The sequence below is a fragment of the Pyrgilauda ruficollis genome, unplaced genomic scaffold (genome assembly GCF_017590135.1).
Source record: "Pyrgilauda ruficollis isolate IOZ18807 unplaced genomic scaffold, ASM1759013v1 scaffold60, whole genome shotgun sequence".
In the NCBI taxonomy this organism is placed as follows: Eukaryota; Metazoa; Chordata; class Aves; order Passeriformes; family Passeridae; genus Pyrgilauda; species Pyrgilauda ruficollis.
The window spans coordinates 2,804,527-2,936,118 of record NW_024527711.1 but is presented as its reverse complement, the minus strand read 5'-3'; the positions used below and the strand labels follow the sequence as shown (position 1 = coordinate 2,936,118).

Below are 131,592 nucleotides of genomic sequence, written 5' to 3'. Positions count from 1 at the left end.
TGCAGCTGTCAGCTGAGGTGCTCCAGACGGCCAGCCGAGCTGCACGTTCAACTCCACCACGTTTCACCAGCTCACGAGGAAAGTGGAAGCCTCAGCTGGCCTGTGCTTCATGGCCAGCATGCAGAAAGGTTCCTCACCGCTCCCAGAGTCAGTCAGTTCATCTGCCTTGCAAAGGGCTGCGTCCCAGCAGGGCTGTGCCTTCTCCTATCTTCTAGATGCTGGGGAAAAGGTGATAGCTTCCTCCCAAGGTGGTAGCTCTGCTTCCCTCTGGAGACACTTTTTAGTCTAAACCACTTGTTTTTCTTTCGCTTTCTTGAAAGACATGAAAGGCTGGTGTACCAAGGGAGCCCAGTTTCCAAATGTTATAGTACATGTCATGTAGCTTCTATTTAAAGAATTAGTTGTGTGGCTAAACACAAGCTTGAAAGTTCAGGGAATTTGCTCCAATTTGTGCTCTGCTGAGATTCTCTTTGGAAAGCCTCCATGCTTTTCTCTGCCTCAGTTTCTCAACAGTGCTATGTGAGAAGCTTTTCTTATATCCCAGAGGGGTACTATGAAAAAATATATTATATTTCATTATTTGTTTAATTAGTATAACACTGCTATATATATACCATACACATATTAACTAAGAAGCAATAGGGTTCCTGATATAGTATATAGAGGAAAACAGGAGAACAAGAAATTTTTTTCTTTTAAATCTGCAGTCAGTTTTAAGTAGTGATTTAATGGTACTTTAAAAACACATGGTGGGTACTTGGGAGGCTGGATTTAATATATATGGAAAGACTCTGCCAAATATGAATTCTTATAGGATTGCAATAATAAATGTCAAAAAAAACCTCTGGAATGTATCGAAGACATGGGGTCTTAATAGACAGTCTGGTGTTGGATTGTTGTTTTCTTTTTTAATACATACCACAATATTTCTGGATGATTCAGAGACATTGAATACTTTTTATATATATGGGTTGAAAGTAAATCAGTCTCACACTTTTCATTCATTCTCTATCAGGTAAGCTTCTTCACAGAATCATGGGATCCTGGAGGTTGGAAGGAACCTCCAAAGCTCATAATGTCTGACTCCTGCTCAAAGTAGGGCCAGCTAAAGTCAGTTCCTCAAGGCTTCCTTGAGTCCAGTTACAAATTCCTTCAACATAAGATATTTTGCAGCCACTGTGGTCTTCCGTGTTCAGTGTTTAATTATCCTCATGGTAATAATTTTTTAAAGTTGTAATTAGTCAGAAATTCACATGTTTCAATTTGTGTCCTTTGCGTCGTCCATGTCCTTTGTGACTGTGTCTGCCCCCTGCTCCATGGAGCAGCAGATCCATATGTTCCTCAGCCTTCCTTTTGCAGCCGCTGTACCTACAGAAGCCTTTCCTGGTAACCTTCCCTCCTCTGTCTGTTTCATCTCCAGATGAGCTTTGGCTTTCCTAACACCAGCCCTACCCACCAAAGCAATGTCTCTGTATTCTCCTTGGGCAGTCCATCTGTGCTTCCACTTTCCATACACTTCTTTTTTGTGCTGGGAATCCCTAATATATCCATGCTGGTCTCCTGCCTTGCTTGCTTGGTTTTCTGCACATTGGAATGTACTGCTCTTTAATGTCTTAGAGGAGCTTCTCCTTGAAGATCAACCAGCTGTCCCGAGTCCCATACCAATTGGATTCTGCCAAAAAGATTCCCAAGTAGGCTAAAATCTACTTTCCTGAAGTCCAGGGTTGTGATTCTACTACTTGCCTTGCTCATTTCTCTAAAGATTTTCAGCTCTATAGTCTTTTCTTTGCTGTAGCCACATCTTTGACCAGTTCACTTTTGTTTATGGCCGGTCCAGCAAGACATCTGCCCTGGCATCTTTCTTCCTTGATATGCTTCAGGTACTCCACATACCTTCTGCCTTCTAGTGGTGATTTTGGCAACCAGCTGCTCCAGGTGGCAGAGAAACTTTGGTCTCCAAGAGTAGGCAGGAGACGATATGTGAGAAAAAATGCAAGAGATAGTGGTGTTCTAAAGAGTCTTAGAATTAACTCCGGGTTTCTAACTGTGTGGGTAGCCCTTAATTTTGCCATCTTAAAGATGAAGATGCTGTGCTGTGCTGGGAATGGGGGATATATGGAATAGTGAGCTAGTGGGCAGACATCAAGGAGTAGAGGCTTGGATAACAAGTGTCTTGATCCCACTGACACAGGGAGCATGGAGAGGTATTTTGCCTAGGCAGTATCTCTTTTTTTCCATCCTCTCCTGTTCCTCAGTGAAGCATCTGAGTCTAGCTTTTTAGAGCTCCTACATCAGAGGGGCCCTGGTCTTTGTGCTGCCTCGATACTATGCTGCCTTAGGTAGCATAGTATTTTACCTCTGTGCGGAGATAGCCCCACAGCTAAATTACCTGATACCAGGATCTGCTCTATAAAAAGTGTTTCTTATTATTGTTACTAACTGTTTCTATGTGTCTGTAGATCAGAACTACTGAACTAACTGGATAAAAGTAATTTTTAAAATTGTATTAGCTCAACGGGAAAACATAGCCATGGCAACTAGGTGGAGTCTGTTCTGCTCCGTGTATTGTCAATAGCCCTGTCAGTCCATCCCCAATTACAGAGGTTGTTTTACTGGTATTTTTATTAAGAGTCTGAAAACATGGCTGAATTTTCAGAACACCACCAGTTGAGTTTTTTAAGTCTGACTGCTAACACAGTTTTTGCCTTATGAAAACAGCAGCATTAGAAACCAATTGCAAAAGCATCCACATGAAAATGAAGTAGCATCCCTTTTGTGTAATGGGAGTGCGACAGCCAGAAAAGGCTGCAGTCTTTTCCCCCCTCTCACTTTTGAAAGATTAATGGGTCAAACCTTTGGCTGACTCATACTCTGAAAGCAAGGAACAGCTCATACATTTAAATCTTGCTGCAGAAGTTCAAGATGACATGGATAAAACTTATATACGTTATCCATCTGCTAGAGCTAACAACCTGCATAAAAATGGAAGATGTATCTGAATCAGAAGACAAGACAGCTGAATTGATCTGACAGCTCAGTGATACTGAAGGAAGGATATCTCACCCACCCCCCTTTCTCAAGCTTTTTCATGTTCCTAATTCTGGTTTTCCACCACTGCTCTTCCATGGGCTTTGCTTTTCAAAACACTCTCAATGAGCAAGTTCAGCTCACTAACCCAGAAGAAAATTGATCAAGCACGAAGTAACTTGATCCTTTGTCTTTAGCTAATGGGCAAAACCAGACAAACACAAATTCTCTGATAACCACCAGAAAGGAAGCTGCAGCCAGGAGTGAAAGATGGCAGAGAAACAAGATCTCATCCCGATGGTAATGGTGAGCTGCAGCTCAGCAATGTCCTGAAATCTGCCTGTGTGCCACTTCAGTTCATGGTTTATCTTCAGTGTTGAAAGGGTTTGACCCAAGGTGTAGGATTCTCTATGCTGCTCTAACAGCTATGCTGCCATGATGACAGAGGGGCAGCGTGCATTTTTGTGTCAGTAAAGTATCATCTCAGTCTGTGGCTTCATGATCAGCAACAGTGTGGCTCAGCCAGTCCCATCCCACCCTATCCACCTAATTTCTCCTGCTTCCACCTGCCCTTCTATTCTCTGCCAATGAGTGATTTACATAGCTGTGTAAAGAATCACACAAGTCAAGTGAACTGGCAGAAGAAAACAAGGAGCACATCTCTATTTTGTTGTATTAGATCAGTTCCCTTGTTTGTTCATAAAGTAGTACACAAACAGCTCTGCTGTCACAGTGCAGGGAGTGGCGCAAGAACAATTGGTGGGAAGAGAGGGAGGTGGCAGGAAAAAAAGCCAGAATTACTTAAGCCAGTATTGTCACCAAATAAATCCTTACAGACACACAGCTCATGTGAACAGAGCCTTTAGCCTAGTTTAAAGTGACCTTTCTTCCAGAATAGCTTGTTCAGTATGTGAAGGAGCTCCGATTGAACGAGACAGGCACATTACAGTACATGAAACACGTTTGCAAAGGGACTTTGGAGCCCAGTTTATAGAACAAATGGGGGCACCTACAGTCCCACACACCGGCTCAGTTATGAAGTACAATGAAGATTCTCTGATGAGACCTCTGCCACCAACAGGAATTCAGCAGCTGGTGTGGCCTGAAACAGCAGCAGTTTAAAACATCCTAAATGCTTAGGGCTGATCTCCATGCTATTGGCCATCCCAGAACTAGTCCATAGAAGTGTGAATATTAAAGCTAAATCACCATAACACCAAAGAATCAGAAAGGCCAGGATAAGAAACTAGCATTCAGCTAAACTGTATTTCACTTGCCATCTGTACAGTGAGCAGAAGTACATGCAGCTGCCTCCCTAGGATTTTCTCCCCATCTTCCCAAAAAACACTACAAGGATGATCCCCACAAAGATTTGCTTTCAACTTTGGAAAGATACAACAGGTCAGGAGCATCCAGAGACATCTCATGCTTCCATTACCACTTGGAGCCCCTTTGGCAGGCAGTTCTTGGCTTGGGTGTCTTCTTAATACCAGGGAATACTCTTAGAGAAGCCACCCTGCTACATAGACAGTCTGTAGGGAAGATAGTACAGTCTCAGGTCCTGTGCCACATTGTCTCTTCTGTGACAGCATCACTCACTAAAGGAGCAGCTAATGCAGAAAATATTTGAATAAATTAGTAAAATTTTCAAAAATGCATCTTTTGCCTTTGCCTGTAACTTTTGCCTTTTTTCCCATGCCACACCCTAGTTTTTCTATGTAGTTCACCATGGCAATACACTTTCCCTTAAATATTTTTCTATTGAAATAGCCATGCACAAGGCTTAGCCCAAGTGTTTTCCACTGAAACACACACAGAGTCATGATGACTGTGTTGACATCATCTTCAGAAGCTACTCACAATGCTAAAATTTCAGTGCAATAATTTGCTGCATCAAAATGTGATGATTTAGAAATGTCTTAGAGACAGTTGTACATTGTAATTCAGGCTGTCTTTAGCTGCATGCTGCAGGAGTTATTTGCTGGGGAAAATGGTCCAACACCTATGGTTAATCTGTATTTAAATGAATGCTTTATTCTCTCAGCTCATATTTCAGTTTCATTTTCCAGTAGTTGTACTGGAAAAACTCCAGAGTAACTGTGAAACCTCATAACAGGGTGCAGGCAGATTTGCCAGCAGTGCTTAAGAGGGCAACAGTCCACACCAGCAGCTGCTGGAACAGCTCCCATGTCCTATCACCTCATCACTTTTCTCTTGTGCCTTCTTTTCCCAAGAACTCTGCTCCCCAGGATCTGCCTGTCTCTGTGGTGACCGGCAGCTTTCAGTGCTGAACCATTCCTCTGGTCATGTCAGTTTATGTAAACTTGTTGTCTCTCTACAAAGAGGAAAGTCCTGGGTATTAATATCTATTCCTTCCCACTCAGAGTATGTTTTCACTCTGTTCCAGTGCAATGCAGCTGCCATTCCACTGTCACGTTCTGTCTTGCCTCAGCCATATGTTCCCTCCCCTCCACTGCACAGGACGGCAAACCCATCAGCTAAACCCATTCGTTTAAACTCATGGAGCTGCACTCTTCCCTGCATGATGCTGCAGACTGGTACACAAGGTGGTGTTGCTATAACAAGGGGGCTGTCAGGGGATTCCTGCCTTACAAGCCTTTCCTTTGATGCCCCCAGGGTGTGGGGACAAGTTCACATCCACAAATATTTATTAATGGGGCTCAAAGCTGAGGGCATATATTGAAACTAAGAGTGAAAAAAATAACTAGAGAGATTGAGAAAAAGAAAGGCAGCGCTCTTCTACATGGACTGTTGAAAAAACATGGGGAGAGGGTCCTCAGAAAGCATCCTCTGCTGGACCTCTCTCCAGGCTGCCCTGTAGTGCTCTTACCATAGCAATCATATAATGGTTATTGGGACCCACTCAAATGCTATTGGTTGAAACCACTTATGCTGTAGGTGCCACATGCTGGGTGGTTGTTAAGCTTTGTGTCCCCTGAAATGTAAACCAGAAGCAAAGGGTAGAAAAAAAGGGAAAGGAGGAGTGATTCCCACACTGGTGGCAATCACTTCCCATGAGAACCTCCTGAGAACACTATCAGGGACTTGCAGGTGCAAGGTCATTAGAATAACAACAGGAGAACAGCAGAATAACAGCATGAGAACAACAGCATGAGGAGAACAGGGGAAAGATACTGCCCCAGGAGCTCTGGGGAACATTGCCAAGGCAGCCAGGGTGAGAGGACCCAGCTCTGGGAGGCAGGCTGGGAGTTGCAGGTGGAAGGCCTGTAGCAATACAGAAGGCTCAGGCACCTAAGGCACGGATGCAAACAGCCCAGGACACACTGTTGGTGCTTGCTGTGCCCTTTTGTCAGTCACACAGCCTCCTGCTGAGCTGGTGAAAGGCACGGTAAAGAAAATGCTTCTGGGCCAAAACAGCACTTTAGCTTGACTAGAGCCAGTCATGAAACTACATTTTTAGGAGCCTCTGTGCTATGTCTAACTGTGTGCTATGTCTTGTGGTCAGCCAGATCAGGGATCCAACCAAAGTCAAAATTAATGGAGCCAAAAAGAAGAGAATATTTTGAAATATTAGAGCCAGCATCAGAGAGAAAGCAAGGGCAGAGGGGTGCATGGGCAATTTCTCCAAGCAGCAGCAAGGGCTGAGTCTTTCTTAAACTCATTGTGAGCATGCATTTCCAGCCAAGCTGGAAACAGAAAACATAAATTTTTGCTGCTTTAAAATATAACAGGTTAAACTATGGCCCAAAATGTCTTTTCATAACTTTTCCACTTGAAGACCCTAAAAGGTTGGAGAAGAAAAATTTGGTTTATCTCTGTTCTGGGTATTACCCAGACTAGGCCAGTGCTGTCACAACTGCATTGCACTGTTCCTTGCTGCCATCCTTTATTAGTGTAGCAGCATTACCAAGTGGAACTTTCCCTCGTTAAGTCTTTTTCAATTTATTCAATAATAGTTTAGCTGCTGGAATGGAAAATGGGCACATTCCACATGGAAATGACAAAGAGGTGGGAGGGGACTGAAAAAACACTGGAGTATAGGATTAGAATTCCATACGCTCTTGACATATTTATAGAAGGGTCTGAAAATAGCTTTTTAATGGAGGTAAATTTGAGATACTGCACTTGGGCAGAAATGTTCAACTGCACAAGCATGGGACAGACAACATAAAAAAAAAGACCAGGCCTCAAGAAGGAGGCTGAGGGGATTATAACATAAAGGCTTGAATAATGTCAACTACTGCAGCTAAGGTCTTATCTGTATATCCAGTTCCAGGCACTACACTTCAAGAATAATTTGTCTCTGTTGGAGAGTGTCCAGAGAAGAACCAGCAGGAATGATGATAGGTTTGAAATCATGACCTGCAATGGAAAACCAGAACAAACTGCAACTTCTTACCCTTAATAACAGAAAACTGAGAAGAGAGGTGATAACAGACATGAAAAAAGGAAAAGGTCATTGAAGAAATAAATTCTTTTCTACTGGAGAAGAAGCAATGGGATTTAATTGCAGTAAAGGAGATTCAGATTATGTATAGGGAAAATATACTAAGATATAATTAACAGGAAGGGGTTGTTGTGAAGGATAGTATATGGAAGCTTTAAGGTTAGAGAAATGTCAGTCATGAATATTTTAGGCATAACTGATCCTATATAAGGCCAGTGAGGCCAATGGCCTCTCGAATTCCCTTCTATATAGGCATGTTCCAGATGCAGGGCAGACAAGGAGGAAGCACAGAATTAACAGGGTTTAGTAGAAAACAAAATAGTCTGACAGATTACATTGCAGCAGAATTAGGGGAAAGTCTTGCTGGCCTGTTTCCTTCACCCTTAGTGCCAAGGTAAGATTTGGGCTCAGGGTGGCTGCATATTTCTGATAATCTTTGAGAAAGTGAAGAGGCAATATTTCCACAGTGTGCATGATGGCTTATTGCTGAAAAGGGGTTTCTAAAGTTGGCTGGTAGGAAAAAAAGTTACTATGAAAACCCTGAAGCCTTCAAGTTCCTTTCAGTGTACCATGGCCTGTGTTTGCCTATATACTGTGACTCTTCAATGGGTGACAACAGTGTTGCAATAGTACAAAACAGTGATTTTAGTTCATCCTAAGACTGAAGGCTTGCTTTTAAGTGCACAGACTGTCCAAGTCTGTACAAGCTAACTGTTCCTAATCATGATTCCTTGTAAATATGTGGGTGGCACACAGGCACCAGCTCTGTGCACGCAGAGCAGCTGTGCAGCTGTGCGCTGAATTTCAGGCTGAGCACCAGGCACTTTGCAGCTACTCCTCTCCCAGCTGTTGTGTCTCTCATTTGCCATTGGGATGCACATTACCCACACTGCTTGCTATGGCTTGACTCTGAACATCTTAACTACATCTAAAGAACATGTTAAATGGTTGGAAATGTCACTCCAGGGGGCACCAGAAATGCCTACAGCTTTAGCTATACATTATCTGTCATGTGACTGTATTTGATGGAAATCATCAGATCCAGCTATGAGCAAAGAGCATCCCTTAGCCCACTTCCTTTGGGATTATTATCAAGACAGCCACAGAAAAACCCTTTAGGAAAATACATTTGGTTTCTTGCAATAAAATACAGATATGTGTATACTTCTAATCTTGTTGGACACTTGTCTGACATACAGACACCAGGCTCACCCTCACTAGTTTCTGACTACCCATGAAAAACTCACTTTTTTCATATCCGTCTATAAATCTGAAGCAAATAATAATTATTATTTCCTCACTAATGGACTTCGGGCCCTATTGAGAAAAAGTTCACATTTAAGTATTGTTTTATTACTTTCAGGAGGAAAAAAAACCCCAGCATTTTTAGGGACTTTAGAGATGAGTTGCTGAGAAAATTGCAGATTTAAGACTGCATGAAAAAATTGTTGCTCAGACTTCATTCACATGTAGCATCTGTTGTATCTAACTAAATTAGCTTTTTTCTATTTACCTTTTATGTGGTACTAAGCATGCTTCTTTTTCCAATAATATTGTACTTCTGCTTTTATGTAACACAACTTGAACTAGACACAAAGAAGATTGAATTGGAGATAATCATAGCTGAAGGGCTTCAGACAGAGACAGGCTGACCTCAGAGGAGGGTTAAGCAGGAGCAAGATGCTGTCCTGGACACCAGAGGCTGCAATATTCCAGCCAAAACATTGCCACTGACAAGGAAAGCATAGGAATGTGTTCCCTAACCAGTTCCATAGTGGAGTTCAATAGCTGTTTCATTTACACTTCATTGATTTTTAAGAGTAGAAAGGGTATTATATGATCCAGCTTGACCTCCTGTTTAATAAGCACAACTGAGTTTTACTGAATTAGTTAGTGTTGGGCCCAAAATCTCATGTTTATTTAAAGTATTTTCCACAAAGACATCCAGTCCTGAGCTGAAGACATGAAGAAATGGAAAATCTGCTGCTTCCCATGGTAGTCTGTTCCACTGGTTAATCACTCTCACAGTTGAACAATTGTGCCTTATTTCTCCTGTGAAATGTTCCTGGCCCCAGCCATTAGTGACATTAAGTGGCACCTGGTATTTCTTCCCTGTAAGAATAAGTTTTGTTATCAAGGCACTTCCTAATTTATCTTTGGTTTTTATGGGGATTGTTTTATTTGGTTATTTTGGGCGGGGAGTGGGGGTGGGGGGGAATCAATTTTTTTTAAATTTTTAAAAGATAAAACATAGCTTTTTAAGTGTAGAAGCCACCATACCTATGGTAAACAGCCATGACCACAAGCATACTTGCTGCCAGTATCCCATGTGCCCAGCCCACCACACCTCTTGCCAAATTTCTCCTCTGGAGTTGCCTGTCTCTTTCTGCTGTCAGACCTGTCTCCCAGCCCATTTCAGGCACAAATAGTTTGGTTTCTTAATTTCTTTAATGAGAAGTGTCCTGGCTCCCTGTGACCCAGCAGGGCAGCTTTGCAAGGAGATGCTGGGTAGCAGCACCTTGTGTTGGGAGGAGGAGTCTAGAAGCAGCAGCAAACACTGCTGAGCACAGCAAAGGATCTCCATCCGCAGGTGTGGTTGCCCACCTTTGGTCACATTTAGGTGACAGTTTAAACCAGCCTGATTAGTCCCTGCCCATATCATCCCATCTTGTTCCTAGTACTGCTCTCCTATTTATATGACTCTTGAGGACCCCACTCCAAGGCAATAAATCCACAGAAAACTTTCACTTGTTTCACTGAAGTAGTTTCCTGGCACTTTGGTGCCCAGAACCAGCTCATCAAGGCAGTGGACAAATTCCAGTGTCAGCGCAATGGAGGACAGTGAAATCTGTGTTTATATTATAGGTGTCAGCCCCTACAGCCATCTTTTCATCTGCCTGTGCCCATGAGTCACAGCCCAAAGCTTCTCTGACCTCATAGCAAAATGCCAGTTAGCACCATCCTCACAATTTATCTGTAGACCTAAAACCACCTTAAAGCTGACCATCTTGTGTATAAAGTCAAGTTTCAAAACAATACAGACAGATGGGAGAGGTAATATTAGGCGTGCATTTTCAAATTGTCATTGCAATGAGCCCTGCTTACATCTTGGACTACAGACCACAAAGAAGGCTGGAGATCAGCTTATTTTCAAGCCCCATTAAGAAACTCACTGGAATGCAGTGACTGTGTTAAATACCTGAACAGGAGACTAGAGTTTTAGGGAGAAGGTCCCAGTCAGCAGCCTTGATTAAATCTTCAGCTGCTGCACATCAGGATAATGTATAGGCTTCTTCAGAACAGCATTATTTTACTCTTGGCTCAACAATGAGATGTTTAAATTCTGCCTGTTTAAATGCTGAAAAGAAAGACTGCCTTGTTTTTGTTTAAGAGTTGTCACAATGGTGATCACTTAGTCTAGCCTTTGTTTTGTTTTGCCCAGGGACACATTTAAAGAAAATGAGATATCTAAATGATACTCATGCTCATACATAGATCCCCACAGCAACTAAACAGGCACTGGCCATCAGACTGCTGGTTATGATCATCTTCCCCTTGTGCCTGTTCATTTCATATTCACTGTAGTTCTGATTCATTGTAATTTGTAAAGTAATAAATTCCTTACCAAAAGCTGGTGTCACATTTTCCAGAAAGAGAAGTCTAGAAAGGTGTTGAGTAAAAAAAAAATTTGCATATCTCTGTTTTCTAATCTAATCCCAGGAACTATTATAGCTCATATTGGCTTGGCTTTATTTTTTAAATAGATATTGGAATACAGGCAGCTGCCATAAACAATCAAAACAGAGTTACTTACCTTGTTTCAGTTTCACTTACAGTTTGGCTGCATTCATGCCATGGAATTTTAGAGTTTATATCTCTTCCATACCACAGTTTCATCGCTATTCCTTTAAATGAGAATGTTTCCATTTTTCATGAGAATAGACAGAAAATACTAATTAAAAAAAAAAAATTCTCTTTTAAGAACAGCTAATCTCTCACTCTAGTACCTTGTAAGTCAATGGGGGTTGTACAGTGTTTGAAATAATGTTTCCCTCCTTCCTTTCATGCTCACTGCTATTCTCTTTCTGTGAATGGCTTCTTGTGAAAAGAACATGAAAGGAAGAATCCCAATGTGCCTCTTTTAAGTGTTCATTTCATGCAATTCATTATAGTCTCCCCTCATTCTCTCCTCTCTGTCCTGCTACTAAAATTAAGTTTTAGTATTTTTCCTTTAATACCCATGGTTTTCCATTCCTATGTGAGCCTTACTGCCCATCTCTCAACCTTTTTCTTTTAACTATATCCTATATTGGACCCAGTGGCCAAGCTGAGCACATTATTTCAGAATATTCCTTCAAAAACTCTCTGCTCTGTCTCCAGGTCTTTCCTTCCTGAAATAATACTGACTAGTCTGCAGGTTTTGCCTTCCTATTTCTCACCACTTTCCAGATCAGAAATGAACATTCATAAATATATCCATGATTACCACTTCAAACAAAGAATATAATATGAATAGTCCCAGATGGCAAGTTTACAGAAAATAATACAAGTTGTTTTTCTTATTACATAAGCAAGAGTTGAGTTTGGGTAGAATTTTTTTTTTTTTTTTTTGTATCAAAGTGCGTTTTATGATGCTCTTCCTTTGGAAGAGTCGTGGTAAGTAATAAGAGCATTTGTTCTCTCCTTTAATCCTTCTTCCCAGAACAGATCTGGGGATAGCATTGCTTCTGGCATTTGTGACAGAATAGGCACACTGTCCCCACATCACTGCCAGGTCTATATAACACATGATTTCAGGGGAAATGTTGTAGGACACCAAGCTGCCAGGACTGGAGTGTCGCCTGCTATTTGGTATTGCCGTATTGTGTTGCAGCTTCTACTCCAAACTTTTGGCTACTCTGTGTTAATTCTTGGCTGTGATGAACAAGGGTGGAGTAATTACTGATTTTTCTCATCTCTGGCCTCTGATGGTATTTTACTTCTCTTTAGCTTAACTATTCCTTATTCAAAGGCTCATTCAAGTCCAACTCTCTGTCTCCTGATTCTTCCTGATTCATTTTATTGATAGATTTAGAGTACTGTAATGTAAGGCTGAGACATAAATTTCCTTTTCAAAAGTTGTCTAAGGGTTTGTCATATTGGTATCATCTTTCTAGCGTGTCATTCCATTTTTAATTGTAGCTTCACCAGTATCCCAGACACCAAAGCATGGTTTCACTATTAGCTGTGTACATCAGCCCTTTCTGGGTGGCACGCTTTCAGTCTGTGAGCTGATACCTTCCTCTAGATTCAGCTGTGACTAGATTCAGCTGTGTGATAACTGGAAGAAGTTATCACTCCCAAATTTTCTTTGTCACCTCTCTTCCATGTATTCCTGGCCCTTTATATATGACTTGTTTATGTAGGCACTTCCAAACCCATCTCTCTGGCAAAGTGACCTAGATTGTGAAAATGAATTATTTAAACTTTTTAAGCCAAGTGGTCCCTTTTTCACTGAAGTGAGTCAGAAGTGTATTCCCACTGCTTCATCAGGAGAAATCCATGGAGCTGGTATTTTAAAAGAGAAGAAAGAATAGCCACTTTTGTGGAGAGACATGATGACACAGGCAGCAGCGGCCACTTCTTCCACCACCAGCTGGCTCTGGCAGAGAATATTTTCTACTTCTGCTTTCTACATGCAAGGCATCTGCTCCAGAAAGATTACAGTGGATAAGACTGGGAACATCTCTGCTATGTGGATTTGCCAGTATGAATCAGCGCTTCCTAAAGGATGTTCTACACTGCGCTCAACTGCACGATACAGACATTCAGGAGGGAAAGCATGAGCTAGAAGAGCTGCATCTAAATCCAGCCAGGATCTTCCACTAGAGCAACCACTGGGCTGTTTTACATCTAAGACAGCAGCGAAAGTTAAATGAAGAACATACTGCTGATGTTCCTTTTCAGAAACCAGTATTGAAGCTTCCAGACCTAAAATAAACTTTAATTCCCCTGTCCTCTCAATACTAAAACACTGGATGAGCATTCAAGTGTGCTATATAGTTTTATTGGTGACTCATTGAATCTTAAACTCTTTCAAATCTCTACAGTGACTATACACAGTTTTTCAGTCATACTACCATTTATTCTACATTCCTGTAACTTCCTTCCTTAATCTGTGCTGATAACCTCATTTTTTATCCCATTCTCTGCATTTCCCAGCATATTTTCAGAAGGAAGCTGATGCTAAAAAATAACCTTATTTCTCTGCACTGTCTTCTCATTCTTTACCATTCCACCCATTCCCTAACTGCACCATGAACAGGATTCACAAGGAATTTACCATTACATTTCCTATATGTCCTATGCAAAACATTATGTCTATAGGCTGAAAAGCTAAGCAGATGCTTGATGGAAGGTTGTCCTAATTTCTTCTCCCTGTATATTGCACACGTAGAACCATTGTGAAACTTCACCTATCTGCTTGACTGCTCAGGCTGCTTGAGCTATTGGGACAAACTACATTCATTGGCAGTACAAAGAGGCAATTGTCCTACAGCAACTGTCATCATGCATACTCTGTAGTGGAATACAGTTACTTGACTGCTTTCAGGTATTTTCAGGCAAGTTAGATTGCCCCCAGTGCCCCATGTCCACAGCAGAGGTGACTGTCTCAGCTAATCTCTTTGGGGTCCATGTGCAGTCAGTGGAGGAGGCAGCACCATCTATCCACTCTGGTTTAGACATTTATTTTAGGATGTCCTGATTTTGGTCCTATGTGCCTCACTAGGAGTGTTGTAAAGGGATGCAATGCAATCCAAGACTAATCTTAAAATTGTAAAAGGAGAAAAAAACAAACCAAAAGGTTAACTGAGGGCTCAATATTACAGTCTTTAGTGTCTCTTAGGCCACTTTCGTAGCTGATGTGAACAGGTCCCTGTTGAGTGGATCCTATTAAATAAAGCCCGAAAGTTTCAAGTGTGACATAAAGGTGACAAATTTCATAGTGTTGCACAGACGCTGTATCAAATCAAGACCTTGGTGAAGAGAAGGGAAGTGACAGTCCTGGAGCTGTAATAGAGAAAGTCATGTACAGATGTTGCCAAAATGTCAGGATCAACAGACTTGAAGCAGCAGCAATCTCTGCAAACAAATGTCTTAACATCAGATAAGTTCACTGCCTCTTGTAAAAGTTACTCCTGTGGATGATAAATCACCAAGGTGAAGATCAGGTGCTCCTCACAGACAAAATAATGGGTAGAGCTGGTGCTGAGCACTATTAAACACTTCCCTTGTCTGTGAGAAAAAGAGGGTTATTTCCATTGCACTAGATACTCTCCTCCCTTTTTCTTGAGAATTGATATTCTTGCATCTGCAGCCCTTTCTTTATCAGAACAAAACATTCCTGCCCATCTGCAAAACTTTTCAGGCACCATGCCAGATCAACAGCATTTCCCAGCACACAAGGCATGTTTAGCACAGAGCAGAAAACAGTTATCCAGAGGAACAGGACACACAAGATAAGGCAAAGTTGTTGAGGTGCCTCAGAAAGCTTGGCAGATTTCAGAAGGACTGCTGACTGATTCCACTGAGACAGAGCTTTGCACAGACTTTTATTCCTGATGAAACACCTATAGCCATCTATATTCTATTCTGGGCAGCTCCCTTCAGCCAGTCTGTGTGTCCAAAGGTATAAATAAGTGCTTAATGGTGAACGGCACATGAGATAGTTCCCTAAACGACTGTTTTTTCGTCCTGACAGTGAGTAGCTTTCATACATTTTGGAAAAACAAGTTCAATGAATTCATAATTCTTGTGTCTCAGAAATATTTGCATTATTATGAATTACTGACATGCAGTAGTTTAATTCTTCCACCTGTTATCACCTGACTGAGATTTGACAAGAGATAACGCAGAAATGAGACACCACACAAAGCAGAAGACCTGAAGAAACTGTATCTCTGTAAATTACACCCTGTTTTCAAAGGAGAGGGATATTTGAGGGAAGGATAGGAGGATTAGAAGAACATTTTCAAAGAAGGATATTTATGTCCTAAGACTGTAATCACAGCTGTAACTGCACTCTGTGGATTCCAGGCTAGGATAGCTCTTGTCAGCTACTCCACAGAACCAGTGGAGGTTTTCTTTCTGTTCTGAAGTAATTCCTTATGAGGTGTTTAAACACCTATTTTCAAACACTCCATCTAGTTAAGTAAAATGGTATCCTATGGTAAAAAAAAAAAAATACAACATTATTGATATAGCATTGATTGTGCTCTTTCTAGACCAAGTGTGGTGGTATCTCAGGTCTTGGCTGTATATTACACCTCTCCTACTGTGTTTTACCTGTTTCTTGTTTCTATGGCATGAGGTATATTAGGCATTTTATATACATTAAGTTTTGGAACATACAAAGGGCTTATATTTTTGAAAATTGTCTAACTTTTCAAACTGTACCAGCTGATCCAACAAAAGACTACCACTAAATCATGTTTCACCAATGTCCACTGGAAGTACAACCTTTTCTGTCTGAGCAGCAGATGGTAGAAACCTGCTACGGCCTGGATGTTTTCTGCCTTACTTGAGCAAAATGATGGTGATCTTTTATTCTAAAGCTTGGTATTTTACAGACAAAAAAAAAATACAAGAACTTTGCCAAAGGACTAAATGCTTGCAACAGTGTTGGCTTCAGAACCTAGCTGAAGCTTTTCAACTTAAAAGTATGAAAGAATCAAAACCAGAAGAATGAAGATTTTCTAACAAAGGAAGCACAGTGTTAGTGTTTATGAAAGAGGACAGTGCAAACCTCCACTGGAAAGCTTTTGTGAAATATTATTTACCCTTAAGTTTTCAAATTTTTTCTCAGTGTTATTATCTTCTTTACCTTAATATTTCTATATTATGGTAGCTCAGCAGAAGTTGAGCTCAATACTGTATATACATGGGCAAAGAGCTTTAGAATCTAAATCCAAGACAAAATACAAAAGACCTAGATGGAGAGTGAGGAAGCAATGCAACTGCATTAGCCAGCCAGACAGCATGGATTGCCAAGAATTTTCTAGGCATCATAGCCAAGGAGAGCTGCAAGAAGGAATCTGAATTAGGACAATGAATGGGTCTGAGAGATCATTAATAGGAACACTTTTTTTTTTTTTTAACATGGCAAATATGTGGCAGAAGCAGGACTCTCTCTCAGTATGCATGATAGGAAGAGAGGGCAGAAAAGCTGTTAACCTGAGAGGAGACACAGCTGAGTTTTGATGAACACAGAAGGGGAAGTCAGTAAAACCATACAGATGTGGCTATGCAAGTAGAGTATGGATTGTACATAAGAACTGCACAGCTAAGAGTTATCCACATTCTGAGTAAAGTTTCATATTCGTAATTAGTTTCATTTTAGACAATTTCTGCACCTTGCTTATGCAAAAGACCTAAAACTTGCACACAATTTTTGCCGATGAGATGTATAGGAAGGGCTTTATCTTAGAGGAACCTAAACAATTGAATCTGTATTTAAATGAATTCAAAAGAAGTCAAAATTGATATCTAGCATATGGGTCTGACTGACAAGATCATGTACAGTACATAGTGACGAAAAGAGTGAAAATCAGGTTTTGGTAGTGAAGGCTGGAACATCTTCCTTGGTCAGATGGAATATAAACCCATTACACACCTACTGAAGATGTCAAATCAATATGAGGTTTTACTTTGAACAGAAAGGACAGGGATTGGATGCCACTATAACATATATATATATATCTATAAATAAATAAATCCGGGCCAGTCACCCAAGCTTCCGTTACAGATGGTAAAGATCTACTAAATGGATATTAGGACAAAATCAATTTCACCCAAGTTAAATAACACAGGGGAGTTTTGAATAAAAAGATCCCTAATGTTGGTCCCTGCAAGTGCCTTTTTCTGTCCACTGACTACAAAAAGCAATTCAGATGCCTGGTTTAGCTGTAGACATCTATGCTACAGATGCCTAATGTTAGGTGAGATGACTCAGCCCTGGAGGCAGATGTGGAGTAGTGACTGTAAGCCTCAAGAACAGAGATGGTAGATTATTGTACATGTGAGTGTGAGGCTTCTCAGGGATAAAGTGCAAAGAGAACAAAACTCTGTGTGTTTTTGTGTATAAGTGCTCTCATCAGTCTATCATGTATGGAATTGTTGCTTTCAGAATGGACAGCTTCCTGCTCTGGAGGAGGAGGAGGCTAGAGGTTCAAAACTGCATAGCACATTGGCTATGCTAGCATAAGGAAACCAACAAAGTGATCTCTCTCCCTAATGACTACAGTTAAGTCTAGTTCCAAGAATACTGTCTGTGTATCCAGCAAACTCTCTTGGACATGTACATTTCCTCTGGCTCTAAAGTACTAGGCTACAAAATACCATATAAGTGCATGAAATATCCAGACTTTTTTTTCCATGAAAAGAAAGCTTTCAGGATTGCAAAGCCGAGTGCAGACATTACTATACATCTTTTTTACTGCTGGCAAAGACCAGGTGGGAATTCTGTGTACATGGCACATCTGCAAATAAAGCAGGTCTGGCATGAACTTTTAAGTTGTCTCTTATTTCCCTCCCAGATATGTTGCAGCTGCAAATGAAGGGTATTTGGTGATAAGCATGTCTGAAAAATAATTATTTGATAAAGAAAGCCAAAGATCAACATTTGAATTAGAATCTCACCACTGTAACAAACTGAGTTGTGCCAGGATGATCCATTGAATGGATAAATAAGAATTCTGTGGATAAATAAAACAATAAGTGCTGCACGACAATGAATTTAAACTCTGTGATCTCATGGTAAATCACTGTATTGTGCTTATATGCAGGGAAAGGATAGAAAACACTTTGTGACATGACATTTGGCCTCTACAAATAAATATTCATAAGTTACAAGCAAAGGGGAGGAACAAGAAACAAACAAACAAAAGAAAGAGTTTATAGCTGCAATAATTCCTGTGGTTAGAAAGTATTTGGATAATGATGGGATATCAATAATAACCAGGAAGCAGAACAACAAACAACATAAAAAAGGAAACTCAGAGGCAGCCAGCCCAGAGTTTTCCATCAAAATCAGCTCAAAAAGAAAAAAAAAAAAAGAAAAAAAAAAAGACAGATTTTAAAAAACTATTGTGGATGAACTCACCACTGTGTTTCTACAGGCTGATGACATGATGACTGCTTTGATTTCAATGTGATGTAAAGCCAAACCAGCACACTGTTGACATAGACCTATTGTCTCATACCAACAGAAACACTGTTCAGTTAATGGGTCAGGTCCTGACTGATTCAGACCAGAATCTAAGACTGGAATAAGCCAACTGAAGCAGATTATTTGATCCTAGTGGAGAACTTTTATCCTCTTGCATCCCCAGGGCATAGATAAAACAAGTGTCAAGTAGCCCATACAGTGAACAAGCAGAGCAATGAGTGGCACATGGAGATTGTAATGAAATCCCTGAGGTCCACAGAATTTTCCCTTGTGCAGAGACAACACAGGATCAATATATGTAAGTCCTGCAGGATCTATCCTGTAAGGTTATAAGGTTAAATCTGTGCTGATGACAGTGTGGGGCCAGGGTGAAGAAGTGTGCTATAGCAGTTGAATGTGCAGATCATGTAGCTGCTGTGGGGATGACAACACATGATAATGCAGACAGAACAATGGATGGTATCTGGGCAAGGGATCCCCTGTGCCAAGACTCATGTCAGTGATGTCACACCCTTGGCAGAGAGAGCTATGTAGCATCTCTCAAATGTCTGTTTGGGAATGCAGACCACAGCTTTGGCCTGAATCGCCTTCAGTTTCACAGGGTCATGAAAATGCCTTCAGACAAAAGAGGTGTTTCATTGCAGCGCAGGGGCTGCCCATCTCCACCCAAGAGGGTGCTGTGTAGCAGTAGCCCTTCTTATGTCACATCCCTTCATCAGCTTCTTGAAACAGTAAAGCCCCACATACTTACAAATTAATGTATTTATTCTGTTAGAATAGCAGATCCCCTTGTGGCTTATCTTTAAGCACCTACCTATGAATTTGGAAAAATCAAAGCAATCTGCCTATACATGAAATCCTACCAAACAGGGGTTTCTTGTTGCATTACTATTGGTCATCTCTGCCGCTAGGCTGAAGCTTGAAGACATTAAATTCAATACAGCATTATTATTTGTGTATTCTCCTGTATCAAGGCCATTAGCAGGCTATATAAGTACCTAAGTGAAGCTCATGAGCAGTTTTAACATATTACTGAAAAAACATTAAGTAAAGTATATTTTGTGTTCAACTGCAATAGCCCAGCATCAGAAATAGTACGTTTCTCCCTGTCCATACTAGGAAAGTACTAGGTCCCTTTCAGAAAGGAAATCTAAATTCATCCTGAGCATCATTTGGACGTCTGAGAAAAGGTTTAGTAGTATGTCTAGCCAAGCCACAGAACTTTTTCACATCTGGATGTGTCCCATGTGCTAAACTGCTTCAGTCTGTGAACAATTCCAAAATACACTCGGCTTTATTATTGTAAAAGAATGTAATGTTATATAACCAAACGTGAAAGCACATATTGTGGAATATTTCAGAAAGAACAACATGTTAAAATTGCACTTTTAAAACAAGGTTTGAATTTAATGGAGAAAATGGCCTCAACTGGTCTGCATATGTCAATAGTTTACTTTACGTAATCGGCTGAAGGCAGAGAAGCCTGCCAGGAAAACTGCTTTTAAAAATAAAATCACACTGGTGAAATGGGCTTTCTTTAGAGCAGAGGTGGGCCTCAGCTGCAAATGTCATATCTGGCTTGTTCAGAAGGTTGAAGCACTTAAATTCCAAGGTAATGCCCCACTACATCTTTGAAACAGATTTAGAAGTTATCCTCAAGGAATTAAGAATGTGTCTCTTTTTATATTATGCAAATAAATTCTGAAAGGTTATAAAAATAAGATCTTGGGATGAGGTGGATTTCCTATGAAATATTAGCAATATCAAGATGGACTTTTTCCTGGTTCTACTGAAGGGCCCTTCAGGGTCAGAAAATCATCCCGAGTTCTTCTTCATCCTTTATTTAGTTGTGGACTGCCAAAGTAACAACCAAGCTCATTCCAGGCCCAGAGATGTAGCTGTGTTGGGAAGAAGATTGTGGTACAGTGGAAAAATGCTAGCCCAGACCTTCTAGAGACCTTTAGGAAAGGCCTGTCTCAGATTCCTGCCTATAAAAGAGTGAACTTCAGAACAGTGCTGTGGGAATATGTGAGAAATATGCCTTTGCTTACAAATGGCACCACTTACTGACAAGACACCATGGCAGAGAAAGACATTAAAGATTTTCTTACTTGTGGAAAAGCAAAAGGTTTAATGTAAAAGAGAGGAGTGGAACTCCAGAGTGGACTTCTTTTTAATTCTTCAAGATTACTTTTATGTATCATAAAGATGGGCCACCTACAGTTTGTTTGTTCCTTTGGAGTTTTTTTCTTTTATTATGCTGCAGAATTGCTGAGTTTCATCCCCTAATCATGATCCTCTCTGTCACTTCTAATGTTTGATAAAAATAACTTGTTTTTTCTGGGTAAAGAATGGACAATAAACAATGCTCAGGATAACACCACTCCCTATTTCTGCACTGCTGTCATCCAAGGAGGGTAACAGCATGCTTAATAAACTGGGGGCAAAGTCTGCCTTGTGGATATGCAACTTCTCTTGAGTGCCTCGAAGAGTGTGGATGCAGTTCACCTTGTGCACATATCCCTTGCTAGCTGGATTTCAGCAGCAGGCGATCTCTGTAGGGGAAACACAGCAGTCTTTCCCATTCTGTGCCACCAGGATTACACAAAGGAAGGGAAGTGAGGAATACGTCATCCAGCTGAAACTACAGAGAAAATTCAGGAAGAAAGAAAAACATCTGAGCTGGAATATAGCCACATCTCAGAGGTTAACACCCTGCTTCTGTGGAAAGTGCTGCAGTCATAATGATAAAAAAGTGGTCAAGTCCTCATGTTTCATACAAAGGAAGGTTTTTCAATACAATTTCCATTTTAAAAACACAAAATTCAGAGCAATGCTGTTCTTTCTAGGCACTCTGAAGTTCTGGGTAAAATCTGCCACAAATAGGATGCCTTTTTTGGTTAGGAAATCTTAAAAAATGTGGTGTGTGTCAGAATCCAGTGAGTAAATCAATTAATAACTCTCAGTCTATGGCTTATTTGTGAATCATTTCTTTGCATATTTCACTTATCCATTACTCATACTGTGTGGTTGATTCCTTAAGGCTTCATCTTCACTGCAAAAGGGATCTATTCTTCACCACAGGCTACCTGGGCCAGATCAGCTTTGCTCTCTGCAGCTGTATTTTTCTTTGAGTTGACAGAGACAGAAACTGCTGAGCCTCGCTTCCATTAGGATTTAAACTGGGATAGCCAGTTGGAGAAAGACAGCAATTTTAATGGAAAAAAAACACTGAGCTTGTTTTGGGTTTTGTTTGCTTTGCAGCGAACATGTCATTTTTGTCCAAGACATTGTTTCAGCTCCCTAATTGAATGACGGAAATTTTTTAAGCAGAACAATGAAATGGCCTTCTTGTGAAAAAAATCTGGTTGCCATCCAACTACTTGCAAATAATTCCAATTGTAGAAGTCAGAGTAAAACAAACTCTTTAAATTATTTGTGAATACATTTGGATTTTGTATTTTTTCAATAGATTCTGCTTACTACCACACTTGGGCATTGATTAGTGAAGAGAAGAGGATCTTATTTCCTGTCCAGCATCACCAATTTCTTACCCATTTGATCCTACTCAGTATATAAAAGTCATGCACCACAGCAGCTCAGCTTTCCTTCACCTTGTGCTCCATGAAGCTTTAACTCATTCTGATAAGAAACAAGATATCTAGAGATAAGCAGGAGGGCCTAGCTAAAAATATAACTGAATTAAAAGCTTGCTTTTTGAATGCTTTTTTTGTTACTTAAGATTTGCCTGTCAAGTGAGGTGACATTCAGCATGAACTGGATCTCAGAATCTCAGCCTTAGTCATTTCTGCTTAATGCAATAACATTTTGAATGAAATAGTTTATTTCCTGGCAAAGGGCTTAACAGCAAAATTAGACTGTGTTCTGGCATGGCACTTAAATTGGCTTCCAGAAAGCTTGTGATTATCTTCTGAACTTGGCTGAGCCAAGGGTCTGTTCTTTATCAGTGCTTCTTGGTCTGTTCTGTCCTTTTCATTCAACGTACCGCCTCACCAGTGCTGAGTAGAGGAGGACAAACCCTGCCCTGCTCCTGCTGGCCACACTGTTGCTGATACAGGCCAGGATGTCATTGGCCTGCTTGGCCACCCGGGTACACTCTGGTTCAGGGTCAGCTGCTGCTGACAAACAGCCCCAGGTCCTTTTCCGCTGGGCAGCTTTCCAGCCATTCTTCCCCAAGCCAGTAGCGCTACCTGGGGTTGTTGTGACCCAAGGGCAGGACTGAGCACTTTGTTTTATTGAACCTCATACAACTGGCCTTGGCCCATTGATCCAGCCTGTCCAGATCACTCTGCAGAGCTTTCCTGCCCTCCAGCAGATCAACACTATCACCTAACTTGGTGTCTGCAAACTGACTGAGGGTGCACTCAAACCCCATGTCTATCTAGATCATCAGTAAAGATGTTAAAAAGGACTGGCCCCAACACTGAGCCCTGGGGAACACCACTGGTGACTGGCTGCCAACTGCATGTAATTCCCTTCCCCACCACTTTCCAGGCCCTCCAGACAGTTTTTAACCTACAGTGCTCCTATCCAAGCCATTTCTCCAGGAGAATGCTGTGGGAAATGGTGTCAAAGGCTTTACTAAAGTATTAGTGTGATGGAAGAGATGTTAAAGCTTCCATTGCTGGTTATGCTGTCCTTGTTTCTATAACATCTAAAAAGATTCAATAAACATGAGCTTATGAGATCGACAGCTTAAAAAATCTGAGTTTACAGGTTGACAGATGTAAAAGAGAAAACAACTTTCATTATCAAGATAATAAATCAACACAAAGCCCTATAAAATTACTTTCTTCTGACCTTGAGACGAATTCTCCACACATAAAAGGGTAGGTTATCTCCACATCATTCATTTTTTAGTCCATTATCTTGGAAATGTGCACAAATTTATAGAAAACACCATGTGGTCTGAGATTTGTGACAGACGTTCACATGTAGGTCAATGGGAATACATGTGTGAAACAATCTTCAGTGTGCCAATGGCCAGTCTTGAAATCATTACAACCTGCAGCCTAGAAGTGAATCCCTAGGAGGTGAATAACTTCTTTTTTATTAATCCTTTTTATTAAAATAAAAATTAAATCATTTCAATAATAATTTAATAAATTAAATAATTTAATAAAATATTAAAATATTTATAAATATGTTTTTCTTAATCCTTTGAGCTGATCATGTCCTTTCCTCTCTTGGGCATGAATGAAAAAATTAATTTTCCAGAATGCTTTAAACAACATCTAAGTATTTTGCTTACACAGGCAAAACGTGCAAAACCATTAAAGCAAGAACAGAGAAGTCCAGAAGAATGTGAACTATTTAAACTTAGAAAGTTTGCTACAGAAAAAGACCCTTGCTCTGGTTTGTTCCACATTCCTGGTGAACTCTACAACAAGAATACCAAGCTGTTTCATTCTGGAGAGTGATCAATATAGGACAAAGTTCATGCAAACTTTTGTTCAGTTGATTAGAATCATGGAATTGTCTAGGTTGGAGAAGACCTCTAAAATTGTAGTGTCCAACCATTAACCCACTACCACCATGTTCACCATGAAATGTTGTCCCCAAGTGCCACATCCACATGCCTTTTGAATACTTCCAGGGACAGATATTCCACCACTTCCCTGGGCAGCCTGTTTAAATGCCTGACACAGGATTAACAACAGGCTATTGAGTTAAGGGGAGAAAATGGCAGGAACTGCTGCTCGTATGGTGTCATAAGAAAGATGCTTCAATTTTGACCTGAATTGCTGACAACTCTGAAAAAGTTAATGTATGGCTGGTTCCAAAGCTGAAGTCTACAGAGAAGTTACTGGCAGTGTGCCAGGAACTTGATCTCCTCTCCCTTGCTTTCCAGCCACTGAATTGCTTTAAAGGAGAACCTAAAAATACATCAAATGCCTCCTGATAAATAATTTTCCACATACACCATTTCTGTACTTGTTATAGGGCTGTTATGAGAGTGAAATGATCTACCAGCCCCTCTCTCTCTGCTAAGGTGCCCAGCACATAATGACTGTGTTTGAGAGTCTGGGATTTGAATGTCAGTACATCCAAAGCAGAGGAAACCCATAGAACTTCATAGCTCTAACTGGGATGTGGGAAAGCTTCCTGGTTTAAAAAAGTAATAATAATTAAAAAGCCTGTGAAAACTGGTAACTTCACATTTATGCCTGGTGTTATGTGATCCTTCCTCCCTTTGAGGTACAGAGGATACCTTGTTCTACCTTTGGAAAACATCCGGCTCAGTGGAAGGAGGATGTTTGTTCTGTTCTTCTGAAGAAGCTGGAAGCAGAGCCCAGTCTGGGGCCCCTGATGAAAGGCTTCATGATGCCACACTCCCTTGAGGAGATTTTTGAAGGAACCTAATTTGCTGTGAGATACAAATGAAACCGTTTACAACGAACAGGTTTTCCCCTTTTATGTGTAATGCAATATTCCTTTTAAGCTGGTGGATTCCTGTCATCCACTTTTGCTAAGGCACACACTGACTTGTGAATATCCAATTATAATGCTAAAAATATTGAGAGCCCCAACTAGCATGGCTAGGTTATTTGCAATTGCAAATGACCACAATTCTCAAATCTGGTGGGCAAAATTTTGGTTTTAGCAAGATGTTTCTCAGGTGATAATCTAGGAAGAGATTTTTAAGCCTGATGTCATTTCTTCATGGTAACTGCAGAAGATTTAAAAAGAGTTTTTCTGGTTTACATTTATCCTGGTAAAGAGATTGGAGAACTTGCGTAAGTCTTACATGAAGTAAACAAAAAATGGGTCTTAACCCATTTTTAAAGCATTTTGTCTACCATTTAAGGTAGAATTTTCATTTATTTCTGTTGTTGCTACACATTAACTCTAATTTCTGACACATATCCTGAAGAAAACCAAATCTGTTCAAGATCCCATGCCGTATATTTATTTTACTGAAACTGATGAAAAATTTTCTGCTGCAAGAAAGGAGAAAGATGATTTCTAGATTTTTAAAAGATAAAAACAATCAAAGAAATTCCCAAACAAATAAATTGTGATGCCTTTAAAAATACACAAGTTAAATCATCTCTGTCTCAGATGCCAGGTTCCTGTACTGTTATAACCATGATAGTTTATCTTTCTACACTGAACCACTGTGAGAAGATCAGTAGTCCTGTGTGTGTATTAAATTCCCCCAAAACTGCAATCTTATCTTCTTTATCTGATAACCAAACAGCTGAGGCCACGCTTGGCTGCTGTTGACAGCAGTGAAGTACTGAAGGAACTAAATAAACTGTTAAGTGCCCAAAAGTGCTCACCCATGGCAAAACATCCCAACAGTCAGAACTACTTCAGCTTTACCACAGCAGAAACAGGGTCAGAAACTTATCCCATATCATTCTCATCCTATTAATGATGAGTTCACTCAAGATGGCGGCTTCTGACTCTAAATGAAGAATAGAAATAAAACAGATATCTAGACTCCCAAGGTTTTTTTTCAGACTGTGTTTGGTTTGTAGTGATGGTTCTCATATCTATACTCCACTCCGCTAAGACCACACCTGGAGTACTGCGTCCAGCCCTGGAGTCATCAGTGGAGGAAAGGCATGGACTTGTTGGAGCAGGTGAAGAGAAGGGCCACAAAAGGGATCAGAGGGCTGGAGTACATCTCCTGTGAGGAAAGGCTGAGACAAGAGGTTTTTCAGCCTGGACAAGACAAGACTTCAAAAAGACCTTATTACAGCCTTCCAGTAAAAGGGGGCTTACGAGAAAGCTTGAGAGAGACTTTTGACAAGGGCATGTAGTGCAGCACAAGAAGATATGGAGTTTCTGAAGTAGTGTAGGTTTAGATTAGATATTAGGAAGAAATAATTTACTGTGAGAGTGGTGAGACACCGGCACAGAGAAGTAGTAGATTCCTTATCCCTAGAAACTTTCAAAGGCCAGAAGCAGGAAGGAAGGAAGGAAGGAAGGAAGGAAGGAAGGAAGGAAGGAAGGAAGGAAGGATGTCCCTGCTCATGGCAGGGAGGTTGGAATGAGGTGATCTTCAAAAGTCCCTTCCCAACCATTCTATTATTCTATGCTTCCCTACCCTGATCAGCAGGCACCAAACTCACTGCCTAGAAAAAAGTCAAATCCTTGCCATGCTCCACCAGTACAGTCTGCTCCTGTAAAGCCACTTTGGAGCAATCTTGTATCTACCACACAGCTAAAAATGCTTAAGAGCATTTTTATCAACCAAAATTCTTGTTTGTGAACTAGAAAATTAAGTGGACCAGATTGTTTTGGTTCCAGCTCCAGTGGGTACAGCTGTTACTTGATCTTGGCATGTTCTTTTCAAGCCTGGCTGTTTCAAAGTGGTGACTTTTTTGTTTATTTGCAAAGAGCCCTTTTGAATATATCCACTGATTTATTTGTGTGTAATTTCACATTGTTCAAATACCTTAGTTTTTAATCCTTCTCTCACTGCAGCATGGGAAACTACAGAAAGCTATCTTCTCTCCTGGCATATCAAGCAGGAACAAGAATAGTCCTCATCTGGGTCTGACTTCTTTTGATGACATTCAAGAAATTCCATTGCTCAAGGAGCTCTGCAAGGAAGACAAAAGTCAACATTTCACAATGCCTTGGTCTGGATGTCTTGGACCAGGGGTCCTAGTCAAAAATACTGCCTTTGATATGCAAAACATGCTCAGAGCCCTTGAGCTCTTGAATTTTGGACTGACAGGGGTGACAGAGGTGCATCTCCTCTAAAAATATCAAGCCCAAAAGCAACTACAGCCAGTTTGTCCCCAAAAACAGTATAAATCAAAGCAAACTCAGAGAGACGTCAGCTCTACTGGTCATTACTACATCAGTACAACCTTAGAAGCAAATTTCAAATTTGCCTTTAAAAGAGTATTTATAAAGAGCTTAATCTCATTCAAGTGGTGTAAAAACATCTTGATAATAGCCTCTATACATTCTATAGGATGAAAACACCTGATTAAATACCTTACATAAACATGCACTTAGCTTTGTGTTTTATCCATTGCAGTACTGAAAGAAATGCTATGCATTTAAAATTTAAAATTCACTTTAAATATTTCATTAACCTTCTTAACTCTGACCCAGAATCATGATACATGCTGAGAAACTAACAATGTATTTTACATAGCAAATGTATGTCTCTGTACCAGTAATTTCTGAGCAGTGAATAAATAAGTGTCGATTTTCCAGCTGTACCGGCTGAGGAAATTATAGACCCTCCTCAGTAAAGCACTTAGCATCTTGTTAATTTGAATAGCTCTGAAGGAAACTTTTAAGCAGAATAAATGACCCTTTCCCTTAACAAGAAGTAAGGGGCAGCAAATGAGCAAATTTGCATATGGAAAATACTTACTATTCACCAGCACTAAATATTTCCTGATCAAACTGGCAAGAGAGAAGAATCTAATTCTCTAGAATGTTTTATTGAGGAACTAGAAAGCTAATGGAAGATACTACTCATATTTACCTCAGGAAATAAGCTAAAGTCAGCATTGATAATTCTGCTGAAGTGCTCCCAATTTCCATATTAAAGAGGTTCTTATTTGCTTGCTTAAATCCACATCTAAATAAGACAGGTCTGATGAGGCTTCAGGATTAATGCTCATAGATTCTAATAATACAAACAAATTTGCAGGGTCTTTTGAAATATGCATAGTAACTATAAGGTCAAAGAATAACTTAGACAAGATTTTTAAGTGCCTATGATTTTTATTACTGCCCATTTACCTTGTGACAACTGAGAAAGGTTTAATTTCACAGAAGAGGAGCACAGTTTTTCCAAAAACAGACTTTCTGAGATATTTTGTGGAGGCCACTCAGATATTAGAGATGTTAGTGCATTCAAGTAATCTGTATCTTTGGAAAATCTTAGCCACAAGGGAACTGGCTTCTCAGCAATGTTGCAAGCTGTATGAGATAACCAGCTTGGCTTTAGTTTTCTGGCTAGCTCATAATCCAGCCCCTTCTGAAAACAAGCTATGAAAACACAGTCTGCTTGAAGTATTGCAAGAGGCTGTAGCACTGGGAAAGCAGAAAAATCTTATATTCTCCTCACTGCATGACAAAATCCAACTGATAATGCTCAGATGTCTTTTTTAAGCGACCTAAGAGAAGCTGCCTCACCATTTTGGCAGCCATCCAGAGTGTGTATTTTGTGTCCAGAGTTGGGGGAAAAAGCCATAGAGGCAAATGATTTTGCAGGAAGACTGACACAAAAAAAAAAAAAAAAAAAAAAAAAAAAAGCAGTTGGAGTATTTTTAACAGAAGCAAATGTTTCACACTGTTTTACTTTCAAAGGCCTGGCTGCAGCTCTTGTTTAATTTCTTTTGTACTTGGCTAGATTCCAATGTATGATTTGCAGAACATAATCTGCCTTTCCTGTACCCATGGGTTTTTTGGTAGCTCCAGATTAGCATCCACTGAAAAAAGCATTTTGGAGATTTCAAGGCAGCATATTCAACTGCACTCACCAAAATCTGTGTTAACAAGATCAATAGCAGTGTGTGGGTTGTACGATCCAGGGAATAGCTCATCTTGGGCACCTCATCAGTCATTAGCAGTCACTGGAAAAACCATAGGATTCCAACAGTGACTGAAGGTAGATATCAAATTTAATTGCAGCCAGAATTAAGTGTTTCAAGTTGGCAGGCTTTTGTTTAAACAGCTCTGTAAATGGCATAAGACTCACCCATTGCTGCTACATAGCTGTTTCACAAGGAGCACTGCATGTAAAAAATACCATAAAGGAAACCTTATCACTCTCTACAACGGAAAGGATGTTGTAGTGAGGTGGGGACAAGTCCCTTCTCCCAGGTAGCAAGTGACAGGATGAAATGGCCTCAAGTTGTCCCAAAGGAGGTTCAGATTGGATATTAGGAATTTTTTTTAATCTAAAGGGTTAAAAAAACATGTAGATGTGGCACTTGTGGATGTTATTTAGTGGTGGGCTTGGCAGTTCTGGGTTAATGGGTGGACTCATTGATTTTTCCCACCTTACTGACTCTATGATTCTGTAAAAGCAAATTCTCTTCCTCTCGGCTGCTCAGGTTCCCTCCACAGTGCATGTTGGATGTCCTATTCCAGTGATGCACAGCAGCCACAAATCTGCTGGAATAACCAATGTGACATAAACAACAATCACAAGGCAGCAAGAATGTTCTGTGTGAAAGCCTGACTCACAAAAAGAGGACATATATGCATGTATAAGGGATGTGAAGAGAGTTTGTGTAAGAGCTGTGCATTTAAATATGCAGAGAAAGCACCTCTGCATATTTACATGCAGAGTTGTGTAAGGAATTGGAAATTCCACTATCACTACATCATCGCTGTTCCATCTGTGTCAGCAGAAGCATCCCACTGCACTGGACAGACACTATGGCCTTGGTGGGGAGAGAGGTGGAGAATAAAGCTGTGAATGGAGTGTAGAGACAAAGAAACTATCTTTGTGTCATCCACACCTCTGATTTTTATTTGAGCATTGTCTTTATCCCCTTCCTGCATTCCACAAAAGCTTCATATTTTTGTGCTCTCAGCAAGGGAACTGTTCTACACTGACTATCCAGCCTAAATCCCACAAGGCCTGACAGCTCCCCAAAGCCTGCCTGCAGATCCTGTGTGACACCAAACAGACAAACTCTTTAGGCCACTGTCCTGTTGACTGCAAGAGCATGGGCCATGAGGTGAAGTTAGGAGAGGCCAGGTGTGAAACAAGCAACAGGAGATGGCTCTTCATTTAATGGTTTGGCCACTGTCCCTTTTGTCCCTGTGTCTTAGGGACAGGGATTAGTCCAGCTCTGAAACACCATCAAAGCACTCCCTCAGAAACCAAGAAGGGATAAAAAAAGAGAGAAGGCAGAGAAAAGGAGAAGACAAAGGACTGGAGGAAGCAATGTCTGAAAAGAAAGAAAGACATGACAACACACAGTCAAAAAATTAAAAGTAAGGAACTGCAGAGGGACAAAGAGAAAACTTCCAGAACTCTGGTGAGCTGCTGGAACAGCAGTGCTGTTCTGTCCAGGGGCAGAAGGACAAATGAAAAGAAACCTCACAGATTTGGGGCTCAGTGAAGCTCAATCCTGTTAACACAACTGACTGGCTTGGCCAAGACCAGGAGGATGTAGGTGAGGAGGTCCAGCACTGGTGGAGCCTCAGTTGAGACAAAGATAAATAAAAAGATGAGGGGAAAAGTGCAGCTGCAGGAAGAAATTCAGTGGGAGCAAAAACAGGGAACACAGGCTTACAAACCTTATCTAAATGTATGATAGCTGCTCTATGAACATATTTCTGTAATAGAACCATAGAATAATGGTTTGTGTTGGAAGGGATCTTTGAAGAACCCCTAGGCCAAACTCCTTGCCATTGGCAGGGTCATCTCCCACTAGACCAGGTTGCTAAAAGCCCTGTCCAACCTGGCCTTGAACACTTCCAGAGGTGGGGCATCCATATCCTCTCTGGACAACCTGTTCCAGTGCCTCACCACACTTACAGTGTGCACTTAAAAAATGCACTTACTCACAGTGCACTTAAAAAATGCACTGCCTGAGTGGGATTTTTCCACTTTTTGTCCACAGTGATCAGAGACATCAGATCAGAAGATAAACTGAAAGATTGGATACCAGGCAAAATACAGTGAAGAAAAGAGGAAGAAATATCATTCTCAGGACAGAACATTTGGGCTAATGGCTCTGCTGGATATGCAGAGTGGAGGCACAGAGCTACGTGAATGATGAATGGACTCTCTTTGCATCTGTTTTCAACAGAGCTTTACAGTTCTGGGAGTGCTGAGAAGTCAGGGATCATGGCTGGGATCAGGGCTCTCTGTGCTGTATATGCCAGCAGGTTTTATTTCTCAAGTCTGAACACAAGAAACAAGAAGAGACAGTAAACAGACAGCAGTGCTTTGAAAGAAAATGGTAGGTTAAGGAAGGAACACCTATCTGTCTTGTCATTGACATTTAGGAGACATCTATCACCCTGTTTTCTAAATCCCAAAAAAATTTACAGAATTACAGAGTTCAGAGGAACCATGTGTTTCTCTCTGCTCTTCTGGGATGACAGTGATAGGTCAACTGAGTCTTAAATAGATAATGTATAGAAGCATCTACTTCCTTTTCCAGAATTTAGAGCCCTTACTGAGACAGTCAACTGGATGGATGAAGACTACTTTGTGGTATAAATTTAAATGCAAGAACACAGACTTTCTGCCATGTACCAGTTAGACAGTTTTTTAGTTGTTTTTCTTTTAGTAAAGGAGTTCTTCATCTAACATGGAATTCGTAATTCTCTTGGGGAATCCTATCCAGATCCCACAAGGAATTGTCCTAAGTGGGTGGGGACAATACCTCTCTATCGCTCTGACATTCCCACTAGGCTATAAGTTAGAGGCCCCATTTTGGCCCCCACCATACTTGGATAGCATATCTTATTCACTGGGAGTTAGAGTCTTTGCAAATACATTCCAAATTCTGCTTGATTTAATCAGTGCAATTTTCTCTTTCCTAATGGATTGTCCTTTCCCTCAGCAAGCCAGGAACAATTCAGCTGCAGCAAGAGCAGGGAGGGCTCACTGGTATCACAGCAAACCTTCCACCATCCTTCTTTTCATGGTGTTTGTTCCCAATACCTTAACAGCAGCCCCTCCTCTCAAGGTCCACTTCAGCTCAGTGAACTTGACGCCCTGTCACTTCTCACAACCTTCTCACTGTTCTTGTAAATACAAGCTCCTTATAAACTCTCTGTCTCTGCAGTGACAAACTGCAACCTTCGACTCAGAAAGGAAAATTTCTTCGACTGATGGAAAATTTATATCATCACAAAGCTCCCTCTTACCTCTTTTTGTCATCTCCAGGACCTCCCAGAGACCTGATCTCCAAAGGTTGTGGCAGAACTGCTTTTAAAAGGCTTCAAGGAATGGGAGGAGTTTGTCCCAGACCAGTCCCCACATCTTGACTTTCCGCCCTCACTTTCAGCTAGAATTTAATAAATTTGGCTCTTTTCCAAGAACAAAAACAAAGGAGAGAATAATTGCCTTTAATCTCCATGTCTTGCTTTCATTGTCAGTAAAGGAAGGATAATAAAACACATTTGGATGGCTCTGAGAGGGATTATGAGGGATAAATTAGTCTGTAACATATCTGTAATTGCTCAAAATGCTACAATGAAAAGTGTGAACACCATGTGAAAAAGAGATCACCTTTAGAGCCCAAGTGATGCTGAGCTGAAGCCTTGCAGAAGGAATAATTTTAAAAGTAAGAGTGCTGTGTACTGAGCTCACTTTTAATGCTGATGAGAACACTGCATTGAGAAAAGTGGGGGAAAGCCACTACCTGTGAGATGTGCCATTCACATTGGCCTAAAGCTCTTCCTTTACTTGGAAGAAAAATAACTAATTGTGGAGGTGCAAGCAGTGCCTACCTGACATGACTTTTGAGACGTAAGCAGGTATCAGGGAACCTGTTGTACTACTATTAACCAACACACACTGTGCACTGGGTCTATGACCAGATGTGAAAGAGTCTGTGGGACTATGCAAAAGACATTAAAATAGGACTATCAGCAGCCTAGATCTTAAAACAACATGACTCATATTTCATTACCATTAAATTTGCTTAAAAATAACACCATTTCCTATATGTAGTAATTATGGACAGGGGTTCCCCTTCCTCCTAGCTTCTGAGCCCTGAATTCAGAAGTCCTTTCTTTGCAAAACCTGAACACTAGAAACCTGACAAAGAAATAAACAAAAGTTGAATTTCTCACACAACCACTAAATTCCAGAAGCTGGGCTTTAATGTAAAATGCAAAGCATTATAAATGTTAAAAACAGAGCTATCAGCTTGGCAAACTATCTTCTGCTCTTGGCAAAGGTTTCCTACAGGTGGCAAGTTTGAACTCTGGTCTGTCTGTGTCTCACAAGGCACAGAAAGGGACAGGTTGAGGGAAGGGCACCTGTCACAAGATGATCCCTCAGGTGCAGCAAGGACTATTGCTAAGGTATAAAGGCTGCTTTGACCCGTACTGATTTGCTGAGCAAGTGACTTCAGAAATGGGTATGGCTTCTATCTGTACTTTTGAGTCATTAGACTGCAAGGCTGTGAATTAGTTGCTTTCGCGCTACATGGAAAGCAATATTTACAGCACCCAGAAACAGACTGAGGAGGGGAGACACCCCATCAGTATGAAAGGCAAAGAGCTTAGCCACTTCCATAATTATGGTTTTATGTACATGCAGTCACATCTGGAGAGCAAAGCAGGGTATGTATTCTCCTCCCCCTTCCTCCTCCTCCTTTCCATGTGAAAGGTATGGCACTATGATGTACTGTCCAAGGGCTAAGGTCATGTTTGCTTTGATCTGATAACATATTGTATAATAATAGCTGGTTGGCATTCAAGGAAAACCCTGCTTGTTTTAACTTGTGGTTTACCATCAGAAGTGGAAACAAGGATTACTTCTTTTCAGGGAAACACCAAATGAAGGACAGTTTTCAGGAGACAAATTCCAGAGAACTGATCCATTGTGCAGATACAACTTAAACAGCAGCTTTTTATACAGCTTCCAGCTACCTCTCAGACAGGAAATTCTGACAGTTGTGAGGTGGCATGGGCTTGAATCCCAGCAAGACCCAGTATCTATTCTTACTTCTGCTACAAGTTTGCTTCTCAATGGCTTACTAGTTTCTAGAGGGAAACTGAAAAGCTTAAACATACTTAAAATAAATTCCAGGGCATATCACCTTTAGCAAGCTTCTTTATGGAGATAATAGTGTTTACTCCTAAGCTTTATGAGGGTATTTGAGATGCTATTACAACTGCAGTACTTTGACCATGTAAATGCTACGTTGTCATAATATTCTCTCCTTCACTCTGTTATGTCTAGAACAGGACTTTGAGATTTATAGGTGTCTCACTCATCCCTCTTTCCTGGGTGTCAAAGACATCAGGAAATCATGCTCGCCTGTGACAAAGGCTTGTGAGTCAATATTAAATACAGCTGAGAGTTTGACTCCTTGTTATTACATCACTAGGAGAACAGGTAATGTAGTTAGAAGCCATAGATCAAGGGTACATAATATATCACCTGCTCTTTGGGTACCAGTGGCACTCACAGAATCATCTTCTTGGAAAATCTGGCCCTGTGACACTGCTGAGTATATTTCAGAGCCAATGTTATGAACAAACCATTATTTCCTCTTTCAGATGCAGATTTTTACTGCAAATAAATATGTTTTGAATTGTGTCTTCTTCAGAATTGTAAATCATATTTTACTGCTTGGGAAAAAAAAATGTTATTTTCAGCATTAATAACTTAACTAAGTCAAAGTGTTCATCTATGTTTTGACTACAAATTCTCTCCAATGCCAGTATAAAACTCCTGTGCAACCCCTTGGATATGGTGAGAAATTCTGATACATGAAAAAAAATTCAATGAAAAGCTTGCTTAGGAATCCTGTCTTTTAAATGTTTAAAATCTTTCTCACTGTTTGAAACTTCCTAAAGCGTTAAATCTAGATGGCTCTCTTTCTTTCTGAGCAGAAGTCCTGCTGCCTTCCTTAGTCATTTTGAAAGGATGAATTCTCACAATTTCATTTAAGAATGGAGAAAAAAGCAGTGGAGTATTCTGTTCTGCATTTGTGAAATACATAAGTGAGATGTTCAGCCACTGGGGAGGAAGGAGGGCTGGCAGATAAATAGTAGTGGAAAGTCAGTAACTGTGTTTCTCTTTTAAAATAGGCTTGCTAGAGTTTCAAAAGATATTTATAGAGCACCATATGCAGCACCACAATCAAGGTAGACAGAAGGTATCAGTACCAAAGCATGATTTAATATTCAGCCAGTGGACATCAAAGACACATGGTTTTCATATTCCTGAGCTCCCACTCTCACCTGAACATTCCAACCTCTCATTGCCTTTATTCTGCTGACAGACTTTGGAGCCACATAACAAATTGGAACAGGGAATTCTGATCCAACTGAAAACGTAACACTGCAAAAAAGGCCAGATAAACATCAGCCATATTTTTCAGTCAGGGAAGTTCCTGGTCAGATTCATCACCCAGCAGCACAAGTGCTGCAAGAACAAGGGTGGTGCAGGAGGAAGGGGTGGCCATAGTGGAAGAAGAAGAGGAGGCTCACAGTGTCTGTTTAAGCAATGCAAACAGGGTGATTGTTAAACTGGTCCTCTGGTGCCTTCACCTTAATGAGTGAAGGTTTGAAGGCAGGCTTCACTTTGGATATGGTGAGTCACTCCCCTTGCTAAATGGCACTATTCACAGCAAAGGAAGCCTAAGGTTGTTCCCTGTTCTTGTGATCTTTGTGGGAGCCTGGAGTCATGTTAGGCATGTGAGAATCTCAGCATCCCTTTGGAAAGGTCAGTTTAACTTGGATACCTCCTGACTGTGGAGGAAAAAGGCATGAAAGTCATATAACAGCTCAAAATGTTGAAAGCAAAGAAGAATTTCAGTCCCATAACAGCAAAAATGTAATGGCTCCATAGCCTTTGCTATGTCAAATGATATGATAATGCCCAGATATCTTCTTTAAGTAACCTAAGGGAAGCTGCCTCACATTTTGGGATCATAGCTAGATATTCACATGTTCCACATGAACAGTGGAACTGTTTAGTTACATAGAGTTGCTTCAACTGATGCTGTGCAAACTTCACTTACAATCATCAAAGCTTGTTCTGTTCCTGTGCTACAGCAAATGACCTTGCTGCTTCTTAGTACTCAGAGAAGTGTCAGCACAGCTCTAAGGCAGAGCATGTGACTCCTGAGATTTATGTCCTGCATGGAATCAAAGTTCTGTCAAAAGCCCTTGTACTCATGGGAAATCCACTTCATAATTAACATTTATGTAACAACTCCTTTGCGAGCCAAACATATGTTTACATTCCTCCAGTCTGTTTTTTTAAGAGACAGTGCTGGCCAGATGTTTTTGCAAGAGCACTGGAATTAGGTCTTTGTTTTCAGATCTGCTTCATCTACCTATGCAACGTCTCTAAGGGGACAAATGCTCCCACATATCCCTTTGTTTACCAAAGAGCATGGATGCATTCTGCTTTTCTTGAGAGTATGTATCAGGGAGAAGTGACAGAGAGCCTGTGGAGTGACTGAGTCATCCTACCTCCCCCACCAAAGGAACATGGGTTTGGTCTAGAAAAGAGATCTGAGGATCTTTGAGGAACGATGCCCAAAAATCGTGTCTCACCTAAAGAGGTCACAGCTCTTTGGAGTGTGCTGCAAAGTGAATCAGTGGCCCTGACTTGAGGAAAAGCAAGATTTCTGCCTCACCATCTAATCTGCAGGGCCTTTCTTGTCTGTCTTTGTGCCTCCTGTCTTGGTGTTTATTGTCTGTAAAATGGATGAGCCATTATAATCCTCACCCACTGTGACTATAGAATACATCTCACAAACATCTGAAAGATGGAAGCTGGTAAAGGACTAAGGTGCAGTCCAATTGGCTTTTGAGTAAGTCCTCATTGCAAGTCCCCTTCAGACTGGCTCACAGTCCCAGGACTATAACTTGATTTTGGAGAGAATCCCTGTTTTGGGAACTGTTGCCTAAGTGCGCTCATGGTATACTGTAGTTTCTGAAGGCAAGTTTTTTAACAGGCAAATCATCCATGCAAGGGTAACTCAATCCTCTAAGAGGATGAGCTGTATTTTCTAGGAAACAAAGTGATCTGGACTAGAGAAACACCAAGGGATGTGGCAATTTAGACAAGTTCTGCAGGTAGCTGTTTCTTCCAAAACCAGAAATGGTATATCTGGGGATGAGGGAGTCTTCATAATAAAATTCTGGAAGAAAAAAAAAAAATTCTAAAGACAGAAAATGCCACTAAAAGTAAATTTGGTAGCTGTCTGCACACAGCCCTCTCATCCAGGGGCCAGTGTTATCCAAGTTGAGCTGGGCTGTCTACAGAAAAGTGAATAGGGAGAGCAGCTGCCACATTAACTAATTTAATGAATATCCCCCTCACCTTACTAGCAGGAATTTGAACTGCAATTTAAAACAGTAAAGCTTTGCAGGGAGGGTAGCAATGTCCTTCCTCAAGAAATTTCTCTAGATTCAGTCTTCACTCCCTCTGTGAAACTGAAAAATCAGTTTTACCTTTCTGTAACGGGACTGTTTCGAAAGCCACATCTGGTTTCATCAGAAGTTTTCTAATTGGGCTTTTCATAAGTTTTTCACGAGAGTTTCCTTGCTTAAGGATGCACATATGAAAACGACAGAATTCTGTTCTAAAATTTCAACAAAGAAAGTATTTGCTTAGGAAGACACCGAAGTTCCATCATACACAGGCAGCTACTACATCTAGTCTAGATCTTATAAGCACTAATGATGCTTACTCAGTTGATGTTTGTTTCTGTTCAATAAAGAATTTATCCCTATCATAATAGTATACCTCTAATCTAATTAAAACCCTTTTAATGCAAATGAGAACATAGAAATTAAAAAGTGGTTGGTTTTAACATCTTGACTATGGAAAATGTTCACTCCAGTTGAAACACCTTGAGATTTCATTTGCCATAAAAGACTGGATTCCCAAATGAGCAGAACTGTTCATAGGGGATGATGTTAATCTCTATCAGTAAGAATACCAGAGTTTGGCTAAAGGACCACTGATTTCAACATGTAAGTAGTTTTCTTCGAAATTTTCATGTCACTGATAATCCCTCTAGATTTTGTTTCTTTCAGTAACTCACAACTTTAAAATTGTACTCTTCTGTTCTGTTAAAATATGTGTGGTAATCTCTGGTAAAACACCATATTTGATTTAGTGGAATAGGTTTTGGTAACATTTTAAGTTAGCACAGTTAGTTCATGTGCCAAGTATTAAATTTTTTCATTCCCCACAAAATCAGGACAAACTGTACGTCTCCTGCTGTGTCCAAAGCTGATTTGGCTAACTTTCAGCTATGTTAATTAAAGAATTCAGCAATCCTATTTTTATCTGATTTTAGAATACTACAGATACACTGCTGGCAATTTTGCTTGTTTTGATGCAAAATTCCTTCAATGCAAAAAAAGTTCAGTAGTTCATTTTATGCTATTAATTTTCACATCCATGCACAGATACCTGGTATAATGCTCAGAGCTGTCAACCAATTACAAAGATGTATCAAATTCCCTTTCAGGATAAGGTTTAAGAATATAGATATGGACGAACTTCACTAAAGTGAATATCATGCAACAGAGGAGGAGGTAAAAAGAAAGAGAATACAAATGAGAATGTTCAATGGTCTTTCTTGAGAAAAACTGGCTGCAATATCAAAAAGTTCTGGTTTGAAAAGAATGTTTCTAATGCTTTTGAAAACGTGGATGAGCTATTTAAAAAATTATTTACTAAATAAAGTTTATTAGTAATAATCACTCCAGCCAATGGGACTGTAAATGGACTGTAAAATATTGTGGACCAAAAAAACCCGATGATTGATATAATGTTCTAAGAGTAAAAGGGTTTTGTTAATTTGAAAATAAAAGGATTAAGATGAGGCAGGCACTAAATTTCCACCATCAACTCCCTACTCCTCACCTATACAATTTATTTCTATTCTTCATTAGTATTGCTGGCCATAATCATAGCTTAGAGGGACAAAACTTATTCTGTTTGAAGTCAGTGGGCATTTTGCCATAGATTCAGTAGGAATAGAATATGGCATCTGAAAGTATATGCCATGTGATGAAATATGGACCTGCAAAGTATTTGATTTGTGGTTTTACCTGCCCACATTACTGTTTTCTTTACAATTGCTCTTAGTAAAATATTCTTTTAGGCATCTGATCTTTCAGGTCAACAAGATGTTGCACAAACTACTTATCTTCTTCCCTTTCCCCAGCTGTGTTATCTGAATAAGTTCAATGCATGCGCTATTCATTTTTGCTCTTTATCATTCATTGATTTTTTGGTTGTGAGGGTTAAAAAACACAGGTGCTAGAATCATCAGCATCTTGCTTTTGTAGTTCTTCCTAGGTTTCAGCTGCTGTTGCAATGCACCGAGTTTTCAGCAATGCACAGGCTCTCTTGAAGAATATTAGAAGTGAATACCAACACATGCAGGGCTACTGTTTGACTTGAGAGCATCCCAGTGCAATTTGAGAGACTGTAATACTTTCTTTTGGATCATTACTCCTTCTTACTCCTCTGGTAGCAAGCACGGCCAACATGTCTGGATTTCCATTGGAAAGGGATGCTCTATGAAAGGCAAAGGCAGGCTTAACTGATTACTGAAAGCACATGGAAGTGGTACAAAGAGAAGAACCGGGAAGGTGGATGCACCAAAACCACAGACCCTCTTCTACCCTTTATTTCTGTCTTCAGAAAAAAAGTGACCAGTAAAAACTGTGGTGATTTTGTGATCCACAGAAAGTGAGTTTGTTGGCCTGCAGCCAGCTGCCAGGGGAGAGATCCACATCAAACAGCTTTCAACACAGTGGGTGACTTATGATCTGAAGTCATAGAAGTTTGTTGCCAGATTCACTTGTAGCTTTAAACTGATACAGATTTATTGGGAGGTTACCAAGGAAATTTTACCCTTCTTGTAGCCCCTCTCCCACTCCACTGGTGTAGTGCTAGCAATTCCCTCGTTCCCAGAGGGGATATCATCTCATCCCCTCTCTGGCACCTCAACAAGCAGTTGGGGAGTTGTAGAGAAAGCACAGCCTTAGTCAGGACTGTGAGTATGCATTCTCCTGCACTTGGCCCTGTGGGATCTCCTCAAGGCCATTGAGCTGTCAGAAAGACGGGTGCCCAACACAGAGTTGTGAAGAGAGTGCTGTGTTCCTGATATTACCCTGATATTAACATCTGGCCTGCATCTGTCCCTGATTTCAGTGGAGAAGACAAGCAAAACATACAATCCAATCACTTCTAGACAAGGCTCATGGCTGAAGCACATTATCAAGACAAGCCTGCTGTGCCAGTACTACTAGGAAAGTATTGCTTTTTGAGTTCTAAGAAATAAATCTAGGAAACACAGGATGACAGAGAAGGTGAGAACATTCATTCTGATATTACTCACAATTCTTTGCTTCTCAGATCCTAAAAAAAAAAGCAATTTTAAATTGCCATTCACTTTTTTTTTATGCATTTCCTCCAATTTACTAAACAGAAAGCGCTTTCTTTTATGTACTTGTGTTTACTGGAATGAATTAGGACAAATCCTCTATGGATTTTAAGATTTAGAATAGCTTATACACCATCAGAATGTTAGGAGGAATTTAGTTAATGTTCTTTTCGGTGAAGTAGTTTGATTTAATCAGCATGAAGTCTTGCCCACATGTAAATGCAGTCACTGACCCCTGAAGCACAGAGCCAAACACAGATAGCCTGACTCACTCCAGTGGGCAAGACTCAGATCTCACATAAAGACCAGAGAGTGGAACCATACAGGGCTTGAAACCAACTCCTTGGCATAAATGGATTTGTTTGCTTGAGGAAGAAAACCAAGATTCACTTTTACTGCACAGACCTGATAATGAGAATACTTTTCACATGTAGGTTTTCTTCTGAGTGAGAAGCCCCATTCAAGTCAGCATTGGCAGGCCCCAGCTATTTACTCTCTATAGTTGGCATTGCCAGCATCAACATTTTTGTTTCAGCTCCACATCAAAATTCATGTGGGTGTAAAGCTTTCCCAGACACAGAGCATGAGCACATGATCCTCAACATTAATGAGAGAATTGATTAAACTCTACTGCACGTATATGTGTGCAAGAATGTGAACACAAGTACCAATTTTAGCTTGGCAGCAGTGGCTGTTCCACCGATACCCTGTTTGTTTGCTTATATCTTTCCTTAAAAAATATTCCTTTGGGGCTGGAGTGTGTTCTGCTTGCTTTTGGCTCAAAGGTGACTGAAGGAAATGATAGGGGCCCAAAAGGAATGCAGTTCCTCCTGTACTTGCCCTGCTGGCTTGGTGTTTGTGAACTGGCAGGGGAGTGAAATGAATGACAGTGCCCTCTCAGAGGTGCCCAGAGAAGGATTCTTATCAAATGCAGTCTCCTGCCAAGTCTCACAAACACTGCCAGCCTGCAATGATGGGGAAAAGCATTTGGCAGCAAGGCCCTAGGTTTCTGACATCAAACTAGGAAGAAGGGATGAGGACAAGTGTCACTAGCAGGAACAGGGCCACGTTTTGTTTTTTTTTTTTTCCTGTAAGATAGATGGTCTACTGAAATTTTGGGGAAGTGTATAGGTGCACTTACCATGTTGGTGAGACTGTGTTGTAAGGTTTGCTTTTCCTTGTTCAGTATCTGAGTGAGTTACTGTGAGAGTGCCCACTGCCAAGAAAGCATGTGTAAAAAACCACAGTAGGAAAGAGAGCAGCAGGAGTGCATTAGGAATGTTTACTGATGGGCAGAGGACAGTAAGCCTCTTGCTCTTTAGAGGTGTCAGTGTTTGACACATCCACTGGGAAGTGTGAACAACATGTAAGGGATTTCCTTTCTCTCTCACACTCAAAGACATTTACTATGTGCATTTGTCAGCCAGGTAGGAATCCTGTTTACAGCATTAATGACACAATCAATCTTGCAGTGTGCAAGTTTCATGTCAGGACAAGAAGCGAAAGGTGCTAGAACACACAAGAGGATTCAGAAGCATCATATTTGTTTTCAACCTCTACTTTGATACTCTCATGAGGCCTGGGAGCTCCCACACAGATTTCCTGCTCCTAAGTGAAAAAAATTAGTTCTGATTGCTCCCCTCCTGTGCAATGGTACTGACTCACTTTTGTCCCTTCCTACGTGCTTTTATCATGTCAAAATCACATTAGCTTTTGGACAGCTGCTTTCTTTATTGACAAAGTCAGCTTCTTTTCAGGGAACAGCACTGCAAGGGACATTGACTACTAGATAACTGGAGCTGCATGAGAAGGTGGCACAAGCTGCAGAGCTTAGAATACTGTGTATGAGGAAGTTGGATATTTGCCTTACAGAGAGAGGCACAAAAGAGGAAATGTAAAAGGAACCAAAGAAACATGAAAGCTGTCACTATTTCCAGAAAGAGGGAAGAGAATTGGGAAAGAGATCTCTGATTCACTATGGGCTTGAGGAAGTTGTCTTTGCAAGGAGTTGGAATAGATTTGAGGATTGATAGATTTGGAATAGATGTGAGGACAGTGTGGAGCTTGAATAAACACAGGTGATATAAGAGGAAGAGACGAATGTCACTTTCAGCAGGAAAATTCTGGATAGAGTCAGGGTGGATAAGGGTGATGTATTTGAAGCAGGAATTCATATGAAGTAATGGTCATTATGAAAGGAAGGAGCTGACTACTAAAAGCATGAAGGACCAGAAACTGGATACAAGTGAAGAAAAAGGAAAACCTGTGAACAAGGACATTTGGAGTAGTGAAGAGGTATATCACTTTCAAAAATATCCTAACTCCACTGTGTTTCATGACTATTTTGAAATATTCCAGATTGTAGTGATCAATGATCTGTTTGCCTCCTTTCCTCCTAGCCAAGCGCTGTGGCCACCTTGCCTACCTCTGTTGGCTTCTGTTGTTGGCAGCATTAATGAGTAACAAGAACCATACTCCTGAACTACTTCATTTCATTGTGCCACTAACAAGCTTCATTTTAACCATAATTTTTCTTTGTTCCAGTTTAATTTTCTTTATCTTCTTAGAGGCATTGCTGGGAAAAGTTCATTACTGTCCATAAAATTATTTGTTAAGTTGCTATGGTGATGCAAATTATATTGAATTCTTGCTATAGTCACAGAAAAACAACATTGGGTAAATTTTGCCAAACTCTTTGAACATCGTTTTGAAATTAATACGCTGGAGTTAAACTGGCACAGTTCTACTAGGTTGGGCAAAATTAAGCTAATCAAAAAGTGCATCACTAACTGTAGATTTCTGCATATGGTCTGTGAGTGAGTGGCCTGGTTCTAGCTGTGCAGCTGCTCTGGAGTTCTCTGTTGCCAGAGGTGCACAAGAAAGGGACCATATAGTGGCAACAGACACAGACAAATGTCACAGAGAGCTACATTTGGGAAGCTGGTGTTTTCTATTCCTTGCAGTCTATTCTACATCTTATGTCTACTCAAACAGATGCTGAATTGCTGGAGCTGCCATCAAAACCACCTTCCCTGAAAAGCTGGAGAAAATACTGTAACCCTTAAGAGCAAACGGAACCGCCGTGATCCTTTAAATGAGTCATGGGAAACATCTGGATTGTAACTCATTTCCAAATAATTTATACAACACTGATAGGGCATTTCCCTACCTCACACAGGTGGCTTTGCTGCCTTTGCTTTTGCTTCCCATTGTTTCCTTCCCTTCAGTTGTTCCAATGCCCAGCCCTATTTCAAACTCATTCTCTCTCTTCAATTTCTCTTCACTAGACCCCTTAGGTTCCCAAATTATGGTTGATAGGGGTTTTTTGTTGCTGTTAGCAGATATGGCCTCAAATCCTCGGTAATAAGTCTGCAACAGTTTATCAGCATATGCTCAGCTTTGTTCCTCACAAGTTTTGTGGCTCAGATGGGCTGATTTCTAATAGACCTGAAATTCAGCCAAAACATCTGGCTTGGATCTGAAGCTAATTAAGAGTGCCCCCAATCCATGGTTCTCCTAATAGTACTTCCATGAAGCAAGGAGGAAGAGCATGGATGCCAGCAGCACTGGGAACACCAAATCACCCTGGTGGACTGCAGGCATTACAGCGTGACAGGCACCTCACTGAGTGGAAATGACATTGTTGCAAGAAAATGATACACATAATAAATTGCATTGGTCATGCTGAGGCTAGGTTTTCAGTACTATACAATACGCATGAGAAGAAAAAGATCTGTTAGCTTGTTTGTCCTTCCAGGACAGCTGAATACCAGCTAAATACTGTCAATTTTGGGGAGCTTGTGAATGCATGATACAGCATTTTCACAAGAGCTAGACCCAGATTCTGGAAGATCTTTTCACAAGAGAAAAGAATGTTGTTTAGGTTTGCTGCTTCACTAAATATAGGACTCCTATCTCTGGAGTAGTTTCTCTTTAGATATGTATTCCTTCCTCCTTTCATTCTCAAGCACACCCAGGCACACAAACAAAAACAAATGAGTTATAAGCTAATCAAACTTGTTTTCTCCAGGTTGGAAAGGAAAAGAGATAATATTTTGATTTTAATTTCCAAATCTTTGGGAGGTGCTCAGATATTATCTATCATGGTGCTTCAAGCTTCTTGCTGTAATGGCATCAAGTGTCTCCCAAGCAATTAAAAAGCAACAAGCAATTATCAAAACACATTTTGCCACCAGTTCTCTCATCCATTTCTTCTTATGAACAAGCATTGCAAGCAGAATTTTTAACAGTGGGGTAAAACTGTGAGCTTTCTGTGAACAAGAAGAGCTGTAAAAAAGGCAAAATTTATTTTTAGTTTTGGACCTTTAAGATTGAGGTCACTTTTTGCTCCCTTAGGAATGAGATATTTTGTCCTAATCTGGTCTCAGTAACTCCTAGAGTCACAAGCTTCCTCTGTTTGGATAGTTTCACTGCTCCTGGAAAAAGTGACAGGGATCATCTAAGAAGAACTGATGGAGTCTAATTTACTCAGGCCAATTCCATGGAATTTCTCCAAATAGCAGCTTGAAATGGAGTGTTGAAATCCAGGTCCTAGCTGAAATCAGCATAAAAAATACCAATGTGTGTTGCTGTATTGGTAGCCTATAGCAGCCCCTGTGCTTCCATAGCGTGAAGCTTTATGCTAAAGCTGTCTTATGCCAGAGTCCACTGCTGTATACATCAGTGATTTATTTCCCCAGCTTGGATATTTGTGAGTCCTAAAGCAGTTCAGGAGGAACTAAGAAATACAAATACAGCAGTATCCTCAAAGAGCTTGGCATTATGAGGAAAGCAAGTTCTACATGTTGCTAGCCTTCCTTATACACACACACACACAAATGGCATTATTTGGGTTCAGCTTTCACCCGATGTTCTTCCTCTGACACCAATTTTCCTTACGCATTACAAACAGATAATCCTACTTACACATCCTGTCAAGCAGACAGAGCTGAGTACCACTTGTATATTGCTTCTCTTTAAGTTGCCCAATAAATATTTCAGTGGCTTCATGGATGGGGGACACTTACAAGACAGCTCCTCAGGAGGCACTTCTGGGAGAGGAAGAACTTTGTCTGCTGGAATCCTGTGGTTTTGCTGTGCTATTCACTGCTGTGTGTTTGGGGAGGAGGAGAAGAGCGCTGTTGCAAGGAGTAATGGAAGCTGCAGACAGCCGGGAGGCTGGGGCGGCACTGGGGCAAGGGGCGGTGGGAGCCAAGGACGCCAAGCAGCTGCTCCTCACCGTGTGTCACTGCCTGCCACACGTAGCCAGCTTTACAGCTGTAGGTATCAGGCTGGGAGAAGGCACCTTAAGGAACAGTTTCTGATTTTTGGGAACAGAAACCCAGTAACTTCGTACAAAATCCCAGGCGGACAAGGAGAGAGCCACTCTTCTGCTACTCAGCAAGTGCTTCTTGGACTTATTCAGTTCAAGAAGCACTTGCTGAGTAGCAGAAGAGTGGGAGGCTAATCACGAAAGACCTGAAAACCGCCAGTGTTTTTATGCTAGCCGTGATGTACGTTCGAGAAATTTTTGGCTTCTCTTCTTACTCCGAAGAGAAGCCCGATCGCAGCAACCAGCCGGCTCCGAACCCTTCGCTGCCTAAGAACAGATTTTTTTTTTTTTTTCCCTTTGAGCTTCCCCTAGCCTAAGGTGACACCAAAGGAGTTTCCACAAAAACTTTGCAGGCTGAGAAATACAAAACTACTTCCCTCAGGGGCGGAGACACCCCCCACTCGCTCCACGGAGACTTTACCCGGCGCTGAACCCGAACAGGGGCTCACCGAATCTCCCGAGGGGAACATGCCCAGAGGAACGGGAGCCTCCCCAAGGGGAAGGGACTCCAGGGACAGGGGAGGCATCCCTGGACTCAGGGATCCCGGGGGAAGCGATCCCGGCCTGAGGCGCGGCTCCCGCCCCCTGCCCGCGCCCGCGGCGCTGAGGGGGGCGGCGCGTGTCACGCGGGCGGGGCGCCGGGCGGTCACGTGACGCGGGAGAGGCCCGGCCAGGCCCGAGGAGGAGCTCAGCCGCCGCCATTTTCCTGCGGCGCCCAGTGCGTGTCCCTGTCCCCGGCCGGGCGGGCGCGCAGGGGGAGGGGACGGCGGCCGGGGGAGGGGGGCGGGAGGAGGAGGAGGAGGAGGAGGAGGAGGAGGGGTCCCTGCTCGGGTGACAGGTCCGTCCCTGAGGGCGGAGCGGGGGCCGCCTGCGGCACGGCGGGGTGAGGAGCCCGCGCAGCTCCATCCCCCCGGCGACTCCTCCCGTCCCGGCCCCTGAGGAGGGAGCGGAGCCGCGCTCGGTTCCAGCGCCGCCAGCGAACCCGCCATGTCCGGCCAAAGCCTCACCGACCGCATCACGGCGGCGCAGCACAGCGTGACCGGCTCGGCCGTCTCGAAAACCGTGTGCAAGGCCACGACCCACGAGGTCATGGGCCCCAAGAAGAAGCACCTGGACTGTGAGTACCGGCAGGGGACGGCGGCCCCAGGGATCTCTCCGAGCCTCCCGCCGAGGAGTGGGATTGCCCGGCCTGTCCCGGGGTCCCGCTGCGGGGCTGCCGCCCATCCCACCGGCCTCGTGGGAACGGGAAGCCTCCTCAGGCGGAGGAGCTCAGGGTTTCAGCATAGGGCATAGCCCGAGGGCGGGGGCGTAGGGTCGGGGACGTGGCGATGGAGAGCTTGGGGGAGGCTGTTCAGTATATCTGCTCTCCAAAAGGGGCCTTGCCAGTCTTCCTTATGCATAGGGCCCCGGACAATGTGAGCTCCTGAAGGACAGGACCTGCCCCATACCCCTTTCTTAGGGAGAGAGAGAGCCACGGAGGCCAGGCAGAGGAATGGGCTAAAATTTCCTTACTAATTGATCTCATTTGCGTCGTGCTAGGGCAGCACTCCCCCATTCTCTAGAGGAGGTGCAGGAGTTTCAGGAAGGAATAGCTCATCAGTTATCTTAATTATTTTCCAGGTAATCTACCAGGAAAAAAAAATCCTTCTTTAACAGTCATGTAAATCTTCCATGTAGGAAAATATGTGAAACGACTGTTTGAGGGGCACATCTCTCTCAGTGAGGATGTTCTTAGTCTTCTTTCTACTCTGTCTCATTCACTTGGAAAGATGTATCTAAGAGGACTTCTTTAGAACTTCACTACCTGGTCTTAACATACCATACAGGGTCTGGCCATTTTTCAGTTTCTCTTAAGAACAGATCAAAGGTAGGAAGCCTTAAAAGGTTTTCTATCAACTGTGATCCGTCCAGGTGATTATGAAGAGAATGATGAACACCAAAGTTCACATTAGCGTTTCTCCCACTAAGCTGTAAGGTCACAGGACTGAGGGAAGTTCTTGGTCTGAACACCTGATTGTCTTGCATCTGTTTATTCTAGGCTTTTTAAGGACAGCACCTCCTCCCCGTACCCTTTCAATTTCCCAAATATATAATAAAAGATACTGGAGAAATTTGTGTGTCTATGCCTTCTATATGTGTGCTTTCTCCATTCCTCCCACCCACGTCTGCAGGAGAAGGTTGAGTCTTCATGGGTCTTGAGTTTGTGCCTTCTGAATTGCTCTGTATCCAAATGAGAACACCAGAGGATAGTAGTAGGATTAATTGGACTGTAGTTCTTTCTTCTTTCCACCAAAATGTGTGCATGTTAAGGGTTTAAGAAATTCTTATTCTGCAAGTTCTTGAGAACAATGTGATTGATTTTTTAGGGTAGCCCCAGAACAGCTGCCGCTGTCTCTTTTTGGTATGCCCTCATTCATTTAATCTTTTGGCTGAAGATGATAGTAACTGAGTGGTCTTGTTATGTTTGGTTAGCTAAGGGTGTCAGAACGCTGAGGAAATCTTTGGGCTTTGAGTAACTTATTGGCAGGTAGAGAAAGCACCTTGTCATATGGCATACGTATGAAATAGTGATGTTACTGGATTTCACACAGCAGAAGTGAGGCTTTCTGGAAAACAAACTTTGTCAGGTTTAGCCTGTAATTGTGCTAAAAAGTACGATTTCAGTAATAAGGCATTTAGGAACTGAATTATTTTGTGGTATAAGCTTTGTTGAAAAGAATATGAAGCTGGCCAGAAAACTGCTCTTCAGGTGTGTGTGTGTAAAAGGGTGATGTTCTGAGCAGGGCTGCTGGGAGACAGCCTAATGGAGACCTCCAGGGTGCTGCTGCAGAAGGGTGCCTGGACTGCCTTAGAAAGCTGTCTGGTAGTTGCTGGATGAGAAGACCAATTCTGTGTTTTTCTGCTCGAGACTGTCAGGAGTTTTGGTTTCTGCCTCTCTCTGAGAATTTTTATCAAAGCAAAGCAAACTTGGTTTTTTAGTTAGTCCTTCTTGTTAGTGGTTAAAATAGATTGTGGCTAGATGTTTTGTACCCTAATATGTTTGTTAGAAGTCTCTGTTCCTGGGATCAGGAAATGACACATGGTCTTGTATTTTGAACTTTTTCTTTGTTCGTACCCTTTATGGTTGTATGCTTTAAAATAAATATTTTTTACACAAGCTGTGACTCAAGCCCCACTTCTAACCTATTTGTACACATCTTCCTTTTACAACAAACAGTTTAACTTGGTAAGGTCTATGAACTGACATCTCATTGTAAATGACAATTGATATACCTGTCTTCATAGGCAGCATGCTGCCCTAATATTTTTCTGATTATTGCTTATTATGATAATACAGGTAAAACTTACTATAGGTTGTGTCCTGGTCAATGGATAAGTTGAGTTTTCCTACACTGTCCTGTAATGAAGTCTTAGTTTTGTAGCATGTTCTGTGACCATGACATACATTCTTGTTACTGTATTTCTTGTACAGATCTCAAGATTTGACTGTCTTGTTGCTGAAATTCTTTCTTCATTAAGCTTGGGCTGTCACGAACAGATTTAACTAGCTCAGCCTCCTATTAACTCATAAAAATGGAGGGAAGTCCAACATAGATACTCGTGAACTTAATTATTCCTGTTCTTATTTATCTTGCTCCTGACATTGTGTGGAGTTTGAACACTGAAATGCTCTCCATCCTAGGTTACCTCTATTTCCCTCAGTGATGGTTATCTTTATCAAGGAAGTTAAAAAGGAATTTTTTCCTTAGCTCGTGATGGTTAAAATGTAATATACTTCAAAGAGTGCTTTCTCTCCCATTACAAAGCTTAGTTATTTGGTTTGAGGGAGAAAGACTTCTAATTGACAGGTGGACATGGCTTGTGATAGGTAGCAACATCATCTTGAGGCTGTATACTTGAATCCATGATACTGTTTTTTTCCTTCTGTTTTGGAGGTCCAGCCTTAGAGCTGGGTTAAGGATTCTGTTTGGTAATCGAAATGCTGCTTTTGTTGTGATGGATTACTTGTTTTACAGAAATCAGGTTTGATAGCCTTGAAACCCTCAAAGCATAGTTCATGAATTTATTTTATGGAAAACCTAGTTTCAGTAGGACTTGGTCCCAGTTTTTACACCCGTCTGAGCAGTGGGAGCTCTAAACTGGTTTGTGGGTTTAACTTGCACACAGAGATTGGTACAACCCTTTCTAGTTAGCTTTTTTGTCCTCACATTGAGTGTTGGATAGTGATGCTAAGAACGAGTGCTTTAGGTTGTTCAAATATAAATGGTGCTGGGAAACTTTTTGCCAGATTTCACTCCTTCTTGACATGATTCTGAGAGGAAGGTATGCTTATGTTTGTATGTGTGGTGGATAATTAATATGAGGAATACCTGCAGTTAATGTCGAGTAAATTTCACTGGGTTGGTTCAGTGAAGCTGCTGTACCAGGGATAGCTCTGTAACATAAAAATGTTTGTGTGCATGTTGTGGAGTGTACTTAAAACAGCTTTGTTGTGATACACATTTAGGGTTGGCCTCTTGAATGAGTGTGGCATAGTAACCCTATCTGCTTGTAGCTAATGGAGTAGCCCTCTTTAAATGAGAATGTGGATGGATGACTTGGAAGGAAGTTGTGATGCTGTAATTACCCATTCTTAACAGGAAATGTCTCTATAATTAAGCCAGAGTGTAATTTCCTTGATTTCTTATTGTGAAAGAAAACATGTATTTTTAAGGAAGACAGTAAAGGAGAACCCTGCCCTGTGTTGGGTAGATGTCTATGAGAAGCTGTGTAAGTGAAAGTAAACTTGAAGGAGCTTGTTTGGAACTTAAATTCCTAAGTCACTAGTGTCAGCTGCTTTGGTTTTGTCTAGAGGCTACTGATGGGGTAGAGAAAAGCACAGCTAAAGACTTGCTTCATGTCTGTGCTGGGGACAGCTTCTGTTTCAAACTGAGATGGTATAAAGAGGGTAACTTGTAGAACTGAGGTACAAGGATCATTGCTTTTCCCTGGATCACCCCAGAGATTTGTAGAAAAGCTGGGAAAACCAGCGTTGTAAAGGTTCACTTGCCTTTATACACTAAAGTGTAAGTGGGTGATGAGGTGAATTAACTCCTAGTTCTGTGGATACTTCTGTGTTCTCCAGTAGAAACAGATTAGCCGCATTCCTTTTATGGTATTTTAGTGCTCCAACAAACTCATATTTTGTCTCTGGTTTTGGCAGAATCACCTGAAGTTTCTTGCAGCTTTGCTTCCCTTTCTGTAATTGACTTAAATTTCTGGAGGCAATCCATTGTTATTTTTGCTTAGAAATGTTCTTTGTAACTGTAATTATTTCAAATACAGATAATTGCATTATTACAACTTTCTTTTGAAGTATTCAGTTTTCTTTCTCAGTTTTTTTTTCTGATTCCTTCGTTGTTTCTTTCTTTAGCCAACTTCCTTACTTTTTACTGGAATTCCTTTGGAATATTTGTTCGTGCCTTTTAGTAGAGTGTAAGAACTATCATACTCCTCCTGGCTGCCAGAGGGACAATTTTCTACTACAGCTGCTCATTTGCAGAAAGAATAGCTGTGTAGTTGTGCAGCTGTTGTTTTATTTTACTTAGCCTGAAGCAGTATTCTGCTTCAGATGAAGTAAGAGGCAGGAGCTAAGGAGGAGAAGCTGTAGGACACCTGCAATCAGCTTCCTGTGAATCTTCATACCACCATTGTTTCCCAGTAGCAGTGATTATTCAGGTCTCATGTAACTTTTGGCTATAGCCCTAGTTGAGATTTTTTTAATGATTTTTTTTTTCTAATGGTGCTGTCATCTCTTGCATTTACTAAAAGGGACACTTGGGAAAAACATTCTTTTGCAGTTTAGCCTGTGACCTAATGATCTATTTCAGTCTTCAGTTCCTAATTCTAAAATCAGTTTTTGATTTGTAGATGTGAAAATTTGAAGTTGTCCCTAATGACTTGTCTCACAAAGTAATGGTAGTTTGCATAATAATACAAGAGATGGCTTATCCAATGTGGAATTTAAAGCTTCCCTCTTTTGCATTTGTTGCCTTGTGTAATGTACATGATTTGTTGATGGTAGAATTTGGGGAAAGTTCACTTAAAAAATATTACTGATGTCTCGCTCCCTCTGGAAAATGCAATGTTATTTCTGAAGCCGAGACACCTTTTGTATTTGGAAGCTTAATTTATTAAACAGCTTTCTTAAATTGAAATTTGTCACTACTGTTAAAACATTTTCACTCAAAATATCTCACACATCAATTAATGCTTTAAAAATAACACATAGTGGTGATACTGCTGGTAGGATATGTCCACTTCTCTGTAAACTGAAGTAGCTGTTTTTCAGCCATGATAGTAGAAATCGGGTAAGAATTATAAATTACTTGTGTATAAAGTCTTGAAACCCTCTACTGGGGCAGTTATTTAATATTTTCAAGTAGTTTGCAATACAAGTGTAAAGCAATAATCTCAAATATGTGTCCTTTTGAATATTTTAGCAAACTCTTCTGCTGGAAACTTTTCTTTTTATTCATGAGTGTGTGAATTTAACCATTTAGATTTCCTGCAGGTCCAAGTCTTAACTCTAGGAGTAGTTGCAGTTAAGAAGCTTAATGTTATCTTGCAAAGACTTGGGCATGAGAGAGATTTTATTACTGATTGTATCTGCAGCTGATTAAAAGTAACCAACAAGTAACTAACAAAAAAAAAAAAAAAGCAATCAAGTGGAAAGACGCTTGTGTTGCTATAAAATTATTTGTTTGGCTTGGTGTTTTTCTTGCTCTTCTGGCCATTTTCTCCATTGTGAAGTATGATCACGAGTGGGCAGATTATGAACTCTTAGTAACTTCAAAGTAACTGTATCCTTCAAAACTTGGAGAAGAAATATTGTTCTACTTTGTATTTCACCCCTAGTTTATATAAAAGCTTTATCAATTGGCTGGTCGTTTCTAAACTTAAAAATAATGTTAGTAAATTCAGTGCCAAGGTGTGGTAGTCTCAAATCTACTAACGGTAAATTCAAGTTATGAGTAATATGTCACAAATCAAGTATTGGGATTTTAGAAATTAGGGAACTAAGCTGTATTTAACTGTGTGAGAATAACTTAATCAAGTTAAGCATTTCATAGAGACTTAGCAAATACATTGGATTTTCTGATTGTGACTAAAAATCTCCTGGGCTATTTTGCTAAAGGAGCTTTATTAAAGTAATGCTTATCTGGATCATTTGCAATATTATACAAGGGTAAAGTAGCCTTTTATAAGTTTCACCTCAGAAGAGAGGGTGTAAATGAACAAGATCAACATCAAAATTTGACTTGGGCTTGTTAATTCACAGAACAAAGCATAAGAGAATTTACTGGGGTGAACAGTGGTGCCATAAAAGGAAATTTTGAGACTTTTATGCAGGTCATGACATAAGTAGTCAAAATAAATAAAGAAACCTCCTGAAGTGGGGATTATACTCATTCTGAGCTCTCCTATGTACTTTCATTCATACTGATGTTAATTTACCGAGTTCTTCTCGTCAACTCCTTTTTTCCTTTTCTCCTGAAAAGACACTTTTGAAGTCTTATTTGCTGTCCTTTCTTGCTTCCTCCTAAGCAAGCAGGCCTTCAGTTACAACATTTGGATGCTCCAGCAATGGTGCCATTCTAGCAGGAGTGATTCTTTCGTTGATGTGGGAAGCGAGAAGTTTGCATGGGTTGAAACTGTTCTGGTATTTCACATATTTACTCTAAATATGTTGCTTGCAGTGGCTCAGCTATTCCAGTTGCTGGCTGTGTGTTATGACGTCAGCAAAGTGCCTGTATTGTTTGTAACCTTTCTTGATTTTTTGAATAGTTAATTCAATAAAATTTCAAGCACAAATTGTGAATCCTTAATAGCACCATTTCCTAGTTAAATAATTAGTGTATAAACAAGTTTTCCATGTTAACAACTTGGGAAAAAAGGACATTCTTTTATCCATTTACAAAAAGGTGATAATGAGGTTCATATCATTCCTTAATGACCTTTGTTACAAAAAAAAAAAAAATAAACCAAACAAAACCAACCCACTGGTATTCATCTGCGGAGTGCAAGTTTCTAAAGTTGCCATAGTCAACTAGATTTCTGACTCAAAGCGTGTAACACACAAAGTTTAATTTAAAACTCAGGCTACAAAGCTATAGACAGAGGTAGGCATGTTTCAAATACTTATTTGTAATTAAAAAAAAGAGGTATTTGCCTTACCGGCAGTAAATCCACTCAGAGTGGCTGTGGTTATTTGCATTTTGTTACTCTGCCAGATGAGAGGGTTGAAGGTCTTGGCTGTCAAAAGGTGGACGTTGCTGTCTTCATGTTCCTTGGTGTTCTTAAGGGCTGCTTGTAACTTGCTTTGCTCCCGGTAGTGTTTGGGCTTTTCTGGGGTGGATGCTGACCTGTAAAGTGACCTGAAGTGTTTCTGTACCTCTCTTTTGCTGTTCAAGTGTATGCTTTGTGTCTTGGGTTTAGTTTTGTAATGTAGCATGTCCCTCTCTTTCCATATGTTCAGGAGTTGCATCACCATTTCACCTACATTTTCCTGCAGTTGCACTTGGTTTATTTGGCTGGTACTGCCACTCTTGCTGACCAGTGGGTCAATATTTCATTGGAAATGGGGTCACACTTGAATTTGTTTTATCCCCTTTCCTTCTCTCTCTGCCCAGTATTATCATAGTAGTTTCAGCCATCGTTGCAGCCTATTTCAAACATTGAGTTTTTCTGATCAGTGACTCTGTATTCTGGGTCTGACCTTATTTTTTCTGTGAAGTATAAAACGTTGTTCGAACTGTTGTGATGGTTAAGTCTCCACACAGGGGAATAGTGTTGTTATGTGATCACGTTTAATTCTGTCCCCTTTTTTATTTGCCAAAAGCCATTGGTGTTCATAATTTGGCATGTATACTGTTATGGAGAGATTAAAAATAACTTTCATTTTAAAATCAGTTTGTCAGGAGTATTTACTTGATTATATATTGCAGCCTCATGCAGTTGTAGCTCCCAAAGCAATTCTTCATTTCTGGGTTGATGTAAAGCTGGTTTCATCGAGTCTTGCTTACTCATAAAATGTCTTCATTCTTCTGTCTCACAAGGGGCACTTGAATTTAATATTTATGTAAGCAGTTTTATCAGTATGTGAGTTTTAGGGCTGAACTTCAGGTGTTTTACTTGCAATTACTTTTTATTCATCATGAAACATAAGTAGTTGAAATTCTAGTTGCAGATTAAAAAAAAATGTATTTTTGAACAATATCCATATGTTCTTTTATTCTCTTGAGAAGTGAAGTTTCTTTACTGTTTATAAATATACTGGAATCCTTAGGTAGATTTCAGTTTTGAATTAATTCTCTGAATGTCCGTGTCCCCTAGCTTTCATTGATATAGCCATGCTCAGATCAGCTGTTTTTTATTCAAATGACTGAATTTGGATTTATTATCCTTTAAATCAGTTTTTCTGTTACAACCTAATGTCTTAAATTCGTGAAGGGTTATTGCTCCTTGGAGCGTTTGCATTTCAGTTAGGAGTGTCACAGTGCAGCACTGCAGAATAAGATTTAGAGTATCAAACATACATGTGAAGTGGATTTTAATCATAGGAAAAAAAGAAAAAAATAACCCAAATATGAACACCTCTGCATTTGTGGACTGTAGTTATTTCTAATAAGGATATTTCATGCTTAGTAAGTTGTCACATTTGATTAGCAGATGAATGGAAAAGCTCAGGATGCACAACTCTTAGCTCTAAGCTGTTTGGTACACAGAGACTAGTACACTGTTTGTTGGGCTTTGAGGAAAAATGGTTGTCTGTTTTTAGGTTCTTGATAGTTAATAAGGAGCTAGCCCAAGCTTTTTTCCTGACCTGTTCAGTTGAAATGCCTTGGCACTATGTAGCATCATTTAAGCCTATCAAATGTAACATAAATTAAGTCAATTTCCAAGCAGTTTACTTTGCATTAAAAGTCTGGAATACATGAAGTTTGCTTCAGTGCTGAATTTGGTGTGTAAGTGCTTGGAAAACCAAAGAAGTTTTTGTGTTAGTTCTCAAATACTAGGGAGCAGCACAGGTAGTATAACTTCTGAAATTTGGAATTTCATTGTTATGAATTTGAATTTAATATGCTTGGAATTTCATTGTTATGTGTTTGAAGCTCATGCATTTCTAGGGTCTGATTTTCTCTCTTGTTTTGCTGGGTTTTTTTGCTTTTTGTTTACACATAGTTTATGAGAAGACTTTCTTAATATTTAATGATCTGTAAGTAAAATACAGTGAGTTGAAGGAGATGCTTTTGTCCTTATTTTAAACTGTTAATGAGGAGTCTTTGTAGACAGGAATGTGGTCAGTTTCTTGGTATATACTAGGGCTGACACAAGATGTCTTAACACATAGTTTTATCAGAGTTCTGTATTCATTTTAGCTCTCTGAGGTTTTAACCAATGAACAACCTTACTTTAAAGTAAATGGAATCACTAATTCTTTTCTTTTTTGAGCTTTTCTTATGAAACAGTTTAATTTTAAGGATAGAATCGGGCTGAAGGTCCTTTCCTTTTACTGAAAACCAAAAGACAGACGTTATTTACTCCTTCTCTTGGCTTTAGTTTATCTTAGAGGCTGTTTGTGATAGGGACATGTCTTTGTTCATGGTAAACAGAGAAATTCACAGCTGAAAGCTGTGGATACTGAGGAGCTCTTTCTGTATACAATTTCCCTTACCCATCCAGTTTCAGACTAAAAGTTTGAAACTCCATGTTGGCTCTGAAGCTTTGTGAAACTTGATGACCCCATGTTCACTAATGAAGGGCTCAGGAACAGTCTCTAAAAGTGAGGCATGAGGGAAAGAACTGATTGGAATTTATGAAACTCAGACATAACAGTGTTGCTGTAAAGAAGATGTGTTCCTCTTGGTAATATCCTCTGCTTTATCTACTGAGAATTGGTAAGGCTTAGTGTATGGTCCTGGAAAAACTCAGCTTCCTTTTTACTCTGCATGTTAAATGAAGGTTGTTCCTGCACCATCCTAACCTCTTATCACAGTAAGTTCTAGTATGTTCTAAAATTTTTACTCTGAGCAGCTTGGATGTGTTCTGTAAAGGATAGTTTTGTTGTGCCTTGTCAAAGAGTGCTGTGCAAATGTGCATTGAAGATGTGCTTGGGACAGCCAGGGTGAGTCTCGTTTGGTCAGAGAGCTGCAAATATCTCATGGGAGATGTTAGTCTAAATTGAAAAAGGAAGTAAAAGCTAAATTAGGCAGGCATTTCCAACATTTCTATTAATAGAATGGAAGAATTTAGCTGTACTTTTGCATGACTGCCTCCCTTCATGGAAGAGCTTCAGACTCACAGTACATGAGTGTCAGTTGAAACAATTTTGTGGTGATACCTCTGTTTTTATGGGTAGAGAGGTTGGTTTTGTTGGTGTTTTTTTGGTTGGTTTTTTTTTTTTTTTTTTAGCTCTTGTGCTCAGCTTTATCCAGTTTTCTAACAGTTCATGGCAAAATCTGATCTGGTTTTGGTCAAAAGAAAATGTATGAAAGTGGCTGTCAGTAACAGATCTCCTTTAATGAGTTCATTTACTTTTAAGTGCAAAAAGTGAAGTGAAGTAAATTGTATGGAATTGATGGAGCTTGTGTTAAAATGACTGCAGAAGTGCTCTAAATCCATGTATTATGAACTTTCCTTGTTGCTTAAAAAATGGTTCACTTAAAAAACTGACACTTCTTTAAACCAAAGTGACTAGAATTTTGCACATCACCAAATATGCTGATATGGGAAGAGTAGTTTCTTGGTTTTTGTTATGCTTCTTTCTCCTATTCCTAATGGGAAAAATTGAGATTAGTCTCACTTAGGAATTAGACAGAAGTCATATAAAAATGTCTGGTGTGCAGAGTATTTTTTTTTCAGTATAGAAAAAGATAAAACTCAGCCACATTGTGCAAAACTGTTTTCATATACCACCAAGGAGTACAACATTTAGCCTAGTCGATCTCTGAGACAGCAGCTCAAGTACCCAACTGTGTAAACGTGTTGTGGCCTGTGTGATTTTTCTGCCAGTCACTTTGTAGGAGAAGGATGATGTTTGATTTCAATTGAATGATAAATATTTGAAGATTGAGAATTTGCTGCTTTGATCATTCAGATAATTCAGATACTTTGTCAGGAGTTTATTTTTTTTCTTTAAGAAAATTCATTATATGATAGAATAGGCAAATAGTCTGAACTGATTTCCTCCTTGGTCTGTTAGATGAGATTTGGTAAGGACATTTTTGCAGCAAGTGCAAAAAAAGTGCACTTTGCAAGTGTTTATAATCTTGAGGGTTACTATTTTGAGCTTGACCAGCTTCTTCTATAGAAACTTCAAGAAAAAAGTATTCCTCAGCAAACCTCCTTCATGAAGTCTGTGTTTTGTTTGTCACTTATTAGCCCCATGATTCAATTGTCTTTGCCTTATTTTCCCCTCTTTTGAGGTTTTTCCACTTTTGTTGGGATGCTTGGGTCATTGTTTATAAGCCTTTAAATCAGAGCTACGTTGAGACCTGTTAAGCTCTGTTTAGTCAGCTAAAAGAGTAAGTGATCATCTGACAGGACACTGCTGTATGTATTTCCTGAGACACCCACAGAAAAGTAAGATACGTAGATTATCCGTACAAAATAGGAAATACTGCATAGCTGGATTGTAGTATGATGTGTGTGAAGTTTATTCATAGTAAAAATCTGTTTTAAAGCTATCATCTGAGGAGGTTTTCTCCAGTAGCTGGGCATTGTGCTATTTATAAAGAAAAGCATTTGCACTGTTTTGTAATAAATAGTACTAATTTAAAAAATCTAAGTAGTTTGGACTTCTATTTATGTTATGCTAGAAAAGCACCATTTGCAATAATTTTATATATTGGGCTTTTGATGCCCACTATATTAGAACTAATCCAAATGAGTAATTTTTGCATCTCTATGATGTTGGAAGAACATAATGTAATAATCAAACCATTTTAGAATATGGCTTAAATTTTTTTGGTCTTGGATGCAACAATTTCGCTTTGTTTTTTTTCCCTTCATCAAGTTAATTTTGAAAAATCTGTGTAAATACATGAGAAGCAATAAAATGTGGAATGTTCTTTTTTAACCAGTATACTAGTGGGGCAAAGAACCTGTAGTAGAGGCTGACACACCTTTAGACTCCCTTGGCATTACAGCTGTTTTCTACAACATATTAGCATGGACTCTTGACAAAAAGAAACCTGTTTCCACACAATTACAAGTTTAGGTTTTGGTTGGGTTTTTTCCGGTAGTTAAGCAGGCAGCCCAGTTAACCAGAAGCTGTAGAAGGTGGTATCTACCAAGAGATGTGTCCTACCATGCATCAGATAGCTACATCTTCATTGGCAGTTTCAGCACTGATGGAGGGAGGCAAATACCGAGGCATAACTCCTTTAACTTAAATACATGCTTCCTGACAGCTCCCAAAGGCATTCAGGAAAAATGTGCTATTCATGCTCAGAGTTAGATTTTGTCCAGAAGGAAATCTCATTTCCAAAGTCTTGGTTTAAAATAGGAGAGAATGACACATATTCCAAACAACTTTGCTGGAGTAAGACCTTTGAGCTATTGAAATGAGGCAAGTATTGAAGCAGGAAAACTCAGGTCATGTGGCTTTGGTTTTCTCTTATCTTTGGTTTTGTCTGTTAAACTGTCTAATTAAAGATGCTGCACTGCTGTTCAAAGAGAAAAGAAAGTGAATTACATGTGTGTGATTAATTCCAAAGTAATAAAGGTCTTTGGATTTCTTTGGCTTGAAGATCTGTTCAGTGGGATGTGGTGGCAGGAGGTCAGGTTGGTGTTAACGCTCACTGGTTTCAGTTTCACTGTGCTCTACTGTGGTGGTACATGACTACTACAGAATTGCTTTCTGGTGCATCTTTTACAATAAAGGGATGTGGAAGGCAAACATCTAAGAAGCACCTAAATTGCACTTGTTTGGATACTCTGTATGTTTAGAAGATACATTTAGATTCAGAAAGTGTGCTAGAAGTGTTTACTGCCAAAATGTGTTCTGCACGAAGTCTGGCTTTTTCTGTTTGCTCCTTGGTAATGCAGGATTAAGGATATCACAGATGTTGGAAGTTGGCATGGGCTGAGAGAGCTGGAGTTATTCAGTATGGATACAAGAGGGCTGTGGGGAGACCTCACTACAGCCTTCCAGTGGCTGCAGGGAGCTTATAAAAAGGAGGGAGGGGGAGTTTTCATATGGGTAGATAATGACAGGACCAAGGGAAATGGCTTTAATCTGACAGAGGGTGGGTTTAAATTGCATACTGGCAAGAAATTCTTTACTCAGAGGCTGGTGAAACACTGGAACACATTGTCCAGAGAAGTTCTAGATGCCCCATCCCTTCAAGTGTTCAAGGCCAGATTTGATGGAGCTTTCAGCAGCCTGATCATGAGTGACATCCCTGCTGTGGTTGGGGTGTTGGAATGAGATGATTTTTAAGGTTCTTTCCAATGTGAACCATTCTATGGTTCTGTGATAGGCACTTTGACAGTCTTTGCGTGTATTTTTTAACAGATGTCATCAGAATGCCTTACAACCAGGTGAGCTAAAGTTGAGATTGGGTGTTCCTTGCAGGATTGAGGAGGGTTAGATACTGAAGTGAACCCTAGTTACGTTAATCGCTTACCTTCTTGAAAAGATAGAATTTGTCTTGCTGCAGAACTACTGTAGAGTTGTGTTCATTGAGGATTTTTTGTTCAGTCGTGTCTGCTATTAACAAAATGGTTTCCCTGTTGCAGTGGGCTGAGCTACAGTAATGTAACTGTACCACTGCTAGCAAGCTGCCAGGTGAGGCATTTGCTGGTACTGTGCCTGCATCCAGGAGGTATCCAGAGCAATCTGCAAGGGTTGGTTACGTGCTATTGGCAGTACAACAGCAGCTTGTATGTGTGTTTCACAGGCCTTGTTTTAAAAACATGTCTGTTAGCACAACTTGGTTTTTATTGTATGGAGGTGCAATAGCTATAGAATATTTACAGGTTCTTCGGAGCAGAAAGAGAGGGCTATAACTACATACTGTAACCCAAAAATTTACTGTATGCAAAGGCAGATGGCTTGGGCACTATTTCTGTCAGAGACAGAGAACAGTGTGGTAATGTTCAGTGTGTGTGTGGTGATCAACAGACCTGAGGGTTAGTATCTCTGGCATCACATACTGATCTCTCAGCTATCTATAAACCATGTTAGGTGCCTTCTCTATGCATCTTAAGGTGAAATCATAGGATAAACTCACATGTATGCAGGCTGCTTGAAATACCTTCATGTTTTTGGTAGAATATAAAAGCAGTGTTAAAGCTATGCAATTTTCAGAGTAATTAGTCTTCATCAAAGTTAAAATGTTCCTTCTAATGCAGTTCATTGTGCTTCCATTCACCCACCGTGTGTAACCATTCACACTATAAATATTATATTGGATACTTAAGTATTATTATACATTATTCTCATATTTAGTATAACAATTTAATATTAGATGCTAATATATTAAATATTGATTTCAATATCAAACCAATGGCTGTCATTCAAAAAGCCTGTCCAACCACCTGTCCTAATGTATTCTTAAACAGCAGTGCTCATATAGAACCCTTAGGGTACATACCTGCTTTCTAGCTTGTCAGAACCTGAAATGGGCTGCATCCTCAAGTGTTTGCAGCTATGCACTCTGGAAATACTGACAATCTTGAACAAAGAACTATTCATAATTTTATTCATGAATGCATTGAAATTAGCATGTGATCAGTGAAAAAGAATATTGATTTTTCCCTTGTTTAATTAGGCCAGTGGGTTAAATATTCAAATTGAATGTACAGCTTATGCAAGAATTGTCATGTTAGTTGGCTGATAGATACAGACATTTTTCATCTTTTAATCAAGAATCATCTTTAGAATATGATTCACAGGCTTGTTATTAAGCATGTTTGTGAAGACAGGATCAAGGCTCTAAGTTTACAGATACTTTTCAGTGGGAATAATGTGCTAGTGTATGTGTGGGAGCATAAAATTATTTTGAACTAGATTTCATGATAAAATGCTTTTAAAGGGTATGTAGGCACTGAATGCAGAGGAAAAGAATTCAGTAGTTTTGGTATGTCTTGCATATTTCTTAGTATTAGGGAGCTGAAATGATTGTTGGTTTGTTCTGTTTTGAGGAAGAATTTAGTGTTAAGAGTGGCTGGCAGCTGGGAAATTAATCCTTAGAAAGGTAACTAATGTATTTTATATACTTTTGTATTGACTAGTATTTTAAGATTTTAACAAAGATAGTTCTCTATGTTATTACAACTGATAGGTACAGGTAACAGTCATGGGTTTTAGTGTGTTTTTTTCTTTGATTTTCAAACTTAGTGGACCCAGAGAGTGCTGCTTTAATACAGACTGCTTACATCACTTTGCCCACAACTGGAGAATAGGCAATGTGGAGAATATGTCCATATGTAGTTCTAATGATTTAGTAACTGTATGTTGGTACACACTGTGTATCAACAGAGAATTGCATTGTCTTGGGAATGTGTGCAGCTGCTCTTCAGACCAAGATTAGAAGAAGAAGTTACACTGATAAATTTGTGTAGTGCTCTATGAATCTTGCAAACGTCTAAACATGTCAGGAAGGTGTAAAGAAAACTTTCATCTAGAAAGATTATCTGAATGTAAGGTTATCTGAATGTACAGGAACTGTGCAAGAAGGTTTGGCTCACTTGATTTTCGTTATAAACCACCAACATGAGGATGTAGGGAAGATGGGCATCCTTCCATATGTCTGTAGAAGGAAGTAATTTCCATTATCCAGCTGGGACACTATACTTAACTATATATATAAAGAAATATATACATTCATATATATGTATTTGTGTGTGGATTTATATGTATAAATCAGTGAAACTGTAGAGAATCGATACAAGGTCAGATGAATTAAGAAGACTGAAAATTTAGGAAACATTGAAAGAAAATGATTTTATTAAGCAAGAAAATAGTAGGTTTTCCTTGTGTTTAAATTTTTTAGAGGGAGTATGGATATTCAGTCTCCATTGAGAAGCACAAAGGGAATTTCTTTTTTAATCTGCACCAGAACATCAGATTTTGGAATGTTAATATAAGAAAACATGGAACTGTAGAGATGTACAGTAACCACTAAAGGCTAAGGCAGACATCTTGGAAGAACGGAGGATGACTGTAGTGGGGTGGTTGAGTAGGAGTCACTCACTGGTGCCAAAAGTGGAAGGACTTGTCCACTTCCCTTCTTATTCTTCTTACCTTTGCATGTCATCGTCTCCTTTTCTTGGAAAAACCATGCTGTGTTGTGTCGCCTCATGTGTCATCCCCATTATCCCACCCACCGCCACTGAGGTCAGGGGTTTTTGTGTGTTTTTTTCCTGTTATGAGAAGTTAGTATGGTTCAGAGAAGTACACTGGGGCTGACATAACATAAGCAGTGGAAGTGTGTGAATGTTTGCAGGTAGAGACAGGAATGGGACCACCCAGATTTGTCATGAGTTGTCATGAAAACATGTCCTGTGAGTTATATATCTTACGCACTTGTGTTGGTCTAAAATAATGAACTTCTGCCATGTGTTAAACTTGGATGAAGATCTAGGTGAGTTAAGCTATGGTTTCTGTTCAGCTTGATTGTATTTGAAATGAGAATGTTATATTTACAGTCTGTGGCTGGAGCTGTTTAGGCAATATTTAGCAGTATTTTAATGTTTGTCTTTAAAATGTGATGGGAGTACTTGGCAAGTTTAGATGAAAGCAATGTTCAAGTCTGTCTTGAAAAAGCAATTCTCCAAACGTAACATAGCCACACTTGTCATTTCCACAATATTTGTAACTGGAGAAGTTTGAATAATCATTGTGAATATTAAATGAAGTGTTAATGTGGCACCTTCCAGTATGTAGGAATTAAGATAAAGAAAAGAAAAAGGAAAGTGGTGTACATATTGGTTTGAGTTGTTCTTCTCTTATTTTTAACTTCTTTTGCTGTTTCATTCACCAGTGCTTTCTTTGTTGAGGAGTTTTGGTAGACACTACTAATGTTTTTCAGAGAATTCTTCATTGAAACCAGTTGTTCAACTGAACAAATTTTTACTCTATTTTTTGCAGAAAGTATATTAATTAGTTTTTGCAGTTCTCAAACAGAAGTAGTAAGTTGCTTGAAGTGTTACCATATGAGAAAAATGTAGAGTTAAAAGATACCTGAGGCAATAATGCTGAGTTCACAGGGTTACTGATAGAGATTTGAAGTAATTTCTAAGAATTCCAATTAGAAACAGTGGTTTTAAGTAGGAGAGAGAAACATGATAGTCTCATTTGAGTTGGAAGAAAAAGGCAAGATGTAGCTTGATGAAATGAAAATATAAACCTGTGGCTATAGAGGAAGTTATTCAACATTATAGTAAATCTTCTTTCTGCTTATCTAATATAAATTAGATTAAATCATAGTTCTTTTTAAACATGGAAAGGTCAGAATAGAATGTGACTTCTCAGATTTCTTTAACTCTTCCATAAATTGTTTCCTGAGTTAGTGCATGTAGCTGTTAAGATGCTGTTTATATGCAGAGAAAGAATTCTCAGTGGAAATTTTTATTCTTAATTTAAAAATGTGTGGTCCAGATTTCCTTGTCCACTTTCTCAAGGGGACTTTGTCCCATGGCTTCACCAATCTGATGTAGTAAACTACTTCTAGTAAAGTGGTTTGTTACAAATGGGTTTATTCAGAAGATAAACCTAAATTTAGAACAAGTAGTGTTTATGGCATATTTTGTTTTAAACTGCAAATGTAGGTATTTTCTGTTAATTAGGAAAATACTGGAGTATTCACTCAGTTTTCAAAGACATGCTTGTTATATAATATTCTTCAGATTAAATTCAGCAGATTAAATGCCATTTAGTGAGTGGCTCAGAATGAAATTTACCATCACTGTGTTTTGTTTGATAACTCCAGTATGTCATTTGGGGTATCCTTGTTTTTGCACAAGCTTAATTTTTGCTTACAAATGTATTGTTTTAAGGAAGAAATCAGTTTTTAAAAATCACTATTTTACCTGTTTGCATTAATATTCAGAATTATTATGAGTATTATTTTTAGACAAATTGCTTGGTTCTATAATGAAAGTACTTATTTACATCCAGGAACATTCTAATCCTATTTCCCGTATTTAAATAAGGACATCACCTGTGGAAGAAGTGGGAAATTATTTAGAAAGTTATCATATGCTTACATTAAGTTATCTACTTTTAAAATGTCAGCTGGAGTGTGTAGAATTAGGTCTGAATGTGTCAGCGTTTGTAGTTATCAGAACTGTTAATCTGTAGAAGTAGATTTTAATTATAGATTTTACAGAAAACCTTTTTCTTTTGTTCTTATTTTTGTATTTCTGATTTCTTGAAGTTTTTATAAATGTCCTTTCATGGCACAGTTAAGTCCTCCAATTATTTAAATATTAGAGAACACTGTATATATATGTTCTAGAAATGTTTTCAAAGCACTTTGCTAGAATAAAACTGCTATGTATTTGTGAAGTAATTTCAATTTTGTTAATTTTGTAACTGGATAAAATTAGATCACACTCTTCACAGTCATTGTGTCAAGGTGAATAGAAAAAATAACCTCCATAATCCAAAATATCTGTTGTTATCTGTGGCCAGTTGAAAAACTCGATACTTTTTATTGAAGTTTTGAGAATAAGGGACTACCATGACTTGCCAGTTATTCCAAGGAAGGAAGATGATCTGTTATAGAAATTTAAAGGAAAAAAATACAACTGGGAAGAATATCTAATATGCAGATGTTATTTCTAATATTTTATGTTATATTTCATGCAGACCACTCTGGTTAAAAAGGCACTTCTAGTTCAGTAAATAACAAAATTAAAATGGACTGTGAAAAACTTTGTTGCTGCTAAATTCAGTTTCTCCTTTATTTAGGGTCTGCTGACAAATGTTACATTACTTTAATTTGAACATGCTTATTTCTTTAATTCCCCCCACCCCCACCCTTCTCAATAACCCATATTTTCCCCCTTTTGTCTGGGAAGGAAAGACGTGGCAGGCGTGTGTGCTTTCCCAGAACCCGTAACAGGAATATTTAAAAACTACATGGCTATATAGATCATGAACTCTTTAGGGGTAAGCAGGGAAATGTTGGTCTTAAACCGATAAAATCTGTTTAGAAATAGTAAAAGCTTGCTGTAACTATATTCCTAACAAAAAAAATCAAAGAAAGGAATTTTTGGTCTAGTGGCTGACTTCTCAGTGGCATAAAACCAGACATTTTTCATATAATCAACCAATTTGATGTGAACTTGCTGACTTCTGATCGTTGAAATTTTTCACCAAGTTCTTGAAGTTGTCAGTGTTAACTGCTGCTACACAGTGTGTCATTGTGTGGGAAATGGTTGCATTGCTGCTTTCTCACCTATCCTTTGGAATTGTTTTAGCTGTTTAATAGACTTTTAGATGGTTGCATTGCTGCTTTCTCACCTATCCTTTGGAATTGTTTTAGCTGTTTAATAGACTTTTAGATTCAGCCAATTGCATTTTGATTAAGATTGCTGACCAAATGAGGGAGCAGCTCTGTTCCAGTGATCAAATATTTGTGTAGAATAAGAAGAAAATGAGACCATGGCATAGAGGAAACTGGTATAATTTGAAAACCATTATAGGAGTTGAAATCTAGGCAGCTAGGAAAGGTATTTAACTTGAGTATTGACAGTGTAGATAACCATGTCTTTTCTGTTAGTATTTTATTTTTGTTTCAGCATTTGGGTTGAGATGCCAACATTTTTCCCACTCATTTCCAAAAGTATGATAAAATGAAAGTGCGTCAGCTTTGAAGGTTTTGTCTTGTTGAGAAAATGGTCCCTTAGAGGAAAGCAAAATAGCCCCATATCAATAATTATTAAATCTTTGCTCAAATCTAAAAATCATTTTGTATGGCCTTGGGTGAAAGAAGAATTGATCATAAGCAGATGCACACTCTTAAATAAATTATCTTAAGGATAGACACTGTCCTGTATTCCAACATTGTGAGTAGCCACAAGTGTACCCTTGTGAGTGGAATGTCGGTCACTAACTAGCATGTTTTCTCTTCACTTTGAAAGGTACTAAATTAATTGTGTTCTGTTGAACTCCTCTATGTGGGCATAAGTTGTGTGAATATTAATTAATGCAATAAATGTTTTATATTTCCTTTTGTATTTAAAAAAAGAACCAAGTTTGCTATGTGGACTTCAATTTTAAAAAATACCAGTTGAGTAAACGTAATCTGATGTGCACTGGCTTGTGCTTTGGATCCACCAATATGTATTTAAACATTCTTTTATTATTGTTGTATTTTTTAAGTGAAGAATGTAATGTGTTTAGCTCTTGGCACTATCCGCCTACTCATGTTGGAGATCAATAGTTCAATTGCTTACTGAAAGGGTAGTGTCTCTCGTATTATATGTATTTAAATGGCTCAACTATCAATAACTTGCAGCATATAACCAATTACTTGCTTATTCTAGGTAGTGTCTGTGGTGTAAAAGATGAAAAAGCAATAGCTAACAAAATGGATATCTGTCACAGTTGCTTGACCTATTTTGAAGTAACTGGGGTGTGGGACACACTTTCTGGCCTGGAATATCTTACTCTTCCAAATATTTTCAGTTTATTTTACTTACAAATAAAATGTTGTTAAAATGAGAGATACAGGTAAACCATTGGAAATAATCAGGTACTGCACGTACATGAAGTATGTAAATCTGGCTTACGTTCAGTCTGCTTGTCAGGTTACCACAAATGACACAGTCTGAAACTGTATCTGAAACTAAAACTATTAACAAAAGCTATTCTCAACCCAGTTCTTTATAATCTTACTGTGAATTCATATGAGTAAGATTCTGGGAAAAGAAATCATAAAGACTCATTCAGGATACCTTGTGGTTCCTTTTTGTGGGGAAGGAAAGCAGTTTTTTATAATTTTGTCTTAGCAGGCTGTCTGCTACAGAACGAGGTGCTGCACAAGGATTTAGGTCACAGGCACATGCTGAAAGCACATGCATTCTCTGGGGTAATTTGGGGTAGATGCATTTGATGCTTTATTATCCAGACGGACTTCCTCATGTTTGCCATGGGTCAAGACTCATAACTCTTACCATGGATTGGCTAATCCACATCTACATGCCTAGTGTGGAGTAGACACCATACTTTATCATCATAGCCTTGTAGTCACTGCTTTGTGTAGGTGATTGCTGCTTCTTTCTTGTGTATGAATCTTCAATCTTGCTCTGCTCTTACTCTACTTCACACCTTTATACTTCTTTCACCTGGTAACTATGAATAGCATAAGGCAATGAATCACTTGGCTCTTTCCTGTAATGAAGGCTGAATGGTTGAAAGGCTGTAGAACTCTTGGTTGGGAGTTGTGAGTATATTATTTTTCTAAGCCTGAGTATTGTACTGTATGTTTTACAGTAGTTAACTTGAACAGGGTTAGTCAATATGCTTGCTGTGGTACAGGTGCAATTGCAAATCTTCAAGTGTTGCTGAGATGTCTGTTGGCCAGACCTTTGTTATGATTCCTTGCAAAACCCTTGCTTTGGTAGAAAAAGACCCAAACTGAACTGAATTATGTGAAAGTCACTTGGTAGTGAAAGCTTTCACTGTTACAACAAAAATAAAAGCTAAACACTATTTTAAAACAGGCTACAAGTGTTTCCTTGGAAAATCTAGTTTTGGCTCTGAAACTTCTACCGAAATTCGATACACACTTTAGTGTCGGTAGGTAAGTGGTGTTCTCAAAACATGTTTTGTCAATCACAAGGTTTTTGATCTTTAGGAATACCTGTTGAACTACTCTTTCCAACTTCAACTTACTTTGTGTAAGTCACTTCTCTGTTTTTGCCTGCCTTTATTCTCTCTTTCTGTAGATTTTGCATGGATTTGTAAATTGCTTTAGATTGGAAGGGATCTCAGGTTTTGTAATGACCTCCAGCTTTTAAACCACTCTGGATATTAACAAATCTGGCTGTTTACAGGCTCTGGTGCCTCACCATTTTCTTTTGTTTTCATCCTTTTCCTGTGAACCTCCAGGAAATACCTGATTGAAGGTAGCCTTTATATTCTCCCTCTCTGCCTCCAGCCTTCTGTTTTACTGGTGGAATAAACCCACCTCCTTCAACCACTTCTTGTGCATCATGTGCTTTACACCCTGGGCAACCTCGTAGCCATTCCCTTGGCCACATCCATGGATATGACTGCATTTGTGGCTGTCTAAGCTTCCCTCATATAAGTCTCCCAGCCAGCTGCAAGCTTAAGGTTCTTGTTGCTAATTGCTGCCATTTTTGAAACAAGGAATGACATTTGTTTTCTAACACCTGTATGCTGTGTGTCTTATGCTGTGAAAGTTTTAAAAGTTTTTAGAATTGCAGAATTCTATGATTTTATGTGGTTTATTTCCCAGGAGAGTATTTATTTTTCTGCTGTGAAGTATTCTGGGCCTTAATGAAGAAGGTTGACACAAAGTGATTTTCCTTTCTGTAGTGTTACGGGAGTAACTCTTCAGTCTTCCTCCTTGACTCCCATGACAACATGATCAATGAAACAGGCATCATTCTTTCACCAAGGGTTATCCTTTGTTTTCTTGATTATTTTGTTTGTTTCTATTTTTGCTCTAAGATGAAAGCTGTTCCCCTTAGTGCTGTACCCTTTGGTTATACACCTGCCTGTGGTATTGCTTATAGCATTTCCAGTAAGTAGCAGCCTAGAGATATGTTGCTTTGGGGCCCTTAGATTTCCAAACACATAGCTAGTATTTTTATAGGTGGGTGTGAGACAAGTTGTGTTAAGCGTAGGATGTGAAAATAACTGTATATTTGTTCCTCTCCTTTAATGAAGGGTGTTTGTGGAAATAGGATAAATAAGAACACTGTATATGCAGTGTGGGATGTAGTGCAGGAGTGTGGGATGAAGGATACCATCTTTTGCTGTCTGTACTATGCTGCTTATAGTACACTTAGCACAAAAATTGCTGTTCTAATTTGGGTGTAACTGTGCAAATATTTCTTTACCTATTTAGCATTGGTCATGAAAATACTTTCAAAAGAAATTTCAGAGAGATGTTAACTTTTCTGAGATGTGTATGATGTAGGTACTTTGAGGTATTAATACATACCAGATTGTTGTTCATCTGTTCAATCAGTATTTTGGAGAGAGAGAAATTTCATGTTTTACTAAATTCAGTTTGTAGTAACTGTAGTATTGTAGTGACTCCCTTGTTTGTGTTTGCAGATTTACTTCCACTGAAGGCTGGAGTTGCCTCTGTACTTCTCTTCTTGCCTATGTTCTCTCCCAGTTGGTCACTGGTTCCTCATAATGTGCTTGCACTCTCTCCCTCTGCCCCCCGCCCCAGGTTCATTCATATGCTTTTCACAGAAGCACTCATCAGTCCTTTGAGGGATGATTTTCTGTGGGTTACAGAGCCTGTTTTTTTTTATACACTGCAACAGATTATGATTTCAAAGTTCAGTGGCATTTCAGAAACCATTTCTCCCAGCACAAAATATCATCTACACTGGATATTTATTTGGGGTGGGGTTTTTTTTAATGTTTTTAGATAATGAATTTTCAAGTGCCACCTCTTCTTTTGTATTTTTCATTACTGTTGATCTACTAGCAAATGTTGCATTTGGGAATAGAAATTCTCACTTTCTAATATGCACTTGCACATCTTATGCCAAAACACATGACTTGACATCCAGTGATGTGTGTACCTTTGTATTTGATGTATGTTCCTGCCAGATAGCCTTGGACAAAACTGCCTGTGTTACTATTTAGGAGGGAAGACCTGAAGGTGAAGAAGCTGCAGGGCTTGGTTTTGATGATCCAGTTCAGAGCACGTCTCTTGCTGAGTAATATCCTAGCATTGTCTTAACAGCCCCAAATCATCATCCAGTAATAGATAACCGTGACTTAAAAATGAGGTCATGAATGCCTGTAGTCATCACAATTTTACTTGTAGATAAAAGAATGTTTTATCTCTCCATCTCATTACATTTATGAATGTGGAAATCATTTCCTGCTTGCTTCCTTCAATACTTAAACATGTAAATAGCAGCTTTTTCAGTTCTGACCATACTAGTTCACAGTATGTGGTAGTTGTGCTTACCTGCTGCTCTGGCTGAAGGAAGGTCCTGTCTTTCAGGAGTCCTTCAAGGTGGATGATTGTTCATAGGAAGATATAAAACTGTATACAAAAGTGAAATGTTTGCCTTCAGATTAAATGGGCGTTTCCAGTATGCTTTGGTAGACAGGAAGGCATAGGATGTTCTGAAGTCTTGATTTTTACTGATCTACAGCCCTTGGCAGGGCTGTCAGTTTGAGTGAAAATTGCTGGTTTATTTTTGGAGTGATAATATTTTGGAGTGATAATAGTCAAAAAATTTCATCACTATGATGTTGCATTAAGTTAAGCTTCATATTAAATAATAGCAAGCTGTATTATCATATAGTTGTTTCTGTTGTATTTGTCAACATAGTGTCATGATCTTAAGTCATCCCTTCCTTCATCAGCCTTTGGAAATAAGTTACTGGATGATGAGACATTGTTCTGTTGGTTGTACTGAAAGTACAGCTCCCCATGATTACACAGGTGAGACAGTAGTCCAGGCTGAACAGAGGTGGGAAAGCTTTATTTTAGTAGCCAGCCTCAGGTCTTGTGCTCCTAACCATCTTTTTGGTTAATGATCCAACTCTGAACTAAATTAATCTGTCAGCTTCTGGCCTTGTTGCTAGAGGCTCCTTTTTCCACTCAACATGTCCTCTGCCTTTTTGGAGGTGTTGATTGCATTCTATCAGGACTAAGTAGTATTTGAATCTTTTATTATTCACTTTGAACCAGTGCTAGAAAGTATTTACTGATCCATTAAGAGGCCAGAAATCTGAGATTACAGTTAATTCTAGTCATAATCTTCCAGTAAAACTTAATTAAATGGTACCATGTAATAATTATTTTGCTATTTAATGCTTTAGGAGTTTGAAAGCTAAGAGTTGTTAGTCAGAGGTAGTGCCAGTCATTATGGTGCTTCTGTTCCAGGGCCTTCTAAGGCAGCTGCAAAACTGCAAGTTTAATCTTGGCAGTCAGCAGAGTGAGCTTTGTATTATTAAGTTCTGATAGACCAGAGCCATCCTTCTTTTCAATATTTATTTTGCTGGAAAGCCCCTCAGTTTTCATTAAAAATATTACTACATAAAATGAATGTACTGATTTTTTTGGGGAGCGTTATTGATCTTCTTTAACAGAACTGATAATAACAACAGAAATTTTTCTTTTGCAGATTTAATCCAGTGCACAAATGAGATGAACGTGAACATCCCACAACTGGCAGATAGTTTATTTGAAAGAACTACCAACAGTAGCTGGGTAGTGGTCTTCAAATCTCTTATCACAACCCATCATCTAATGGTGTATGGAAATGAGGTAATACAAAAATGATGTATTATTTTGAGAACAGTTGCAGTCCCTCATTCCTGTGAATGTCACCTAAGTGCTTCCAGTAATTCTTTTGTAAGACAATTCCAGTATGCCTTTTTGGATCCTACTCTGAATGAACACAGGTCTCATCTTCCATTTGTTTCTGTTGTTTCTACTTCAAAGTGTGCAATTCTAGCATAAAAAGTAAATGTCCCAAATGCTGAGGGTACCTTTTTCCTATGTTCATATTCTAATGATGAAAGAAAAAAAAAACCAAGAAAAACTAACTTGCATGGGATTCTACAAGCTGGAAATTGAAGCATTTTTGCCTTCGTGCTGTAGCTAACCCTCTGGTCTTTTCTCCTAGATAACTTCATTCTACGTTAATTTCTACCATCACAACCTAATCTTTTACAATGAAAACAAATGTGTGCCTATGAGTTGGCTTTGAGGGTCACTCTAGGACAGGGTGAAATAACACCAAACTGTTAACAGTTAAACAGTTTAACAAATGTAACTCCAAGTTACACAAAAAGGAATAAACCTGTTTTGTCTCACAATTTTAATTCCTAAGGAGTCTTATTGTTTGGAATACCAAGCCAAGCATAGCAGCAGCTTGAATGTTTTGCCTTTAAAAAAGCAAAAAAAAATATTTCTAAGGCTTTCTTAGAAAATTTTTGTAAACATTCCTTTTTACTGCAGAATAAGGTAAGCTATATGAACTTTGGAATTGAGATGGTTTTAGCAAATTATCAAAATTTTTCATTTGAGTTTACATTCAGAGGAACTGTGTCCTCTGACTGACTTGTGTGGGTTGGATGGGGAGGTTAAGTTTTTAAACATGTACTGGTTTCCCTTGCAGGTTATTGCTGGTCTGGGTGAAAATCTATTCTGTGAAGCTAACTAAGCCACAAGAGGGCAAACTTCTGTTGTTGGCTTGAAGCTTAAACCTTTTCATTGGGATAATTGACACTTTCCAAAACACAATCTATACACCTTGCATTTTCAGTCGTATGAATTTTAAACTGATACCAAAATAGTTCATAGTAATAATTAAAAGTATTTCATGGGACCACTGTCTGAAATACTTCACATTAAGAATAGAATTCACAAACAAATTTTGCTTGCCAAATATATTACAGAAGTATTGAGGGTAAGGTTGCTGCTGAAAACGAAATTTTTCACATTTGGCAATAGTACTTGAACAATGAGAGTGCAAATTGATTATAGTATAATTTAGATTGCAAAGGACTTTTAAGATCAAGTCCAGCTGCTAACCCAGTGCTGCTAAGTCCACCACTAACCCATAACCCCAAATGCCACATCTGTGTGTCTTCTAAATACCTCCAGGCATGGTGCCTCCAACTTTGCCTTAATTCCTTTATAAGTAGGTAACTGAGTGCCTTTACTCTTCTCCAGTCTTTTTTCTTTGTAACCTATGTAGGCTAATGAAAGTAATGAACTAGTACATGTTATACTAATCAACACTGATTTTGTCTTTTGTCAGAATGTTTCTTGCAACTGGATGATTGGCTTATTTTTGTAGCAGCTCTGTACAAATTTTTTCCTTTTAAATTGTGTCAACGAGCTGAAATGTGTCTTTACAAGATGAAAATAGCGTCATTCACCTTGTGAAGCATAATTTGTAATTGAATATAATTAGAAGTATTGTGATACAGTGTTAATGCTTTATATTAATTGTTATGTTTGATATTTGATTTATAAGCAAACTAACATTTACATCACCTATTTTCATAGTTAAGCTAAGTACCATTACAATTTTATGCTGAGCAAAGGTGACTTGGCTAATTAGTAATAATAAATCAGTTGTTATAAAATTAAAGTCAGTGAAACAACTATGAGCATGTAAAATAAGAATGTATTTGAAGGGATTTTTTCAGAAGTTCAGAGTTCTATATTCTGGCTTAAAATAAACTCCAACTAAATGAGGCCTTCGTACAAAATTCCACTTGGATTTTTTCAGAGATTTATGGATAAAAAAATAACTAGCTTACTTCGATAGCTTAGCTGGTTTCGTAATGTTTTCAGATTTGAAGTCAGTGTTAAGTCTTAAAAGCTGAATTTTGTAACCTGGATGAAAAGTTTCTAGTATTGTTAACACAATTCCTTCTCCTTGGTAACACAGTAAAAGTATTCAATTTTTTTCTCTTTTGTCTAGCGTTTTATCCAGTATCTGGCGTCCAGAAACACGTTGTTTAATTTGAGCAATTTCCTAGACAAAAGTGGATTGCAAGGTAAGGTGTCTTTAATTCATTAAAAGTTAGTAACGTGCTGAGGAACAGCAAAGACAACTTGGTTACTCTTAACGAACTCTGTCATTTAGGAAGTTACTTTTCTGTCCATTTTACCCCAGACTCCATTTCTTAAATAAAATGCTCTAATGGTGTGGCAGGAACTGTCTGCTGGAGGACATGTTGCATCTTTTCTAACAGGCATTCTTAAAGGCTTCTGACTTCCTTAGACATATGGATCTCAGTATCCCTCTTATTACTCTAGAGACAGAGCTCTCCAAATGAGGCAACTTTGATGATTAATTTTTCAAAAATGCATCACATGTACATACATCATGTCAGTGAGACAAGAATCGTATCTAAAAAAAATTAAAATTACTTTTTTGGGAAATGGATCAAAGACCATTCCATTTATTTTTTAAATTAATTCGGTGGGCAAATAAGTCTTTCTCTGGTTCAGATTTTTCAACTGAAATAGTCTTCCAAACTGTTATGCTGCACTTCAGTGCAGTTCTGACCATACCTGTAGCTGGCATTGTTTTTTTCTCCTAAGGTGGTTCCTTACTTTGTCTACTGCTTCTTATGTACTTCTGATCTTTGCCACAAGTATACTAGAACAGGCAGCCAAAGTTGTTGCCTGAGGACAGAAACCTTCTCAGTTATAACCAAGACTCTATCAAGTTGTCAGTTTTTGGAGTTTTAACTTGTATGGTCTCAGCATATACTATGAACAGATCCTTCTTCTTAGTCTATACCCCTGGATTGACAGTTATCAAAATATTTGCTATCACTGCTATCTTAACAGAGAAAAATTTCTGTCATATTGTGGTGTTTTCATCAAAGCCTTTTTTTTTATATTCAGTTGCAAATGAGACAAGGTGTTGGGGAGCTAGTGTGAATGCCTTTGTGAATGCATAATTTAATTTTTTAATAGTAATTTCTATTGTAGTATAAAAGAACTTGCATAAAAATTACTTCATTTTGCTTGTGAAAGTGATTTCCTTAGGAAGTGAAGTGTAAACTTTTACATAGTTGAGGTTGTCTAAATATTTGTGGTATTTTCTGTTTGATTTACATGGTGACTACAATGACGCAGTTATTTTCAGATCATATTTTTGCACAATTTTGCGTAGTCAATGGAGCTGTCTTGTGTTAATATTTTGCACTTTCTTTTGAATAACATTCTTATTCTTTGATTAGGTAGGTAATAAACCCCTGAAACTTATTTTTTAGGTTATGACATGTCAACGTTTATCAGGCGGTATAGCAGGTATTTGAATGAAAAGGCAGTTTCCTATAGACAAGTGGCTTTTGACTTCACAAAAGTAAAAAGAGGGTAAGGACTGCATTTTGTTCTACTGATACTGAGGTTTTGTTGTATGTCCTGTAATTCTAGTGAAAAATACCAATGTTAGCTCAGGCTTAATACAGACAATAATGATTCCTTTTCTCTTTTGAATATCTCCCATGACACACAAAAGCCCAACTGCCCAATAATATATATTGCAAAACATATATTACATATATTACAAAACATATATTACATATATTACAAAAACTTCAGTTTTTGTAATTTTATCTTTAAACATTAACAGTTTAATATAAGGAATGAAAGGTGGTATGCATGGAAGTCTATATAAAAAAGTAGAAGTTTGAACAAGTCTTTCACAATAGATTACTTACTTTGCCTTTTATGTAATATAGAGAACCATGCAATTCATTTGTGCTTCTAGCTCTGGAAGGTTTAAATGACAGGTGAAACACCTTGCAGTCCTTCGTAATGTTCCTCTGTTTTTGTCACAAAATATCTGTGTGAAGTTTACTACCTTTGTGAAGGTAGTGTAAATTTGTACTTTTGATAGTACATTACAGCAGATCCTATCCTGAGTTGGTCAATAGGAATACAAATTTTCCCTGGAAAGTGTGCTCACTTAAGAGAAATGAGTTATTTTGACACCAGGTAGCTGTTTACATGTAAAATAACACAGTGCAGAGCACCAGTAGTTTGGTAAATTACATGTTATAGTGAATTAATTCATCTGGAGCTCTTCTTTGGGAAGGCTGGAGAGAAGGTACCAATCACAGTTGAGTCTTTCTGTCTTTGTCCATTATCTTTATATGGTGCTTTTTAATATTTAAAAGTATAGAGAAGGTATCAATCACAGTTGAGTCTTTCTGTCTTTGTCCATTATCTTTTTATATGGTGCATTTTAAGATTTAAAAGCATAATGCTAGTTTTACATTTGGGTGTCTTTTATCATTCATATAGCTGAATTTGTATTGGAAGTAAAAACTTAATGTTTAATCCACAGAAATCTGAATTTAATACTATTGAATGAATTAATTTTACTAATGGGCTCTCTAATGGTATTTTGCATTAATGTTGTAAAGGCATTTGGAGTGGGCCTTAGAACACTGTCTAAATCCCTTCTGCCTCCTTGCTGAGACTGTTGAGTCCATTTTGGTTTCAATTGTGACAGTAGAGTGAGATGCCTGGGCTCCTTTTTCTCATTCTGCCTTTAGAGTTGCTTGGATTGATTGCCAACAGCACAAAACAGTATTTTCCACACCTAAGGTTTGTGTGCAGTAAGGTGGCTGCAGCAGCTCTAGAGAGATACACAATTATTTTATCAGGTGTTTTAGGTCTAATGAGGTGAATTATTTAGCCTGCACCATGTGCCTGGAGGTCCTTCTGTGAGCCAATAGGAATAACTTCTGATGGCAGCAATCTGCCTTTCCTACTCCATTTTTCTCAGGGCCCTCACACCCATGCTCTGCCCCATTCAGTTTCTTGCATTTGCTGTTTGCTGTTAGGAGTAAATACGCAGCACAAGTAGAGAGCTGGAAGCAGCATGCTCCCCACTGCTTTCCAACCTGGAGAACAGCCACAAACTGTTCTGTGAAGATGCACTATGAGATTTGCACTTGCAGGAAGTATTTGGTTTGCTCTGTGCATGCTGATGAACTGCAAGGCTGTCTGATTTGTCTTACAGAAAGCAGTTGTTTCATGTCACTGAGGGGATTTAGTCCTTTCCTCAGCTGTTGCTTTTCTCAGATATTTTTGGTATTCATTTGATGTTTTTTTCAAAAGTGCAGCCAATCTTAGTCTATTCAATCTGAGCAATTAATAAACAAGCAAATATTGCTGGTCAGCTGTTAAAAGGAAATTTGATGTAGTCTCTAGAATCTTTCTGAAAAAGCTTGAAAAACATACTGCTGCATTTTTAAATTCTTTCTTCTTTAAGTTGAAAAGAATCCAAACTGATACAAAATAATAATTGGGTGATTGGAAAAAGAATACATTAAAAATTGCTTCAAAAATAATCTTTGGAATTTATTTTTTTTTGTTACCTGATGCATTATAGCTCTCCTCTATTTCTAAACACTATCAGGTTCATTTTCTTTGAATAAAAGTTTATCTTGGAGTAATATTTTGACCAAATAAGTTGTCTTTCTGCGCTGCAGTTATTACAGTTATGTTGGCTAGACACCATTCCTAAACACCACAAGGATGGCTTTGTATGGCAAAGACTTAAATGGTTTCTTTGATGACCTGATATATTTTCTATTGTTTCTTACTAACAATTACCTTCAAAATTCATGTGAAGAATTTTCTTTGGGTTTTTGTTTGTGTTTTGTTTTTTTTTCCTCACAATAGGGCTGATGGAGTGATGAGAACAATGAGCACAGAAAAACTGTTAAAAACTGTACCAATTATACAGAATCAAATGGATGCACTTCTTGACTTTAATGTAAGTTTAGCAGCATGTACATTTCTAACATTCCATCAACCTCCTGTACTAATACGTAAAATAGGTTCAAGATTAAATGTCTTGCTCTTGATTCCATGTTATCTGCACAGATCAAAGAGCGCAAATTATTTTGTTCATTGGTATATGCCCAAGAAATCAGAAAAAATAGACACAATGCTCTCTAGGGAGAATGCTTTGTGCTAAATTACTGTGTTTTTATTGTGTACCTTATGTAAGAATTGCTTGTTTCTTGAAAAGCTGATTATTTATGCCCTCTGTCTTTTAGTTAAGTTAGTTAACATTAGCATTGGTTAACAAAAATGTCTGCCAAAATGATTTGATTTAATTCTGTGATGAAACCGTTGGTTAGTTATGGTGCTACTTTCTGCTGACAGCCAGTGAGATGACTGAAAAGCCTGTCTTGAGATAGTGTGCTGAAGTTTAACTAGAAGTTGTCCAGTAAGAGATCAGTCCTGTTCAATTAACTTTTTCTCTGATCTTCCTAGGTTAATAGCAATGAACTTACAAATGGTGTAATTAATGCTGCCTTCATGCTCCTCTTCAAAGATGCCATTAGACTGTTTGCGGCATATAACGAAGGGATTATTAACCTCTTGGGTAAATACAACTGCTTTCTGCAATGCTTAGCTCTGGGGGGGAACTCAGTGAATGATTCATGAGAGCTGCTCTCTTGAGAAACTGAAACACTCTTACTGTAAAACATCAAAAGTTTTCTGTTATTTCCAGTGTTTTTCTGTGCAGTTGCATTTGACCTTGCTTTGTGCCCAGGGTTAGGTAAAATCTGAAAGCAAAGTCCATCCAAGATTTTATTCACCTATTTTGTTTTCTTGCTTTGCTTTGTTGGGGATTTTTGTGTGCATTGGTTTTGGTTTTTTTGTTTTTTTAAATTTTGTCTTATTGAACTGCATGACAAACCTGAATTAAAATATTAATGTTGGTTGGGGATTTTCTTAAGAAACAGTTTGTGTTTCCTAGTAAAGGAGTCAGTTGTGGTCAGTTGCAAATCTGCAGTCACAACATCAGTGATGGCTTGGCTGTTGAAAGTTCGTTGTTGCCTTGTTTCCATGATTGGTTGTCTTATGTTCCTAGACCGTATCTTCTATATTAATGAGAATTAAAAATTCAGGGTTAAGGCCCTTTCACTTACACATACTGGAGATGAATTTTCCTAAATTTAGGAAAGAGTTAAGTGGAAAGTAATCAGTTTACTTACTTGATTTTGTTATATGCTGTGATGAGATGAAGGTACCTGATTGCTGTCATTACCCAGTGCTTGCAAAATGAAAAGTAAAATCCAGGATAACTCAGTAAGGGACAATCTGAAGTCAGTCAGTCTTCCAGTGTGATGCCCCTGTCAGCTTCCTTTCCCCTGGTAAGAAATAATATGCACTTGCTTTCAACTTATGCTTTGAGTGAAGCTTAACAAAAAAGAAGAAACAGGCCTTGAAAGGGCTTTTTGAAAGAGGAGTGGGACCCTCTTGCTTTCAGCACTGGTGTTTTCTAATCAGTTGTACTTCACTGCCCCAGACCATAGTAAGAGGCATCAGTTTGTCAGAGAAGATCAAAATCTTGCCTGATATCTGGGCACTGGAATAGAGTAGATATTTGACTGCCAAATTGTAAAACTGCCCCTTTTTTGTTTGTTTGATCTTCTTCCCAAGAAGATGAATTTACATTTCTTTGAGTGACCTATTCTTAAACTTCATTGTCCTCTTCAAGGTGGTTATGCTTTTGTGCTATCTAGTACCTGCAAGGTAAGGTGTCATTGCATGCATGGAACCAATAGCTCACATTTGACAGAACTTTTGTCATTTGGTGCAAGTTAGGCGTAGTAATTTCTGCAGTTATCAAAAATAACAGATCTGCAGGTATTTTCTGTTTGCCTTGGTTTACATGCTTTTACTTTGCATATCCTTTGCAATTCTTGATTTCTTATTTAATGCAAATATTCTTACTGTTTATAGAAAAATACTTTGATATGAAAAAGAACCAATGCAAAGAAGGCCTTGATATATATAAGAAGTTCCTCACTAGAATGACACGGATCTCAGAGTTCCTTAAAGTTGCAGAGGTAAACTTAAGCCAGTCAACTTAGCTGTTTATTTGAAAAAGCTTGTAAAGTGCTTATTTTATCATAAAACATGTCCTTCTTCCTTCCTGCTTATTTGCTGTTCACTTAAGGGTCATCTTGTTCATTTGGTGATTAGTTCATTTGAGGACTGTATTGGAAAACCAGACTGTGGAATGCTTATTGGTTTATCTTTTACTTGAGGAGAATTTATTAATGTGCATTTTAAAATTTCCTTGGTTATGGAATACTTGTGAGCTTTCTTTGAAGAACAGACTTGCTTTAAACAAACAAAGGAACTTCATGGTGATCTGCTTTCTATGTTTCTAGCTGTGTTCTAGTTTGAAACCCACAATTCTACCAGGAGTTTTAGATGTAATAACAGCTTCAGAAATAAGCAACTGAGACAAACAGATGAACATGGGATTTCTTCAAGATTTTTTGCTGTAGGTGTGCTCATAGAGGGAAAAGCAAATGTTTACTATGTGGGTTTTTAAAGAAGAATGCTTAGTCTGTTGCCTTCTTGTTTCTAGAGCACTGCTAAATTGATGTCCTAATATTAGGGAATTCCTCAGTTGAGGTGTGCTCCTCTTCTTGTTTTTGTTTCCTTTGTATTCATACCTCTCTTAACAAAATAATAAGCCTTCAAGCTTGGCTTGCTGTCTGTCCTGACAGTGTCTCTGTCAGAGATACTGTCTTCAGGTGATAAGACCATCAATTGAAGTTGAGAGTATTGATCTTTCTGTTGTAACAGTATATGTCCTGCTGCAAACATCCTAAATTTCATCTGCATTTTAGGAAAATGTTTCTTTACAAAACTTCATTGATGCTTTGTTTCATCGAATATATCCTGTGTGTCAGTAGGTCTGAGAGTTTGCTGTGTGAATTGTGAGATAGGCAATCTTCTTCAGGTTCTAAAACACTGGGTTCTTGCTCTCTTGTTTCTAAGGTTCTATCTGTTACAATATCTGTGTAATATGCCTACTTCAATGTGTATACATTTAACAAGAATTTTTTACAACCAGCCATTATGGAGTACAGACTCTGGAGATTTAAAATTTGTATTGAACAGATTTGTGCTTTTTGCATTACTTCATGTTAATGTTGTTTACTTTCTGAGCATCTCTGCCTTAAACAAAAGCAAACGGGTTCTAAAGCTCATTTGTTTTATTACAGCAAGTTGGAATTGACAGAGGAGACATACCAGATCTCTCACAGGTAGATAAACCTATTATGTGTTTGCCAGTGCATGTATGTGTATTTTTAGGGTTGCATGATTAGAAATGCCATTATGGTACTCACTTAGGCATTATTGTATACATTGTCACCAAGTTATCTCTCAGTTTGTGATTAAATCCAAGCTCTGTCAGAGCCTGGCTTTTATATCCAGTGATCCTGTTGTAAAATATTTATAACGTTTCTGTCATTCTCTAATTGAATTTTAAGATAACCTTATTTCTGTCATGCTTGAAGACACAGTTTATATCTATGAGGTCACATAATGAAAGTCTTACATGATATTACAAAGCTGTGGCTTTTAGCAGCCTTGCTTTTGGCTATATGCCTATTGAAGTTAATGTGAAGGCTTGCAGAACATGCACAGAGAAATTACTTTAGATACAATTTCCTTCTTAGTGTCTCTTAAAACACCGAATGCTTCTGATTATCTGTGTGCTGTTTCCTAGCTGTTAATTTTAACATTTCTTGACTTATTTCAGTCCTTGCTGATAAATCATTGTGATGGAATAATGTCATGAGTAGAATACATCACCTTATACTTGAAGTCATTAAATATGTACAGAATGCCAAGAGGGGGTAAAAGTATTCAGAGCTGTTGTACCAGTTGCCCTACAATTGCATTGTCTGAAAATATTTGAACTATTGGTTTCTTCAAATGTATTCCCCAATGTCTCTCTTTGCAGGCACCGAGTAGCCTTCTTGATGCTTTGGAACAACATTTAGCTTCTCTAGAGGGGAAGAAAATCAAAGATTCCACAGCTGCAAGCAGGTGCTTATACGCTTGTCCTTTTGGACAACTATCAAATCAAGTGTTAAATCAGGTTTTTTTTTCAATTTCATTGTAAATTAAGATTTGAGGAGGCTTCCTTAAAGGCATTGTATGAGCAATGATGGATTAGCAAGCTATCATATCTTAAAACAGCTTCTTTCAGGTCAGCAGAACTAGAATCTAAGGAGCTGTAAGGGCCTCCTCTAGCATCCCTACTTACACTTTAGCATTTGATCCTGAACTTCTGAAGAGAAACTAAGTTTCTTTCATGTACTACCTGCAAACGTTCATTTTATATTAATAATTAGACTTCTGCAAGGTATGCAACATGAATAAATGCATGTCGTTAGACTTCTACATCTCAGCTTTAATCCCTGTTTTGTCAAAAGCAAGGACATGCTTCCAGGAAGTCCTTACGTTAAGAATGAATTTTGAAAGTAATTGGAAGCGAAAGCCATAATACATAGCATTAAATTATTGTGAGTGCTTTCCAAAATACAGCAGAAAATATTGACAAGTCCCCTCTACATGACAAATTTCATTGTTCAAATTTAACAAAGCATAATCTTCGGGGTAAGACTTGTAAAATTAAATAGCATTTCTTTATTGCATGTTCAAAAACTGAGGCAGTAATATTTTATGAGCTCATTATGGCAGTGACTATTAGGGCACTATTTTGTTTATTTCTAAAAATTAGAAATAATGCTAATTTTTAGAATATTTGCTTTCTTTTGTAAGATTACTCTGTTAAAAGTTAAATTTTTTTTATGTCTTTTTGCATACTGTTAAACATGATGATAAATTACAAATTTCCTTTGGGATATATTAAGAGCATTGATAGTTTGTTCACTAAACCTGTTAAATTAACAACAATTTGAAATGGAGCCTAGATGATTGGAGATTGCTTAAAATGACATTATTTGTAGGCACACAGCAAACAGGAAAAGAGAAAAGGCTTCAAATGTGAATTTTGTGATGCAGTTTGGAGGGGAAGCATTTAAGGTGGAAAATCCAAAAGCCAGCAGAGTAGACTGCAAAATTTATGGGCATTTTTAATTTTGCATTTCATATGATGTCTCTTATTTAAACTTTTCACTTGTGCAGTGTAAGATTTAGCCAATGTTACACAGAGCTCAGAAGGAGACTGGGTGGATACGAGCGAAGTGTTCTTCAGACGCTGCTATCACGTGTTGTCTGTTAACAGCCAGCTTTTCTCCTGTCCAATTACTTTAGGGCTACCACCCTTTCCAATGCAGTCTCTTCCCTTGCAAGCACTGGCCTGTCCCTCACAAAAGTGGATGAAAGGGAAAAACAAGCTGCGTTAGAGGAAGAACAGGCTCTCTTAAAAGCTTTAAAGGTAAGCATACAGAATTTTTAATTGAAAATGCTTTTCCTGTGTTCTTTTTGATAGCTTATTAGGATTCATAAAGAAGCAAAGGGGAAAACAGAGTTATTAATAATGAACATGTACTGTTGGCAAAGTGCTGGAAGTAGAATTGTGTGTACTTAGATGGTACAGCTTATGGAGGGTTTGTTAAAATAGTTTTCTGAAGCATTTGTGGCACCACTGACTCTTGTAATTACAAGTGGCAAACACTAGTGTGTGGAATAAATGATTCTTTAGTTCTGGTTTATTTACCTCCAGTGTCATATGCACAAATATTCAGATTTCTTATACTAGCTCATTTTCCCAACAGGAGCAACGTCTAAAAGAACTTGCAAAGAAGCCTCATACCTCTTTAACCACGGCAGCTTCTCCTGTGTCAACTGCAGCAGGAAGCATAATGACTACACCAGCCATTGATATTTTTTCTACCCCTAGCTCCTCTAACAGGTATGCTGAATCCTCCACTGGGATGTGCTGCCGCAAGGGTTTCCTCTGAACTTCTGCCACAGAGTGTATATTGCACAAGATTGGTTGGGTGTAGAGTACATTAGCAATGTGATCAGAAATTATAGTGAAGCTGATGGGAAAACAGCCTATAGCAATAAATAACATAAAACTGTGTTCTCATCTGTTTGCAGATGTTTCTGGTATAAACTGACTGCTGACAGCCCTTGTAGCTGTTATTAGTCCGTAAGCCAGATGATTGGAACTGTAAAACGCACATGCTTTGTCCCCAAGGAATATTACAAGTAAATTTGAGAAGTCAAATAAAAATTCTGGTTGAGAAGTCATAAATAAAATGCATTTCTAGATATTTAAAGGTAGAATGGCAAATATTCTGGCTAGTTTTTCTGAAAAAGAAAAGCCTGAAACGGGGTTTGAAATGAGAGGCAGGCCTTGTGTTGTATCTGGAACATTTCTGCCAGGACCTGCAAAGAAAGTGCAAGGGTACTCACTGCATGCTAATCTGGTCTTTGACTAACAGGAGCTGTTGGTATGAGCAAGTGTGTGATCTTATTCTGTAAAATACCTGTCAAACTAAGCAGCAGCAGAAGGTACAGTGCTTTTATCAGTATAGGAGGAATCCACGCTCTAAAGTCATATTTTTTGCTTTGAGCCTGATCCTAAACCTGAAGGGATTGCTTAGTTGTTCTGTTAGAGCTCACATAAGAATCCATTGCTCTTTTGACAGCTTTCTTTCCCATTAGAAAGCTATTGTAGGAAATTACTTGACACCAAATATGTGGTAAATAGCTGAGTCACATATAAGAAGCTAGAGAATCTGTCAGTGTTAGTAACAGACTTCCTGGTAAAAAGATTTTTTTTTAATTGCTTTTTAGAGGTCAGAAAACTTGAAATTGATGTGTGCTTTGAACTTGAGTATCTGATCTTGTTTCTTAAGAGGTCTGGAACATAGAAACATCTGATAAATCTTCTTTAAACAGATAGAAATGCTGCATAGTGAGTACAAGAGTGTTTTCTTGTAAAAAAAACCCCAAATGCTAGTTTTTCTTGTTCAAATTTCCTTGCTGGAAGAATGATTGTTATGAGCAAAGAACAGATTTTAAAGCAGGAGTTGTCATGAAGGGGATATGCTGGGTCAGAAGTTCAGTGGCTTGCTGTTAGATGCAATGTGTCTGGTTAATCCCTGTCATTATCTTGAACAAGCTTTAGTTTTAAAATTATCTTTATTCAGCTGCTCACATTACAGGGCAGTGCCAGACCATGCTGCTTTTTAATAGGAGCAGTAGTGGCAAAATGTGATTTCAATCACTGCTGAAATGAATCATGCAATACGAAAAACTGTGAATTATGCAAGTGATCGGGTGAGCAAGAAAATATACGGAGATCTAGGATGTCACTACTAGCCATTAAACTCTTGTGCTGGTTTCATTTAGAGAGATGTTTGGATGTCACAGTGATTCAGCTTCTGTGCATAGTAGAAGACATATGTGCAGATTTGGGTTCATTTCATGTCCTGAAAGTTTCTGGGAGAAGACAGTAGTCTTTTTTTTCTTTTCTTTTTCCCCAAGACCCATTTAAAGTGTAAAATGAACTCTCTTCAAGAGGATGAATTGTACTGTTCTTGTCTGACTCCTTAAATTAATGCAGCAGTTGTATATAAGCCATCACTCTTAATTTCTACGTGATGTTATAAGATCTCAATTTGGTTTTGAATGGTCTAAAATATGCACTTAAATATGTTTTCATTCACATGCCTGATGTGTGATCAAGTGTTTCAAGGCCTCTTAGATTTTGCTTTCCCCAAAGGTCTTTAATAGCTCATGGTTGTGACGTAGTTTCTCAGCAGTGATTATAGGGGAAAGATGGGAGTTGTGGAATTTAGAGTAATACTTTGGTGGTGCAGCCCATTAGAGTTCATTTTGACTGTCTTTTTTTGTTGTATTATAGAGTTTTCATGAGGTGACTTTAGAAGTTGATGAAGAGTTCTGAATATAACATCTAGCCTGGTGTTGGACTGTCAGGACACCTGTTTTTGTCTTGGACAACTTTGAGAAGAGTCCCTTGGCATAACATACAACTTACCTTGCTAAATTAACACTTTCTTACAGAATTGAAAAATGGAGCTCACCAGCCCTTCTGATTTTGGCTCAATTTTATCCATTTTATAATAACCATTTTGTAACAAAGCTTTCATTACTGTTGACAGTGGCTAGTATTTGCCTATGTTGAAAACTGTGATGTAGTTCAAACAGTTGTATTAATTTATCTTTGTAGCACTTCAAAGCTGCCAAATGATCTGCTTGATTTGCAGCCAACTTTTCATCCGTCTGTACATCCTATATCAGCTGCTCCACAAGTAGGAAGTACCTGGGGAGGTAAGAATTCTGAGTTGGATTAAGGTTCTAATTGCTATGGCCATGTTCCTGTACATGCTGCCCCCCTAATAGGGGGCTATTTCCTCCTTAAAGAGAGAGATCTTAAGACATTACAAGTGAATCAAGGGATGAGAAAAAGTAAAATATGTGTATAGATAAAAATAACGTAGCAGTGTGTGGTGATTATAAATTTTTTATATGTTTTCTTATTAGCAAAGTTACTGTAATTGTTGATGACCTCTGCCAGCCTCATAACTGCTCTCTTCAAGATTCACATAGCCAGCTGCAGAAACTTAGCTGTTTAGAAGTCAGTTCAGTGAAGATGTCAAAAGAGACATTCTGTGCTGCAAACGCAGGAATATGAATTCAAAACCATTTTAATACATATTTTAAATTTTGTCCAATATTAAATCAAATTTGTTGGCAATGATAATGCAGAACTTGGATGAAGCCTGAAAGGAGGCACTTGTGACAACTGTGCATAGAAAGAAAGGCCAGAGTTAGTTACTGAAATAATAAGGTTTCTCTTTACAAATTCTCTGCTGTATTTCATTTAACTACAACAGCAAATCAGCTAAAAGCTGTGGTTGGACCTCTTAAGTGAGAGACAAAATTTATATTCTTCTCTCTGAAATGTGCTCCAGAACACTCAAATTTTCATTCTGTCCAGTTTCTAGGATGGGCTGAATAAGCTGAAATGATCTTATTGGTACAATCAAGTTCTCAAACCAAGGGGTCAAACAAGAGAGTTCTAGAAAGTCATGAATTTTCTTTCAAGATTGGTCTGAGTACTGGAGCATTTTGATGTTTACTCAAAGTTCTTGGCTGCTTTGCAGTGTTCCAGAATAATTCAGATACAGCATTATATTGCCAGTATAACTGTTGGTTATCCTGGTGGAGGATTAAAGAGCTTTATTACAGAGGGAGAGGGAGGTTGTGTTGGTTTATTTTTCTATATAAATGACGTTTAATAAAATAGTAAACTCCTGAACTATGTGGCTATTTCCAGATTATTTTTTTCTAAATTAGATGCTTGCAAAAATGTTTTATTTTATGATGCGAAAAATTGGGAGTTGCTGCTTCAGGAAGTTTCATAGGCATCAGAACAACCCTGTTCTAAATTTTTACTTCCCTATTTCTTTTTATGAGCTATAGCTCTTCTTAACATCTTTCCAGCTATCTAATGTGTCTTCATAATAAGCTGTGTATGTATTCTGCTTTCCTATTTACTTTTTGCTGTGTACTTTGTTTTCTGTACCTTCTCACATTTGTTTGTAGGGAAATAGAATTTTGAGTGAGGAAGGCACGACTAATATATGTGGCAGCTTCTAAAATAAATGAGTAGTTTACTTGTTCTTTAGTTCTGCTGAGTAAAGCATCTTTGGAGAAAGACGTAGCAAGGAGTGTATGGAGTTAGGCATACAAATTTCAGTGCTATAATAGGCTTAGAGTTTAGAAATGAAGAAAAATGGTTTGGGTCATCTTGATTGCTTTCTGCACAATACCTTCTGTTTCAGCTTGTCCTGTTTGTTTCATGTGTGAGATATGAAAGGGGAACTATCTGCCTCTCAAAGGTCACATCACAATTTAGCATTTCTTCATGAACCTGAAAGTTGAGCCTGAAAGTCTGTGTTTTTTCAATGTTGTGTTCCTCGTGGTATGAGTCTTCAGTACTAGTCGTTGATATTTCTGCTTACTATCAACACCTTTCTAAATACTTATAAGAAATACTTATAAGAGTTAATTGACTATAAAGATTTTTGGATTGTCTGCTAAAGTTTTAGGCTAAAATTCTGGGATCACCATTTTTTGTGTTACCTTTCATCAAAAATCCCCAGCTCTTCAGCTTTACAGACATAAACACACTTCACACAGGTGAGGTAGATAAGAAGTGCTTTCCACATTTTACAGATGGGGAAATCTGAGCAGTTAACTGACTTGTCTGAAGTCATACGGCAAGTCAGTGGCAGAGCCAAGAATGGAACCTGAACTATTTCCAGTCCTGTGCTCTAACCACTGCACAGCATCCCTCCCTTAGGTAATTTTCTGACATGCTGATGTTTGTATTTGGTGTATATGGTGGCTTTGAGAAGAGTATCAGATCGGCTCAAATCAGTTACTGTTAAAAATTTTATGCAGAAGCTCTTAGGTGTGTAATAAAACAATAAATTGTTACAGAAGCATTATATTTGGGTCACTGCCTTTAGTTTTGTGCTTCCAAAAATGTAAAAACTAACAAGGCAAAAACTAACTCCTGGGCAATGGATTCTCTGATTGGATATTTTCAGTTGACCTATTTCAGACTGTAAAAGATACCATTGAAAATCCTTTGTCATTTTCTTTTCAGACAAAGTACTTCTAACTGGATAACTTAAAGGTAGAAATTTGCAAATTTCAAGCTACTCTTTTAAATGCACTTAAATCATTAATGCCTAATGATAGCATGCAGGTGCAGAATGATTCCATTGACACAAACAGATGCCATTTGTATTCAAGGATGAAATTGGGCTTTAAAAACATTGAGGTGTTGCTGCCAGAATTGACAGCAATTTTTAAAACTTGAATATACAAGGATGTAAATTAGGGTTTAAAACCAAAATAATTTTTGGTTACTTTTGTTACTAGCATTTGCAGGTTCTGAGACTTGGACGAGATTGGACATGCTGGATAGAGTTAGAATTAGGTAGACAAGCCAGAAGAATCTGAGAAAGGTTTAAATTTCTGAGCAAATCTTGATAACCGAAAGTTGGATTATATTGTCTAACTAGTGAAAACACAGGAAGTTCCATATACAATCTTGGGAACTGGGAAGAGAAAGTAGTTTTTGGTTATTTTCTGGATGAGTGTATGTGTAAAATAATTTTAGTAGATAGTAGTTTCAAACAAATACAGTTAAAAACTTGTGCTTCTTAATTTCTTCCATATTGTTCTATCTGCACTATTTATTTGGGTTCTTTGGAGACCATTCCAGCTGTTTCTGGTATGTTTGCCAGCTATCAATTTGTACCTAAACTTCAGAAGCAAAACAAATTTATCATTGTGGAAATGAACATTTTGACCCATCTGTTTGAATTTTTTCCACTTATATATATAAAGAGAACCAATAAAATAAGTAGAACGTGAAGCAGCAACAGAAAGAGCAAGGAAGAACTGATGAACAGATAATCTGCTCCATTTTTGTTGACAGATTTGTTTGTTCTGCATCTTTAAAAATGGCATTCAAAGCAGAAAGCAGTTTTAAGGAGTAGCTGAAACAAGGACTTAGCTTCAAGCAACTGGCTGATTGGCACGTCCAGTATAGAAAACATCATGAGGCAATATGTAATTTTGTATTTGTGTTATATATTACAAATATTATATCAGCTTATTCTGCTTATCTTTTATTCAGTGTTGGACACTGTCATTTTGCTGACTGAATGATTTAGGAAAAGGTCTTTTAAGGTATTTCACTCGTTCTTGCAACATACCCAAGCAATTTGGGGAAAAGTCAGGTCTTACCTAATAACATATCTTGAGCTTGCAGCAAATCAAAGCATGCTTTAAGACTGCAAAGAATAATGTAGTTATTTTGTTTCCATTAGGACTTTTCTGTAACTGAGCGCATTATGGAGCTGTGTGGGACTTACAGCTAAGAATCAGGAGGTCAGATTCAGGCAGAGAAAATAATTTACACTTCACAACTGCTTCACGCAGCACGATAGTATTTACAAGAGTTATGGATAAATGCATAAACTGGCCAGGTTAAAAAAAAAAAAAAGGCCGAGAACTGAAGTATTTAACACATCTTTCCTATAATTATTATTCAGAAATTTCTCTGTAGTGGCTTTGTCTAGAAGATGAAGCTGCAGTTCTAGGCATAATGATAAGTAAGACTAGATGCAACCCTTGCTGATCTCACCTAGTGAGTTCTGAAATTTTCCATCAAGGGTTCACGGGCTCTGAAACCACAGCTCCTTCAGTGAACAAGTGTTATAGCTGCCTTCTCTATCCTGTTTATCTGTTAGATTCTGAATTACAGGAATACTTGAGCTTGGCAACTGCATCCATTCTCAGGAAACCTTGAAACTATATGCCTTGGGAAGTCAATTGTATAGGTCCATGTTTCTTTCATTCCAATACAGTCTGACAGTTTTTTAGTAAGGAACATTTTCCTCATTACAGCTTAGTGTCTGTTGTCTGTAAAAGCACAGCAGTCCTTTGCTTGCTTGCAGGTAACAGCATACCCACGGTAAGCTGCTGTTCCTGATGCCCCAGGTGCCAAGGAAAGTGCTTATGTCCTGTATGTTACCTTAGTATAATCATAGCTCTTGAAAATTTCGTGATGCTCAGTAGCAGAAAAATCCATAAACACAGTTTGGAGAAAGAGAAGTCCAGCTCAGTTTGTTTTGTTAAGGTTTGTAAAGTTGTCTTGAGGATGTTATTGCATTGAATCCTCTCGTAGCACCTTGGGCTCTGTAGAGCGGACAGGCATCCTCTGCTCCAGACACTTTTTTGCAAATGTCAGAACATGACTGTGAGAAACAGAAAGTGATTGTGTTTAAAGAAGAATAACATAGTAATTTCAGTCTAAAACACAGGAAGAAGCACAGTTTAGAAGGTGATGTTAATAATTTGAAAATTTAAAAAGAGGAAATTAGTAGCTAGTATCTGCAGTCCTGGATAACTTGAAAGTGAGATAAATAGCTAGGTCATCCCAAGCTTAAGAGATGTCAGGAGAAAACTAAATCCATCTCCCTTTTCTTCTTTCTCTTGCTCTCTGGAATTGAACAGATCCTTTTTCTGCTACTGTTGATAGTGTTGATGATGCCATTCCAAACCTAAATCCTTTCCTTACAAAAACTAACGATGCTGCTCATCTGTCTGTGTCTTCTGATGTATCTACTTTCACCAGTAGGACACCCACACATGAAATATTTGTTGGTAAAGTACCATTTTAAACTAATTTCCTATTTCCTAAACATTTAACATTATTTTAGTTTCTAAAATATATTTTTGCAGCCTTTCAGAAAATAAAAGCTGGTCATTTGGGGCTGATATTGTGCTATGTTAGGATTTGATTTAGTAGCTCTACAATAAAAATGGTTAAAATCCTTTCTTGGGTGCCTAGATGGGATTCTAACCTGATGTAAAGAAATAGTTAGAGCAGTTGCTTGAGTGCAGTTTTACAATCTCTTGTACTTGGGAATTTTAAGGTAAAATGCTGCATATGCCTGAGAAAGAAAAGAAAATGCTGTTACTTCCTCCGGTTGAAATGCTCTTTTTAAACAAAGGAGTCTAATCTGATTTTTTTTTTTTGATAGTTGAAGTTTTTGCCCCAGTCATGTAGTCATTAAGAAAGCTGATGCAATGATGTGCCAAGTCATGCACATATGATGCATAATCTACTCAGACTGTTTACCTATGGGGCCATAAACTAATAACTCATCTGTTAAAAGCTGTTCACATCTTACTTTGGAGATGGTTCAGCATGGATGTCTCACTAGAAATCCTTCCAACATTTGTGTTGGTGCAGCTCTAGAGTAAATTAAATTACTTTTCAATATGAAGATTTAGTTTGTTTTCATAGATGAAAAATCACTTAATTATATGTCAGTTCTGTTAAACAAAGCAAGTTTAAAGACAGTTGTACACCACAGGTTGTATTTATGCTGGTTGAAGCTCACTAGAATTGGTCAAAGAAAAATACAGACTGCTAGAACAAAGAGGGGTTTTTAATACCTCTGCTACTTGTTCACAGAGGTAAAACAAAGGGATTATCTCTCTAAAGATATTCATACTACCTATACTTTGTCAACTTAACTAATTAGTTTCCTAGCCTGTCTGTCTTTATTGGAAAGACAAAACAGGAAAGATAAATATATCTTTAAATATATATAAAATACTTTTAGTTGGTACTGCTATGTGATAATGTCTTTTCCATGCTTCAATGAAATTGTTATGGGTCATGTAAATATAGAATGATTATTTGAAATACAGCTGGTTTTTTAATAGGATGGTTATTTAGTCAGGTTTGTTTTCTCTGTCTAGCTTGTTCTGCAATCACATGATAAGTTGCAGCAATGCAGAACTATGAACAAGGACCCTGGTGGGCTTTTGTGGTGCTTGCTGGTCTTTGCAGTATTTATCACAAGACAGCTCTGAAGTCACTGGAAATGGATGGCATTGATATTACATTCCCTTCCAGTGTCTCATGCTCTCAGAATACATCTAGAACCAGAGGGTGGCCTCCTGAGAGATTGATGTGGGACATGTAGATGCAGTTTTAGCCATAGCACGATCAAGGTGCTACAATAATGTGAATGTGGATTTAAAATAACTCTTTCTGGTTCTTTAGATCGTTACAATCCATTTACTCAACTAAATCCCTTTGTGGCAAGCAAATATGAATATACTTCAGGTATAAGAAAAATGCCTTGAAACTTTTACACTCATTTCCTCCGAGGGTGTAAAACATGGCATTTGATTGGAAAAAAAAAAAATCCTAATATAGCTGTTCATTTGAAACTGTGCTTTCCCCTTTTGTGTTAGAGATTGTGTAAACTTGTTTCTTACTGTCTGTCTGATGTGTATTGATTTCATTCCATTGGTTCTATGTTATTAGACTATATGTGGATTTATAGACTGATGTGAAATTAAAATTCTGAATAGCATTGTATCTTGGTTCTCTTTCTGTAACACTCCCTCTTCTCCTTTCCTGGCTTTCTCTCTTGTGTGATACTCCTTATCAGATTCTTTTTGTGGTCCTCAAGCTTATCCTAATGCTTCTCATTTCCGCAATGAGCCTTCTTCTGTAGCTGGTCTATTTGGAGGTAGGTAATGGGATGATACAGCCTTACCACACACACAGAAGTCTGAATGTGTTGTGTGTCTAGAACTAGTAGGCATGTTGCTGACTACAGAAGTGCCTTGTTTTAGTGGCTCCAACTATAATTCTTGTACTTGTGCACATGAAAACCTGCACGTCTGCCAGGTGTGTGGTCACAAATGGTATGAATTTTTTCAGTTTCTGCCAAACTAAGGCTTATTTAGTCTAAACATGAAATGAGTATCTCCCCATTTCAGGATCTCTCGTAGTTTACTTGTTGCTACATACCACACAAAAGACATGCATGTTTATAAGTAGCTTCTCATCTTGCTCTACCTCTTTGTTTTTAAAATAAAGGGATTGGGATGTTCGTGCTGCTTATGGCAATTTTGTTGATATAGTACTCTTAAACAGTGCACTAAACTAGTGTTAAGCTTTGCAACAGAACAGGACAAAGAGGTCTCTGCTGCACTGAAGTACTGGCTAATCATTTGTGCAGCTGTGTCGCGTCTGTGTAGTAGCCCCATACTGGTGCTGATTCTGGAACACTGTCCTGATAGTTGCTAGAGAGACTGTGGGCTGTGACAGGTTATAATCTGTCCAAACCAGGTTGAGCAGGGTGTGTAAACATTGCTGCAGTGCAAGGCTTAGGAATACCTTCAGTGAATGGTTTGTGGAAGGCTTAGTTCTTAAAAGCCCCATAAAGTTGCATTTTGGTTTAGTATCTTTGCATAAAAACCAGTGAGCGTCATTTAAAAAAAGGTTAAATGCTAAAAATTACTGTTCCCTTTGTTCCATATTAAAAAAGCAGGATTATTTGTTTCTGTCGAGTCTTGATGCTCAAAGAAGCTCCATTAAAAATACTGACCTTTGCACCTTTCAAAATATCCTTGTTAAACAAACTGCCCTGAGTTGGTGATTGATATCAAGAGTAGGATTTGATCTTTCTCAGGGGCTGATTCAAAGGAGTCCTGTGTATTGTTTTGTCTTGGAGATGGTCTCACCTTCTTAGTTTCATAAAACTTGAAACTTCAAAAATGTGAGAGTAGGAAACTGACCACATTTTGGTTGGGGCAGATTGCTAAAGGAAAATATGAGCTATTGTAAGTCAGGTTTTCTATTGGTACAGGCACGGTTTTAAGAGTTGCAGGACATCCCATCAAAGGAATTCCTATCTGAAGTTCAGAGTCTCTGAAATGGCTTGTTACAACTTGATGGTATACATGTCATAAAGATACTCATTTTGGTTTGTTGATTATTTACTCTCTCTTTTCCCACATTACTGCTTCCTATGTTTTGCTGTATGCATCTTACTTTGATTTATTTTTAATGAAAATTACATTGTCTAAATTTTAGTGATGGAGTTAGGAGTCTTTTGTTCCTTTAAGACAAAAAGAAACAGGTAATCTAAATTCGGGGTTTTTTTCTGAAGCTTATGTTCAAGAATAACATCCTGTAGTTACTAATTTTTTCAGGTGAAATCTGACTGATTTCAGAAAAATAGTAAGATTGAAATGAGGTGCTGTCTCAGGAACCAAAATGAAATCCAAGAAGTTTTCTTTATCAGTTATTTTTACCCATTGTAGTGTTTTATTGCTGAAGCAGTTGTGATCCTTTCATTTCTCCATGTCATCATACTTTTTGTTAGACACCGGAAGAGCTAATTTTCAAGGTGGTGTTGCTTTTTTTTAGTGCTTTTTATATAAAGCAATGATTACTTCTGTTATTGCCTGAATACCAAAGTGTTGCACATGCACGTGCTTGTGAGATCATATATAACATTAAAAAATACTACAAACAAATGGCTATTGCCTTTATTATTGAATTATTGACTTAATGCTGCTGAACATCATATGCAATGCTTCATGCTGCAATAAGTTTTCAGTGTTGAAAAATAATTGTGTATTTGAAGAACACTACAGACACATGGAAGACAAATAAGTAAGTTTGGACAGCACTAGGAGCTGAAATGTGGCTGTACGTCCCCATATCTTGCCATAATTTCTAGAAATTTGATTGAAGAACATGGTCAACTGCAAAATGTGTGTCCACAAGTAGCTAAGAGCTATGAAAATTATTTGTATTAAGTGTGTCTAATCAAAGGCATTACTCGTTCAGGCACCTTGGGATGATTTGGATCTTACTCCAGTTGTATCTAACAGAATTGCTGGATTAATATAAACCACAGAGGAATAATCTTCAGTCAAATAATCTTGAAACAGATTCCACACTAGCCAGCTTCTTTTCCTGGAGAAGCATGGTGACATTTTCCTCAGTAATTTTATTGGAAGCATATGGTAAAAGAATAAGGAAGGTGTCCAGAGATTAAGTAATCGCAGGGGGACTGTCTTTTATAGCGTGTCTGTTCCGTTTTTTAGACAAAATCTTTCTTGGGGGAGTAACTTTGAATAAAGACCAAATCAACTGCTCAGTGTCAGGGTGTAATCTGGACTTTTGAGGTATTCCTGCAGTTGAGATCTTTCTGCAGTGCTGAAATATTTATTTGGCTTGTCTTGCATAAAGGTGGATTTATGGGAAATGCTGTATAAAAACATACAATTTGGTTTTTTTTTTTCCCCCACAGGGTTCACTCCATCTCCTGTTGCTCAACCACAGCCATCAGCTGGCCTTAATGTTGACTTTGAGTCTGTGTTTGGAAACAAATCTTCTAATGTTGTCCCAGATTCTGGTGGTAAGACACTTGCTAAAATAAATAACCTATGTCCTTTCCTTTAATTTATTTTATTCTTGAGGTATAAATCTCTTAATATGTATTTACTTACACTACCGAGACAGAGTTTCAGATGAAGAAAAGAAAGCTGATTTTAAAAGGTCAATAACAGCATTAATCAAATAATTTTTCGTTACAGACTATTTCTACACTGGTCAAATGTTTACACTGATTTCCCTCACTTCAATATTTTGTACATTAAAACTTCACACAGTGAACAGTCTTTATTTTTATATGCTGTGAGACAAAATTAAGTTTGTATTTGTAGAGTGTGCTTGGAAGAGGTAAAATATCATCTTCATTTTATGTATCTGCAACATGGATTTTGGCACTCCTTTGCCTCTTTTGATATTAAGATTGCTTCAGAAAATGATGAGTCAATACAGTTAATTTGGATTGAAGTCATTAGTGCTCTTTCTGTTCTTTTGAGCATCTGGAAAGTAGATATTTTCTGATCTTTTGCATTATACTCTTGACATCAGATTTTTTTTTTCCTAAGCCATTGATTTGCTAAAAGCAAGTAGATGTTTTTGTAAGATTGAAACATTTTACATATTTTTTCTTTGTTTTACATTTTGACTCCTTTACAGTCACTATGAATCCATTCCATGTAAAGTTGTCCAATGGGTTACACCGCTGAACTGAAATCTTATTTCCATAGTAAATATCTTTTTTATCAAGAGGCCTTCCTGTATAGGGTAGCATCACCAGGTTAAATTTTGTATTTTAGCCATTGAGTTGACTTTGCTGTCTAATTGGATGTCATGACATTTGTGGGAGGCTTGTGCTTCAAATCACTTATGTTTCTCATTCAAAGGCTTTGATGAACTAGGTGGTCTCCTAAAACCAACAGTGGCCTCTCAAAACCAGAGTCTTCCAGTTGCCAAAGTACCGCCTAATAAATTAGTGTCAGATGATCTGGATTCATCTTTAGCCAATCTTGTAGGCAGTAAGTATGGAACCAGTAACATGTAAATACTTACTGATTTCTTTTAAACAAACAGAATTTCAGTGGTCTCTTTTTCTCCTTTGTGACAGATTTGGGCATTGGAAATGGAACTACTAAAAAGTGAGTATGTTTAATCAGAAGTTGAGCATTTGGATTTTCATGATAGTAAATTTTCATGCATGTACATGTTGAAACCTGTGCATACCAACATATAATGTTAGCCTTCAGAGCACATGTGGGATTGTACAAGGTGTAATGAATTGTTGAGAGCTGTTGGAAGGTGACTGATGACTGAGTGGCAGTGACAGTAGCAGGCAAGGAGTTCTGTCTCTGATTCCTTTCAGACTTCTAGGTATATTAAAAAAGTAGTTCATCAAAATGTTTATTTGTAGTTGTTGCTGGTAGCCATAACACTCCTTAAATACTTGGTATGACCTGAGTGTGAGCAGAGTGATCTTAAAGATTGTGAAACTGCAACCTGGGTCTTGGGGCTGATCTTTAGACAAGTGAATTCTGAAGCAGGATGTGTGTATTTGAGGATAGTGAACATCTGCTCTAGCAGCAAAGTGGAGAAATGGAATTGGCAAATTTCAAGTTTATTGGGACCATCTGTGCCAACTCTGAAATCATTCAGAAAGCTAATATGCTGTCTTGAAATCTAACTCAAATGTGTTGACCTGAATCAGATGCACTAACTTACCTATTCTGGGCAACTTGACTGAGATGCTGAGGGGGCTCATGCTGAACATTTTTTCTTTCTTGTCTGAGCTAAAACATGTTGTCATTAAATTTTTTATCAGCTCCTCTGCTAAATGAGCTTCATTAATAAAAGAAGCCTCATTCCCAAGCAGAAATGGTGTTTACCTGAGAAAGTTTTATAAGAAAGTCCAATGTTTTCTGACGCTTTTTTTAAAAAAATTTATTTGAAGTGATGTAAACTGGACTCAGCCAGGTGAAAAGAAACTAACAGGTGGTTCCAACTGGCAACCCAAGATTGCACCTACAACTGCGTGGAACGCTCCAACATTGGTAAGCAAATGCTCATTTTAAAATAGTGAGTTCCCTGCAGTTTAGATCTACAGGGTGAGGTATGAATTTGAAAATGGTCTGTAGTTGTAGTAAAAGGGTAGTAGAAAATTGAAGTGGTCAGTTGGAGCTGTGTACTACTGGGATTTGTTTTTCTTGGCTGTGTGATTCTAGTAAATAATTTGTGATGTGACATGCAGGTTTAGCACAAACTTCAGCCGTGTTTGAGCAGCCTCTCTCTTGGGAGGTAGGGCTCTCTGGGTTTCACTCAATGGATTTTTCAAGTCCATGTGGAGACAGGACAAGGGGCAATGGCTGTGAACTGACAGAGGACAGGTTTAGATTAGATACTAGGAAGAAATTCTTTACTATGAAGCTGCTGAGGCACTGACACAGATTTCCCAGAGAAGCTGTGAATGCCCCAATCCCTGGAAGTGTTCAAGGCCAGGCTGGATGGGGCTTTGAGCAGCCTGGTCTAGTGGAAGGTGTCCCTGCCCACAGCAGGGGGATTCAAACTAGGTCATCATCAACGTACTTTCCAACCCAAACCATTCTATGAGTTTATGACATAAAACTGAATTCCAAGGAGTGAGGAGGAATTTGGCAGTTTAGAAAAGTCTAAGTGTGAAAGTGTCCTTTGGGTGAACTTACAGGTCATGCATCATTACGTTGTAACTTGGCCTGCTCTGGGGGTTGCAACTGGCCCCATGATACTTGCAGAAGTGCCTGTGGCTACAGCTTTCCTCATGTCTGTAACTACTGCTTTCCTGCCCTGGTGTGTGCACTTGGTTTTAATCCGTGTCAGTTTTGATGAACAAGTTCATGTCTATTTTAACAGGTAGTATTGGCAAGGATTTTGGGGTAGCAGTGTAGGGGGAGGGCTTTTAATTACACGTTAAGGCTTTACAGAAGTAGTTTTCACAATGTTCACAGAACATTTTTGCATGTGAATCCTACTCACCCTTTCACCAATGACCTGGAGAGCTGTACATGGGCAGAGCAGGTAACAAACTGCCCCCAAAGATTTATTGCATCTGACTCTGACTGGGGGAGGTTGAATCTGCAGTGCAGTAATGCAGCATTGTGGATTTGGAAAGATAGAACTTGTCTCCCTGGATCTGCCACCTCCTCCCTACTAGGTGTCCTGTCAACTCACTACATTTATTTAGGGAGAAATATGTTTGTGGATCTTACTGCAGGTTGTGTAGATATTGAAGAAATTGTAACTTACTTACCTGCATTAATGACTGGTGGTTTGAGTTTACCTGTGTGCTTGAATCTGTTTAATAACTCATGTCTTATATCTACATCTTGTGATGATAAGTCATTACATTTAACAGCTTTTATTATTGAGTGATACTGTTGAGACACTTCCTGTGAAACTGTTCTATAGACATAAAAAACTTGAAAAAGAAATAATGTGAGGGGGGAAGGAAAAAAAAGCTTTGTTTTCCTCTGCTGGTTCATTTATTGTGGAGTTGCTGCTGCTTGCTAAATAAATATGCTTTTGAAAATCTTTGGTGAAAAAGGCATATACCAAATAAATGGACTATGCAAACCCATGTGAAACCTAATACCAATGACAGTATCACAGGTGTGTTGTCTTAGTGAATGACTTGAATTACAAGAATGTGTTGGAGTAAACATTTAATGTATTTGTGAACTAAAATGCTATCTGTGTATATTCTGTTGTGTAAGTATTTGCTTCTAATCCAGTGTTATTGCATTATGTAATTGTTCTCCCTGGGAAATACAGAATGGCATGCATTTTCCACAATACGTAAGTGAAACAACCCACGGCCTTTTTGCAATCGACTGGCATGCTGATATTAACCACTGCTGTTGCAGAATCTCATAACCTCCTTGCTATTTACACATTTCTCATTTGAAAATCTTTGGTGTGCCAAAAATTGAGCTTTTCCTAGCATACACAAACTTCATAGGTGGTGTGCAGGCTCTTGAATCGAATGATGGCATGGGAAATACCAAGATTATTTTTCCTTGCTTTAAACTGTACCATCTGCTGCCAGATAGCTGGGGTGTGTGTCTGTGCTGCCTTTAATGCATTTGGTGAATTCTGAATGAAGATAAAAATATTGTGTTTGAATAACTGCATGAAACCTCACAGGCTTCTGTTATATGTGGCACTTGATCCACATTTATGGTAGATCTTGATTTTTAATTTTTTTTTTTAAGTGGGGAGAGACCAATATGTCATGAATGCTCATATGAAAAAAGAAAATTAATGCAGATAGTTTACAGAGAGCAAGAAATAACCTGTGCTTGCTGTCTGAGGAATGCAGGCTTTCATTTCAAAGGACTTTTTTTTTAATGTCAACAGTAATATTGGTCTTTCCCTGTACTCTGTTTTTATTTCAGGGTAACTCTGTAACTAAAGGGTGGTAGGTCCATATTTGAGCACTCAACAATAAGTTTATTCAGCATGTTTGTGTAGGTGTGTGTACACAAGAAAAACAAAAAGAAAAGTTGTAATTTTTAAGATAGCTTTGCCCGCTGTGTGAAATACGTGGCAAATATGCTGTCCAGATGATTTTCTATCTGTTCTCATGGCAATTTAAATGCCATTTGCACTGGCTCTACTATATAAGAAAAGGCAGCTGATACCTTAGAACTGAATTCAGAAGCAGCTTTCCTGATGCCATATTCCTGATGAAGCAATTTATCTGCTTTAATTAGTCCAGTATGATTAATGATTTATGATTTGCCTCTTCTCTGTAGCAGTAATGTCTGTGTACCAAGAAATGCTTATGGTGTTTGTCTTGAATAGAAATCCGCACAGAAAAACATGAAAATTACTGTTGTTTTTATTTTTTTCTAAAAGGGTAGACTAACAGGAGGTGGAGTGGATAGACAGCAAGCTATCTAAATATCTGTAAGCACCAGTTTAGTCTGGAAAAAAAATCCAACTTTTTTGTCTTTAATGTTAATGCTAATTTAGTGTTAATGCTAATTTAGAAAGTGGATAATAAACTGGAGAGTAAAGAATATGGTTAAGAGATGAAGAACTGTCTGTATTTAAATTTCTAAGAGTTATCAGCTGTTTTTCTACATATATATTGCCAAACTGTTTACAAAGCAAAAGTTCACCCCAGTTTTGACAGCGGTTGTGCTGTACCTGCATAAAAGTGCAGTAAGCACATCAGGGTAACATAAATGTATCTGCCAGATATAAGAGGACTTTTAGCATGTTCAAATGCAGTGAATGGAGTGAGGGAGGGACAGGGAGTGCAAACTGGCTATTCCTGTGAGAGTCTAATTTATATCAAAGCCTGCTAGGAGAATCCCCATAATATTTTCATGCTGGCTAAAGAGAATTCCTGTGTCAGCAGAAGCAATGGTAATTTGGTCTTTTCGTCTTTCAAGCTCTCTCTTAAGAGTTCTTGTGTACCATTACTTTTGATACTGAAATATAAGTGTATACTACATGGGATTTAAAAAGTGCTTCTGCTTCATAAATATTTTCTCTCAAACTTCTCTGAGTCTTGTACTGTGTTCTCTAAACAGGATGTTGAGAGAGTGGTACGTGCAGTTTAGTTCAAACAGCCAGAATCCTAACATGATAAAAGCAAATACATTATTAGAGATTTGCTAAGATGGCCCATAAACTTTAGCTTAGGTATTGTACTACATCTGAAATAATTAGGATACACTCTTAACACCAGACTGCAAATCCAATTTATTCTCTGCTATGTTCATAATAAGCTGAGTGCTGCAGTTGATCCTTAGAAAGCAATGTCTTAGAGTATGCAGCCGATCTCTTCTCTCAGTTCACCACTATTTCTCACACCAGGCACCCCCTGTAATGGCCTATCCTGCCACAACGCCAACAGGAATGATGGGCTACGTGATGGTGAGTGGAATTTCTACAACTCCAACCAGGCACATGCTGTATATTGTTTGATTGCTTATAGTTTGGTAGCTCTTGTTTTCCTGAACTATTCTACTGAAGACTGAATTTCAACTCCCATTCATTTATTCCTCACCAAATTATTAACTTCTGGTTTTCTGAACCACTTAAGTGCTATTTATCTGAAATTAAGTCTGCCCTTCCTTACTTCACTTGTTTTATTCATAAACTTCTTAAAATGGAACTAGATCATTTTTAGATTAAGTTTAAAGTCCCTTCCAACCCAAACCATTCTGTGATTCTATGAAAATTAACACAGTGTCTATTCTTGGTGGTCCTTATTGGCATGGAAGTAAGTTTATCATAGAAGTAAGTTTATCATGTCAATATAAATATCTGCTTTCAGAACAGAAATGTTTTCTTGGTGAAGTGAAGCCTTCCTTAAACACCTTCTGCTGAGGTTTGGGAGCAAGGATCTGTGATGATTAATGCTACAAAAGTGCAAGTTTGTGACACTGCAATATGGTGTGGTTTTGGTTGAGAGTTGGATCTGTTAGTGACACACCAGTGCCTCAAGGCTTTTGATATAAGCCTGACCTCCCTGCTTTTTGCTTTAAAAATTTTTGTTCTTACCTTAAATTTTAAAATATTTCTGAAATTATATGCCTTAGCTATTTTTAGTATGATTTTGATGCAGCACAGCTGTCCTGGGTGAATAAAAGGAAAGAAAACTTCCTTCAAGCAGTTATTCTATTAAATGCCTCACAGATTAAAGGAAAAAAAATTAATTATTTCATCATGTAACCAAATTAGTTTAATGACTTATAGCTTATATATACTCAGTAAGTGGACTGCAGAAGTGGCCAACTATGTTTTTGAGGGTCTCTTGGGAGAGTATCATACATCATTATATTCCCCATTACTCATCCATGAACTCTCATATTCTTGGTCAAAGCTGTTATGCTTGAACTAACATTAGTATGGATTCAAACTTGATCTACACAACTTTGCTGTTATGGTACCAGCAGCATTTTCATCATTCTTTTGAGTCAGCAGCAGGGGAAGGTAACACGTACTGTATGAGAAGTAATCGTGCTTGTTATGTTACGTTGTTGTGCTATGTTTGATTGTGGAGTTTAAATGCCACTGTGAAGTGGAAACTGGAATTAAGGAGACATGACTCTATTACCCGGAGTTTCTGCTGCTTGTTCAAACATGTCCAGTATCTGAGCAGGTGGGTGAGGTGGGCCATTACAGAATGACCAGTGGGCTCCGTAGCACATCCTGAAATCTGCCCTGGCTCATTCAGACTTTACTCAGGACATTTACCATCAGCAATCTCTGAAATGTTGACTCAATTTACAACCCTTGCTGTTAAACATTTTAGTTTTTCATAAAAGCAATAGTGGGGACCAGAGTTCTGAGGATGGTCCTGTCTAAGTGCAGGCTTTTCCCTCATGTTTCCATCTGTTGCGAGCTTGCTGGGATAGGCAGCTCGTTTAGTGCTGCAGCGCTGTGCCTGGGCATTGCCTGGCTGCTGCTTCCTGTGTCTTGGGCCAGCAGTTGTTCATTTGTTCTTATATTTTTTTTATAAGGTGTTTCCATTAGGGTCAGTTTTTCGAATGGGTTCACGCTGTGATTGCCCAAACAGCTTGTTGGCATGATAGGAAGAGTACCACCACCACCAGGATTAGCCAGGGAAAAGCTGCTTGGTGTGGGGATTGCTTCAGTAGGACTGCTGCTGGCTGTCAACCCAAGCCTGAGGGGAATGCCAAAAGCAGTGCCAGAGATGGGCATCTGTGTTAAATATAACCTGACTTGTAAGACCATTAATACACATTAAACTTGTAATTTGGCTCAGCTGGAGTGTTGGTAACACTTCGACTCTGACTGCATAATGACTTAACATTAATTGCACGTACAGCTCTCAGTTTTCAATTTTGTCCTTAGCTCTGTCAGCACTGCACTGCTATCTGCAAAACTGTGCTTGTGCTTTCAGAGGCAGTCAGGGAGGTGCTGTCAGACCTCGCATTTGGGAGCAGAAGGACCAGCACAAATGCTTGTCTAACAAGTGTTTTAGTGCTTCAGATCTTTGCAGCAAGAGATTGAATGGGCTCGGTTGTTATTGAGAAAAATTCCTTGGAAAGGCTCTAATGTTCCTTTCTGGTCATCTTTATTTGCAGACTATTGTAGAAGGATCTCACATGGTTGCATATCTCAAATATGACCATGACTTTTCACCCATTTGCCATTTTAACTCCTTAAATACTTGAAATGTATTAATGCTGTGTGTGATTTGATGCTGTCTGGGTTTTTTCAGCCATCACAGATGGGAGGCATACCAGTAATGACCCAGCCCACTTTGATATACAGTCAGCCAGTCATGAGACCACCAAACCCCTTTGGCCCTGTACCGGGAGCACAGGTGTGTATGTTCAAATTGTTGGTGCTGGGAATAAATTACACGAAGCAGTTTCTTTAGAAGTATATTTAATATGTTAATTTTATGCATAGATATAATTAATATCTCTTATTTGTCTTGGGCAAATTATTGCACAAGTTCATGGAAGGTTCATGGAAGGCTTGCTTCCTATCTGCTTGTATCCATGTTGACAGCAGCAAGTTTGTGTTACCGAACCAAAGAGGGTAGGTCTTTTTCAGGCATTGTTTTTCTGGGAATGTGACAATGACAAAGAATAGTAAAAGCTGATGTCTGTGCCCTTTGCTGAAGATGAGCTTTTTCCTCAAAGTCATATTCCATGCTGCTTTACCTTCAGAGTGTGTTTATCTGGGATTGGCTATTACAGCTTTCTCCTAAGTGTATGTGTCACTGTTCTTTCCCCTGTTACACTTAAAAGTATTAGATTGTAAAGTAGCCAAGGTGCAAGGTGTGTGCTTGTATTACAGCATTTTGCAGGGGCCAGACAGGGTGTGTGTAGCCTTTTATACCCATGACTGTATTAGATGAGTTTGAAAAAATTGGCATCAAACTTGGTGAAAACTCAGCCCCCCCACCCCGTTGTTGGTCCTGACCAGCTCAGTGGGAGGCATGTGGCACGTCCATCTAGTTTTAACCATGGTAGTCTCCAGTGGGTTTTGTGTTGCTCCATGATTTTGCTGGAGACTGCATTTGCAGCATAGTGAAGATGTGCAATAGCAATACTGATGTACCTGGCCTTTCCCTGTTAAGTGCTACCTTAGGTGGAGTGTTCCTTAAATCCCCTGGTTACCTGTTTCTCGGGATGTGTTGTGTCCAGATTGATTACCTAACCTACTGGAATGAGTATGCCAAAGGGCCACTCTGAACTAACTGCATCAATACTGGAGTTAAATACAATACCTGTTATTGATTTGTTTTACAAATGTCTGTCACTGGGAAATTTCTGTCTGAACTCACTTCTATAACCCAATAGGCATCTTAAGAGAGGTGGTTTTTTTTTTTCTTTTTTACTGTAAGAAAAACATTTTAAAAAGTAGGAGGAAGAGGGGATGGATAACCCTGACCACCTTCCTACTATTTTTGGAACATTCTAATATCATTAAGACTTTGTATTTGTGAACTGCAGTTAGAGGCAGAGCCAAGTTTAACTGGCAGACTGAAGCTCCAGGATTAAGTGTGGTTTTACTCATCTATCAGATGTCTCTTTTTCAAAGTTCACTCTGTGCATCAGACTTGTGTTAGAAAAATTAAATATATTGTGCCCGTGTTTGATCTTACTATAAAGCACTCTGTTTCTATAGGTGAATGTTTAAAAGCATGCATGTATAATTTCAGCTAGGTATAGGTTGGTGTAACTGCAGTGTTTGGGACTAGACTGTAGAGGGAAGAGAATTCAGCATTAAGCTGGAACTAGAAAGAGCCGCAAGCATTTTCCAGTGCCTCAGTCTGATCCTTTTATAAGAAGGGTTCTGCTGTGTGCTCCCAGTGGGCTGTATGCCCGTTGTCTTCTTCAAAATACAGCCTTGTGAATAGGGTTTTTTTTTAAATATCTTCTTTTAAATGCTTTATCTGAAAGGGATGCTGTTAGATTTCTTTAGCTAGAAATGCAGTTCTCAACTGACTTTGTCTTAGACTTCTGAGAGCTGCTTTGCACATTCACTGTCACTTAAGTGATTTGGTATTTTTCACATGGATTTTGTACCATTTATACCATTTTAAATATTGACCAAGTAAAAGGATCCTCAAGGATAGGAGTTTTCTCTACATTAAAAAAAAAAATTAAATTTTCTTTAAAAAAAAAAAAATCTGCTTACGCCTGATTCAGTTATGAACAGGTAGATGGGTGTGAATAGTTCAGTGAGCCTTTCTGCTTCATTTGACATTGCAGGGCGTGACCTAGGTTGAATCCCAGCTGGCTGTCAGAACAGGAGAAAAAGGAATTAATCACAAGTGAGGTGTGTGGAGCTATATTTATTCTCTTACCTGACAATGTTTGGCTCCTGTGAGAATTAATTTCATTGAAAACACACCCTTTGAGTCAGCGTTTGCTGTGACCAAGAAGGGTTTTCCCTGAGACACGCAGTCTTTGTTGCTGGAAGGTGTCAAGTTTTCAGAAGCCTGGTATCAGTAAAGCATCTTAAATGAAACAAGGGCTGCATGTGAGAGCTTCCCCAAGCACAGCAGAGTTTATTAATGTATAGCCATGGAGGGGAATTACCCTTCTATCCCACTGAGTTTACTGTGTGCTGAGTCTTGAGGCCCTTCTGAGAGTGTATTTCATGCTTTAAGTTTAGTTAATGCTCTTGTTGTGCCAGAAATAGAAAAAGGAAAGAAACAGAAATGTGTGTTCTTGGGGTCAGTAAACAAATCTTGAAGAATAAATAATGGTTATCTGCGAGGCCCACAACTCAAACTGCCCACAAGGATCACTGTAAACACCATTATTCTAATACTGGTTTTGCCCATGGCAACATCACTTGCCAAAAACTAAATTGTTTTTCATACTTAATTTAAAGCACCAGATTATATCACCTCCAGTCTCCTGATAGATCTTGGGTGTTGTCTACAGTAAAGAAAGCTAAAGGTACTTAAAAGCATGATGACAGATATGAAGTTGTTGCCAAAAATTTTATTGCCACGTTGTAGTGAGTTGAGAACACACTGTGAAAATAGGCATCTTAATGTTGTGCAGTTTCCGTATAAATTAAACTGTTGTTCATAACTTGATACTCTCAAGGATTAGTCTTAATTAAGTTTTTTCTGTCTCTAGACATACCTGTTTCACTTCTCTTCCAAGTGTTCTCTTTACATGCTCGCAACTTTTTTCCTAATTGTTGCAGTCAAAAGCAAAGGTAGTTCAGTTTTTGTGGGCAAAATAATTTGAAATAATTGAGAATGAAACTAGAACAGTCACTTCTTTGGTAATCTGGGTGCAGAAGGCATTAATAGTTTTGAAAGGTGTGTAATTTTTCTTTGAAAATATTTATCTTGCAGTATTTCCCACCTGAGAAAGAAAATAAGTTTTCATCATGATAAAATGGTGGCCATTACCCATTGCAACTTACTACATTGTGCTACCCAGAACAGTGAGAATGGTTGGCGTTGTTTGATGACATTACTGTAGCTGGTGAGGGGGTGTGTGTGTGAGTGTGTCTGAGGAGGGGGCAGGCTGAATCAGTGGTTCAGGAAGAGGGATGGCAGATGTGATACAGTACAGCAAATCCTGAATGTCCCAGATATGGCTGGTGCACAGGGGCTGGAATGTGCCTGCCATCACAAGGCATGAGTGTCCCAATGTGCAGCAGCAGGGCTTGGCTGTTAAACAAACAACCGTGTTGTGTTGGCCAACATAAAATGGTACAACTAGGACAAATCCATGTGCCTTCACAAGGCACGTGTTGTGGTGTGGTTGTCCACAGAAGGACATAGCCTTAGGAGGGAGAAGCAGATGGGTAGCTCAAAATTTAAGATTTCAAATAGAATAAAGAAATCACTCTACCCACTGCCAACATTATGTAAATTGTAACACACAGCAGTTGTTAACACAGCCAATTGTACATGGCAAGCAGCAGGAGCAATCACCTGGGTGATGGAGAATAGGTAAAGTTCAAATGAGTAAGTTGGTTTGGTGGATCTGTTTTGTGGTTGGTTTTTGGCTGGGTGTAGGGGTGGGGATGGAGGTTTGAGGGGTGTTTGAAACTGTAAGAACAGGGTAGGAAATTCAGGACAGACTTATGCCAGAAAGTAGACCTTAGAGATGCTTGCTTTGGCACATTACCCCTAAAATATATGGTAAAACAGCTTGACAGACTTGTTTCTTGGGAAACCAGAATGTAGCTAATGGTGGCAATCAGACCAATGCTAGCTTATGGACAGGTTCCTAGGTTTTACTGTGGCTCCAGGGAGCTTTGTCTTTGTTGGAGGCAGTGAGAAGTGCTGACTGATGCTGGAGGTGAAACTAAGCTGTCTGAGCAGCAGTGCGGTGCATTTCACATCACACCAGCGCTGGGCAGCAGGGGCGGTAAATCCACAGCTCCAGTTAGATCAGCTCCAGAGAAACTGATGGCCAGCACTGTTGTTTTCATGCTTCTCCTTAGAAACTGCTAGAAGTGGTCCTGGTTTTCAGATCTGTTTATAAACTGGAGTAATCTGGAGAGGTGCAGTGCAGGAAACACGCTAACTATACTTCCCATGTATTTTTTTTTTAGGTCTCCTTTTTAATAATTAGAGGAATTTTGTTAAAATGCGTATTTACTGCAAGTCTTGTCTGAATTTAATTATGGCATTTAGGCAATAGCATTGTCAGTTTTTTTCCTCGGATCTTAACCTGAACAGGCCTCCTAAAATGTCCCCTGTGTTTGGTTATGTGCTGATGTTGCACAACTGGCCCAAACCTACCAGTCTTCCACACTGCTTTCAAACTGGGATGTTACTTTGGACTTGATATGGGCTGGAGATTTGCCAGCTCAGTTTGATAGAAATGTATGTGACTTCAAGGCATTTCACCATGAAGAGGAAGAATGTTTCCTGAAATCAAGTGGCAGCAGGCATTCCTGGCTGAAGTTAGGACTCTCTTGGACCATATCACTAGTCTGCCTACGGCTTTTCAAAGGAAAGAACCAAGTTTAAGAGGAGAAATTCTGACATCCTGAAACTGCTTCTCAAGCGTTTCCCATTCTGTCTCATGACTTTTGCATAACTTATTTATGGTGACTGGATATGAGTGCCCCATTGGGAGTGGGGTTTCAGGAGGAGATGAAGATTCCAATGCAGATTAAGTATGTACTGATCCTGAAGGAACTCCTCCTGCTCATATGGTTTCTGAGATCATAGAAATAGACATTCACGTGAAAAATTTAAATGTGCAATGGCAATATTTACACTCTGAGCACTTCTGCAAGCAATTCCCATAACCAGATTTCCTGTCATGCATAGGTTGGCGGGTGCCTGGCATTTCCAAAGGAAAAGGTCTTCATGCAATGTTTTTTGCGATGGGCATGGAGTGCAAGTGACTCAATTCCGAACAAACTGTTCCAGTGAGGAACCCAAATTGGAGGATGCTGACTTTGATTTATAACTGCAGAAACATGCATGTTCTGCCAGGGGGAGGACAAATAGGATTTAATAAAACACCACTTATAACGGGAAAAGTAGTAACACAGAAGGAAAAATAAATCAACAAATAGCAGATACTCCTGCTAGTACAGCCTGCAGGTTATTGGTCCTTCCCAGCAGCAGCAGTTGGAATGCCAATATTACCCACCTCTAAGTTATGTGCTTTATATGACTGAGTTTGTGGTGTGCTGCTTTAGGTACATGACTGTAGGATGCAATTTTTATGAGTGTACAGACTATGAGTCACAGTCTTCAGTTCTCACCTAAAATGGCCACAGTAGCAGTTGAAACTCTCATATTTTTTCTTTTTTTTTTTTTTTTTTTCTTTTTTCTCCTATTCACAGAATATATCTCATGTTCTCCTTCTAGGTCCCAAATTGAGAATTATCTATTCTCTGCTATCCAACCTCTTTCTATATGCATGCTATTTTGACAAGAAAAGATGCTGAGAGCTATTCCTTCTGGAGAAACCATCTGGAAAGCTGCCGTGCTCTGGCCAGACCCCAGCATCATCTCTCCCTGCCAGGCTGTAGTTTTCCCAGTAAAGCAGGGAGAGGACTAACCTGTTTCACAGAAGTCAGGCTGAATGTTTTGTATCTTCCTTTGAAGAAAACTGCTGTGAAAGTGTGTATCTGCTTGTTTGGCAAATGCCACTGGCGTTTCCTTTCTGGACAGTCATGGCCGGCTTGTTTCTACATTACACCAACCACTGAAGAGGCTTTGTTTTCCATATGACCAAACACCTTATTTTAATAGTTGACTTCTGCCAAGTTTGCCTCTTAACCTCCCCTTGTCCTTTCATTACACGTTTAGCTTTCATATTCTGTCATTCTGAGACCTTGTTTTCTTTTTCTTTCCCTTTCTCTGTCGTCTTTCTTACTAGCTGTCTGCAGCATCCAGCCCTTCCAGTCAGAGTCCTCACAGAGCCTCAGGAAAGGATCCCTTTGCAGAGCTCTCTCTCCAGGATTTCTTGTAGAACAACTTAGGTATTGTCCATTATTCTGGGGAGATGCTGGTGTTTGTGATATGAAACAAAAAAAGTTCTAATTCAAGTTTTATTAACATGGCTAGAACTGTTTCTGAAGGAAATAAAACCAAATCTTGTTGAGTTGGAAGCACTGTGGAAGTGACTTGGAAACTCTTTGTATTTAACTTCAGCAGTTTACAGGCTGATTGAGTGGTTTTGCCTCAGTCTTTTGGAAATAGAACCAGCTCATGTGGTACTTGCTGCAGTTAGGGAGAAGGAACTGGTGCTACCTGGTATTTACCATCTCATCAGGAAAATGTTCAGAGTTCCCCGTTAGCAGCAGAGCCCTGAGTGCTGCTGGCAGGATGCTCGTGTGCTTCCCTGTGGCTTGACCAGGAGTTCCCTTCATGCAGGAGGAGGTGCTTGTTTCACGTGTGCCAGGGATCCATTTTGGTACAGAGGTGCAGTGGAGGAGTTGTGTTGTTTTTGACCAGTCAGGGGCAGGTGGGAATTAAATAGTAAAATGAATGAAAACATGAAAAAGAAATTTGAGAATTCATAGTATAAAGAGAGAGTAGGCGTATTGCACACAGCAGCTGCTTTTCTTTGTGCACTTCCTCTGGTTCAACATGAAAAATCACCCTGAGTTCTCTTCATAATGGTGTTGGTCTGTGTTATGCTGCCACTGGTGACAATATTGCATGGATAACTAGGTGGGTTTTATTTTTAATGCAGAGCTATTCCAAAGGTTGGTGTCGTTGGAAGAACATCCTGATGGCTTTTTGTTGTTTCCTGGCCCGAATTTTTTAAAAATATTTTATTTCTGTTCAAAACTTCAGATCATGGGGTAGCTTGGGCATCAGAAGAATGGAAATTTTTGAAGAAAAAAGGTTTAGAGTGAAGTCCTACTTCTGTTGCATGTTAACCCCAGGGTTTTTCATCTTTCCAGATTCAATTTATGTAACTGTGTTAGATGGAAGAGAAAGGAACGTTTCCAAAAAGATGTGCTCAGCAGTAAACTCCCACTTCCAGGAAAAAAATGAACTTCAGTCCCTCAAACTCTCCTCTTCCATTAAGTGATGCAGTGAAATGATGAAGACCAATGAAGGAAGCTGGGATACCTCCATAAGAAGACATCAGTACACAACACAAAGCCAAGAATTGCCGTGAATTAAGACCAAGATCTATTTTTGTCCTGGGTGACTAACACGTCAATACTCTCAGCTTCTAATAATATCCTTAATTGGTAACGTATGAAGAGAAGCCTTCATTGTGGAAATTGATATTGGTGTTTGGAAATGCTGTCTGGATTGGAGAGGTGTCCTTTACCGTAACTCAAAACAAGACTCTGGGCAGGGGAGGGTCAAATCCTAACTCTTAATTCTGCAGTTACCTTTTCAGTCCTCACAAATGTAGGCACAGCAGTAATGGAAATTAACTTTTTTTAAAAATTATATATTCAGTTTGCAGTAGACATTCCTTATGTATTATTGTTTGTATTTATTTATGATTATCAATTTAACATTAATATTGTATCAAAAAAACCTCCTTATGAAAATGAGTATGGATGTATACAGTATGTCTGATTTTTATCCACAAAGAATGAATCTGATTCAGAATGCTTTTCTGCTGACATACAGAGCACTAAATATTTTAAAGGTCTGAATCTAATGAATTCTCAGTATATATGGGAATTAGGGAAGAACTGTAAAACACATTAATCCTTATAGTCAATTCTGTGCCTAGGATTTTGCAAGGGAACAGTTAACTGACTAGAAAAAGCACTACATTTTTAATTCAGCATTAGTGCATTGGGAAGGAACTTTATTGCTTTGTGCTTGGCATGTCATTATTTTTACATTTGACATTATAAGGCCTTTCCAAGATGAATGTGAGGAATTGCTTTCATTTTTAAGACTTTCCTTCTTTTCTGTAAAAAAAAAAAATAAATTGAGGTGTTGTGTGTTGGGGGGGGAGCCTTTTCATTGAGCTCGTTCATGATCATGTACCTTTTAAAAGTAAAAAAGGGGAAGTAGCTTCCTTACATATAGTGGGTATTTAGTTCACGAGGAATTAAAGTAGCGCTGTTGATCGGTGCTTTGTGTAAATACACCATAACTTTTGGGTGGAGTGGGGCCTTCAGAAGGATAGTCAATGATACGAAAGCAATTCTGTACATGAATTAAGCATACTTGCTGCATTGTCTCTGCAGATTCTATTTTTGTTTAAAATATTAAAATGTATGTTAGCAAAAATGGGTGGATTTTCAAATAAAATGCAGCTTCCACAGAACTTTTGTTACGGTATGAAAGTCTGAGGTGCTTCTTTTATTTCTGCTGCTTAAAATGTGCACTGATAATTGCATTGTTTACTTAATAAAATACCAAATGTATTTCATATGTGCATATTGTATTGCAGGAAGTGCAGCACTCTGAACCTGTGGCTGCCATGATCCATGCAGCCTCTTCCCTGGGCTGGTGTCACGGACAGCCTCAGTGGACACCTCGGTGACAAGGTGTCTCCTTCTTCCTGACCTAACCTGATATTTCACTACCTTCTAGTTTTCAAACTGCTCATGGCAATAAACTTGTACTGTTTATACCTAAGCAAGAAGCATAAATAAGTCCCCAAAAATTGTTATTATCTTCCCTAATTGTACAGCAGAAGGTAGTGCCGGAAAAGCTGTGAACAGTTTGCTGAGATCCCCTTCTGTAATTAGACACTGGAAGAGCTGATAGAAGTGGAACTTTCCTCCTCACAACGACCTGAGGCTTGTCCTGGAGGCCAGGGTATCATAAACTGAGCAGTACAGGTCAGTAGATTTAAAATTTCTTTCTCAAAGCATAAATTAAAAAACCTCTGAACCTATTACAGAGTATGTAATGCACACACCCAGATCTGGGGAGTTTCATACACGTTTACTAAAATTTTGTCATCCTACCACTGGGACTTTCACTGTGGGTCAGTTTGCTTGTGGTCAGAATATAAAAAAGTTTAGTTGTTTGAGTTGGGGGCCAGCTGGAAAAAAGGTGCACGTCTGTGACCTGTTATGACCTCGGTAACTACCAGGTTACAGATTGTTCAGACCTTGTGTGAAGGAAGAAGGTAGACCTTCATCCTCCTCCCGAGCCTGATGAGCTGGGTTATGATAAAGCAGATGCTAACCTTCTTAGGTCTCTGGTGCTCTCTGCAGAGTCTAACTTGAGCCTTTTGGCTGAGGATAGATGTGTTCCTAGATCTCTTTGATCCCTTGGACTCTTTGTGTGGCTGTGGACTTGAGGCTGCAAATCATGAAAACACCAAAGAATTGTGAACACCCAAACCCATGTCTTCTGCAGGGATGCTGAGCTCCTGTTACCCTGTACTGCTTGCTCATTGTTGCTTTGTGTTCCTTGAAACAGCTGCTGTGCAGATTAGGCATTCTTGCTGAAGGCTTTGCTAAAAGCTCTTTGGTTTACTCTTTGGAGACAAACTGCCTTGAGAATTTTCCTGAGTAGTGTTTTCTCATTTGCTTTGTTTGTAAGTGTTTGCTTTCAGTATCACCAAAATAACACTCAGTTTAGCTTAATTTAAAAAGCCCAGCACACAGATGTATTTTATTTTTTAATTACTGGCACTTTTCCATAATAGGGGGTAGTGAAAACCTGGCTCTCTTCAGAATTGAGTTGAAAAGCTGTTTAATCTACAGGAGCAAACTGTGTAGAGAAGCTGCCTGCCCTTAGCAGAGGACGATGGAGTGCTTTGTTAGAGGGATGTGGTTCCTCTTGAAGCTTTGTGTAGGGAACTGGCGTGTCAGAATAACCACGATATTTTTATTTTTTCTAGATCAGGGAATTATATAATGAAAACAACTGGATTTACCTCTTGAGACAATTGCTTTTGCCAGAACAAGAACTTGAACAGCACCTAACTGAGTTTTCCAACAGCACAAATGTGGAGTCTTCATATGAAGACAGATCTAAGTTCCTTTGCTGCTTCTCTTCTTTGTTTCAAAGTCACAAACCAAACAGAGCTGGTACCTCAGGACATGTTTGAAGTCTGTCTTTGCGTGACTTTTTGGCATCAGAGGTTCCATTCAGCCAACTGCCAGAATAAGTCACAGAAGTTCCCAGCTGCCAAACAGCCCTTCGGCAAGAAAAAGGGACAGGGTGAAACCCTGCATCTTTCATTAGACAAAAAGTGCCCATTTCCAGAGCCTGACACAAATTTTGTAGCAACATAAATGAATTGCAACTTAAAGGCCATGGCATAATTGAGATAAAAATTGTGGCAGAGAAATGAGAATTAAGTGCTAAAACACTGGCAACGACAGTAAATGCTGATGGGAACAGAAGATTGACAAGATAATGTGAGGGGCAGTGAAAAAATGTGCTGAATACAGACAGAAGAGCAGTGCTAATGGCAGCATATGTAAACTGAGCAAGAGCTTGCTCCCTGGCCTGTTGTCAATCTCTTGACTTGACCTTTGGAGCTCTCACACAACAGTGGAGAGAGCAGAAACAGGCTTGACATCTTCCACTGAGTTTGCCCAACAAGCATCTGTGAGATGCTGCTGTTTTCCAAGCTCAAACTGGAGAGCAAAGGGACTTAGCTGATTGTTCAGCTGCATCCTGGCTGGATCAGGAGAAGGAGTGAGGAGGAGAAAACCCAGGGCAGGTTCCCTGAAGGTGTAACATTGCTGCCACCTACTCAGCACCTTTTTGTACCAGAAGGCTGAGTAATAGGATGTGAGATAGCCTCCCCAAGATAACAGATCAGTCTAGAATTGAGTAAAACACATTTAATTATTTTCTTGCTTCTCTGATGATGAAATTTCCTGAAGCAAAGATCAAAAAGCCTTGGAACAAAGAGCTAACTTGCTTAAATTTCTGTGTGAGGTGATACAGAGAATGGGTACAGAGAAAGTGTTGGATGCAAGCATAGTACTTTAGATATCCGGCAGCTGCAGTACACAAGGAGCACTGGGGTCTTGGGTTTATTTTCATAGCATGGATCTCTGTTTTGTTCTTGGCAGTAACTGCTGAACTTCCCTGTGCCAGCTACAGCAATTGCCCAAGTACTTTTTAGAAAAGCAGTATTTGATAGAATTTTAGCTTCTTGTTTTACTTTAATCACTAAGCGAGCAAGATCCAGCACCATGTTAAATTCTAGTTTTCAGCATGGCTCAACATTCAGTTGCCAACATATGGGAACAGTTGTTGGCATCTTGTTGCCATGTCATGTCCTAAAACAATATGGTGTTTGTGGGAGACTGCAGAACATGAGCTCTGAAATGTAGTATTGCAAAACACATCCTTACTTTCAGAGTTAACTCAAAATCCAAGGAAAAGCCTTTTTGTGGAGGAACATCCAGCTGCAAAACATTGGTGGCTAAAGATGCTAACACGAAGAGATTCTCTGTTCTTGTCACTATAGTGTAACTTTTCAGTCCATTACCTTCTGCCTTGACCTTATTCTGGCAAACTCCTTTTAGCCCACAGAAGCAGTGTTTAATAACTTCTCACTCAGAAAGCAGCCAAACAAGAACAAATGCTGCAGAGCGAGTCTCTTAACCCTCCTTTCCCAAAACGTGCAGGTCTGAACCTGTGGAAAGATTGCCTTGTTATATAACCTCGCTGCAGCAGAGGCTGCAAACCTCGTAAAAACCAGACCAAAAGTGAAATCACCCACATTCCCTGCAGCTCTGGCTGGGGAGATCATACCAGCATAGCCAGACTATAAAGCAGGAGAAGCCACTGTCTCAGAGAGGGTTCAAGCCAGCAGAGTGCTGAGGTAAGCAGCTCCTTTCATCACTGGAGTGAATACAGGCTCTCAGCACACCTCTCCCCATTGTGCTTTTTAGACATTCCATGGATTGATGTTTCTCACTTCCAGCTCATGGACCTCACTTCTATTAAAATAGTTTTTATTTCCATGCAACTGGACTGATGTTTGTATTTCTTTAACTTTGAATTCCAAGGAATACTTGGTTTTTTTCTTCCTGTTGAAATGGCAAGTTTCTTTGAGCTTTGTTCTAGTTAAACACATAACTCCAGCTCAGCTGAAGCTTAGATTGGATTGTAATTGTGGAGACACCAGGACCCTTGCTTGCATCCTAGAGTTGTCTTGTGCAACACTAACACAGTAAAGAAAAAATATTTCATAATGCTGGGTATACAAGGGTGACTCCCATAAGTTTGGTCCTAACTGGAGTAGTGAACTCCAAGTGGGGCTTGGAAGCACTGGCTGTGCTGCCAGAAGGTGACTGATCAGCCCCTTGTTTTAGAACATGCTGCTCATTTCTCAGAGATTTTGCTGGTAACAAATTTATCAAGTCCAGATGCCTTGGGCTGAAGACCCAGCTTTCTCCATATGAAAGCCCCGCAGTGGCCTTAATGCTAATCCTGTAGAAATCAAGGGGATTTGGGACACTTCACTAAATATGTTTTGCTGAAGGCTGTTGCTTCTGGCTTGTGCAGGCTGCCTGTGGCTTGTACCCTAATTAGCATGTTTGGGTTTTCTTTTTAACTCCCTCTCACCCACACAGGCTGTTATGGGAAAAGGCTAAACTGACTGGGGGAGGCAAGGGTTCTTTTTTCCAAGGTGCAGGTTGATGTTGTCCTGCCAATGTCCTGCACATAGTATTATGCATTATGGGCATAAGCCAAGAGAAGCCTGTAGATGTGCCATACATTTACACCATTAGAAAATGTAAATCCGCTCTGGGGAGTGGTGGGAAGAAGGAGAGGCCTGCCTTTAACAGAAAAGCCATTCAGCATAAGCCACATTGTAATTCTGCATCTAAAGGAGAAGCTAAACTAATCACTGAGCAGAACTAATCTCTCTTTCAAGTCTGCCATTTCATGGGGCTTGCACTGCACTCAAAGCAAGGCAGGGGAGCGGAGGGGAGGCGTCTCTTGGGCTGCACACACAGCCCAAGTACAGATCCCCATTCCATGGACACACAAGGGGCGGGAATCGCCTCAGCCTTCACAGTCACTCTACTGGGTTACAGCAGGGGCACATCCAAACTCACTTTACTGTTCACCACGTGGCAGAGAAGTGAGTCAGTGTGAGGTGAGGTCTGCCTTTACCTGGAGTCTGCCACCTTTACCTGTCTCCTTGTGATCCCAGCCTCGGAGGAGCTTGGTCAGTGGAGCCCAGAGACCAGTGGGACTCACCTGCAGCCCAAGGAGACACCTGCTGGGCAGGGACAGCTCAGCGTGCTTGGAAAACCAAAAGCACTGAAGTACAGTTACACTGAGATACTGCACAGAGATACAGGTTGTTTAAAAAGTAAGTTTTTTTAAAAACCTTTATTCCAAACAGCTGATTATCTTGTCGAGGGTTTAAATTGATTATTCAATGCTGTCGCAAGTTTCTAATGAGGAAATGCATGGGTCAGAGCCTACATGTGGGAAGGACCTGTTGTGTGCTGCTGAGAGAGTGTCCAGAGGGAGCCCCCCACTGCATCAATGCACTAAGATAGATGTTCAAACAGGCCAGCCACAAACCAAGGATATGGGGCTTACACAATATATTTGGCCAATTCTAAACAAACAAAATATTTAAGACCTTAGTGATTTTTTATGCTGGTTTTAAATTGGTTTTAAATTAATTTTTGTTTCATTGTATTCAATGTATTAAATACATTTCAATGTATTTAAGTAGGGATCTTGTGGAGACAGATAAAAAAGCATTCAGACACTCAATTTATAGCAATAGTTGAATTATGCTTGCAAAAATTAATTCTGCCTTAGCAGAGCATTATGTGTTTTGTAATAGTTCTGTGTTTTATGGCAGCCTGCATTTACCCATTCACTGTCTGATCAAGAGGAAATTCCACATCTGCAAGTAGAGACCACACAAACTAAATATTAGCTCAGATCTTTTAGTAGATAAATGTGCTGCTATGTGGACTGAATACCTCAAAGAGTGCACAAGACGTCTCTCAGTGGTAAGGAAAGGAACCTTTCAATTAGCCTCTGCACACAGACATACCTCTCATGAAACTTATAATCATGATTCAGGCACTCTAAAATAGTTTCCTCAAAGCCCCATGCCACACAGAAGAGAGCAAATATTTAATGAACTGAGAATGTTACATTTCTGTGCAAACAGCACAGCTTGTCTAGTTTTCATCAACATTTTCCTTAAATAAGGCCTTGATCATCTTAGCTGTGATATGCCCATCTGATTTACCAACAGTGTCCTTTTCTCTGTAGCTCCTGCTTGGCATTTCTTCTGGATCCTTACAAGCAGGCACAGCTTTTCCAACCACGAGCAGCTTTCTCTTCAGAGGTCCCAGTTTTGAGTATGCCTTAAGAAGAAAGAATATGGTCCCTTTGCAATTTCATAGAAAAGCAACCATTCTTCAAAAAAAAAAAAAAAAAAAAAAAAAAAAAAAAAAAAAAAAAAAAAAAAAAAAAAAAAAAAAAAAAAAAAAAACAACAAACAAAACCACCACCACCAAAACCAGGAACTTTTATTTTTAAAGCAACTGTAGAGATGCTGCTCTGGGGCTGTGTTTGATATTGTCAGTAACAATGGGCTTCTTTTGCAAGCCAACTCATTTTAGGAGGCTACAGCCCTGCTGCCCACTTCTTCTCTGTGTTTTCACCAGCATCACCTTCTCTATAAACCAAATTCTAATCTCAAATTCAGTTCTGTGAGAAGAATTAAACTAATGCAAAAGCTCGCTCCTTCCAAAAAGAGAGAGGTCCAAGCCCAGACATGTGCTTCTGCCACATCTGCACTGGCTCTGGTCTTCTCCAAACCTCTGAGTCTACTCTGTTGACCAACCCAACAGAAAGTAATTCAGGAGGAGAAAGAAAAGGAAAGCTTTTCTGGTGGGCTAGAGCCCATCAGCTACAGGAAAGGCCAATGTGCACTGTTTCCTCAACCCCATCGTTTGCACCCAGGAACACCTTCATCCTGGCTTTCTGTTGAGGGAATACTGACCCTTTAATGCTACTCTGCAACACAGATTCTAAAGGACCTGTTCATTGCCATCCAAGCCAAGTAATCTCTCATTAGGTGACATTCAGAATTCTTTCTAGGGGAATTTCACCCTGGCACTCCATGGGATGATTCCTAGGACACCATTCCATTGCCAAAACACATGCCTCATGGTATCAGAGGTGCCTGAAGGCATCCAAAACATCCACGTGAGGCTGGTCCGTAGGACACAGAACCTGTGCTCTTTTGGCCCAGCATTTGAAGGACATGGACCTAACTGTCCCAAACAGCACCAGAAGACTACAGTCCATCTGAATTGCCCAGCAGGTAAAGGACATTGGATGCCATAACACCACTGGAAATAGAAGGGTCCTGACAGTCTCATGCTCCATACTGAAAGATGTTTGTGTCATGGAAGACCTGATAACTCTGACTCATACCTCGAACTCTTCTTCATCTTCATACAACAAGCTGTCCAGGGCTGGAGTGAAGAATTTTTTCCGTGATTTTTCATCACTGTCTGGAGGCTTTTTGTAATCTGTTTTAGACCGAATCTTTGGAAAGGCACTTCTGAGGCTCTTTCCATCTGTCTTTGCTTTATAAAGAGAAGAAAAAGGAAGTGTATGTAATAGTTAAGCCTTATGGAAGTCAGAATCAGTACCTGATAGGAGCATTGCCTGCAATCTTTAATATGGCTTAGCCCCTGCGATGAAAAGAACAGCTTGGTAGCATTTTTAATTGACAATTCAAGCCAAATGTTCATTTACAATGGGGTTTTTTATGTGTTTTTTGTTCACAATTTTGGATCAAGACCCAAGGACTAAAATTGATTGCAAGTTAGAACTAATGGATCTGTAGGAGGGGACAGGGATAAAAGGAGCTTTTATCAGTTCAACTTAAATCCTGTAGAGCCCTGAATAGTTAAAAAGAATAAGAAAGGCAGCAAAGCAAAGTACAAATTTCTTCTTCTATACCCATGTTTGTGTATCTATAGGAACATAACTACAAGTTCCTGAAACACAGTTTACTTACAACTCCCCTAAAGAGGTCACACCTGTAGTTGACTCATTCTCAGGATGATAGAGGATTTTGGACATGGACTGCCAAGTTACAGGTTTGCCTGTGACTGTGACACAGTTTATTGGAACAAAGCCTTCTCCGCCACGTAACTATTGCAAAAGTCTAGCAAAGGTGTTGGAAGTAAACATGTATTTAATGCAGAAGTCTTTGGCAACATGTTTGCTGGTGCCTGATGATTTCAAAAGGCCCACCTATGGCTGGGACTGATCAGAACTTCAACAAACTACTTCATGTATCTATAACTGTATGACTTCCATTTTTATAACATATCTCTTTAATTTTGTATTAAAGAAATATGTTAGAATCATCTTCTACTTTTTTCCATCCTCTTTCTTTCTTCTACTCGCAAAAAGATATAAAAGTTTGTGATACTTAGGAATCCACAGAGACTCTCCTAAACAGATAAGCACAGGCTCATGCTCCTTCTTGCCTAATGGTATATCCTTTCCCTAGCCACACCTACCAGAAGGGATGGAGATTCAGCCCAAAATTCAGTACTGCTTACCAAAATTTTCAGTTCAGGTTGAGCTCCATGTAGCTTCATCTGCTCTTGCTAGGGATTTAGTTGTAATTTAACTCTGGTGTATTGATGAATGACTGCAAAGTGCCTGTACACTTAAAGTGAAAGAGTGTCCTCTCAGGGACAAGCTATAATGAAGTTATAGAAGTTAAATGGATCAGTAAAGAACTGATTAAGATATGAATCATATCTTCATAAAAGATGGCCAATCCTGTAAACTGTATTCCAGGTTAGCTCTAGATGAGTAATCATATTCCACAATCTAAAACCAATTTAAATTTAAAAACTGTATTACAGATAGACTGTGATTTTGTCTCCTTATGCAAATTACAATCTATCACGGCTGTGGTGGCTGCAATCAAGAGGGAAATAAAGTGTTCTTCATGTCAAACAGGTAGTTTGAATAAAAAGTTTCAGAAATAAAAAGTCTGTAAATGTTCACTAAGTTACTTAGCATTTCTTATAAGCTGCTGACATTTGCATTACCTGTATATTCTCTTTTTCCCCTTTTCATTTCATCCTTAGGAAGTTCTTGCAAGCCAGCTCCCTTTGTATGAAACAAATGCCTATGGAGTAAAAAATATAAAGTGAAACCCATAATAGGGGTCTGAATTTTCTCTCTAAACTGTCCTGTGCAATGATTTGGGGTGAGGGAGAGGCCACCCTTTCTGAGAGCCACTGCTGCTTAACCACAAAGGCAGAACAGCGCAATGGTTCAAAAATGCAATGGAGGCAGCCAGGTAGCTTAGTGGCTAATAAGCTGCTCTTTTATTCTTAGTGCCTTAGTTCAACTATGTCCATGAGACTAAAAGAAAACAAATGTTATAGTCTCCAGTCAGTCCAAGATTCAGACCACAGTTGGCAGCTCTCACTTCAAAGAAATCCAAAGTTTGGAAAGGAGAGAAAAATGGTCACTTCTTAAGACTTGAACTCTTTGTGCAATATGGCTAAAATGACTGAGCTGGGACTGGAAACTGAAGATGGATCTCTCACATTGTTGCATTGTGCTTTTGATACCATTAGTGTTGACATTTTGTAGCTAAATTAATCTTTCTCCAGGGAAAAAGTTAAATCATTTCAACAAAAAAGAAGCTAATACTACAGACACCTCTGTAGACAGACATTTCCCAAGGTCTCTTCCTCTCTCAGTGTCAGGTCATTTGTTTCACTCAAGATTGCAAACCCCCCTATATATTTACAAACTAATCTTCACATCTTCAAACATTTTGCAAACAGTAAAGAAAAAATCTATTATTCAGCACTTAGTCTGAAAAGCTGGGGCTGAGAACATCTTTTGCAACCATCAATTGCAACACAAAGAAATTATTCCCAAGCCTAAGTGATATAAAGTGAGTACTGTTAGGTCTTAGTAGATTAATTAAGGACCCAGTTTCTTCCCTGAAATTCGGTACTTGAGAAGTCACAATGTTATTGTCATCCTTCAGATACTGCTCCCATGTATATTCAGTCAAACCCTGTCTTTCGTCAACTAGGAAACTACCTTGGCTTTGATGTGGGAGAGCCCAAACAGCTCTCGAGGCAGACAGGAGCATTATCTTAAAAACAAAACAAAAACAAACAAACAAAAACATACAAAAAAACCCAAACAAACAAACAAAAAAACTTTTGAGTCCATGAAAGCATTATTTTACCCTGATACTCCTAGTTGCTGAAGTTTGATATCAATCAATTTTGCCACTAAACTGGTATTTTCTTCTTCCAGGAGCTGGACAGAAGCTTTCAAATCCCTTTCTTCCTTTCGGTAGATCTTAACCTTTTGACAATTAAAAAAAATTAAAAAAAGTTCTTTCACACCTTTATTAGGACACTTTTACTGTCACAGCACATGTCTGTCAATCACAGCCACACATCTGGGCTATGCAACCCTGACAGCAAAACCTTCTTGTATAGTTAAACACGTCTGCTAGACAGGAGCTCTGGATTTTTCTTTTTTGCTTTCACAACAGAGCTTTGAGAGAGGAAAACTTCTTTGCAGAGGTAAAGTCAGAGTCTTACTCAGCAAGTGATATTTTCCTAATTCCTTCCTATACATGAAACCTTCTTACCCAGAATTAGTGAAGTTTTCAGTCCAAGTTACCAGAACATTTCTTCCCTCAGAGGGTGGTGGTGGGGCTCTGGAACAGGCTCCCGTGGGTCACAGCCCCAAGGCTGACAGAGCTCAAGGAGCGTTTGGACAATGCTCTCAGTGGGGCTTTTCAGGACCAGGAGTTGGACTCAATGATCCTTGTGGGGCCCTTCCAGCTCAGGATGTTCTGTGGTTCTGTGACACTGGCTAAGCCCCAGGTACTATTTGCTTTCAGGCTGGTAATTACCCCTTATCACTGTGGAGATACACTGACCAAAGGATGCTGGTTATTCAGTTCCCACAATTCCTCCCACTTTTGCATAAGTACCAGCAAGTTCTTATCCCCTTCACTGGGGAGGGGAATGTACTATGGGAAAGATCTTCCCAGAAAGCTTAGCCATATGCACGTGTTCAAGAGAAGTACCAAGCAATCTGAAAGCATCCATTCTCATCAAAACCAAATTAACCCAGCTATAATCATCCAAATTTGCAGTTAAAACTAGTTCCAATTCTCCCAAGGATTAAAAAGGTGAAAATGACCAGTAATAGGATGTGGCTTGGCACAGTGAAGTGATGCAGCTTTGCACCATCTTGGTGTGACACAGTAACCATGGAAAAATGTGACTGAAGTCTCCAAATCTGTTTTAATTTTGGAGGTAACTAATCTAGAGCTATTTTGGTAAGTCATTTTTCAGTTCAGTGGCCAAACTTAAATAAAAAAAAAAAAAGAACTCAAACATAACTAAAATTTTTGGTTTATCACACCCGAAGTAAATACTGAAACAGTCTGTCAGCTACATATAAACATTAGTCTGAGAGAAAATATTTCATCCATGTAAGAAAAGCAGAGAAAATGAATGGGTGAATTCAGAGGACTGGAGAAGTTAGTGATAATAGTTTTGTTTTCCCTCAAAATTCAAAGCAGTAATTCATAACATAGGAAAGTAGCAACATAGGAAAGTAACTCATAACATAGGAAACTTCTACTTGAGAGGAAAGAAATCCAAATCCCTTAGCTCTGAGGTGAGGGCCTGTCAGGACATAAGAGTATTCCAAAGTGCTCTCTTGTTGGCACTGCTAATGTGTGTAAAAACTGTTCAGTGAGACAGGGAGAAGGGAAGAGAATTCAGACTCATTCAGTGATGGGATGTGTAGATTTGAGCTCCTGTTTGTTTGTACAGAATAAAACATTAATTCTTTCCCATTTCTTTCCCCTACCCTCATTGCTTCAGAAGTTGTGGTTTGGACACCCTCCCTGGAAAGTTAAAGATGCATGCTCAGAGCTCATTAAGGGGAAGAAGGAAAGCTGTGTCCCTGCATACTGGCAAGTACCTTAAATTAGTAACTAAAATGAAGAACCTCTGCCAGGTTTGTTGATGTGGCATGGAAAAGTAAGAAGTACATTTATTAACTTTCCAAAAAGTTTTGCTCAGTTCTCAACTGTGAGGCTGTAAAAGTGAGGAAAGGCATTTCACCCACCAATCTCATGCTTAGATTTGATTGAAACAAAGAACCTATATTGACTGGAATAAATAAAATCAAACTTTCACTACAGAAAAAATTAGTTTACTACATCTGGCACAAAAATATTTTCTTGTCAAGAAAATTACAGCTATCTAATATATAGTTGTGAATTGTCATTAACGGTCAGTATAAAAGCTATCAAGCAATTAATTACAACCATATATGATTTTGAATTTTCTCTCTTCAGTGTAGAGTCCCCATGGTTTCTTATGACCCTCTATTTAATGTCATCTCAAGCCATTTCTCAGAACATGTTTCAACATCCATATCCATTTTCTTTCAATACAGCAGCACTAGAACTTTAATGCAATTCAAACCTTCCCTCTTCAGCTACTTACCTGGTTGATCCTTTAGAGCATCCCAATCTCCACAGATAAAAATCCTTAATTGTATGGAACATTGTAGTCCTTCATGTAACAGCTTGGGCAGGAAAGGGGGTCCTCCATTTGTGAAAGCAGATGTTCACCTCTTACCTTTATTCACAACACTGCACAGCTTTCTGCTCAGGATTACAGATTAATTACTGGAAAATTGCTCTCCTTTGCCAACAGAAGTCTCCCGAGGCCCATGACTGGAAACAATTCTGACCATAGGCCACAGTATTTCAAACATAAACTGCCATGATAAACTGCAGGCAAGCGATCCTCTTACCTCTTCTTTGAGCCACTCATTCTCTTCAATCTCTCTGCGACAGTCTTTGTCTAAGTATCCCACAGCATTCTGAGAAAACACAATTTAAGATAATCTCATCAGAGAGCAACACTTTGACAGTCCTGCACACTATAAAGAAGAACTGTCTGCTCTTTAGCAGGAAATAATTAAGACACATCCACACAACAGACTGTAGCATCCCCTGAGGGATTACAAGGGGATTTAGTTCACAAGGCCAGATGTTCCTCCTCTATCATCCTGCCTAGAGTAGATTATATGTCAAGCAATTTACCAATATTTTTTGATTTCCCGTATTAAAATCGGACATTTCCCTTCCATGTTCCCAGTACTGCTCAAGTCTTACTGCTTTCAGAAAATCAAACCTTCAACTATTAAGGACCCCAAGTAAAATCCCAAATGAGATTGGGATTTTATGTTCCCAGTACTGCTCTACAACAAGTGACCTAAGCATGTAGAGGTCTGTGCTAATGACCCAAGGCTACAATTTAATTACTGATGTCAGTAACGTGGAAAGGAAGAAGTAGGAGGGAAGATGCCCCTGCAGATCACCATAAACACAGTCCTCTGGATTGTGTTCTCACATGACTGGAAATTCCAACACTGAAGTCAGGGAATTTAAACACCTAATGGGCCTAGTGGTTTGTACTGAAGTATGCTTTGCATTGAAATTAAGAAGTTGCCACTAGAGCTATTTGTAAACCATGTTTTCAAACCAGAGCTGGCAGAGATGACAAAATCATAGTGAATCAATAAACCTGCATTTTCCTGAGACTGCACTATTATGGCATTTTAAAATACTGTACTTTACAAGTACAGTTAAACCTTTTTTTTTTTTTTTTCAAATTGATGTATATTATCATGCAATCTCTTTGTATGTTACTGCTTATTGAAGTCTGTGTAAATGTCAAAATCAAGGCCACGGCAAAAGCAACATGTTCTCAAACAAGCCTTGTCAGGGCATGGTGCCCCAGTTTCCCGTGCCTTGTTTGTAAAATGACCTCACATCTACCCATTGTTATTCTGGTGAAAAGTAAAGAAAAAGGTACATGTATGTATAGCAATAACCAAATCCATATGTACCAGGATTTCCAGGTTATTTTGCTCTCAATTTATTAGAAAAGTTTGAAGTCTGAATACAAGTTAAAATAATTAATAATGCAGAGTACATGTATCCCAACTATAACGCAATTAGCAGTTTTTTAAAAAAGCAAAAAGAATACCTTAAGAGCTTCTTCACTGAGTAATTTCATGTGCCTGTCAAACAGTTTCTGATTTTCTTCTTTCACAACTTCCAAAGCTTCTCTGTAATATTCTTCAAAGCAAAAAACCAGGGAAATCAGAAATCATTATTTGCCATCAATTTTTCCCGATAACAGATAGATAACTGACATGTCATTACTAAACTGCAGCTTATCTGTGAGTGTTGCCTGCACAGATGCTCCACAGAAAAGGATTCAAATATCCTTTTCCAAAGAAATTGTCCTTCTAAACCCAAAGAACAGTAGTGTTATCTACACAACTAGAAATTGGAAGTGGCTTACCCACTTCTGTTCACAACTGCAACAGAGAGCAATTCACTGCTAAATGAGCAGTGATCTAAGCAATTCTCTGCTAAAAATATTGGCATCTTAACATTAAATTTTGTCTCTATCAATAGCAGAGCTCCTGGAGCCATATGAGAGATTTGCTTAGAATTTTTTTTTTTTTTTGACATTGAAGAATATTGGATCACCTTATCCACATGACATTTTCTCAGACAGTTACGCCATATGAGAGATTTGCTTAGAATTTTTTTTTTTTTTTTGACATAGAAGCATATTGGATCGCCTTATCCACATGACATTTTTTCAGATAGTTATTATAACATGCCTAATAAATTTTCTGACTTATCTAAGGCTCTAAGGTTCTAATTTGACAGCAGAACAAAATGGAGAATGTGGCAATTGCCACAATGATTTGCTTCTATCATTACTTGTGGTCATTATTTAGAAAGTGTGTCTTACATTGAACTAAATAGGTTTGGCTTCATGTTCTAGACACTCTCTATTTAATTATTTCATTCCTCCCTTTAGTTCTTTTGTTTTGGCTCTTCTAAATAGCTCACTTCTGCTTGATATTTCCTCCTTCTGAAGGAGTGAATGAGATTGCAGTAATTTTCTGTGAAGGAAGGCACAGCACACTTGTTCCAAAGGGTTGAAATTCAGTCTTTCACTGCATTTGTGCTGCAGACAGCCTATTTCTGATCTAGCTGTATACAAATATCTGCTCATGGATGCACTGTGGAGTCAAAGGCAGTCAAATATGAAAGGTGTATTAGTAGTGCATTGATTATTAATTAAACACTGTGGAAGCTGGACTCCACCATCTAGACTTCTCAGAATGAAAATGAAATACTTCCATACTACAATGAATTCACTCTTCCATTATTTCAGATAGCTAAATCACCTGAGCTGTACTTGAAGAATGAAAAAGGAGAAACTGTGTGTCTGAACCGTTCCTAAAGAGGCTGTCTTCTCTAATCTTCTCACTGCAACAGTTTTCCCCACACATCACCTGAATGTGTGGCTCTCTTTTGCTTCCACTCCTCTCCTGTTGTTTTGTTTAAAATGTCACTACCAGAAAACATGAACTGTGCCAGTTCTAAGCCCTTCAGTGGTACACACAGACAGAAACCTGTTCACCTATGCTTATTCTCTAAGGCTGTTAAACATTCAAGGTGTGAGCAAGCCAAATTTGTTGCTGCCTTGCTCTGAAAGCTTGACAGATTTCTGCTGGAAGGCTGTACTCCCCAGGTTCAGTTTTAGGGAGTTAAGCAAATTAGTATGGTGAACATCCAGAAATGTCAGTGTCACTTTCTAGTATGTTATGTAGGCCATTTACACATGTACCACCATAACATGACTTTCAATAAATACACTTCTGTTGGACCATGACTTTTTCTTAAACCATGACACTCTGTACCCTGTGGCATGCAGGAGATCAGACTGTCTGTCCCTACTGGCATTCTGCATAAAAGCCCATTCTCTTTTTCACTTCATATTTCAGCAGCTATATAGTGAAGTTCTAAATCAATTAAGAACATAGAAAATGCGTAATGAAAAAACCCCAACCTCTCCTGAGTACAGATGTAGATATCTGACAAGCTATCTGGAAATGTAGAAATCACACAGCACATCTTATGATGGTAAAATATGTTTTGAGAGACAAAAAGATAACTGGCTGGCTCTTATTCACAGTAGCTGATGCCTGGTAATGGCTGGCACAGAATATACAGAGACCCTTAGAGCAGTGTCACTGCCTGTTACTACCAGCTGCTTGGCTGCAGTCACGCATACTGAGAGGGACATAAAGGAAGAAAACCAGGACATCCTCCTGTTGGAAGCATGGGTTATGTAACAGAAAAATATTTAAATTATTTTAAAATAATTCAGTAATAAAGAAACCTTTGTAAAGCACTCAGCACCACAATATATAAGCTCTCATTTCCACTGCTGTGACAGTGCTGAAACAGTTCTCAGGACGTGTCCATGTCTGCACCGGCGATTTTGCAGGGCCTCACACTGTGCAACGAGGAGGAACGGCCCAGACCGCTGGCTAAAGAGCTCCCTCTAGTCCTGCATGCAAACCAGCGCGCTCCACAGAAAAGACTGTTCCAAGAATGAGCTCACACTACTTTCCTGTCAAAGGAGCTTTCAATATGTGAAGTGCTTGTAGATGATGAGAACTAACAGCAGCAGAGTCAACATTTTCAAGTATGACTGCTAAGGGAGCCCTCTGTGTAGGTGACCTAAATACGTGTAGACTTATTTTTACAAAAAAGTAACATTCTCAGTAACATTTTTTTTAAATGGGTTGCCTGTATTTTACAAGAAAACCATCAAAGGACCAGCTTATCAGTTTCTTGAAGTGTCGTAATTTCTGTAAACTTTATCAATTTTTCAATAAAGGAACTTTTACAGAGAGAAAAATAAAGAAAGGGAGTCCTTATATTTTTCAGGATTATACAGGTACCATCTTAGGTGCACTTAGAAAAATTCATGCAAATTACCAGAAAAGTTGATACAAGTTACTACAGCTTAATCTAAAATTAATTTTATCATTTAATTCCTGCAAGCAATATGCAAAGACCCTGTAAGACTTGCATTACACCAGCTGTAAACTGACCTTCAGTTCTTTCAAGTTCATATTTGACATCTGCAATGTCTTTTTCCAGACTGCTAATCCTCTCAGCATGTATTTTACTTCCGACATTTTTGTACTCCAACCAATAATCTCTCTCACGCTGCTTTTCTGCAATTTTTTTCTTAGTTTCTTCAATTTGGGAGCGCAGATCTATTAAAATAAGAATGTCAAAAGACAAGTTCATTACTGATTTATTGAACTGATAATTCTTACACTGTCAACTTGTTTAAGAAAGGTGTTTCACAGGGAATGGAAAAGGAAGGGGGATTCTTCCACCCTATAGTACATTGCACTCTGATGGCCTTACATAGTTTCAAGGGCCACCATCATTGCTGGAAACAGCTTGGTCTTATTCTTCCAAAGAGACAGACAACTGTTCTCACCAAAATGTTGCAACCAAGGTCACGTGTCTCCCACAGAGAATCACAGGGATGGCAGCCAGAATTTTCACCACTCAAAACTGCTCTTTTTTCCTGCCATAAATAATTTTTATTTTTAATCTTCAGTAGAGGCAGTGCTTAGGACTTTCATGAGTTTCAAAAAAGAGGAAGCCTCTGCACTTGCACAATACTATACATCACTTGGAAGGGACAGATTGATTCACAATCCCTCCACAATCTCATACTAAACTGAGAGAGCCTAGTTTTGGGAGAGGAATAGTTTTATACTTTTTATACAACAAAGAAGTTGAATCTCTACTTAAATTGCAAAACAACAACATGTACTCAATCCCAAGTGTGTAAACTGCAAAGCACGCTTCCCCAGCGCACAACATACCTTGAAGAAGTTGTTCTTTGTCCTTCACAAACTGAAAAACTGCTTTCAGTGACTCTTCCACATCATCCCTGGTTACAACCTCCTTCTCATCTCGTTTTTTCTCCTTTTCTTCTATTTGCCTTACTAAGCGCCTGATAAGCACCTTCTGTTCTTCCTTCACAACAACATTCTAAGAAAGAAGACACAACTGATATGAAAATGTTTTCAAAGTGACAAACTTAAGCAAAAAAAGTAAAATCTGGCCTAGTGCCAGATGAAATGCAAAAACACCCAGCTAAACACCTGTTCTTCATATTCTGAAAGGTTAGAGCAGAAGGGAGAATTTGCAAGGCTCAGATATTTCCTCAGTAACGTCAAGACCACTGGAAGGAAATGAGAGACAAATTACAGCTGTACTTGGTACAGCCCACCAATAATCCTCCATTGCCTGGAAAGAAAGGTGCTTGTAGATAATTTAATAACAATGTTTATATGCAGGAGCTATTTGCTTCATTCTTCATGAGAATGTACCATCTTCATATAGAAAAATCATGAGACAATCAGGTCACTTGCACATAACCACAGCAAAGAGTCTTGTCAGAGCTGAAATTAGTAATATGTCCTGATTCCGCAACTGTGATCATAACCCATGGCCATGACCCTCTCTAGTGACACTCAGATCGTTTGAAATTACTGATTGTGTGTGTCTGCTCCCACAGGACACCATACAGGAGCAAACAAGTAGTAAGTAAGCAACAGTTAATAAGCAGCAGAAAGAGTCTCAAGCATTTCTCACCTCTAGGATTAACTCTAAACCGTTCAGAAACATTAAGCAGGAAATAAAGAATGGAGCTCAAAGCACTGTCAAAACTTGATTAAATTAAAACAGTAGCACTTCACCCATGCCTTAAAGTACCCTGCTCAGTCTGAAATATGGACTCCTTGAAAGACCATGAACTAGCAGCGAATTGGGGGAATAACTGTAGAAAGATAGCCAGGGGTAAAATTAGAAGGAACTGAGAAGTTGTATTCACATCCTAACAG

The 131,592-nt window shown here is 39.0% G+C and overlaps 2 protein-coding genes across 5 annotated transcripts in view; one reads left to right on the top strand and one right to left on the bottom strand.

Moving 5' to 3' along the window:
- Positions 1-46,731: 46,731 nt before the first annotated feature.
- Positions 46,732-113,080, top strand: PICALM (phosphatidylinositol binding clathrin assembly protein). Of its 4 annotated transcripts, XM_041483638.1 has the most exons (21): positions 46,732-47,190; positions 72,426-72,568; positions 74,742-74,817; positions 76,048-76,150; positions 78,473-78,566; positions 79,073-79,184; positions 80,552-80,658; positions 81,832-81,873; positions 82,578-82,663; positions 83,897-84,020; positions 84,361-84,497; positions 86,790-86,890; positions 96,280-96,387; positions 97,244-97,375; positions 97,465-97,495; positions 98,305-98,404; positions 100,158-100,181; positions 102,213-102,272; positions 104,590-104,694; positions 110,708-110,810; positions 111,741-113,080. In XM_041483638.1, the coding sequence occupies exons 1-20, from the start codon at positions 47,061-47,063 to the stop codon at positions 110,798-110,800; spliced, it is 1,908 nt and encodes a 635-aa protein (XP_041339572.1). In that variant the 5' UTR covers positions 46,732-47,060; the 3' UTR covers positions 110,801-110,810; positions 111,741-113,080. The 4 variants fall into 4 exon arrangements, with proteins under 4 accessions (XP_041339572.1, XP_041339573.1, XP_041339574.1 ...); XM_041483639.1 differs by lacking the exon at positions 100,158-100,181; XM_041483640.1 differs by lacking the exon at positions 110,708-110,810 and having other exon boundaries at positions 46,734-47,190.
- A 5,473-nt stretch (positions 113,081-118,553) lies between these two features.
- Positions 118,554-131,592, bottom strand: part of CCDC83 (coiled-coil domain containing 83) — a 20,808-nt gene continuing 7,769 nt past the window's right edge. The window contains exons 4-11 of the mRNA XM_041483642.1: positions 130,570-130,738; positions 129,775-129,942; positions 126,831-126,922; positions 125,590-125,658; positions 122,981-123,102; positions 121,815-121,894; positions 120,169-120,323; positions 118,554-119,090 (exon numbers count right to left, since the gene is read on the bottom strand). Of these exons, the coding sequence (XP_041339576.1) occupies positions 118,902-119,090; positions 120,169-120,323; positions 121,815-121,894; positions 122,981-123,102; positions 125,590-125,658; positions 126,831-126,922; positions 129,775-129,942; positions 130,570-130,738 (1,044 nt within the window). The 3' untranslated portion in view covers positions 118,554-118,901. The remainder of the gene's footprint in view (positions 119,091-120,168; positions 120,324-121,814; positions 121,895-122,980; positions 123,103-125,589; positions 125,659-126,830; positions 126,923-129,774; positions 129,943-130,569; positions 130,739-131,592) is intronic.

Excerpts from the sequence above, each read along its gene's own strand:
- PICALM (XM_041483638.1), top strand. The coding sequence starts at position 47,061 with ATGTCCGGCCAAAGCCTCACCGACCGCATCACGGCGGCGCAGCACAGC. Across the intron at positions 76,151-78,472 it reads TTCACAAAAGTAAAAAGAGG|GGCTGATGGAGTGATGAGAA; the intron begins GTAAGGACTGCA and ends TCCTCACAATAG. Across the intron at positions 96,388-97,243 it reads TGTTGTCCCAGATTCTGGTG|GCTTTGATGAACTAGGTGGT; the intron begins GTAAGACACTTG and ends TCTCATTCAAAG.